Source organism: Danio rerio, chromosome 19 (genome assembly GCF_049306965.1).
Source record: "Danio rerio strain Tuebingen ecotype United States chromosome 19, GRCz12tu, whole genome shotgun sequence".
NCBI lineage: Eukaryota > Metazoa > Chordata > Actinopteri > Cypriniformes > Danionidae > Danio > Danio rerio.
The window spans coordinates 31,816,710-31,960,888 of NC_133194.1; the positions used below are offsets into that span (position 1 = coordinate 31,816,710).

A 144,179-nucleotide genomic window follows, 5' to 3' on the forward strand; every position below is an offset into this window, starting at 1 on the left:
CCCCGGGCCACTGGGCAGTCCTTATTGTTGAGCCCTGGATCTGTTTTTAGTGGAAACAATATCAATGCAACCCACTCAGTTTTAACTTTGTTTGTTGAACTGGTGTCTAAAGTCAGTCTAACAATGCTATTGTGGTTGCTATGGTATCATCATGTGACTATTTGCACTCTTGCTTTTGTAATTCATCATCTCTTGTATGTATTGAATTTTTTTTTTAAAGAAAAAAAACATTTAAGGATATTTTTTGCTCTGACAACTTAATAAAAGTTTTATTATAAAAGGCATCATTCACTCTTTAGATCTTTGAATGACATAATTATCCCTGGTTAAATAGTGTTAATAACATTTACAATATTTTCATACTGGACAGTTCACACACCCTTGTTGAATAACTTAATAAATAGTTTGGATGTGCTTTTTTTTGGTGGTTTCATTCCACTGTGGCAACCCCTAGTAGTTACTGAACGAGTTTGTTAGTTTTCTTAGTGCCATTGTGATGTGATTCTTTGAATTATTCTGTTGGGATTTTCTAAATTTAAAATTTTATAGTTCCTCTGCTAAAGAAAGCAATCGGGTGACTAACTGCAGGAGCCACAGGTAATATTACTAGAGCATGACGTGAGTTTCAGCAGAAATGATTAGCATTGTTTATCTGCATGCATCTGGGTTAATAAACAGCTTAATGGTATTGTAATCAGGTCAGGAAATTATGCTGATTGTTAATGCAGGAATGTGGTAGGCACATTTTTTATTTATTTATTTTTTTACATTTAGCACTTTCCTTGTATCCACATTACAATACAAATTTTTCAGAACTGTATACTGTTTTACAGAATACAACTAATACAGTGGATATGTATTTATGCAATAGTCTCATTTATGAAAGGTTAAATGCCCCATACTGTAGTTGTAGTTAATCAGTGAACATGTTTACATTTATTCTCAAGGCCTAACAAATATGTGAAAATAACTTAATCCTCATTAGTGGTAAGTTAGTACAGTGAGTGATCAAAATAGATATCATATGATGTGAATAAATGTATTGTGATGAGAAACAATTTTGAGAAAGGCTTTTGATGGACAGGCTTAAAAATTGGGATGTATAAAGGCGTCTAGTGTTTTTTGGCCTGCTCTCTAGAGCAAAGTTTGATTTCCAACAAATATTTACTCATGCCTTTTGTTTTGTTTTTCTTTCTTTTAAATATTTAATAACTGTTCATGACCTCTGCAGCACAACTCTCTTGTGTGCACTTGGTTGATATAGTTTGTTGGATGCTCTTCAGTGTTCAGTCTCAAACACTGTTGTTCATCATCTCTTCTCTTTACGCAGAATTGCCTGAGAACTGGACTGACACAAGAGAGACTCTGCTGGAGGGAATGACCTTTAACCTTCGACATCTGGGGATGACACTGGTGGACCAACCTAAAGGAGAGGAGCTCTCAGCTGCTGCTGTCAAGAGGATTGTTGCCACGGTGATTTTCGTCATCTCTGACATGAATATACATCATAATATCATTGAGGCCACTTATAGAAACAACTTAGAAATAAACACATTGTAACAGATTTAGTCATTTAAAAAAACTGGTAGCACTTTAAAGTAGCGGTCTTTAAGTTAATGTATTTACTAACGTAAACAAACTATTAATAATACATTTAAGACAGTATTTATTAATCTTCGCAAATTTTAGTTAATGTTATTTTAATGTTGTTAGTTCATATTAACTCCCGGTGCATAAACTAATGTTAACAAGCATACCAATGGATTATAATAATGCATTCATTCATTGGTGAAATATGATTAATAAATGCTTCACAAGATTATTGATACTTAGTTAATTCTTTATTTATTTTTTTATTTACTTCAATAACAAACATACATAATTCAATTTTACACAAAAAACAAAATGATAATAACAGATAAGGATAAATAATATAAACAAGAAAAAGAAAAAGAAAAAACAAAAGAGAGAAAAGAAAGAAAAAAAAAGTGTAAACATTTACATACATAACACAAATACAGCAAGAGGAAAGAAGGATTTCTGTATCCGTGATATTTCCAAAATATTTATCATAAAAAAACTAAGAATCTATCACTTTTCTTATTATTAACTAGTCTAAGATATTGAATAAAAACATCAATTTCTATTAAAAAATGTGTAAAAGAAAGCTGCGAACTGGAGAATTTTTGTTTGTGAATAAAATATTTTCCATACAAAATAAAAAAGTGAATAATGTATACTTAGTTAATTCTAGCCTTAGTTATTCTAAAATGGTGGGATAACAAATCTTTAAAGATGCATAAACTTGTGTTCTATGGCTGAGTGCTTTGCCACCTGGCTCTTGTTTGAGGCAAGTTTTTTTTTTATTAACTAATTTTCTTTGGCCGTTTGTGAACATGGTTGTTCTGAGCTCTCTAAAACTAAAAATTCCATCTGCCTGCTTCAAGGTTCGTTTTAGATAAGTTAGCTTGTGCTTAGACAGAAATTTAACTCAATGGGCTAATGCACTTATTACATATGTTGCATTAAAATAGTCTTTGTTTTTCTAATAACTCTTGGAGTGAATTATGGGTTAACATGAAGTAAAGATTATGTTAAAGGTCTAATTAAAATGTGGCCAGAGAAACATATTTCAAAACAACTGTCTTAAACAAAAGCCTTGACTCTCGCTCAGAAATCCACAATAAGCCTGTGGAGCTATTGTCAATTCACAGGCTGATTGTGGGACTTTAAAAAGTCTTTAAAGGCCTTAAATTCGGATTTGAAATGAACATTTTGGTCACGTTACAGCAAAACATTTCTTCAGTCTGACGGATTTGATCATTGGACAGAACAACTGATTTTTTACCACTGTATTTATTGTGTTATCAGAGAGAGTTGAGGTAGCATAAACAAAAGCACAGGTGATGTGATTTGCAGCGTGCAAGTGTTTAAAAAGAGCCTGCAGGCTCCCATTTCCTCTAATGCAAATCTGTTATTCTCTCGCAGAAGCAATCTGCCATGTGTGGAGGTGGTGAGCTTGGAATTGTTTGTCATAGAATTGAAAATAAAAATCATGGCTCGTGTATCAAACGGTTAATGCTGCTGCTTTCAGGAATTCAATATAAAAATATTTAATCTTTTGGTAGGTGACAGAGGTAGCTGTGATTGCTTAATGCTTTAACTATTTATTGGTTATTAAAAATCTACTCAATCAAAAAACATTTCACTAACCTCATACCGGAGTGCTGAAAACCTGGTGGTTCTAAAAGTAATGGAATTTCTACCCTTTAAAATCTGTCTGGCAGGAAAACTAGCTTGTGCTATTTATATTCCTTTGAAATAAATGGTAACAGTAAACAAAAAAGTAAGTAATATGAATCAGTTGGCTCACTCAACCTCTTCCTCCTTTTGTAAATGTAAGTTTTTGTTAAAGAAAAGTTTAGTAAAATGTATACAGCTATGTTTGCTGGTTTTGTCACATTATTTAAAATAAGTGACTAGAAATAAGTATTTAAAAAATCAGTACCAATCAGGCCAGAATAAAACATTCGTTTGTGTTTAAGCCCTCAGATAGATGTTCAAGTAAAGTCAAAAATATTAGCCATCCTGTGAAATTGACATCTGTTTTCAAAAATTTCCTTGTGGTGTTTAATAGAGCAAGGACATTTATACAGCATTTCCTATAATATTTGTTTTCTTCTTGGGGAACGTTTTATTTCTTTTAGTTTGGCTGGAATGTTTTAATTGAATTTTTTCAAACTTTTTTAAAGTCAATATTAGCCCATTTCCAAACAAATATTTTTTAAGTGTCTACAGAACAAGTCAATTGCTTAAAGAAAAACTGCTATTATCTAATAACTGGACTAATTACCCTTACTTGCCTAGTTAACATATTAACCTAGTTATCTCTTTAACTGCACTTTTAGCTAAATACTAGTATCTAAAAAAATTAAGTAGAAACATGTTATGTTCTGTCATCATGGCAAAGATAAAATAAAATTGTTATTAGAAATGAGTTAATAACACTTATAGTTGAAATCAGAATTATTAAACCCCCTTTGATTTTTTTATTTTTATTTTTTTTTTTATTTCACAAATTATGTTTAACAGCAATGATATTTTCACAGTATGTCTGATAATATTTTTTCTTCTGGAGAAAGTATTTTTTGGTTAAAATAAAAGCAGTTTTTTTATTTCTTAAAAGCCCTTGAAGGTCAACGTTATCAGCCCCTTTAAGCTTTATATGTTTTCAATAGTCCACAGAACAAACCATCGTTATACAATAACTTGCTTAATTACCCTAACCTGCCTAGCTAACCTAATTAACCCATATAAGCCTTTGAATGTCACTTTAAGCTGTATAGAAGTGTCTTGAAAAATATCTAGTAAAATATTATTTACTGTCATTATGGCAAAGATCAAATTGGAAATGAGCTATTCAAACTATTATGTTTAGAAATGTGTTGTAAAAAAATCTCTCTGTTAAACAGAAATTGGGGGAAAAAATAAACAGCGGGTTAATAATCTGACTTCAACTGTGTTTAAAAATGTATTGGGGAAAAAATCTTCTCTCCGTTAAACAACACTTGGAAATATTAATAAACATAATTTATTTCACAAAAGGGCTAATAATCCTGACGTGTATATGCACATGTTTTTTCATTGCAGGTTTGGTGGTCTAATCCCTTCAACTGCCTGCTCTACCAAATGGTTGACCAATATTTTAACTGTTTTAAATAATGAATGTTAAAGTTTCAAATAATAGGTAACACACACACAGCATTGTTGGTTTACTAAACGAAAAATCTAACAAACATAATCCTGTTGCACTTCTACACTTAGTTTTGTTTTGTTTTGTGTTTTTTTAAAACATTGATAATAAAACGTGTTAATTAAGAATCTGAAATAGTTTATGTCATACTTCATACTTGGTTTTACACTTTAATATTGTTCTATATATATAGACCGACATATCAATTATTTAATAGAGGTTGATATTTTAAAAATAAATGGATGTGTTGAGGGAAAAATGCAGCAATGAGTGTGGTAACTAGCAACATTAGAATTTAAGAAATCCTATCAATTTTTTTTTTTACTTGGTGGGGCGTTTAAAGGATTACATTTCATATAAGTTGGTATTAAAAAGGTTTTAAATATAACTAGTTAAACTCTGTAGACACCATGATCTATTTTGGTGGATGACTGACATAGAATTGCAGAACAAACAAATGCACTATGACCAATTAAGATGAACTTAACTGTACATGACAACTTTAGCTCATTTAGAAATGTTGCTTTAAGAAAGCCAACCAATCTAAAAAAAATCACAAGATTGTAACAGTATTAACCTGGATTTCAGAAGAAAGAAATCAAGATGAAGGTTTTTCCTCTTGAAAACACTCAAATGAGCAACCTAGAAATCATGCAAAATTCCCAAGAAAATGTGAGCAAATTCAAACCACTCTTAAAATGTTAACAACAGTGTGGCTAAAAGACTGCTTCAAATTCTCTTCAAACCACTAGGGATGAATGCCCAGCCAGTCACCCAGGATACAGTTAGTGAACAGCAGCACTCAAAACATCTTAGCAACCCCTATAAAAGCACCAAAATAAAAATTCATACACTCTAGAAAACCACCAATTTAAAATTCTTCTGCTGTTGTTTTTCTCTTAGGCCAAAGCCAGTGGGAAGAAACTGCCTAAAGTGGCCCTGAAAGTGTCTCCTCAGGGAATCATCTTGTACGACAGTGTGTCAAACCAGTTGATCGAGAACATTTCCATATACAGGTAAACTCCACACACCTTCTTTCACGTTCAACTGCCTGTTAAACATTGACTCGCTGTGCTGCTGAACCACATTAGACTATGAAAGGATTGGTCTCCGCACGCTTCCTCTTCTCAGAGATGAGTGTGTTTGACCTACAGTGAAGTTGATTTATTCTGCCATCCAGTGTTTTACCATACACGCTCACCTCCAAGTTTCTCACTAGGGACATGTGAAATACAGCACACTGCAGGAGACCAGCGCTAGTCCCCATAAATCTCTACTTCACAGTTGAATGTGCTTCAGCTGAGCCTACTATTTACGCACATGGGCAATCTTCCCTCTCCTCATATTTGTTTAAATAAAACCAGCAGCCATCACTTCTTCAGTGTATAGAAGTAGTACAAAAAAAACAATCCTTGAAGTTTCAGCGCTGACAGCTGTGTCTGCTCCACAACTCGGCAAAACATCATTTTTATTTACTCAAAAGTGACTGCGTGTTCTTAACGCTGGTCTGTTTTGTGACCCTTTTCTCCCAGGATATCATACTGCACAGCTGACAAGACGCATGACAAAGTGTTTGCTTTCATCGCCCAGAACCAACAGAATGAAACTCTGGAGTGTCACGCATTCCTCTGTGCCAAACGGAAAGTGGTGAGTATTTGACGCTTTCCTTATGAAAGGCGTGAATCTTCGATCACAACAAAAACTCTGGCTGGAGCAAAAGGAGTCAAAGCATAGAGTTTTTCAGAATAGCTGACTGAATCACTTTGAAGGACACTCTGTACTTTTTAGCATAGCATGTAACAGACCAAACGTTTTCAGTGAGCAGATAATCTGGACAGAAATTGAGATTATCGTAGATGTACTCCTGCAGGCTGTTTAGGAAGCTGGGTCAATTCAGAAATTTGAAATTATTCATTTGAAATTATTTTTTTAAATATATTAACTATAATCTCTGGCAAATTCTAAGGAAAAAAAAGGCCAAAGTTATTAAAAAAAGCAATGTTCTCTCAACAATCACTTTCTGATATGTTTTGCTGCACCTTTTGTGGTCAGAGCTATTTATAATTAAGCAATTCCAGTGTTACACATGTAACGTTTGTTGTAAAAACTCAACATATAAATTCACATAGAAAGAATATGTTAACATTATATTGAAACAACTGTTTATGTTTTCCAGAAAATTTAACCACAGAGTTATGAGATCAGACAAATATCAATCTGTGAACATTTGTTATGTTTTAAATGAGGAAAATAAACATGCATTATGGATGTGACAAAGTCTGTGAATTTACAGTATACAACACGAAGAAATTCTGTGAATTGAACCCAAAAGAAATAATGTTTATCAAAAGAATAAGAGTTGGCTCACTATAAAACAAAAATTGATTGATTTTATTTTTTTTATTTTTGCATTTATGAAGAAAAAGCTTTGTTATGGATGTCGCACTTTTCCGTTATGCATATGACAGAATCAGAAATAATAGTTTAAAAATACTCAAAAATGTCTCTGTCAGTGTTTTCAAAGTACTGTAAAATACAGAAAACAAACTTGTTGTAATTCAGCCAGAAATAGAAAGATTTATTTTGTTTTTACTTAAGACATGATGAGATTCTTTATAGAAGATGCTGTATTGGACACACGAGACACACATGAACATTTACTCAAAGGAAAAGAACCTACAAAATGTCAATATTGCAATAGGAACCAAACTGTTTAACATATACCTGTGGAATGCCCTATTTTAATGTTATCAGACAACGATTTTTATCTGGAAAGACTTTAAATCACATATTTTTAAATGTGAATCCTTTAAATTTGTAAAATGCTGTTGATGACATTGAAGTGATAGAATATTTTTTATAATAATAAAAAAGTGGTATTTATAGAATGTGGTAAACTTGATCTGTTTTTTTTTTTTTTTTTTTCTTTGCCATGACATAGTCAGAGAAGCAGATATGGAAATAGACTCAAAATCCTCTCTCTGTCTTCTTTTCTGGTGTGAGGTCATCTGCTATAAAATACATTTTCGTCAACATCACCAAATCCACTCACTGGACATTGTCTTTGCATGAAAATCCCAGACCAGCCCATATTCCACCAACAACCATGCCATTTATCAAAATTAATTGTATATAATTAAAGATTTATGCACTTATTTATGGCATTATAATGCTTATAAATACTGTAAGTATAAATACTTTAAACATGCCAAGTTTTAATATTTGGTATCGCTTAAAGTACCAATTCTCACTTTTAACTATTTTTTTTTTTCTGCCAATTATTTAGATATTAACTGTTTATTAGTACTTGCAAAGTACAGATTCTGCATGATCTTATTCTACATCCTTAATCCTACCAATACCTAAACCCAACTACTCCTTTAATAAGCAATTTACTGTAACTGCTAATTAACTTTAATCATAAAAAGGAGCAAATTAGGAGATTATTTAGCTTTTAATTTAAATGTCATAGTTATTGGTGTGGTATTGGTTTGAACATTGAAAAGTGATTATATGCTATAACTCGCCTAACTATTTAAATACGGTCTAATGCTGCATTCACATTAAAGTTTGAAACATGCTAAAAGATGTTACTGTGCAAAGAAGCAGGATAAAACAAGATGATTAGACATTGATTAATTGAGCAATTGCAATCATGGGATGCAGTTTTGCAGGTCACAGTTCACCAAAATTGAACTTTGGAGTGCAGCAACATGCAAAACTTTTCGTACAAGCTTGTGTTTCCGTTCTGCCACATTTGCATGCATTTGAATGGAAGTCTATGGAGCATAGTCTAACTGATCTCTGTTGTTCTCTCAGGCCAAGGCGGTCACGCTCACGGTGGCTCAGGCCTTCAGAGTGGCCTTCGAGTTCTGGGAGGTTGCCAAAGACGGTACAGAGTCTCATATCTCTCCACAAAACAATGCAGAGGTCATATATAACTGCAGAGGATCATACACCAAAAGTGGAGAGTAATTTGTCTCTCAGGGTGTTGATGCTGTTGTGATTGATTAGAGTCAAACTATTACTTTATTGCCTTTTCTTGTTATAGAAAGATGGAGACTCACAAAATCATTTATTTTTTAATGCAGGAAAAATGCATCACCTACCAAGGATTTCTTGAATTTTGCAAACACAGTTTCAAAAATTATGTGTCAAACATTAAGTAAATGTAATAATTAAAAGAATAGTTAATTTTCTTCTTGGGCTTAAATAATGTTTATTTTTTCTTTAGTAGTGGTCCTTGTTGTTTTAAAAAAGTAAATTTGGGTACTGCCATTTTGAGTGTCTTGCCCATACTTTAGTGACGTCTATAAATAGAAATGGCAATGAATCATTGCTTCAGTCATTAAATTCACAATGTGGATTTATTTAGAAACAAAATGGAAATGCACTTGTTATACACAGAGATGTACTTTTGCTTTATAGGTTATTTGCATTGATAAAACAAAAATATCATGATTTTAAATGCATGACCATATCATTTTGTCTCGTTGTTGCACTTGCTTTAAGGATAAAAACAGCACTCATGTAAAATTTCAGTCAATTTTTATGTGTTATTACTTAAACTGTGTTCTTAATATGAAACGGTAACTCTTGAAACTCAGAATATTGAATTTTAGACAAATATATTGATATATTTTATAGGTTTTATCACAGTGAGTTGTTGGCCTGCATCATGCTCATCAACAATATACTGTGTAAAATAATTTATACATAGAATTAGTTAGGAACAATTTTTTTAATGTTTTTCTTCCCAATAGTTAGCTAATTTAAGACCAGTTAATTTACAAACATTTTCTATGTTATATTTATTATATATTTTATAAAACAGATAGATAGTATTATATATAGTATATATATATTTGAATTTATTGTTCTGCTTTCAGAGAAAAAATGGGATTCAGCTGGAGAAACATCCAACAGCTCACAGTCTGACCGATCTGTCAGCCTGACCAGCCTGAAAGTAGGAGGTGCGAACCCCTTAAACTCTCTGTACCTTTTGTTTAAATTATTTTGGAGACCAAAACAGTAACCCTTTAGCACTTTGACATTTAATGGGCTGTGTGTGTCTTTCAGCTGCAGCAACAGAGAACCTGTTGGAAATCGAGGACTACACATCGGCTTTGGAAAATGTTGACAACCACACCGAACCCAACAACAACACCACCACCCTATGGGTAAGAGCTTGTCCAGTTTTAGACTTCTGCTTTTCACTTCTCCCTCACTTCACAGGCAGGATTTCACATGAATGACTGCAGACCATTATCATTGCTTATCTTTTTACAATGTGGTTTTGCTCCTCTTTTTAGGAGATGGATGATGGTCTGGAAGAGGCTTTTTCAAGGTACGATACACCCAAATCTGTTCTTATCTTGTCTCAGAAGATTGTGTCTCATCTAAATCTCCTTTCTATCTCTCTTCAATGGGGGGCAGGAAGGTCAAATCCTTGAGGAGTGAGCTGCAAGTAAAAAGCATGCTGATAAACTCTTGCACATCAAAATAATCTAAAACTGCGCTCTTTCTGAGTTTGTTCTCAAATCTTGTTGGAGCCATTTGAAATATTTCTTTTAGTTTGCTCCGCAGAACTTCTCGAGCCTTTGATTATTCATCCAGGGCAATTGAGCAAAAGGCATTTTTCCCCATACTGAGTCCCTTGAGACTGATTTTCTCTTTTTATTTGCAGAACCAAGATGAAGCTTTATTTAACAGCGCTTTGGCAGGGTGTAATTCACCAGTGTAATTCACCCTGCAAATGTCAAGCTGGCCTTCACTGATTTATTTCTAATGGCATATAGATGACAAACCTAACCTGAATATTTGCACTTTATGAGATACAGATGCTTTCCATTTTATTTGATTAAATCCGTCTGATAGACTGAACATGAAATGGTTGGAATTTGTTATTCAAATAGCTCTTTTTATTGTATTTTATTTTTTCTGTTGCTTGCTATTTATTATGAAGCTTAAATGGTAGCAGTGTTTTTAGAACCCAACATTATTATTATTATTATTATTATTATTATTATTATTATTACTATTATTATTATAATTATTAAATGCATATAATGCACACACACACACACACACACACACACACACACACATGCACAAGCTTAATTGATTATCAATAGTTTATCATGAAAAACTATTATTCTAATCCGTTAAATAATTGTTTCATGTTTGTATGAATAGGCACTGAAAAATTAAGACAAATTGTGTATAACATATAATACATATTTATTATTTTTATATAATTATACAAATGGGTACATGAATTGGAGATTAAATAACTTTAAAAAAAAATATTCATTTTTACATTCAGTTGATTTAGAATTATTAGCCCCCTTTGAATTTCAGCAAGAACATTTTCACAGTATCTCTGATAATATTTTTTTCTTCTATAGAAAGTCTTATTTATTTTATTTTATTAAGGACAAAATTATTAGCCCCTTTAAGCTATTTTTTTTTTTTCATATTGTCTACAGAATAAACCATCATTATACAATGACTTGCCTAATTACCCTAACCTGCATAGTTAACCCAGTTAACCTAGTTTAGACTGTAAATGTCACTTTGAGCTGTATAGAAGTATCTTAAAAAATATCTTGTAAATTATAATTTCCTGTCATCATGGCGAAAATAAAATAATATAAATCCGTTATTAGAGATGAGTTGTCAAAACTATTATGTTTAGAAATGTGTTGAAGAAATATATCCGTTAAACAGAAATTGAGGCAGGGAAATAAACAGGGGGACTAATAATTCTGACTTCAATTGTATATATTGCTTATTTAATTACTTAATGCTGATAAAACTTCAGCGTACAATGTGTTGACCAAAGAACATTTATTATATTCATAAACAATAGGAGCAGCAGCATCTTCATGGTTGAAAGAACTATTAACACAGTTAACCTACTCTATAATTAATATGGAGATTATTAAAATGCAACTTAACTGACTGATTTATGCATTATCCTATTTATTAGAACAGCATTGTGTTTCTTAAAGGTGTCGAGAGAACCATCCTGCAGCTCTCAAACCTTTGATTGCTCTACTCTCTCTTTATTCCTCTAGCTGCAGTTTGGATAGCTATGAATACTCTCCAGGTAACAAGTACAGGTCCAGTCTAACCCGAGTTCAGTGTTCACCACCTCCATTCTCAAATCTGTGTTCTGTCTGTAACATCATTCCCCACCCATCCTCTTTCAGAACCCTACCAGCTCATCAACCCAAGCAACTTATTGATGCAAGATGCAGATTTAGGCTTATATGTGATGATGGGGTTCTACTGTGAACTTTAAATGCAATCTGCAGATCCTATCTTTTTCTCTTTTTAAAATCCCTTCACCCTAGTCAGTTGTTTGTGTTCAGTATGTGATCCGTTTTTAAAGGGGCTATATGTAAGAATTGTACTAAATTAAACACTTTTTCTATACTGTAATTTCAGTTTGCCCTGCACAGAAAATTATTTATTTAAATCAACTCGCATGTGAAGCCTGTAGTCTAAAATGCTTCTTCATAGTCAAATAATCATAACATCTGTTGACATCTGCTGGTTAATTAGAAAGCTTGTCCAAACATATTCAAAATTGTTGTTTTCTCACCACTCTTGTTTTTTTATTATGTCTCTTAAAGAGAGAAAAGTCCAGATGCGTTTACATATCTATAATAGATATCAGTATATCGTGCAAAATATTGAAAACTTTTTATTCTAATCAAAGGTCAAATAGAGCTCATCTGTGAGTATGTCTCGGAATTGATATTTAGTATGTTGTCTGTTCTGTGTGCACAAGTGCACGACCATGATCAACACATTTTGGAGTTTCTGAATCTTCATATAGCCTCTTTAATTCCTTAATATAACACTCAGGGTGTGTTCACACTTGTAGAACAGTTAATTGAGCATTTATTTAATTTGTCTGGAAAACATTTAGTTCATCCCACTTGTTGGTGTGGGAGTAGCTTCAGTTTTCTAAAGTGACCAAGTTTAAAATTAAAGGCTCTATTTTGACGATCCATGCGCAAACTGCCTAGCGCAAAATCAATTAGAGCTCGTCAGAATCCACTTTTGCTAGTTTAAGGACGGAAAAATCCACTTTACGCCATGGTGCAAGGTTGAGCTTATTTTCTTAATGAATTATAGCTGTGTTTTGAGAATAAACCAATCAGAGTCTCATCTCCCATTCCCTTTAAGAGCCAGTTGTCTTATTTACATGGCAGGCTTTGTAAGTGGAAAAACTGAGTGCTTCACTAGCAATGAAACAGTTGAACAGGCCATCTACAGCGCAAGAATGAGAGAATGAGCCTTCTCATTGTTTACTTTCGCTTTCACTCTCGTGGATAGGGAAATGTGTTGTACGGACAGATGTCCGTTAGCCTATTCATAAATAGTTTTGTTTAAGCACAAAGATTTGTTTCAACTATTTCTAAAATCATTTCCAGCAAACAAATAAATTAACAATAATAACGAAGTGTGATCAAAAAAGTGATATTGAAAAGTGATACTGAGTTTTATCTAAATACATATGCCCCATATGGTCTAAAACCTGACAGGTGGACAAATCTAAGCTTGTTTTTAATAAAACAAATATAAATATCCATATAATAAATAATACAGCTAAAAATAATAACATTATACAAAAGCAAATTGTCATGAATAAACTGGAAAAGCCCCCCAAGATAAAGAAGGCACGGAAGCGGTGGTTTTTATATTTATGTAGGCTAGAAAATAATAATTTTTGTAATATTTTAATCCTTTAATTCTTTTTTTATATGTAAAGATAGTTGCGTATTGCTATACATCATGTGTGTATTAAGCAATGTTTGGCGCACAACTAACACGCTCTGCGCTGGACAATAAACCAGCTTTGATCTGGTCTATTGAACATCTATTTACGTTCCTCAAAATTGCAACATGCCAGCAATGTGCCTCAACACGCCTCCTTTTATAGATCAGAACGCCTATGGGCGCACATATGAGCACAAATGCATTTGCTATTTAAACAGCGTGGCGCAAAACGTCAAAACAACTCTTGCGCCGAGCTGAAACTAGCAAACAACAATTGCGTCGCGCCTTGCGCCACATTGCGCCGGATGTGTGATAGGACACTAAATGTTTAAATTCATAATATTTCTGATTATGATATCTCTAAATGTTTAACTGAGAAATGAATTGCTGACTCTCGCAAGAACTGAATCAAAAGGGCATGTCTCGTGTGATTGGTTCTTTGCTGCACTTGACATGACTGAGTTAATTAGTAACCCCGAGTTAAACGTTTATATCATGCGACGTGGAATAGCTTAACATAATCTTAACCAGTTTTCATTTCTTTAAATATTCCAAACCGAAACTTACTCTGCAACCCAGAAATTGTACAACAGGCCTGTGAAAAAGGCTGTTTGTCAGATATTTAAGAAACTTCTTCTGACGCCATCATTGTGTTTAGGGGTACACATTTACAATGCCACTTACTGCAGTGTGTGGGTTTTGGAGGTATCGAAAACAGTATATCGTCAAACATCTTTTTGCCATCAATTGAAAAACGCAAAGAGTCTTTATTTGAAGTATACTCTTTCTTTTAGTGTGTATAAAGTATACACTTAAGTGCGCTACTGATTTATACCGAGCTGTACATAAGTAACTGTGTAAGTAACCAATTCATTTGCCTAAAAAATAAAAGTAATCCCTTTTTTCAGTAACTTTTTGCTTTGTAACAGACAACACCCGTTTTCATTTGGAAGCAAACAAAGAGCCACCTTTTCAGCACTTTCCGTTCATTTGTCTGGTGTACACCAAGGTTTGATTTATCTGTGTGCGCACTTATTCATCTCACTAACAGAGGAATTACATCAGTTTGTTTTAAACAAACAAAACTTGCCAAGTGTGAACACACTCCTTAGTGTAGTTTAATTACATTGATGTACAACATGCTTACAAATAAATACATACCACTTGTTTGCATAGTGAATAACATAGTTATAAATAAAATCCATCAAAAATAAGACGCCTATGGGCAAGTCCATTGTCACTTAATCAGGAGTTTCATTTGTTTTTCATTTATAATAAGTTTGACATGTGCATGGAATTTCCCATATGTTAATTAAACCGGCATCATCTATAATGTTTCAGTTTTTACATCATGTTTTTCTGTGTCTTTCTCATAGACTCGCTGAGTCTCGTACTAACCCCCAGGTCCTGGACATTGGGCTGAGCTCTGAGAGTGAATGGGATGAAACCAATGGAAACTCGCCAAATGCCAATGAGCTCTGCGGCTTCTGAGCACAGATCCAGAGCCTGCGTTCAGTCTGGTCCTGCTCATCCCTGTTATCACCACACCAAAGCAATATCAGATGAGTCTATTTTTGCTAAAGGAAAAAAAAGTGACACTGCGCTGAGTTTACATGCTTTATTTTTATCAATCAAGTTGTATACAGAATATATGTAGATACCAGAGTCAGTATTGTTTTTCATGTATGAAAAGGAAAAAAGTTTATGGTAAATATAACATTGTGTATATACAGGTGCACTATAGAGTTATTTTAGAGTCTAACCCTGTAGTTTGCTGCTTCAAGATTCATTTATCACCACAATGCCCTTCATTAATAATATGGAAATCAGCGTTAAAGTCACAGTACTGCTTGTCATTTGAGGATTGTGAGTTGTGTGTCAGTATTTACTTGTATGTTTTTTTTCTATTTAATCAGAATTGTATTATTGTTATAACACCCTAAGGGGCCATATAATATTTCTCTAAAAAGTCTAATAAAAGTGTTAATATTATGTGATTTGTCATCATGTTTTTAACTTTCTTTTGTGTCCTATTCATATTTTAATATTTATACTGAATTGAATTAGTAGTGATGTTTCGTTTTTCTATTACATTTTATTTCATAATGACAATTATTACATTAATAGTGTAAACATTGTACATCCACATTTGTTTTGAAAAACAAATTTGTTTAAAAACTACATTTATGTCTAACTTTGTTTTGTATATTATATTACATTCATCTATTCATCCATGCATATTTTTTGGTTACATTATATAATTTAGCAATGATTACACTTTTAAAACATTACTGTTCTGTTACAAAAAATAGGTGGGCACTGCTGCCTGATCCATTTAAATCAATCAGAAAAACAATAACAACTTATAGAAGTGCGTGCGTGTGTCTGTCTGTCTGTCTGTCTGTCTGTCTGTCTGTCTGTCTGTCTACATACATGCATACATATACATATAGTTGAAGTCAGAATTATTAGCCCCCCCCTTTGAATTTCTTTTTCTTTTTTTAAATACTTCCAAAATGATATATAACAGAGCAAGAAAATTTACAAAGTATGTCTGATAATATTTTTTCTTCTGGAGAATGTCTTATTTGTTTTTTGTTTCAGCTAGAATAAAAGCAGTTTTTAATTTTTTAAATAACATTTTAAGGACTAAATTATTAGCCCCTTTAAGCTATATTTTTTCTGATAGTCTACAGAACAAACTATCGATATGCAATGACTTGCCGAATTACCCTAACCTGCCTAGTCAACCTAATTAACCTAGTTAAGTCGTTTAATGTCACTTTAAATTGTGTAAAAGTGTCTCGATAAATATCTAATAAAATATTATTAACTGTCATCATGATAAAGATAAAATAAATCAGTCATTAGAGATGAGTTATTAAAACTATAATGTTTAGAAATGTGTTGAAAAAATCTCTCCGTTAAACAAATTGGGAAAAAAATTAAAAGGGGCTAATAATTCAAAGGGGCTAATAATTCTGACTTTAACTACATGTAACATTTCATTTATATTTATCAATACATCCATTTGTCTGTCTCAGTTTTATTTTTATTTATTTGTATTTTTTATTCATTCATTTATTTTTCTGAGTCTCAGGCTTAGTCTCTGTTTCAGAGGTCGCCACAATGGAATGAACCACCAACTATTCCAGTATATGTTTTATGCAGCGGATGCCCTTCCAGCCACAACCTAGTATTGGTAAACATCCATACACACTCGTTCACATATACACTCATATACTACAGCAAATTTAGTTCATTTAATTTACCTATAGCGCATGTCTTTGGACACAAACACAGAAATGCCAACTGGCCCAGCCAGGACTCGAACCAGTATCCTTCTTGCTGTGAGGCAAGAGTGCTAACTACTGAGCCACTGTGCTGCCTTTTTTAAATCATTTATGCATATATGCCACCCACATCATTAAATAATTCATTTATTTACCTAAGAAAGGTGCTAAAAATAAAAAAAATCAATAAAGAACATGTATAACCGTACAGTTTATAAATGTAGTATGAATTCATATGTATATTTTATATAACTCTAAAACAATGTAATTGTCCATGCACATTTGTCCTATTAAACATTGTTAATTTGCTGCACCATCCATGCGTATATTATATACCTTTTTTATATCACCAGGAGAGGGCAGTATTGCCTTCAAAATGTCTTTGTCTCTTTTATCTCCATTGTAGCCCTTTGTGTGAAATTGTTTTTGTGCATTAGGTGGATTTCTTTAACGTTTTCTAGAATCGTCCCAGATGGCACAAAATGCACTCGACACATGTAGTAGATCTGCAGTCGAATCTGTCAGAAATGCCACCGGAGACGTCTTTAGTTTACTGCAGCACACATCCAGCATGACAAATCCCTGTGCCTATCATATGAACATCACATTATCATTGCTGTGATGTCACTATATTGCCTAGCAAATAAATAATTTTCTTTATCAGACTTGTCAATCAAATCCCAAACAGGTCTTATTGGGCTCATCAATTCAGTATAGGGTGTCTTTAATGGTCTCGTTTCCAGTAAATTACCTTTAGTACATGTGATTTTGTTTTCGAACATGAGATATTGATTTTCCTGTATCTTCTGCTTCTGCTTTACAGAATCGAACCCGGGCGGTTTGTTTGTGATTGTGTGGAGTCAGGTGTGCATGTGGGTTGAAGCGTGTGACGCAAAGTGCTGGAGAAAACCCTTGACGCACAAGTACACACACACACATACACCATCAAAAACGTGTCTGGAAACGTGTGGGAGGCTCAGCTCTTCAGTGAGCGGTTCTCCTCTCGTCTCCTCTATTGCCTGAAGACTTTCCCTCAAACTTCTGCGTTCATTCTGGATCTTATTCTCAAAATGGGCACAACTGTTCATTCCAAATCAGAAACACCTAACATATGTGTGAAGAAGGCAGGGAAACATATTTAACCTTTTGATTTTTTGCTCATGATATTAACAAAAAAATATATATATGTTTTTGCCAAAGTAGTTTTTGAATAAGTTTTTTTTTTTTTTTTTTGGTGGCTTTTGAAGCAGGTTGTGGTGATGTTGCCTTTTGTAGTCAGGGTACAAAAGAGGGTTAGACCCTCTTCTAAGATTTAAGATTAGCTTAAATTAGCTCAAATGTTTCCTGGTTTTAGCTCTTTGTGTAATGGATGCCAGGCCGCTGAGAGTACTTTAATGCACACATTCTGGATTTGCCCTAAATTAGAAAACTTTTGGAGTTCAATATTCAATACCCTTTCTGTTGTGCTTCAATATACAGTAGAATAGAGCCAGAACCACTTGTGGCATTATTTGCAATCGCCAAGAAGACTCATGTTTCTCTCCGTCAAAGTGTACGATTCTTACCTTCTTTTCTTTATTAGCACACAGAGTAATGCTGCTTAAATGAAAAGATCCTCTTCTACCCACCTTTATTCAATGGACCAGGGAGATGTCTTTTCTTTACCTTGAAAAAAAATTAGATAGTCTTTCAAAAGATCGAGTAAACAATTTTATAAGATATGGCACCCCTTCATTGATTATTTTGACCATCTTAATTTATACCCTACAAATATACATGCGTTTATATAATATAATTGATTTATTTTTAATTGATTTATTTTTTTTGCGTGTGTGTGTGTGTATATATATATATATATATATATATATATATATATATATATATATATATATATATATATATATATATATATATATATATATATAGTTTCTCCAAATACTTCTAACTTTAGACTGAAGTGATCGACGGCTATGTTTTGTTCTATTCTAGGTAAGGGTTATAGGGTTTGTGGATAGATATATTTGAAAATGAATAATAATAAAAAAATAATCAAAACCAAAATAAGATGGGAGGGTCTTTAAAAAGTAAAAAACAGAAAATGTCTGACAGAAAATGTTCATTCAACAGTCTAAAACTGGCAGATCTAGAGCACCAGAAGACACTGTTCTTTTTTAATTAGTGCAGTCATCCATTTATTGGTGCAGAAACACAAAGTAGTCACTGTTTTATATCAAAAATAGGTCGAAACATCTGCTGAAATAGCCATTCAGAGGCAACTGTCTAACTGATTATTCTTTAAAAATAACAAAAAATGTTTTATTAATAAATTAGTTGTAACTGATCATTCTCCTCCCACACACACCCTTTATTATTATTATTTTTATTATTATTATTATTATTATTATTATTATTATTATTATTATTATTATTAGAGTTATTTGAGTTTTGCTATATTATTATTGCCACTTTACATTTGTGTACTCGACAACCCTTTGCTGCAATACATAGCAATATCCTTTGGTCTTACCCATTGTGATGAATGACTGAGTGAGTTTGCCCTACTTTCCTCATGTTATTAGCACAATTGTCAGTTCTGCAGCTGCTGCTTGTCTGTAAAACATACATTTTTGGACAATTTTGTAATGTTGTGAGCGGTGTTTGAGGAATTTAGAAGTAAGTGTTGAAGTTACTTTTAAAACTAATGTATTACAATGTTTTACTTTTTGAAAAAAATTACAAAATGCTGCTTATTGCGCAGTGTCTCTGGGCTTCTGTTCTGTGCAGCGAGCAGCTGTACCGCAGCAGATTCGTCAGTAAATGAACACAGCAATACACAACAGCACTGTACATCTGTCACTTACCGAGACTATTCGCACTTTAAAATGTGACTAGTTTGTCTGTAATGCGCCCAGTTACTATCATATAAGATGCTCATTAAATACAATTTAAGCCTGTTAAGTTATTTTTATCGAACTTTACTAAAAAAAAAAAAAAAAAACAGATATATTGGATTTGCTAAATTTTAAGGTAAATGTTGCACACTTTATATGGGCTGAGTTTAAACAAATTAGGTTGAACATTACTAAATTTTTAAAAAAAAATTTTTAGATTCAGCCCATATAAATTGCTTGTAAACACTTACCTTAAAAAAATAAGTCAATCGAATAAATTTCTTTCAGTGTGCCAAATCGGTTTATTTTTTATATTATTTATTAATTTCAGATGTTTGCATTTGAATAAGCTGTGTTTCCATGATAAATCATTGCAAAATACAGTATGTTTATCTATTATGTTTATGTATATACTAGATTTTGTACATTGTACTAAGTTTGAACACACGAAGGAGTGTGTTTTTTTGACTGTTGCTATATGTATATAAAGAAGCACTATATGTATTTGTACATTTATTTTCTCCCTATTTTCTGTTACGAAACGGAAAAAAGTTTTTTTTCAACACATTTCACTAATCATAATAGTTTTATTAACTCATTTCTAAAAACTGATTTATTTGATCTTTGCCAGGATGACAGTAAATAATATTTGACTAGATATTTTTCAAGACACTTCTATACAGTTTAAAGTGACATTTAAAGGCTTAACTATGTTATTTAGGTTAACTAGGCAGGTTAGGGTAATAAGGCATGTTATTGTATAATGATTGTTTGTACTGTAGACTATCGAGAAAAAAAAAATTGCTTAAAGGGGCTAATAATTTTGTCCTTAAAATGGTGTTTAAAAAATTTATAACTGCTTTTATTCTAACCGAAATAAAACAAATAAGACTTTCTCCAGAAGAAAAAAAGATTTTCAGACATACTGTGAAAATCTCCTTGCCCTGTTAAACATAATTTAAGAAATATTAAAAACATTTTTAAAAATTCAAAGGGGGGCTAATAATTCTATATTATATTAATAATATATTTTTGATATTTTTATATCATTTTTTTTTTTACTCCTTGATATCAGTATTTGCATTCCCCACCCCACCCCCCGGAAAAAAAAAAAACTAGTCAGGCTTTAACTACTACATGATATTATACCTCTGTGAAACTGGAGGTCAGATACTTAACTTAGGGCTCTATTTAAACGATCTAGGCACAAAGTCTGAAGCGCATGGCACAAAAGAATAAAGGGCTTTTCCAAATCTACTTTTGCTCTTTAAAGAACGGAAAAATTTAATTAGCACATGGTCTAATAGGGTTGTGCTTATTCTCCTAATGAGTTATGGGTGTGTTTTGAAAATAAACCAATCAGTCTTATCTCCCATTACCTTTAGAAGTTAGTTGCGCCCGCCATGGCACATTTGCTGTTTACATGGCAGACTTTGAAAGTGGAAAAACGAAGCGCTTCATTAGCGAGAAAACGGATAAACAGACAATCTGCAGCATGAGGATAAAGCTTGAGCCTTGTCCATTTGGCCTCTTTACTTTCTCTTTCTCTCTTTTGTGGATAAGGAAACTGTGTTGTACGCACTCCACTGAAGACATTCATTATCCTATAGTTTTGTATTCATTTAAGCTAAGATTTGTTTCAAAACTATTTATAAATTCAGTTCTAATTTCCTGCAAACGAATAAATGAACAACAATAACAAATTGTTATCAAAAAACTGAAATGTATCCAAACACGTCCTATGTAATGTAATGTAATGTGTATTTATATAGCGTATTTATCGTGTATGGCCATACACCTAAATCGCTTCACAATCATAAAGGGGGTCTCTCCACACCACCACCAGTGTGCAGCATCCACTTGAATGATGCGACAGCTGCTACAGGACAACGGCGCCAGTGTGCTTACCACACACCAGCTATTGGTGGAGTGGAGAGACAGTAATAGAGCCAATTCGGTGGATGGGGATGATTGGGAGGCCATGATCGTAAGGGCCGAGAGAGGGACTTTGGCCAGGACACCAGGGTTACACCCTTGCTCTTTCACGAGAAGTGAAAGAGGGATTTTTAAAGACCACAGAGAGTCAGGACCTCGGTTTAACTTCTCATCCAAAAGACGGTCCAAATGACGGTCCCATATGGTCCAAAATCATTGTCAGGTGGACAAATCTAAGCTTGTTTTTAATAAAGCAAATATAAATATGCATATGATAAATAACACTACTAATAATAGTAAAATTATACCAAAGCAAGTTGTTGTGAATAAACTGAAAAAGCCCCAGAGATAAAGACAGTGGTTGTCTATATTAAGTAATATTTTTTGTAATATTTTAGTCCTTTAATTCTTTTTCATTTGTAAAGATATTTGCATATTGTTGTTCATCCTGTGTGTATTAAGCAATGCGTAAGCCAAGTGCAGAACTAAAGCGCACTGCACAGTCTATTTTAGTTGCTTAAAATAGCAACATGCCAGCAATGCACCTGAACACACCTCTTTTCTAGACGGGAACACCCAAGATTCCACAAAGTGGTACTAATAGATTTGCTATTCAAACAACGTGGCGCATAACGGGAAAGTTAGGGTTGCGCGGGTCTGAAAATAGCAACACATCGCTGCAAACATGTCTTGTGCCTTATTGCAACCGGGTGTATGGGGCTCTTATTCACTAAAGAAATTTAAAATATCTGTTGGAACATGCCTTATTTTGCACATACAAATCTATAAGGCTAAAATTCATTTTGGCACACATTTAGTGTTTTAATTATTTGTTGCAAAAGATCAAAGTTTTTTTTTCTTTGCTTATATTTATCATGAGTGCCAATATTAGGGTATAACAGAGTCTTTTCCTATCTTTGTTTTGCACATTTAAATCAATAGGAGTGCAAATAATTGTGGCACACATATTTAACAGATACCTTTTAAATTTTAAAATATAAAGTTTATAGATTTTTTTATAATAATCTCACCCTTCTTTGCTTATAATTGCAGATAATTGTGGCACATATATTTAGATAATTTTTAGTATGTGTAATAAAAATGTAAAGTATATCGAACAAAAATAAATTCTCTCAGCATTTTTGTCTTATTTTACCCAGAGTGCCAATATTGGGGTGAAACAGAATTCAGTCTTTTTATCTACATTATTTTGCCCATGTAAGTCCAATTGTGGCACACGTATATTTACCTTTAAATGTTTTAATATTTGTAGTGAAAGATATGATGTTTAAACCACAAAAGTCTTTTTTTGGTCGTTTCCTACAGCCTGCTTTGCTCACATAAAGTGTGCCAATATTAGAGCATATAACGGAATTCAGTCTTTTTTTGTATTTCTTGCTTTGCATGTGTATAAATGCGTGAATTGTGGGTGAAATGCCATCGATTTGGCCAAGGTCTCTAGTTGAGAGCAGATGAAGCTTGAGCTTTACAGCCAGTAAAAATAGATTAAAGCTAAAGGGCAGAGAGTCCGGGGTGTTCGGGCATCTGTATTCACAGGGCCGCTGTCTGTGAATGAATGCCTGATGGGATTTGCTTACACACTAAACACACCAAGGTTGAGTAAAAGATGGATTGCTTTGATCAGGGAGAGTCGGTTGAGAAAGTGCGGACCATTACTTTTGACTTTATTTCTTACCGTAGTCTTCTATAATTCAGCACTCAGTTGCTGAGTAATTTCCGTATGAGTGCTGTCTTTTGTGTACGTTTGACCCTGATGAATGCCTCTGGTTTGAAAAGTTCCTCCTGAAGGTTTTTAGTTTGCAGCGTATTTATTATATTTGCTGGTTTTATTTTGTGCTGTGGTGACGTGGTGGCGCAGTAGATAGTGTTGTTGCAAGAGCAAGAGGGTCACTGGTTCAAGCCTCGGCTGGGTCAGTTGGCATTTCTGTGTGGAGTTTGCATGTTCTCCCTGCGTTCGTATAGGTTTCCTCCGGGTGCTCCGGATTCCCCCACTGTCCAAAGACATACGGTACAGGTAAATCGGATAAGCTAAAATGATCCGTAGTGTATGTGTGTGAACGAGTGTATGGGTGTTTCCCAGTGATGGGTTGCAGCTGAAAGGGCATCCGTTGTGTAAAACATGTACTGGATAAGTTGGTGGTTCATTCCGCTGTGGCAACCCCGTGTTAATAAAGGGACTAATTCAAAAAGAAGATGAAGGAATGAATATTTGTGTTTAATGAATGCTGTGTTTATGTGAGGATTTGTTTAATTTTAGCATTAAAAACTGCATTTTAGCATTTAGAACTGTTATTGCCTCATTGGCCATTGAGGTCTTAAATACAGATTGTCTGCATTAGTTTGTATATTTTAAACGAGGAACTAGTTTAGTGAACGTTTATAATTCAGCCATCATGATGGTAATTTGATTACACAGTGTTTTATTGACAAAGTAAAAACAAAATGCACAAAAAATGCATATTTTTTTGAAGGTCAGTTTATTGGAAAATAGTATTTTAAATTGAAGTTAAGAGATTTTATAACGTTTTTTTAAAGGTTTTTATTTATTAAATATACACTAACAATTAGCTATATCTGAAGCATTTTGCACTTTACTTTCAGAATTTACTTGTAAAATCTAAACATGAAAAGTGTGATTAAATAATAGTGAGTAAATAATATGTAGCTTATCAAAATATATAGCTTAAAGAGGCTAATAATTTTGACCTTAAAATAGCTTTTAATTTTTTAAAAGCGTTTTTTTCTAGCTAAAAAAAAAAAAAAAAAAAAAACTAGACTTTCTCCAGAAAAAAAAATATTATCAAACATACTGTAAAAATTAAATCATTTGGGAAATATTTAAAAAAGAAAAGAAAAATCAAAAGGGTGGTTAATAATTTCAACTGTATATATATATATATATTAAATCTGAAAAACATTTATGTGCACATAAATGTATTTGTTTCTACACAATATTTGAAATCTTTTATGTATTACTTTATGTATTAATTTAATTGTTTTTAATCTATTAAAATAATTTTTTATTAAGATTTATTATTCGTAGGTGTCTGTCTCAATCTTTAAATAGAATATTATATGTTATCAATGTTTATACATGTTACTTCTAAAATACATTTGTTTTTAGATTTTTTTAATCATTTAAAGATGACAATATTTTCCAAGTAATATAAAAATGGCTTTTTCAGATTCTGCGAATTATAGAACTAGACTGGAAGAAATTAAATTAAATCATAATTGATTGTTTATTTCATACACCAGATGTTTTATTAACTCTGTAGCCACACATGCACAAAGTGACTGTAAAAATTAGTTTGCAATGAATTTGGTTGAACTAATAACTGACAATACATCTGAAGCATTTAAATTAAATTTATCATAAACATTTCAGCACTCTGCTACTTCTTTCTGTATTTACTAGTAAACTGGATGAACCCAAGTAGACAAACTGAAAATAAGCAATTGTTCTATTAACCAACTTAAAAAATTGTAAAATTTAATAATATATACATTATATATATATATATATACACACACACACACACACACACACACACACACACACACACACACACACACAATCTATCTATATTTTTGTATAAGTATGTTGTGTAAATACGTGTATGTAGATAAAAAGCTTAATTTTGATATTGAAAAAATCTTTTAAAAACATAAATATAAAAAAGTTCAAAACTTACAAACTATTTACAAATATGACCAAACACAAATTATGTTTGCTATCTATCTCTTTTTATAGTGTTATTGGGACCATTAGAAACACACATTCATGCATATTAATAAAAAAGACACACATATTTGAAAATACATGATCCTTTATTTTTTGTGGTTGTACATAATTAGACATTTATCTATTTGGTGCCCATATAAATTGTATAATTCTGTGTAGAATAGCAGAAACATGCTAGCCCTCATGAAGCATTGTTCAAGAACAACAGTTAACAGACTCGATGAATTACATAAAACATTCCTTCTGTTTGGAAATCCATGCGTTATAGTAAATATGTGAAACGAATGTTGGTTATGAGCCGCTCTGAATCTCATCTCTCTTCTTTTAAGGCATGATCCCTTTCACTAAATCTCCAGCATGCTTTACTGGAAATGCAAAGTTGCCACGACACACAACTATACTGTATGTACAAGAAATGCTCATTTAAACACTCTTAATATAGCATAATCGTAACCTGGACACCTTATTTTAACCTTATGTAGCTGTATGCTGGACCGAGTGGAAAGATGAAATAGGATTTTACACAGACTGTCGATAACACATGTCCATATACAGGCCAATGCATTGATTCACAGAAGCTTAACATAAGCATAAATATACTGTATATCATACTGTACCAACACTTGCTGTTTGTTCCTCATTATGACAGGCTGACGGAAATAGTAACACAGGGGTCTATTTTTGTTTCAGATTTTTAAATGAACTATTTATTCTCGCTCTTCAGAGATGCTATAAATGAAACTCTCAGATTGAAAAAATAATAATAAAGGGTTTTCTTTTTATCCCAAATACATAGCAGAGGTTTTTCTTTTACATACGAAAAATTAAAGTGGGTAAAATGAAGTCAAATATTATATATATATATATATATATATATATATATATATATATATATATATATATATATATATATATATATATATATATATATATATATGTATATATATGTATATATATATATATATGTGTGTGTGTGTGTGTTTGTATATATATAAATGTTTATATATATAGAAATGTATTTTTTAAATGTTAATATGACTGAATAAAAAAATAATTGTTGATGCAATAGTGTAAAATTGTGGACTAGATTTACAGAAATCTTAATTGTACTGCTTAATATAGACCATTTTGAGGGATGTACACAAAAACAATGGTCCCAACATATTTTCTGTTTTACATTTTTAATTTCTATAGCTTCCGAGAATCCAAAAAGAGCCACATGTTGATAAATAAAGTTATGATAGCTGTTTTAACAGCTATTGCCTCTTGTTACAGTTATGAAATAGCTTGATAACAAGCAGGAAATGTTCATGGGCCAATGACATGACGACATTGAAATGGTCTATAATAATAGCATTATGTCAAATATAATACATAATGGAATACTTAGAATTATTTTCAAAAAATTAATAATGACAGAAATTAGGTCAATTAAATTTCAATTTACAGTGTTTTCTTTAAGTAAATAATTTCTATTATAGTGTGTAATACTTAAAACATATTGCAATTTCATTTTAACTGCATTTTTTATTAGGCTAATTGTTAGTCTTGTACTGTTTTTAGATATTTTAAATATATTATTATTTTGGTAACTGTTTCTAAGACGTTCATATTGCTACACCTTTGCTTAATTTGTCTGGAGTGCCAGCTATAATTCCAAAAATGTATTTAAGACTTATCACTCCAGCTAGTCAGACAATAGGGTATATGCTGAAGTATGCAGGAGAACTTTTAATTTTGCAATAATCTAGGTTGATCGCTTCCAGTGACCTGTATGTAGTTACAAAATCGTTGTTTTTAACGTCTATTTTCTTTAAAAATCAACAATTGTCACTACCTGACTAATATATGATATAAAGTAAATCTCAGATTGTGCACTCCATTAAATCAAATTTTCCCGTTTTATGCTAGAACAACAAAACGAATGCTGAAGTCTGTTTAACTAATTATATTTCAATTACATTATAACATCGATGCTATTAAAGGAACCTAATGAAATTGAAAAAAGTCATCATTAACCATTCACCGGAAGTTTATTGGTATGGAAAGAAACACTAGCTGTGCATATACTCTATCCTGATAGTCATGATAATCTTTTAACTGTCTACCCCACAATCAAGGAATCATATTACATGCTTTTAAGCATTTCAACAATGCTGTTGTTGAATATCTTTGATTGTTATAGAGATGCTTCACCCCACAATGAAATTTCTCTCAATTTTTTTTTTTTCGCATATGCATCAAACCCATTTGGCTTTCTTTTTTTGTGATAATTGAAAGAGAGATATATCAAAATGTCCAAGCTGCTCGTTTCCAGTACAGCTATTGGTCCCTGTCCATTATGTGGAAAAGTGCAACCCAGACATTCTTAATAAATTCAAATTTTTTTGGTTCAACAAGGATGATGTTGGAACAACATTCGAGAGTTTAAACTTTTTAAACTTTCAAAAATTTTCACTTCAAAAAGCACAAGTCAAGCTTCTCAAATTTTTCTTATAGTTTTCATGTGCTTGTGTGTTTCAGAGTGCGTTTACACAACAGTATTTTATTAAAACTCAAAGGGTGAAACTTTGTCAAAACAAGCCCTGCTCACTGAAAATGACTAATGCTATGCCAACCAAAAGCTCTTGACAGTGCACGTATGATCCTATTGTCCACTTTTGGTTGTTTTTTGGTTGTCAAGTATTTATATATGACTATCCAAAGTTGTGTTTTTTGTTTGTTTGGTTTTTAAGAGTTTACAAAAATTATAGAGTCAAAATTTGGTTTATTTTATTATTATTATTAATGCTTGGCCCTAATCCGCTTCGGTACAAAATGTGTTACAAACATTTCTGTTTGTTTTTTTTAAAAATGGTGTAAAGGCCCCATTAGTGTACATCAGACGGCCGTTCAGCTTTTCTAACTGATGACACGAGCGCAGAAGCACAAAATGTGATTACATTTGCTAAATCTCTCCAACTGTGCCGGCTCTAAAAGCTCTCTCAAGTGTCACTAACAGGAGAATTATTCTCTTCAATAAGTAGCAAATGAGCTGCTCTCTTCAATCCAGATGTTTTTTGCTCGGGCTTTGGAGATTCTCTTTGAGAGGACTTTAGAGGTAAAGAATAGGATAAGCTTGGATAGTGGGAGGGGAATAAATCGTTCTGATTTGCTCATGTGAATGTTGATCATATGACAGTCTATTAGAGGTGACTGCTGCTTTTACTATGTAGGAGAACAATGTGAGATGATTTGTATGATAATAGCTGAGTTCTGAATTGAGTAATATTATACAAACATCCTGTTTGTATGTAGAACTCACTGGGTAAATCCAATCAAAAGGTTTCCAGGTCATATTCAGACCAAAATCAAAATAATATAAAATAAGAAATTCTATTTTGCATTAAGTAACTCCTATTTAATAACCACTGAAATTATGAATGAAATAATAATAAATATGTGAAATATTATTTCAGTTTCAATTATTTTTAAGCATAATCACTTCAGTCAATATTGATATCATGTTCATGGTCAAGACCCAATTATCAGTGTTTAAAAAGTTTAGAATTTTGTGGAGAGCATTGTGGACTTTCTTTTAAGATGCAGTGTTTCTCAACCACCTTCCTGGAGGACCACCAACTCTGCACATTTTCCTTGTCTCCTAACCGAACACACCTGATTCAGATCATCAGCTCGTAAACAGAAACTAAAAGACCTGCAATAGGTGTGAAAAGGAGACATCCAAAACATGTAGTGTTGGTGGACCTCCAGGAACGTGGTTGAGAAACACTGATTTAATGATTTATTAATGATTACATATAATCATATAATCTTTGTTTTCAATGTGCTCAATTTTTACATAAACCTATGTTAAATATTTTAAAATCAAAATAAATATTCAAATATTTTTCTTTTTTTTTCTTGGTTTACACTCTAAATAATCCTTGGGTTTTTAAAAACCAAACTTAGGTCAAATCCGGATAAACTCAATGTTGGGAGAACTTGTTTTTTAAATTAAATTTAAATGATGCTTTTTAAAACTATTTCGTCGGGCTTATTTGACCAAATTCTGGCTTAGGGGCTGATCACACCAAACGCGATTTATGCGTTGAGAGGCGCCTCTTTTTAAGGGTTAACTAACAGCCGTGAGCGTTTTGCGCGCCGATTAAGTGCCCTGCACGCCTCGCAATTTTACCGCCTGCTGCGCCTCGCATTTTTGCCGTTGCACGGCGTGTGCTCTAAGTTGAAAAAAGTCAACTCTGAGCGGAAAAAGCATGTTACATCACTCGCATCTGTTTCATTTTCCAATCCAATGAAAGCAGAGGCTGGATTTCCGTTGAGGTGCCAGCAGTGTTTATGTTGTCAAGACATAGGAAAGACTTTTGGTTGCTGTTCTAAGTTATCCAGAGCTGTATGACATCACAAATCTTGAATATCACAATATTATTCGATATTAGAGTTGTATTAATATCAACAGCAACACTCTCGCAAAATACCCAGCTGATTTAGTCGTTACCAAGCAACATAAAAAACGCGCACATCTCTTCTTTTTTTCTTGACAACAAAAAATGCAGTGAGGTGCGCCTCACATTTTTAGAATGTAAAGAGGCATTCGGTGTGATCGGTCCCTTAGAACAAACTAGCATTATATATATTTTTTTAATTGTGGGTTAATTTGGGTTAAAAAATGACCTAGACCTGCTCTTCAAAAAAGACATTAATGACTAATGCTATGCCAGGACAGTAGATGGCGATGTCACATTTGTAAAGAAGCACTTGACTGTGTACACGTATGATCCACTTTAGTTGTTTTTTGGTTGTTAAGTACTTGTATATGTAGGCCTGTCACAATAATCAATCTACTGTATCGACTTTATCGCTACTATATCGCACAACACACGGACATGACCTCAATCATTTTTGCTGATGCAATATATATCGCCCATACATAAAAACCAGTTTTAAGCTAATTGTGCAACATCTCGATTGGAGATGTTAGTGTCAGTATGGTTAAAAAAAAAACACTCTAGTTTAAACTGTAAATTACAATAGTATATTTTCATGTGGGTGGCTGACAACTGAAAATAGATCTGGTAGCAGATATCGCAGCCTCTGTTACTTTTTACCCTTCACTTTTTTTGGTTAACGTTTATTATTTATTTAGGATATGCATTATCACATTCTGATTCCAATGCGTGATTATTAAATTGTTAAAATGACTAAAATTAAATTAAATATTCTTAAGAATAAAATGTTATTTGTTTTTTAGAAGAGTGTACTTGCATTGTGATGATTTTCTATTGTCATTCCTGCATTATATAATGAGTGGCATTAAAAGGTCTTAATAGACAACATCGTTTATCCTAATATATTTTGGTGCAATATATTGTACCACATAAAAAATAGATATCGTGACAGACCTCTGTATATGTTTTGTCATTTTCATTGTACATTTCAAAAGCCATTTTTTTAAAGCTTGCATTTTCAGGCCCCATGTTTCCATGTACATGAATGACAAAAATGGGATTAGGGTCAAGGTTAATAATAATAAAGTACTAAAAATACATCCAAATGAAAGTAATTGTATTGTCAAATTCTTTAACTTTCAAAAAGAATAACATAAAACGTTGAGAATAAATAAATTACATTTTAAAAATAAAGATGTTCAATAAAAAAAAAAGTTAAACATCAGATTTCATATATAATTTCATATATAGTTTTAATACGTTTATTCTCGAGAGGGTTACAATTTTTTACATTTATTTTTAGTTTAGTAGAATTTGGGTTAAAATATGACCCAGACCTGCGCTTCAAAAAGGACATTAATGACTAATGCTATGCCAAGTCAGTAGGTGGCGATGTCACTTTTGTAAAAAAGCACTTGACAGCGCACATATCCAAAGGGTTTTTTTTTTTTTTTTTTTTTTTTTTTTTGTCATTTTCATTGTACATTTCAAAAGCCATTTTCTAAAGCTTGCATTTTCAGGCCCCATGTTTCCATGTACATGAACGACCAAAACTACAAAGCAGGATTAGAGTCAAGTTAAACAATAATAAAGAAATAAAAATGCATCTAAATGAAAGTAATTGTAATGTTAAAGTGTTTAATTTTCAAGAAGAATTATGAAAATAAAAAGTTAAGAATAAATAAATTGCATTTTAAAATTAAAGATCATATTCAAAATTCTAATTTAAAACTTTTTTTTTGAAGTTTGAAAAGTTTATTCACAAAAGGGTTTCTTCTTTTTACATTTATTTTTAGTTTAGTAGAATTTGGGTTAAAATATGACCAAGACCTGCACTTTAAAAAGTTCTTTTAAAATGTGCCAAAATGCCCAATAGTGCATTGACTTCATTTTCTGTTTCCTGCATGACAGATGAAAATTATTATTTAAAAAAAATCTTTTAGAGAAGAATTTGAATCGTTCTTCACTTCATTTAAAATCAGACATTCCCATAAAACATGAAAAAGCAAACAGTAAATGTCACACTATTCCACAACCCGGTGTCGCACTTTACATGAAATATATCAATAATCATAATGAAAGTGCTTCCAGTTAATCCAGGACACAAAAGCTCAGTCCGTCTCTGACCACGAAACTCATCGCCGGTTCTCTCTGGTTTCAGCCAGTCCTGCGTAAAGCCTCTCCGACAGAATATTGATATGAGCCATTTTTCACCCAGCAGTCCGTCTGAGCTTCTTTCCCCATGGCCAAGGTTAATTAGCAGTCATTAAAGAAGAAATATACGCTTTTCCTCCTCTGGCAAGAATGAAAAATGAAGGCGCGGACATTTCATAGACGAGAGAACAGTCCGAGGGGGCAACAGTCACCAATGCACAACGTTTAACTGTTCAGAAATCCAACGCTTGATTAATGATGCCATTCATCCCAACAATGAATGCTTTTGCCTGAGAATGAATGGCTATCCAAACTTAAAAGTAAATACCGTATTTCTATATCAATACCACCGCTTATTGTGTTCTTATATTTTTTTTGTATATAAGGTTAATGGGAGTTTTTGTTCTTAGATCAAATGCTAACAGTTTAATGCACGTCCTTGGGAAATGCATACAAGTCTCATGACCTCATTAAAGTCTAGTGTCGTCGTATTGAACTCATCATGATCGTGTAGGGTCCCAAATGAGCAGCGGCTGAGGGAATCAATGTATTCTAGACCTCTGACCTGCATTGCCATAATTCTTCTTTCCTGACACCAGAGGACGTAGTGAGTTTGCCCGAGAGACTAGCTGATAGGGACATTACCCCTTACCCATCAAGACTGTCTGACTGTTGGGTTCGTACTTGTGTAGATTTCTGAACTTGTTAAAATGTGTCATAGGGTGTTTACACGACAATGGCATAATTAGGAGAAATACTTTCAATTGTTTTTGGTGTTTTGCATACAAACAAGAAAGTTGTTAAAACAATCCTCATTCAAAGAGATGAGTTGTTTCTACGGAAACTAATAAAAATGCTGTAATATGCATGCCAGGCCAGTTGGTGGCGATGTCATTTTATAAAGAAACACTACATATCTGCGCACACATGGTCCTGTAGTTTGGCATTGTCTTTTTGGTTGTCGAGTATACTCGTGTGATGTCAAAATATTGTAGTGGGGCAAATGAACACTTTTACAGTAAAACACTTTGCCTTGTGGTTTACTTATAGCTTGCTTGGCGAGCAATCCAATGATCATACATAAAATATTTGGTTGAATTATTATATTTTTTATCAAGTTGTCATTTATTAATTAGAACATTAGAAGGCATTTTAAAAATAAATATTATAACTTTTTTTAACCTAAAATTTTGACAATAACCCCTGGTTTCACAGACAAGGCATAATCCTAGTCCTAGACTAAAATGTAAGTCTGAACTGTTTCAACTGAAATAAAATTGCACTGATTGATTTTTAAATATATCAGTGCCTTTGTTTTGTCCCATGATGCACACCAGTAATGTTTATTTATTTTTTTATTTTTTTTCGTAAGCATGTTTATAAAAAATACTTAAATGTCCTAATTGAACTATGGCCTAAACCTGGCTATAGTCTAAGCCCTGTCTGTGAAACCGGGCCTATAAATAGTAATTTAATTAAAATAAAATCCCTGACTAAAAATTTTTTTTTAAAATGACAGAAATTTTAGATACAAATGAAGAAATTATTTGTATGCATTGGAAAAATTTGCTTACTTGATTAATGTTTGTACTTCATGACTACAGTTTGCTGTCCTTTGTGAGCTCCATAATTTTTTCAAAGAAAACAAATTAACGACAGGACTTATCAATCGAGAATGGACTCCATTTTTGGATTGAGAATGGATTTGATTTTAATTAATTAATATATATATATATATATATATATATATATATATATATATATATGTACATATATATATATATATATATATATATATATATATATATATATATGTATATATATATATACATATATATATATATATATATATATATATATATATATATATATATATATATATATATATATATATATATATATAAATTATTATTTTTTTTTTAAGAAATTATCAAATTTCACAGTCAAATTATTCACAGTAAAGGTCTTTGCACACTGAAGTCCAAAATTGTCGTATGTGTTTATTTCATAGTCATATGCAAAAAATTTGTCACGTAAACAAACCTTGCACACTGAGTTTGGTGTGTATTAAATAATGCATTCTGCAAAAACATTTCGGAGTCAGTTTAAGCAGTGATACTTTGTTCTCCTCTCTTCTCCAAAAAAGAAAAAGAAATATGCAACATATTGTGAACATAGAGCCTACATAGAGAGGAAGGGGAGTTCTCCTCCTCGTCAGAGCTGCAATACAATTATCTCGACATGCAAAGTTCACTCCAGGAAATCACTGGAGTTTTGATACATTGCTTTTGATGCACATTCACGTACATAAACAAATCTTAAACGGAGACTTGCAGTACTTATAGACATTAAAATAGATGATGTGTCAAAGCAACTGACCAAAAGTGGACCATGCTTTCTATTATAATGTTTATGGGCAGTACGTCAAATGTATGGACACACACACACACCAAACATCCAGTCAGCTGTCTGCCACATTTTGTCTTTATTTTATGCGCTGTGTTTGTCATAAAGTTATCTGCGGCTCAAATGACGACATTCTGTATTTAGCTTTTCGCTTGTACAGTGGCTCTGAACTGTCAAAACACCTCTCAAAGGATTCTTTTGGATGCGAAAAGCGACAGAAATCAAACCTAGTTCGAATTTATGACAGACGAAAGTTTTGGAGGCAGTGTGTCAATACGGTTCACACAACATGAGGTCAAATTTATGTTTTAGCGTGCAAAAATACAGACGAAAATTTTAGATTTAGTGTGCCTTAAGAATATGAGGGTGAAATATTTCTGTAAATTTGTCAAAAAGTAAAGAAATCAGTAAAAAAAAAAAACACTGAATTATGTATGCCAGGCCAGTCGAGGGCGATATCACTAAGCTTCTGTGCACACATCCTCCAGTAGTTCACTAATGTTAATTTGGTTAAGAGACCACAAAAGTCAGTTTCAAAAACTTGCACTTTGAAACCCATTTTGAAAGTTTAACATTTTCAGGCCATTGTTAAGCAAATATGAACTACCAAGAGTTTTAGTCGAAAACATTGTCGTGTAAACGCCTCTAAGACTAAACATATTAAAGGGAAAGTAATCAGGGGAAAAAGAGCCTGTAGAAAAAAAGGCACCCAACTCTATATCACAGCGCCATGTAAAAGCGGTAAATAGCCATACTCATGACGAATATGCTAATGAATATCATGTGAGGACCAAAATAACCATCACTGTACAGAAATGTGCTCATTAGACACAGCAAGCTGTTGATTTACTTGAGACACACAAGCGGTTAAATAGGTTTTCTATCACTATTATAATATGGAGCTCTTCTTCTTCTTCAGTCGCCGTTCGGTTGTGATTTGGCCACAGATGAATGAACACAACGCGGCCTATGTGGTCCATCGTTTAGTTTTGTTTTCCTGAATGCCCTGAGAGCAAGAGTGCTGAGAAGAAAGATCCAACTGCACCAATTAAACCACATCAAATGATCTAGAGGGTCCGTGATTGGCTGCTGGAGGGAGGATAATGGAGGATTGAAAGCAACTGGAGGTGTGAAGAGAAGAATCGGAGAACAAACGTTGAGAGATGGTGAAGTCTGAGACCTGATGCTGGAACAGCGCTGATAATGGCGGTGAGTTTGGAAAAAAACACTTATCCTTTCTCTTACACAGCACACGGTTCTGGTTTATTTGGGGAGGCAGGTTGGTTTTCTCCTTATCTCTGTGTGTCAAATAGGAACACTCCTGGTGGCTCGGCGTCTCTGCTCTTCCAGCTCACAGCCGGTTTCGAGTCTTGTACATCGAAGCTCAGCGACTCTCTCTCTCTTTAAACAGCTGAAACTTCCAGCGTTGCAGTTTTCGGAACCGTCCTGTCCATTTTTCGTCCTTAAGTTTGTGTCAATGTCCCAAACTGACAAGCACCAAAGAGTTGATGTTGATCGATGGGAATACTTAAAAGGTTGTTTTGGTCGAGGATGAGCGGTGGGCTTCACAACTGTGAATTGATGGCTTACTTGTTTTGTCTCGGAGCACTTTGGGAAGATAAAAAAAAGGAGAAGTTAAAAGAACAAAGTGCATTTCCTCAAGGAGATAAGAGTAGTGCTTACTAGGCAGCAAAAGAAGAGTGGAAGTTTTAGTGTGGGACATTGAGTGTGTTTTATTGTCAGTCAATGGAATCAATAAACATGCTCTGTTCCAAAACCTAGAGAGCTGACTATGTATGCGGCATTTTAAGGTGTATATACATAATATATACTTAAGGTGTGACACAAAAGCATGACTAGGCCCACACGGAATCTGCACACACAGAAATCCACAGATTTCTGCAGATTTTTAGGTTATCATGTAGTCTATTTATTTTCTTGTATAAATGTGTGTAAATTGATATTTATTCAGTTTTTTAAATGATTTCAGTAATATTATTGAATAATATGAAAGTGTTCATTTGATTTATTTACAATACAGTTTGTAAAGTAATATTTTCTGTCTTTTAGTAGAGATATTATATCAGAGACTTGCTTTGTTTACCAAATACATTGATCTAGATGGATTTGCTTTGTAAACATTAAAGTTATTAAAAAGTTATTCATTTTTTATTTCAAATATTAAAGTTTTTAGTTAAAATACTCCCAAAATAATTCTGCATAAATCCGCAGATTTTTTTTATTTATTTATTTTTTTTTACAAATATCATCACAGAAATTGCAAAAAATGTCTGCAGATTCTGTCTGGCCCTGGGCATGAGGAAGGCTTTCCTATTATTCTCACGATTCTTTACTGTTCATGATGCATGCTTTCTCATGAGGTTATGTGCGAGTAGGGCTGCACAATTCTGGCTAAAATGAGAATCACAATTATTTATTTTTTTTTTGCTTATAATCAAGATCACAATTTTTTCACGATTCTGTATAGGTAAAATAAAGGTTAATATGTGTAAGCTATTGTTATTCTCAAACATATGGTAGAACAATAATAATATTAGACCTATGTGTAGGTCTATTGTTGGTTAAAATGCAAAATTTTGTATAGACATGGAACGGTGACTTGAACAGACTTTAAATATTGGTAATTCACAGTAAAGTGATGACATCAGAAAATTCATAATTCTAAAGTTGAATTATTATGTTTGAGACATACGCTTGCCATTTGTCATTGACAACATTATTAGACCATTTTTTTACTGGTAAAATGAGACAAAAAAAGTACACTTACAAAAAAAAAAAAAAAAACTGATGTTTTTTTTTTTTTTTTTTTTACATTTAGCCCAAGCCACAAATATATTCATCAGTGTAAAACCTATGACTGGTGGAAAAACATACTCAGTGTACCTCTCCACTTTTGTCATGGCCTCTTTTGGCATTAACTAGCTTATCCTTCAGGTTTTTCTAAACTTTTTAACATAAACTTTTCTCCTTTTCCACTGCTGTTGCTATTTCCAGCAAATAATTATTGGTCATCACTTGCTTTTGTTTATATCTCGAACAGTTATACCTATTACAATTTATTAAAATATTAATGACAACAAAACATGAGTTGCTTTACAAATAGATGTTTTATTATTGCAAAAATAAAAGCAAAAAAAAAACACACTTACTAAAAAATACTTGGAGTGTTTTTTTAGATTTAGCCCGCTCTACAATTCACACATTACTGTCTGGCTAGTTTCTGTCCTCTTACTATGCTAAAAAGGCAGTGATGGTCCAACATTACAGATCATTATCACCAAGCCCAGAGAAACAGGGCATCAGTATATGTTCCTTTCCACTTATCAAAAAATAATTTTGTGACTTCATTTAGTTTTGTAAATATTAAATAGTTTTAAATACAAAATTAAACTAAATACATCAGTGCAAAACCTATAACTGGTGGAAAAACATAGTCTGTAATTGTGCACATTTTGCCATGGCTTCTCTTGGTTTTAATAAACTTATTCTTCAGGTTTTTCAAACCTTTTAACAAAAACTTTCTTCTTTTCCATGACTGGAATTGCAGTTTCTAGCCAATAATTATTGATTGTCTGGTTATCTCTCTGATCACGGGTCATAAAGATGTGTGTACTGTTGTACTGTTTCAGGTAAAATCTCTTCAAAGTGTTTCATATTTAACTCAATACAGTTGCAGTGCTGCGCACACTGTTTGCTCAAGTTTTAAAAAATGCCCTATGCACCGCCAGCTGAAATCATCCCACCCAAAGCGAACCTCCGCAAACTCCGTGATGACGTCACATTCGCGCACTCAAGCGAACAAGCGGACGCGTCGAGTATAAACCAGGCTTAATACGCATGCACACTGGATTAACTATGGCGGAGGCAATTAACTTTGGGCTGTTACCATGTCATGTATTTTGCACGCACAAATTCGTTATTTCTTTTCTTGTATGCAATGAGAGTGATGTGCACAAACCGCGAGTTACATGACAATTACGTGACAAAAACTGACCATTCAACTTCATACTTTGTAGGCTATGGAATATGCACATTTCTATTCCAAAGAGAAAAAAATACAAAAGGAAAACACCAAACAAGTTCATAATAAAGTTTAATCAAAAGGGCCTTTCAGACAGAGGTTCAGCAGCCATCGACTCTTTACAAGAGAAATATTTATCTTATGCTTAGATTTACATTAGACACATACTATTTTTTGATTCTTATTTTTGTTGATTGATTTATTCATTGTTCTGTCATTTGTTTTGAGTGGGAAATTATTACTTTTGTTTAAATGCCAAAAACTTTTTATTCACTTATTTTTAAATCCAAAGAGAAATGGACTATTGTTTGTTTTTATTAATATTGTGTGCTCTATTATTTGGTTACTGAGCAGCAATAAATAACACTTTCACAAATTACAAATGTGATTTTTCTAAACTGGTAGTGCTTTGAGATTAATCGATGCATAATAACCGTGATTATTCCTCAGACTATAATCGTACAACTAAAATCTGTAATCGTTGCATCTCTACATGAAGGTTTGTATGATTACTGTGAGTTCACACCATCGCTGGCGAGAGCGTCAAAGTTTGCTCTGGCCGCCCTGCCAGTCTTAAAGGCTATGTCGGCATCAAAGTTCGCTACATTGATCTCGTATTTAAAGGAGCCGTTGCAGCATATCAACTAATTACTTTGATTCCTGAATAAAAACACACTTTTTACAGGGAAAATGTTGAGCACCTTTTATTAAGTAAATTTAATTATGGAAGATCAAGTTGTGGTGTGTGTGGTGTGGCTTTGCTCCGCTTATGCATTATATTCTTATGTCTGAAATGTTCTGAAGCAGCAATAGTGTTTTGCACTTTTGTCTTTATAGTTAGCATGAGATTCCCGCATAAGATTTTTATTTTTTAAATATATAGCGTTAATGCACATAAGACACTTTTAAAATGTATCTCCCTGTAAGCCAGTGGTTCTTAATTTGCCCTGCTCATTTTGTATGTCTTCTTTACTTAACACACCTGATTCAGATTATCAGCTCGTTATCAGAGATCCATGAACTGATCCTTGTGTGTCAAATTAGAGAGACATACAAAATGGGCCAGAGGACCGGACTTGAGAACTACTGATGTAAGCAAACAAAGAAACTTCGTTAATAATTGGATATCCGACTATTGCAATAATCAAACCCTTGGAAACAATTCTGGTTGGAACCAAAGTTTATAGGAGAGTGTTCTCTGGAATCCTCTCAAGCGGTATACCTCCTACATTTTGCTTGCCGCCAAACCACATCATAGCTCGTTATCATAGAGTTGACTTGATTTAAACTCTCTTCGATGCCCAAACCATCTAAAATGCGCCGCTTCTTGCCGCCAGCTACTATTGAAAATGAATGACTTCCGACTACTTTGACGCTCTCGCCCCCTGCAGTGTGAATGCACAGTTGCAGTTGAACAACTGAAGTTACAATGTTTTTTGACTTTAAACATCTCATGACAGTTGGTGAAGGAGAGAGCTTTCGGATTTCATCTGAAATATCTTAATTTGTGTTCTGAAGACAAGTAAAGGTCTCAGCGATTGGAGCGACATTGGAGGGTGAGTAATTAACAAGTTGCATTTGTGTGTAAACTAAACCTTAAAATATATGAATATAAAAAATCTAATGGTCAAAAGTGAGTATGCTAACACAGCTTTTGTGCATATATTAGCATACACATTAACAGTTTGCTGTGGTTTGATTCATTCATTGTTTGTTTATGATTTCAAATTGGGTTATGGGGAATTGGTCTTAGCAATGACAACTTTTGATGTTGAAAAGTGACTTTTATTCTCTCATTTAATTGTTCAAAACAAACAAATTGTCTGTGAACCTTCTGTTATTTAGGCTTACTCAAAGACATTTTAAACTACTAAAAATGCCAATAAATTAGGGGTGACAAAATTAATTGTTGCTTAGGTGCACCACAATGCAGACACAGATAATTCTGTATCAGTTTATTCGATATATATTCAGTAATATATCCTAACTGGTTATTGCGTACTGACGTCCTTCATCTCATATGCGTTATATTGCGGTAGCATACTATGGTGAGGGAGGCAACCACGAGTAATTAAAACACTCCAACTGCTTAAAAAAACACACAGAAATGTGCACAATTCACTCTGTGTGAGTTCACTGAACAGTCTTTCTCTGATACTGAAAGTTACAGTTAAAGCCCCTATTTCACTGCTGTAGGGAAAATGAAAGCTGTAAACTCCATTTCTCTCTCTCACTGTGGACATTTGACCTGCCGGTGTGAGGTAACTTTTCCTCTCCTCTCGGCTGTTACAGCAATACTCGTGGATTCACACAAATAAGCCTGTCTGCAGAGTTTTCTCCACCTCATCTGTCATGGATCAGCTGTGTTCGCCATTGTCGTTTATCAGTGTCACTCATTGGTGAAAAGAGCCAGAGCATTTGAGCCAATTAGAGTCCTTTCTGTTCTGAACTGAACTGAACTTAAACACTAAAAACTGAACTACACTGTTCCAGTTACTATGACCATTTATGTGAAGCTGCTTTGACACAATCTACATTGTAAAAGCGCTATACAAATAAAGCTGAATTGAATTGAATTGAATTCAGCGTGTGACCAATCAAATCGGTGTAAAAACTCACTCAACAACGCTCAAAAAGCAAGCGGGATAATATTTACGTTTGTTTATTTTCTTTAAATGCTCTTGTTCTGTGCATGTACTTGAATTTTGATTAATACATAAAAAAAGTGTTCTCTTTAAACAGGTAACATTAAAGATACAGTTCTTAAATTTGCTTATATTAAAGGACAAAGTTGTATTACAAATAATATATACATTTATTTGTACATTTTATACAAGAATTCATGTGCTGTGAAGTAAACTATAAAATTGTACATGGAAAGCATCATCATTGCATCCTGATGCACCGGGATATCGAAGTGAACTGAAACTATGGCATGATAATCATAACTGAACCAAACCGTGAGACCAGTGTGTTCAACACCACTACAATAAATGTTACATTTGTTAAATAAGTTACATTTTTAACATCAAAAGTTTTCAGAACAGAAATCAAGCTTCCAAAGTGATGTAAATGCATACATAAACATAAAACACTCAATATGGAAACTGTCTGGTTAACAGTCTGGTTCAGAATTGACTCCTTGTGGCACATTTGTGAGTTGTGCATGGCACTGTTGCCAACTATTTTCAATGAAAAGCTGCTGAGCTCTGCCCGAAAAGTTGCTAGATTACATCATACGTCATTTTGTATATTGCTGACGTCATCACGTTCTACCGTTTCTATTTGTTTAATAGCCTATGGTTAATAAAGGGATATTTATATTTGCACTACACTTTATGTATGCATGTCAATTTAACTAAATGTATTGCTGTGTGAATACAGTATATCAGTATAGATGTGTAGTGAATTTGCAGTAATCTCCCAGACAAGTTCTGAAACTCTCACTAAAATATCTGTGATTGTGAACAAGAAAAGAATAAACTATCATTTTAAATTGTTAAAATAAAAGAAAAGCAGATCGGTTTGACTGTACAATGAAAATACCTCACACTGCCGGTGCTAAATCGTTTGCTGTTGGTATGCAGAGGAGTGGTCTGCTTTCAGGCTGCAAGTGAGAGAGACTGCTGTATGAGGACTGGGCCGCATGTCAGTGCATTGAGGCAGGGGAGGGGTCGACGGCATCGCCCGCAGCACATTGAGAAGTGCTGTCACTAGTCACTTTTTGAAAATTTGTCGCTAGGGGGTCTGAAAAGTCGCTAAATTTAGCGACAAAGTCATGAAGTCACTGGTGCATGCATTGTATGCACATCTAGATAAATAATTTGGTATAAATAAATAGGTACTTATTTTCTTTGAGGTTAGGTTTAAAGATAAATGTGTCCACTGTATTCTTTTAGATTTTGTTTTGCAACCAGGCTCAGAAAATATCGACCTAAAAGTTGATTAATAACTTTAAAGAATAATCGGATATTTATATATTAGCTGTACGCTCCAAAATATCCACATAGGTAAATATATCTACATAGGTGCATCAAAAAACAGTGAAATGTATTTTAAAACCTACTAAACTTCACTCACGCAAGCAGACAAACAAGCAAACATACCTGTCCTGAGGCTGAAGCCTATTATTGCCGACAGGGGAAGGCGTAATTAGACCTTGCTGCGCAGTAGTCCCCCTGTAGGGTGCTCTGGGGTACTGCACTCTGAAGAGTTCTTGGCTTTGTCCTTGTTATTGTTGGGCTCGTTGTCTTTGATGATGTCATACTGGCGGCAGAACAGAGCGATCACACCTGTGCACAAATGAGAGGATTCAGAGAGTTGAAGACAGCATGGCACAGTGCTAGTGATGGATGGGACGTTGTCGAAGAAGGAAAGGCAAAACGTATATATATAATGATGGATTGCGCTGTGATTCTGCCACAAATAATAACATATCAATTATAGGCCGACAAGAACAGGATGCGAAGCTGCACTGTAGCCTTGAGTTTAAGTTGTGCTAGAACTGTCCTCTTTGATGATTCATTATTTAGCTTGCTTGATTTGATTTGTGTATATAAAAAAGCATCTAAGGCCCTGCTCGCACCTGGTATTAAGAGGTATTGTCATCGATCCAATTACAAGTAGACAATTGAGACGCATTACCATTCACACTTAGGGTTTAAATGTGTCTCTTTTGTCCACTTTAAACCACATCTGATGAGTAAGAGTCTGTGGGTGGTGTTGGATTTTTCTTTTTAACACTAAAAGCTTTAGCGAATGTTCATAATTTACAAAAAATAAAAATGATATTAAAAGTATCCTACCAGAGCAATTAAAATGCTTTATTAATAGGTACTTATGCTATAAATTAAAGATAATTGATTTAGATCATAACTCCTACTAGGCCTAGACACTTTCGTTCTGTTTTAGTTTTAATATGGACAGCATGTTAAGTATTGTTAAGTATAGTTAAGTTAAGTATAGTATTGTTATCCATTTCTCAGTGAATATAGGCTATGTATTTTGGGGCATTTAATAAAACAGATTTATTAAACAGATATATTTAGTAAAAATACTTTAATCACCAAACATATTTAGAAATTAAAAGATAATGTAATAAAACTCAAGCTAAATGTTGCAAATAAAACTACAACCTACAAAATTTCAACTAATTTTTTGCATTTTTGCTTCTCTTCATTTTTCCTCTTTTTTTTTTTTTAAATTGCAATTTAAATTGATTATTTTTCTATAATATATGAATTTAGGTGTACTGGTTTTTTGGACAGTTATCGTCAGTTATTTTGCTAAATAAGCTTCAGATTTGGCTTCAGTACTGACTAATCTAATGTAAATGCACAAATATAGCATTGTAGAGCTTCCTATTAAAAATATTAATTTAAAAGAGAGATTTGTGAGGGGTGTACTTATATATGTGTAGCACTGTATATGCATTATATTTTATATATGTATATGCATTATTTTGTATATTTTTATAAAATTAATTTAACAAATAATTCAGAACTAGAGTGTTTTTGAGTAAAATTACTATGAAATCAGGTGAAATGACAGATCATATATATACTATTTCTGATCAACCTCTGCCTAGACACTTTACTCTTGTTTTACAGTTTAATGCTGTTATTTTTATTAAGTTTAACAAATATTTTAAACATCAAAAGTAACTCTGTTAGGAGAATAAAAAATATTATGCAAAGTATAAGAGGAATTGATCAAATTGAGCGAAATTACCGAACATGCATCATGCAAAGGTTTCAAGACTTAAACTTGTCAATTCTTTAAACATGAAAAAATAAACTTTAGCAAAGATGTATCTAACAAAAAACACTAGTCCACGGGCGCTGCATTAGATCTACTGTTTAAAGAGACTATTTCAGTCATATTTAAAAAAAAAAAAAAAAACTATTGGCACTGTTGAGAAATCCTTTAACTTTATGCATTTTTCTTCTAATACAAAACCTGAGATCAAAGATGAGCTGGGTGGAGAGAAGGTGGTGTTTAGCAGCTGTTTGAATGGATTAAACCACATTTGTGTTTGCACTATTAGAGCAATTAATTCAAATGCGTTTTCAACCACCTCTGAAAGTGGTCAAAAGTGGACAGGCTCAAAACGTTTTACACACTTTTCAGACCTCTACGCTAATCTACTTGTGATTGGATCGACTTAATACCAGGTGTGAACAGGGCCTAAGACCCAAGTATAGCATTAGAGATCTTCACGTTTTACAAGTAAATAAGGTTTTCTCCATAAATAAAAGTAAAACACCTGTAAATTAAAAGCTATGGGCAACTGTTGATTAACAGAGTGTACAGTGCCCAGCATAAATGAGTACACGCCGGCTTTCTATACTTACTAAAAGATTCTATACAATAAAATGTGTGCATGTACTGTACATTAGATTAGTCTGTACCAAAGCCAACTAATCTAACTAAATAACTTGGTCACAGAGCAAAAGTGAGCACAACTCAAAGATGTTAGAAAGAAAAAATAATAAAGAGGAAAAATAAAAAGAAACATAAATATTCATATAATTTAGTTTGAATTTTTAGTCTGTAAATTTGAAAATTAATCTGAATTTAAATGTATTTTCTTTTTATTTGTAATGATATTGTTTGACCATCTAATAATAAAACGGTTTAATAAAACCATTTTGTTTAAATCAACCTAAATATATATTTTTTTATTCCCTGTGAAATGCATAACGATATTCTTTTTCAAATTGGGGTGTACTCATTTATGCTGTGCAATATAGGGTGGCACAGTGGCTCACAGCAAGAAGGTTTTTGGTTCAAGTCCTGGCTGGGCCAAGAGATTTTCTGTGTGGAGTTTGCAAGTTCTCACCATGGTCACGTGGTCACATCTATCTCAGTGGTCGGATTCTCACCTGCCCACATGACGAGAACCACCACAATGATAATGAGCTCTCCAGCCCTGAGCTGAGCCGCCTGGCCGACCTCCTCCATGGTCACTTCATCTGTCAGACAAACACACTTCATATTTTCAAAAAACAAAATTGACTCGCTTGTTTACTCCTAGGGGTAAGAATATTGATATGGTCTGCAATATTATAAGTGCTGGCCACTAGGCTTCTAAATACTATGTTTTACTAAGTCATAAGATAACTTAAAGGGCACCTATGATGAAAATCAACTATTGGAAGCTGTTTGGACAGAACTGTGTGTAGGTATAGTGTGTCCACCGTCATATAAACCCAACAAGTATCTTTTTTTAATTTCCTGAAGTTAGAATAGGTTCCAAATCCCAGTAATTTTGAGGCCCACTGCAACGTGATGTAGGAGTGCGGTTTTCCCTGCCCACCGTATTGGCTGACATGTGTACACACGTCCACAGAACTTTTTTTGAAACTGGGATTAAAATATGTATTTCAACTCGCTGTGATCAGCATCTAAAATTAAATTAAGTTTAAAATGTATTTAATGCATGGCATTTTTGCAATAAAAATAGTCAAATCGTGTCAGTAAACGTCCATATATATATATATATATATATATATATATATATATATATACACACACACACACACACACACACAGTTGAAGTCAGAATTAATAGCCCCCTTTTCGATTTTTATTTTTTTTCTTCTTTTTTTTTTAAATTTACAGTATGTCTGATAATATTTTTTCTTCTGGAGAAAGTCTTATTTGTTTTATTTCGGCTAGAATAAAAACAGTTATTATTTTTTTTAAAACCATTTTAAGGACAAAATTATTAGCCCTTGTAAGCTATTTTTTTCTATAGTCTACATAACAAACCATCGTTATACAATAACTTGCCTAATTACCCTAACCTGCCCAGTTAACCTAATTAAACTTGTTAAGCCTTTAAATGTCACTTTAAGCTGTATAGAAGTGTCTTAAAAATGTCAAGTAAAATATTATTTACTGTCATCATGGCAAAGATAAAATAAATCAGTTATTAGAAATTAGATATTAAAACTATTATGTTTAGAAATATGTTGAAAAAAATCTCTCAACTGAAACTAAAATCTTCAACTGTATGTGTGTGTCCTACAAACAGCATTTGTGTGTGACTCATCATTTCAGAAAGGCTTGAATAGACTCCACCACAAACACATCATATAAACTTACTTGGTATTTTTGAATTGTGACCTTATTTCAGCTTCATCCGTGTTTCTATCACTGACTGCTGTTTATCTGACATAATGCATGAGAAGCAGACACACACATGAGAGCAGTGCGGGGGCAGAAGCAGCTCATTTGGCTATAATGCCACAGGCTACAACAGCTACCTAGTCCTCAGACACTAAAATGGGCAGATTCTGCATTATATAATAAATGATCTGATGGGTATTTTGAGCTGTTAAATGTTAAAGACACATTCTGGAGACACCAAAGGCTTATCTTACATCTTGTAAAAGAGGTGCCCTTTCAGATAATTTGGGATGCATTTTACAAGATGAGGAATTGGGAAATTTGTTGGGAAATTCAAATTTAATGTATAAAGATATTTAATCTTGTACAGTTTAAAATTTTACATGGATTCCGACTGTTTAAAGCAGGTTTTCAAAACAATCTAAAAAGTTGGCTATGCCAGGAAGAATGTGCCTTATTTCTTGTATTATGGAAAAGCCCAGCGGTTCAATATTTTTGGAGAGAGTTGAGTGATTATCTGATAAAGATATTGCAGAGCAAGTATGACCTTTGCTTCGTACAGACATGGACAAAATTTATGATACCCTTCCACTGACGAAAAACCCACAGTAGTTAAATAGTGTTTAGTAGTGTTTTAACAGTTTGAGGCCCAATCCTAATTCTTTTTTTGTACTCCTTCCTCTTGCCCCTTAAAATGAAATGGAAATGGGACAGCACTACAACACCTGCACACGTCATCGTGATCTCTTGGTTTATGTGAGATCAGACGATCACAACTGCTGTAGTTATTCCAGTTTTTTGGGGTATATATCTTCAGGAAATCACTGAAGGCAATGATATTATGTTATCGTAACGATATGATGTGGCAATAAGCTTGTAACTACCGTGTATTCACTAAAAATTTGTAATAATGACAAAAAATACTAATTTGTAAATTACCCCTTGGTTTCGAGTGTGGTCCTAAAAAATCTCAGTTTGAAGGGGTATCTAGCCCTTCCTCTTAGCCCTACGCCTTCAAGCTAAAGACAATTGGGACACCCCTACCCTGAAGGGAAAACGTTAAGGGGGATAATTGGAATTGGACCTAAGTAGTTGCATATGGAGAAAGCGTTTCTAAAGGTGGTTTGTCAAGCCCACACACCTGTGTGAAGCACACTCAGAAATGCACAATGTTTATATATAGATATAGATTTTTAAGAAAGTGTCTGTTGCAAATGTTCAAACTGGTGTTTGTCTCAAAATGTTAAAAGAAATGGAAGTCTGTTTTCTATACAGGTGGTTTGTCAAGTCCACTCACCTGTGTGAGGCACACTCAAAATTGCAGAATATTTAGAGGTTTTCGTGTGGTGTGGTGTGGAGGAGAGTGGGTTCTGGTTTTGGGAGCTGGGATAGTTGCAATTTTGAGAAAATAAGTCCTATGCTGAATACTTGTACATCATAGACTTAAATGAACAACTGTTTGTTTGAACATATTTTTAAAGACCAAAAAAAGAAAAGAGAACAGGCCAGCTTCTGCATTTATCAAAGCACAGGCACTGTGACAACACACAAACCACAGTAGGATTATTCCAGAAATTAAAACCATCTTCGACCATCTAATTAATTCTTTAATTAGTCTCAAGAGGATATCAAGCAGAGCCTAAAGCATGCCATCTTCTCTGACTCCGACACATCCAGAACCTTTCTATTCTTTCTCAAAAGTCAGACTGGATATGATGAAGCTGTGGACTGTCATGAAGCTTCAGACCTCAGGGCTCAATTCTCTGACTGGAGATTTAAAGCAGCTAGTAATTAAGGTCTCGTTAGTTTAAAGAAAGCGCTGTGGTGTGTGTTCACTGATGAACCCCGGAGGGAAAAGTGAAGTTCCTCAATGATGTTTATCTGAAGCGGCAGTGCTTTCTTTCATAATGACCAGGAGTTACACTTTTGCAACAAAAAGTAAAATACACTATTGGTCGAAGGTTTGGGGTGAGTAGGATTTTTAACTGTTCCTGAGTCACATGATCCTTCAGAAAACACTATTATTATTATTATGGTTATTATTATTGTTGTTATTATTATTATTATTATTATTATTATTATTATTATTAATATCTTAAAATGGAAAATGTTTTTAATATCTTAAAATGGAAAATATTTATTTAAAATAGATTATTTCATATTATTAATGTCTTGCTTTGTTCATTTTTTTCTGTTTAATATTTGTGGTTTTTTTTAGTTAGTTAGTTTAGTTCTAAAGAGTTCATCTGAAAATGTGAATTTATGTGTGTGTATGTCAATTGTATTAAGATAAAAAAAATAATGGAACATTTTTCAAGATATCTTTTTTGTCTAACAGAAAAAAAATAAAAAATAAAATAAATATATATATGAGCAATATCTCATGAGTAGCAGTGCGATATACCTGTATATCGGCACTGGTGGAAGGCGAGAAGAGTGAGCAAATGATGACAGAATTTTCATTTTTAGGTTGTACGATAAATTCAGTTCAGTTAAATAAAAATTGTAATACATTTCAATATAAATAGAAAAACAAATTCAATTAAAACACTAAAATACACATCTATTTTTATTATACAAATATTGTTTGTCCGAGTAAGTGGCTCATCAATATATTATACAACACAAAATTAATCTATATGGTGTGGCAAGCAAGACAAGCTCCTTAGTAACAGAAAACTGAATAGAAAATGAACAAAAGTGAACGCTTTCTGCCCTGAATTATGACATAACACCTTCTTCAGGGTGGTTGTATAACCTCTATCCCACTGTGTCTGTATGCTTTATGTATGGAAGTGATTTGAATAGGTATCTTTCTTTTTACTGTACAAATCTGGTGTTATGCATGTAATAATCTGTATCTACTTATCTAATACAATTGGTTCATCAGTTTGATTATTGATTTACACTTATAGTTCTGAATAAACGATGAAAGACCTGTCTGACTATAGACACTTCCTTTCTGCCATAAAAAAAATCTTCTCTTAAAATCAGTAAATTCAGAAATTTTGGAAAGATAAAGTTAGAATAGAATTGTGAGGTATATCTCAACATATGTCTAAACAAAAAAAATGCAATAAATCAAATGAGCCCGTAATTGCAAAAAAAAAAAAAAGATATGAAAAAAAAAGACAAAAGCGATAAGTCAGAATTGTGAGATGTAAGCTCAAAATATAAAAATAAACTTCATCCGCATCAATGCAAGTCTAGCTAGACAAACAGAATCAGCCATCCTGACGTGAAGACCCATGAAGAGAAAGATAAACGGTGTGTTTATTAGCCGCTCTGCTGTTTAGTGAAGTGTAATGCTGGCCGCTTGATTAATTAGAGTGTAAGGTGAGAGCACTAATGCCGGGTGATTAAAGTGTGTTTTGTAAAAGCTCCTGCTATCTAAATGACACCCGTGAGTCAGCTAAGAGTTTGCCATGGAGAAAACACACCGATCCTGCAGATCCATCACAATGGCATTAGTGCACACTTGCAGATTTTAAGATTAACTTAATGACACACGAGCAGCCATTAAATATAATAGATCTCAATTTACAGCTCTGTGTGGATGTTTATGAAGTGGGTTACAACAGTTACTACTAGTAAAAAGGCATTTGTGAGGAAATCAAATTAAAATACATTGTATTATGCATTAGAATCTTGTTATTGTTTTAAGAAATGGTCAATGGTTTAATTAAAAACAAATAATTTTAAATCCAAAATAATTTGACAATATATAATTTTTTCCTAATTCTACAATGAATTCCACGAGTTTAATTTAGTTTATTTGTTACCTGTAGAAAGCTGAAGCACGAGTATGCTTTGGGCGTACTGAATAGCTGTATATTAAATCAATTTAATCATTGACTCTGTGACACAAACCCATACATTTGTTTTTTACTGTTCAAAAGCTATATCTAGCAAACAGAAATGTTCACTATCTTATATAGACTACTGCTAAAAAATTAGAATTCACAGAAAAAAGAACTTAAAAACTCACACGCCTAAAATACATATTTTAAATATTTCACAATTTTACAGTTTCTCTGTATTTTTCCCTTGTGAGGATATTGGGAAATCTTCCTATTCCATGGTAAAACCATTTACTACGCTGTAAAAAGTGATTAGTTGAAAAAGTGAGCACTCTCTATTGTGCAAAATTATAAAATGAAGATGAGTTACAACAAGAAATACTTACATTTAAGTAAAATCAACTTGTCAGTTCTAAGGCAAAGCGTTTACTCACTTTTTTTAAGTAATCACTTTTTACAGTGTATTTACACTGTACTTTTTTAAATAAGCTGAATCAAAACAATTCTTGAGTTTTTGGGGTTTCTGCGTCTCACCTTTTTGCCGTTGCCATTTTTTGAAAAAAGTCAGCTCTGAGTGGAAAAAGTCACGTCTTTTTCATTCTTCAATCAGATAAAAGCAGAGGAGGGGTTTGCATAAGATGACATCAGTGTTTGTGGTGTCAAGACGACTACAGAGACTTTGGAAGACGGAGGAGAGACTAATGGTTATTGCTTTGAGTTATCTGGAGCTGTATGACTTCACAAATCTTGAATATCACATTATTATTAAATTTATAACAATATCAACAACAACAACACTCGTTCACAATAGGCATGATTCAGTCATTGCCTAGCAACATAAAATGTGCAGCACACTTCTTTTTTTTTCTTGTTAACAAAAAGGCAGTGTGGTGCGCCTCGTGTTTCTGGAACGGAAAAGTGCATTTGTGTGATCAATCCCTTACACCAGGGATCACCAATCTCAGTCCTGGAGGGCCGGTGTTCCCACAGGGTTTAGCTCCATTTTGCCTCCACACACCTGCCTGGATGTTTCAAGTATACCTTGTAAGACCTTGATTAGCTTGTTCAGGTGTGTTTGATTAGTGTTGGAGCTAAAATCTGCAGGACACTGGCCCTCCAGGAACAAGTTTGGTGACCCCTGCCCTAAACTGTCAAAAAAATCTTGTTATCCTTACTTGCATCAATCAAACTAACTAAAAATACAAAGTTAAACTTTGGATAACTTAAAAAAATGTTTAAACCTGCTTAAATTATTTAAATAAGTTAAATCGACATTAAAATATTTGTTGTGTTGACTTTTTGTCATTATGTTTTTTACAGTGTATAAATCTGTACTAAAAATTAAGTGAAGTTTCTCAAACTAATTTCGAGAGGAGCACGTGATAGGATTGACTACAGCTGATCCCTATCACTAATCACTAACTAGCCAATCGGATCACTCTAAATTCAATATAAATATCCAGCCTAAACTTCAATCCTGATCTTCGTTTTGGAAACCGCTCTGCTTCGCTCCGCTTATCAGCAGCCCACAAGCTACAAGCCACCACAAGCTACAAGCCACCACAAGCTACAAGCCACTACAAGCTACTAGCCACCACATGCTACAAGCCGCTACAAGCCACTACAAGCTACTAGCCACCACATGCTACAAGCCGCTACAAGCCACTACAAGCTACTAGCCACCACATGCTACAAGCCGCTACAAGCCACCACAAGCTACAAGCCACTACAAGCCAGAAGCTACAATCCACTACAAGATAAAATCTACAATCCACAATCTATAGCAATAACATAAACTACTACTTATTCAAAACAACAACAATTCATCAACAACAACATCAAACCTTCCACTTTAAAGTGCCTCCTCAATGAATGCTGCATGGAATCTGAACCCTCGCCTCCTAGCGGTGCACATGTGGTAACGTATATAGTATGCATGCCTTAAAGGAAAACTTTGCAAAATAACTACAGCCAAACATTTAGACTAAACATTTAAAAATCTTTTGAATTACAAGACTAGCGTGAACAATGAATTTAACCAAGACATTTGCCTCACAATCCTCCTGCCTGTCCACAGATCCATAACATTTACAGCTTGTTTGCTGGAATGTGTTCAGCAGAACAGCAGCTCCAGTCATAAACAATGGGGACTTTTATTCAACAAAATGGCCGCTGGGCTTTTGCACCTTTAGCAGGGCCTGATTGACACTCCTTTAAGCCAATAGCTATAACCGTCACCATCCAATGAGCTCTAAAAAACTGGAGATGGTCCCGCCCTCTCTCTTGACTCTGTTGCAAAGACCTTATAAATGAATTGGCCAGACACGCTTGTGAATTTAGTTAAGTCAAGATTTCAACAAATATTCATGGATTAAAATAAGCCATTACTAACATTTCATTCACAGTTTTACTAAGTGGTGATATCGTTTTGAAGTCTTAAGTTCAGAGTTTGATGTTAGCAGTTGATATTTTATTTAAAAAAAAAAAAAAAAAAAAATATATATATATATATATATATATATATATATATATATATATATATATTAAAAAAAAATAAAATAAAATAAAAAATAATAATAATAAAAAATAATAATAATAATCAAAATAAATGATTATATAAATAATAATAATAATAATAAAATAAATAATAATAATAATAATATAAATAAACAAATAAAGTTACATCTGAAAGCCAGTTAACTAAGAAAAGATTATTACCAACCAGTGAACATTACCCAGGTATTGAAAAACATCATACACTTCGAGCACAGAAGTCCAATCGTAATACGCCAGTGACTCACGTGTTGATATACAAAGTGTCATACGTAAACTTATAATGGCAAGTCAGTTAGATGTAAAACGGCAAAGAAAACAAACTTCTTGCTTGGCTGCTATAGAAGGAGGATATTTGACAGATGGATCTTCAATAGATACTTCCAGGACAACCAGACAAGCCACACTACATATCCTCAGCTCTCCATCCATCTGCCATCATGCGGGGGGACGAATGCCCACCTCTACCATCCTTGCACATTGCGACAACCAGCTATCGGACCATGCGTTAACAAAAGGCGCATCCATTTACAGTTGTCCACACCCTTAATAAGATGCCTCGCATGGATATCAGCTAAAACAATTTATTATGTCTGTTGTACATGCACCATGTTGTAATCTTTATCTGATTCTCTCATTTCTCATTTCAGAAACCATGAAATTTGGCTGCAGAATCTGACCCTCATCCAACCCATTATATTCTATATACATTCCAAATACAACTATACTCTACACAAAGTATACATTTCCACTCACTTAGCCCATACCCTTGATGCCATATTTACACTAGCCTTTTAGTTCTGAGATATTCTAAACTAACATCTAATCCCACAATCACCTCACCATATCTGAACCAACTTGGCAGGATGAAAAAAATACCATCTTTCTTATTAAGCAAGCAAAATAGATCAATTTTGCAAAGGACATCATGCATACAGTTTGATATACCCTCCCGCACACCCAGTCCAAACTCTCTTAGCATTTTTTACACCACAGGAGAATAATACCACCTCAGGGAAGCTCGGCTGATATTCTCTCCTGTCGATTTCCACCAGCATGCATTTCTAGGAGCTTTGCACCAGAATCATATGACAGCCATTCATTTAGCATCGAAGCCGCCACTACTGCAGCATATAAAGGACTACCACAACATCACATCCAGGCTCCAGGAAGGTGGTCGTCAGATCCATTTAAGTCATACATCTGCCTCAGCCGGAGTTATTTTAAAGAAGCCCAGAAGACCCTTTCCAGAAGGAGTCATCATGTTAGCCTATAACTCATGTAGTGCTGTACTGACCCCCCCCCCCCCCCTCCCGCCCCAACCCTTCCTAACATTGTTCACAGGAGTCTTCTAATCCCTCCCTCCCTTCCAGACTCCTGCTAGAACCAGCCTTTGATAGCTCAACTTCCCGAGCTGTGACTACGAGCACGAGTCACGTCACTGCCCCCCGCCTCCAGCCCTAGCTCTTTTGTTTATTTTATATTTGTTTTGACTGTTTATATACGCATATATGAAGAGTGCACATGGCACGTATATATATATGCCTATATGAACAACATAATTATATGCCCACGTGCACCCACGTACGTGGACATGTACATTCATACATAGTGCTGCCACCCTTAAGCTCTGGCCACCGCAGGAGCAGTCCCAGAGCTTAAAACCCCTTTTTCCCTCTAGTAGGAGTCTTCATTGCCCAAATTCCCCTTTTCCCGACTCCTGCTAGAACCAGCCTTTGATAGCTCAACTTCCCGAGCTGTGACTACGAGCATGAGTCACGTCACTGTCCCCTCTCCTCGAGCCCTAGATCTTTTATTTATTTTATATTGCTTTGCCTGTTCATATACGCACATATGAGGAATGTACACGGCATGTGTGCATATACATTAATATGTGCCTATATGAATAATATATATATTGATATGCCTGCGTGCACTCATGTACGCAGACATATATTTTATTTCATAGTGATGTCACCCCTAAGTTCTGGCAACCGCAGGGACTGTTCCAGAGCTTAAACATCTATTTTTCCAACCAGTAGGAGTCTTCATTGCCCAAATTCCCCTTTTCTGACTTCTGCTGGAACCAGCCTTTGATAGCTCAACTTCCCGAGCTGTGACTACTAAGTGTTCTTATATGTGTGCATGTGTATATATATGTGCGTACGTGTGTATGTGCATGTATTTGTATGTGTGTGTGTGTGTGTGTATGTGTGTGTGTGCGCGTGTGTGTGTACGTGTGCATGCGCATGGCACGAGTGCATATGTGTGCATGGTTATATGCCTATATATCTTATGTATCTATGGCTGCATGTACCCGTGCATACGGACATATACATTATTTCATAATGCTATCACCCCTAAGCTCTAGCTACTGCAAAGGCGGTCCTAGAGCTCAAACCCCCATTTTTCATAGTCGGAGCCTTCACTGCCCAAAAATTCTTTTTCCGACTCCTGCTGGAACCTGCTTTGATAGCTCAACTTTCGAGCTGTGACTAAGAGCACGAGTCATGTCACTGCCCACCCTCCAGCATAGCACTTTACCTATGTTGTTCATTTATATATTATCTCCATCGGAGATAGTTTCCTCTTTTCACGTCTGGGCTCTTACAGAGCCCACATCTCCTCTACCTTTTCATTTCTTTCTTTCTCCTCAAACCACTATATCCAGCAGCCGGATATAGCAATTTCTAGCTTTTGGGGGGGCGTTCTTCGAATACGCGGCTGCTGTCCCGACACAATAGCATTTATGGGAAGCTATCGAGAACTACCTGATCTCATATCCCTCCAAATGCTTATTGACCAGGCGGGAGCCTTGGGCTCATCTATCACCGAGCTCAGGGTTCTCTCCCGGGACAGCATGCCAAACTAGCTTAAATAGTCAAGCATTATCTAAGTGTGAACTCTTGAAGTGAAGTTTCTCAAACTAATTTCGAGAGGAGCACATGATAGGATTGACTACAGCTGATCCCTATCACTAATCACTAACTAGCCAATCGGATCACTCTAAATTCAATATAAATATCCAGCCTAAACTTCAATCCTGATCTTCGTTTTGGAAACCCCCCCCCATCCATCCCTTCTCCCTCCTCCTCAGTTTGGGCGACACGGTGGCTTGGTGGCTAGCACTGTTGCCCCACAGCAAGGAGGTCATTGGTTCATCACTAGCTGAGCCAACCGATACTCTCTGTGCGGAGTTTGCATGTTCTCCCCGTGTTCGCGTGGGTTTTCCCCGGGTACTCCGGTTTCCTCCCACACTCAAAAACTATGCAACAAAAGTTAAAGTCACAAGCACTTACTACAAACTAGCACAACTAGTGATCTATTTTTGGAAGCTATCGAGAACTACCTGATCTCATATCCCTCCAAATGCTTATTGACCAGGCGGGAGCCTTGGGCTCATCTATCACCGAGCTCAGGGTTCTCTCCCGGGACAGCATGCCAAACTAGCTTAAATAGTCAAGCATTATCTAAGTGTGAACTCTTGAAACTTTTTTTAGTTTCAAATGAACGACCAAAAACAATATAAAGTTTAACATTTTCATTTGAATGTGTAAACAAAAAATGTAATGGCCTGTTTCCACTGAGTGGTACAGTGTGGTACAGTACAGTTTGCTACACCTTTATGTCCATTTCCACTGTCAAAAGGTACCAAAATTTGAACCGTACCATATGACTTTTTGGGTACCAATTCCAAAGGGGTACCAAGCAAAGGAACCAAAAAGCGGTGCTAGACGTGCAGCTTAAAGTGCAGCTGAACACTATTAGTTTATAGAGAAACGTCACTAGTGCGTGCAACAAGCCAGGAAAATGAAAACACAGGAAGCCGTGACATTACACCATATTAATATATACAGTTGAAGTCAGAACTATTAGCCCCCTTTTGAATTTGTTTTCTTTTTTAAATAATTCCCAAATGATGTTTAACAGGGCAAGAAAATTTTCATAGTATGTCTGATATTTTTTCTTTTGGAGAAAGTCTTATGTTTTATTTCAGCTAGAATAAAAGCAGTTATTAATTTTTAAGGTCAAAATTATTAGTCCCTTTAAGCTATGTATTTTTTCAATAGTCTACAGAACAAACCGACGTTATACAAAAACTTGCCTAATTACCCTAACCTGCCTAGTTAACCTAATTAACCTAGTTAAGCCTTTAAATGTCACTTTAAGCTGTATAGAAGTGTCTTGAAAAACATCTAGTAAAATTATTTACTGTCATCATAACAAAGATAAAATAAAACAGTTATTAGAGATGAGTTATTAAAACTATTATGTTTAGAAATGTGTTGAAAAAATCTGCTCTCTGTTAAACAGAAAAGGTGGGGGGGAAAATAAATAGGGGGGCTAATAATTCAGGGGGGCTAATAATTCTGACTTCAACTGTACATATAATAACAAGCTATAATCGACCTGAGCTCAAACAAACCTTGACGTCGTCTTGATGAGCAGTCACAAAGCAAAGAAGAAAACAGAATCTGCCATGTGTACTGTTGTTTACGAGGCCGTCTAAAAGTGCGACTGAGAGCTTTATTTGCGGTCGCTCACCGTTTATCTATATTGAAAAAAACAAAGGAGCAAATGATTCTTTCAGCAAACTAAAACATGAACAGACTACAACGTTTAATTATTTTCATCGCCTTTTGTACTATTTGGAACTCGGAATAACAGAATTATTTTTTAACAAGATGAAGAATAAAGATGTAAGGTTTGTAGGCTACTGACTGTATATGTTTCCTATTGTTTATGAACCCAAATAAGGCCTAAATGTATGCTTTGGGTATTTTCTTTGGTATTGGTAACATTTCAGAGACTGTAAGACTCTGTATGTGTTCATATGTTTTATTTATGTATTTATTTTATATAACTGCAGACTTTACAGTAGGGTATTTTGCACTTAATGATCTACAGCTAGAATCAAGTCCTCTTCATAGAAAGGTTAGTAATGAACATTTATACACAAGTATAGATGTGCTTCTCATATAATATGTGAACAACCCAATGGCTTTGCTTTAACATTTCTTATAGCAAGAAACCAACAGGGCAACATTTGGCAGTGCAGACGCAAGCCTGATAAAGGTGACTCGCACCATACCGAACTGAACCATATCACTCAGCGGAAACGAGGCCTTAGATGTACCCCAAATTTGTCACTTATTCTTGTAACATTAAAGCTGATGCACTAACTAAATGCTGACTGACTAAATAATGTTTTGCTGTTCTTCATGCACATGAAGCTGAGGGATGAGCCAATGCTAGAGTTTGACATTTGGCTGAAGTCAGAGGTGAATAAAAACTCCTGCGCTGACTTTAACCTGCACCACAAGGTTTTGACACCAGATGTCATGAACACAGTCTAGAGCCAAAGACTGAAGCTCATCCAGAAAAATGACAAGAGTTTGAGCAACACAAGCCTCCACAGCAGATGTTTGGCCAATCGTGATATGTGGCTCATCAAAATGTCGATCATATTTACACAACAAAAATGACCTATTGTGTGGTGCTCTAGATGCACTGTAAAAATGCTGGGTTCCATTCAAATCCCTCATGCTCCATTAAGTTAACCTGATTGTTTTTACAAATTAAAGTGGATTGAACATAAAACAGATAGGTTGTCCCCTTAAAAAACTAAGAATTGTGTTGTTTCAACTCATTTGGAATAAGTAGTTTAAATGTGCAGCAAACAGTCATTTTTGAGAGTACAGAAATCTCATTAACAGTATATTTAATGGAAAACCCACAAAAGACAAACACTTTCTGCCCTGAATTACGACACAGCACCATTTTTAGAGCAGTTGTATAACCTCCTTGCAACAGTTTTTTTCTTCACGGTTAGTCATCTTTCAAATCAATCTTTATTTTTAACTGTACAAATCTTGAACCATGTCAGTGTCGTACAGTATCTCTGAATATAATAATCTGCATCGACTAACCTAATAAGGCTCATCCTAAAAACAGTTACATAAACATGCATTCATTTTTCTGTTTCTATTCCTACCAACACGGAACGCTGTTTCTGACACAGAATTTAACTTCTTCAAATTGTTTGCAATTCTGAAATTGTAGAAAGCACCTTGATTCATAATTGCAAACAAAATAAGTTTGTAAGTATGAGAAAAATATTGCAAGTAAACTGAATTGTGGGATATAAACTCAAAACTTTACGAAAGCACTCTATAAAATGGTATGATCAAAATGTTTTTTGTTACATTAACTTGTTCTAATAAGTTAATTGTGTTTTTGTACTTCTTTTAAGTTGTACAAGATTTAAGTTTTAAGTCAATTTAACACAATTTTTAAATAAATAATTCTACAAGTTTTTTCAAGACAGCAAACTTTTTTTTTTTACAATACATATACATTTATATTTGCAAATAAATAAAGCAAACAATTTTAACAACTTCAATAAAAAATAATATGATGTGGAAGATATACACTTGCCGGCCACTTTATTAGGTACACCTCACTGCCACTCACTGGATATTTTCCTGTTTTTGGACCTTTCTCTGTAAACCCTAAAGAGGGTTGTGCATTAAAATCCCAGTAAATCAGCAGTTTCTGAAATACTCGGACCAGCCCGTCTGGCACCAATAGCTATACCATGTTCAATGTTAAATTGAAACTTGTGTTACCGAGCAGTTGAACATTTAATGTACCTAATAAAGTGGCCTGTGAGTCTAATTCAGAATTCTGATCTTGCAATTCTGACGTTAATCTCCCCTGATTGGTTGATGTTTTATATCTCATTTGTAAGGGAAGAACCATCTGAATATTGTGAAATAAACGGAATTCAGAAAGAAAAAGTCAAAAAAAAATTTTTTATATATTAGTTTTTCATTTTTTGGTTGAAACTGGACATATATTTATCTTCAGATAGAAACAAACACATAAAAATGTAAAAAAATATGTTTCAAGAACAGTATTAGCCATTGAGAAATTAAAGTTTTTATGTATTTTTTGTGAACAAGGTGTTGCAGTTTTACCGCTGAACATACCACAGAGAACTCCTGTTAACCTGAAGCCAAAATGATAAATAATACAGTACATTTCATCTCTATTGGAGTCTGTATTCCATTCCTGTGCTCCTCTGAACAATTATAAACCCTGTATTTCAGCACTTCTCACATTACAGCTTCTTTAACATGCATCGCTTCGTCATATTCCCTAACTGTAAGTGTCTCTGGATAAAAGCATCTGCTAAATGAGTAAATGTACGTCTCAATCTGTTCCAAACACAAAGCAATCATTCGGCTTCAGAGGTTCTGGAATATATAACGTACAAGGCATACCAACTACTTTTATGGTGCTTTTTTTATTATTATGTAGCTTGACGGCCTCAGTCCTCATACATATTTCATTATGCTGAAAACACATTTGTTTTCTTTTGTTAAGGTTACATTTGAAAAAGCATAACAGACTTTAAATGTCAGATTTTTAGCAAGGATTGATCCCGCAGTCCCTATCATACACCCGGTGCAATAAGGCGAAAGACATACATGGCACAATTTGTAGCTATTTTCAGACCAGCGCAAACCTAATTCTAACATTTAGCACCACGCTGTTTAAATAGCAAATTAATTTGTGCCATTTTGTGGACTCATGGGTGTGCCATTGTAAAAAGGTGTGTTAAAGCACAATGTTGGTATGTTGATATTTTGAGGAACTGAAATAACTGATTAAGTATTAGCCAGTCTAAAGTCGCAGAGTGCGTTAGTTATGCACCTATGCAGGTCTAAACACAAACACATTGCTTAATACACACAGGATGTACAGCAATACACAAATATCATTAAAAATGAAAAACATTAAGATTCAAATGTTACAAAGTACTAATTTCTACATGAATATAAAAGCCACTGGCCCAGTGCCTTCTTCATCTCATTATATTTGTTTTAATGTTTGCATCACCATATGTGGCATAAGAGTAAGACATGTGTTTGGATATAACTCAGTTTTCTGACCACACTTTATTATTGTTGTTCATTTATTAATTTGCTGGAAATTAGAACTGAATTTAGAAATAGTTTTGAAATAAGTCTTAAACAAAATCAAATATGTAGGCTAATGGATGTCTTCAGTGAAGTGTGTACAACACTGTTTCCTTATCCAAGAAAGTAAAGGAGTAAAGTAAAGAGGCTGAATAGAGGAGGCTCATTCTTTATCCATGCACTGCAGATGGTCTGTTAAACTGTTTTCTCATTAGTTAAGCGTTTAGTTTTTCCATTTACAAAGTACACCATGTAAATAGCAACTGGGCCATGGCTCGACGCAACTGACTCTTAAAGGAAATGGGGGATGAGACTCTGATTGGTTTATTGCATGTTATGCTCAAAACACACACATAACTCATTAAGAGAATGTGTGTGTGTAATGTATGTATGTATGTATGTATGTATGTATGAATGTATGTATGTATATTTTCCAGTTCCATATATTTTCTGATTTGAGTGATAAACATAGATATTAAAACTGCATAGTATTTCAGAAAACAATCTATAAATGACCAAATCCAGTAACTGTTTACACAACCTTTATTTCTTTCTTCTTTTAATCACAAAAGAAGATACTTCAAAAACTTATATACTGATAGTAATTCTTTTGTGATTATTGTAAACATGTTTGCAACTTCAGGATAATAAACTTGCAATTTTGCATTTCCAAAATCTCTCTGTAAAGATCATAGAGATCAGTGTTCAGCAACACCCTTCAAATAATAAAAATGTATTTATATCTGTGTTGTGAAGGTTTATTCAGAAGGATTTGCTTATGTATTTGCTTTCTTAAATACATTTTATCCTACAATATATATATATATATATATATATATATATATATATATATATATATATATATATATATATATATATATATATATATATATACATCAATTTGTTTTCTATTTATAGGTTTCCTAAAATGAGTGATACATTTTTAGCCTAACAATGATTTCACATGTTTGTGCTAGAAATGCAAATCAGCTCATATTTACAAATTAATGTCTCTTTTCATACTTAATTTACTGTGTAAATCAGAAGTTTCTGAGACTTTATTTTTTCCGCATGTTGATGTATTTCCAATTAAACAAAATAGTGATTTATGGGGCGGAGCTTTCATTTTGCGCATCATTTCCTAAAGCAGCAACTAACGGCTGCTATAAAAGGGTATTAATATGCAGTTGCTTTGGAAGCTCTTACAGAAAAACAAATAAAAAAAAAATGTAAAAAAAAAACAAGAATAACAATGTGAGCCAGCAAAATAAACATTGTAAATTTGGATTTCAGGTGCAATTTAAGTATAGCGTTTTAGAAAACTTCATACAAAAATTGCAGCTCTTGAACCCACAAATGAAAATTCTGTCATTGTGTCCTCAATTCTCTTCTTATTTTCTGTTAATAACAAAAGAACATATTTCAAAATTTGTTCTAAACTATGCCATTGACTTTTTTTTTTCTCCTAACTAATAGTTATCAGTTTCCAACATCATTCAAAACATCTTCTTTGTTTTCAACAGAAATAAAAGAAATTGATAAAAGGTTTGGAAACACTTGTAAGCAAGTAAATAGTGCATAGTTTTTATTTGACATTTTTTTATTATTTTGGGGCAAACTAAACATTTAATGCTACTCATCCGCAGTGTCTTGCCTGAAGTACTTTCAAATAATACCATAGTGCAAGGTGTTGTGATGCATTATAGACTATTATATCCAAAAAAGGTTGATTGCAGGAAAGTGCAGTGTTACCTGGGCTTTTAGAGGCCAGTTTCTCTGACTCTTTGGGTGTGCGGAACAGGACAGGTTCACTTGGAGGACTGGTGCCGCTCATGCTAATGGACTGAACATGGACAATGTACTCGGTGTCTTCCTCCAAATCCCATAATGCACATGAGCGAGTGGTGGTGTTCACTTCCTGGATGAATCGCAGCATGCGCACGTCCTTCTTCTAGAAACACCAAAACAATAATCAAATAAAGAACATCAGTGAGATTGTGACGCTTGCAATAATAAGCAATGACCAGATACCAGTTCCATTAAAGTCAACATGAAATCGAAATTCAGATAATTATACTTTTTTAGGAGTGCCACAGTGGCTCAGTGGTTAGCACTGTCACCTCTCAGCAAGAGGGTTGCTTGTTCGAATCCTGGCTGGGTCAGTTGGCATTTCTGTATTTTCCAGTACTAGGTTGAAGCTGGACAGGCATCTGCTGTGTAAAACATATGCTAAATAAGTTGGCGGTTCATTCCACTGTGGTGGCCCCTGATGAATTAAGGGCCTAAGCCAAAGGATAATGAATGAATTTACTTTTTTAACATTTAACATTGGTTATTTATTCATTTTCATTTGGTTTAGTCCCTTATAGGGGTTCCAACAGTGTAATGAATCACCAACAACTCAAGTGTATGTTTACTCAGCGAATGTCCTTTCCAGCTGCAACCCAGTATTGGGAAACACCTATACACTCCCGCATTCACTCATACACTACACAGCCAATTAAGCTTATTCAATTCACCTATAGCGCATGTCTTTGGACTGTGGGGAAAACCGGAGCACCTGGAGGAAACCCACGCCAACAGAAAAAGAACATGCAAACTCCACACAGAAATGCCAACTGGTCCAGTAGGGACTCGAACTAGTATATAATAACAACCACTCTTTACAACCGAGGTATGCAGAAGAGCATCTCTGAACACACAACATGTCCAACCTTGAGGTGGATGGGCAACAGCAGCAGAAGACCACACCGGTTGCCACTCCCGTCAGCAAAGAACAGGATGCTTAGGCTACAATTCACACAGGCTCACCAAAATTGCACAATAGTAGATTGAAAAAACGTTGCCTGGTCTGATAAAGTCTCGAATTGTGCTGCAACATTTAGATGGTAGGGTCAGAATTTGGCTTCAATAACATGAAAGCATGGATCCATCCTGCCTTGTATCAAGGGGTCAGGCTGTTAGTGGTGGTGTAATGGTGTGAGGGATATTTTCTTGGCACACTTTGGGCCCATTAGTACTAACTGGACATCGTGTCAGCGCCACAGCCTACCTAAGTATTGTTGCTGACCATGTCCGTCCCTTTATAACCACATTGTACCCATCTTCTGATGGCTACTTCCAGCAGGATAACGTGCCATGTCATAAAGCGTGAATCATCTCAGACTGGTTTCTTAAACAGGACAATGAGTTCACTGTACTCAAATGACCTCCACAGTAACCAGATCTCAATCCAATAGAGCATTTTTGGGATGTGGTGGTACGGGAGAGCTGACAAATCTGCAGCAACTGCGTGATGCTATTATGTCAATATAAACCAAAATCTCTGAGAATCTCTGTTCCACGAAGGATTAAGGTAGTTCTGAAAGCAAAGGGGGTCCAACCCGGTACTAGTCAGGTGTATCTAATAAAGTGGCCAGTGAGGGTATATTGAAATAGGTCTAAAATTCTGTTTAATGTTGACTTTAATCTTCAGAAAAGCACAGAACAGATTTACAGCAGCAATAAAAAACTGCAATCAGTGCAGCTCATTCTTAATGAATTCCCCCTGTAATTGTGAAAAGTGGCATAAGAAATTCATGAGAAGATAAAAACACAAACACGCACACACATATTCATGCACACTGCAGAAACTGTGTCTCGCTCAGTTTGATGACAAGCTGTAATGGCTTTGTACTCTAGCAGATGGTCACTGCAGTCCTTATTACAGAGGTCTCCACAGTGACTGCTTTCCTCAAATCTGCGCACACACACACTAATGCATGCATGCATAAAACATTTACAGAATGCTCAAGGCCACCTATCAAAAGCAAACCAGTCTGCATCGACACATAACTAACATGCTTACACAAGCATTCCTCCGTCATATCGCCTCATTTCACTTGAGTTATGAGGCGATTTTCCCATGTTTTACACAAAAAATTGACCATAAAATGATTTTATACCTGCTGGGTGATGGCAAACCCAATGACTGGGTCTCCCTCCAGAATGTCCCATGTCACAATCGCTGAGTTCCCCTCCAGTGCTTTGATGGTCACATTGAGCGGAGCTGATAAACTGTCTGAGGATGACAGGAAGACGGAAAAAAGATATGAAGGGATAAAAGCTACTGGTGTGACATACAGTAAGATCTCTGTCGCTTTATAGGTCAATATTCATACTGAAGAATATGTCTGGACATTTGAAAATATGAGCGTCTGGAAAATGAAATGTATAAACTAATGGCTGATGTTGAACACAACACACAGCACTTTGGAATATGATTTAATTCCATACAGCAAACACAAATGATTCATTTCACAATTGCATAATTCACAAAATAATAATTTGATGTTACTGATTTGTTTAATGTTAGCAGTTTTGTGTCCCACTTTATATAAGGTGGCTTTAACTAACATTGTACTTAAGATTGATTAAATACTTACATCTATTTAAATCTGTAATTAATTTCTGTAATATTTACAGTGGTAATTACACTGTTGACCATTCCTTACACCTAAAGCCCCCTTAAACTTACCCATACCACCAAACCTGTCGCCAACCCTACCTGTATCCCTCCTCAAGAGCATCAGAAGTGTTTTCCGATACACTATAAACACAGTAAGTGCATTGTATTTATCTTTTTGATGCAAGTACATAGTAGTTAAGGCCACCTAATATGAAGTGGTTGTATTTTGTTCCAACTGTAACAGCACTGAACCTTTATAAAGACCCAAACAGCACAATGGCAAAGCAGATAAGTTTGAGTACTAAATGCACACACTGAAAAACATGATTTATTAGATTTAGATTAAGGTAAGGTGGTTACAAACAATTTATATGGGCTGAATTTAACCAAATGCAATTGAGTAATGTTCAACTTAATTTGTTTGTGTAACGTGATTTGACGCTGAGAGCAGAGGTGCGGATCCAAATGCAAAGTCTTTATTGAACATAGAATCGTCAACAGAGGAGCAAACATATGTTTAAAGGCAATTCAGAGTCGTAGTCAAAATAACAGGCAGAGGGTCAAAAATGCAGGCAGCATACAACGTAAACAAACATAACAAAGCGATTGTCAAAAACATAGCAAGGCAAGGAAAACGCGTTGTAATGTTCACTCACAGTTCAACAAGACTCAGCCAAGTCTGCGTGTTTGTGTGCTGTGTAAAAAGTCCTGAAATCAGTCCAAGAGCAGCTTCAGCTGTGTGTTTTAATCAGTCAGGATCAGGAACCGCTGTGAGTGTGTGTGATGCATGACTGGAATTGTAGTCCATAAAATGGCCGATTTGTATCTGTGTTTACCAGTAATCGCTGGTGACCATGACAGTTTGTTTAAATTCATCTTATATAAATTGTTTGCAACTACACTGTAAAAAATAAAAAGCTAAGTTAACTTAAATTTTTAAAGCAATTGGCTGCAACTTATTGCTGCAAATATTTTTTTTCAAGTTGACTGAAAAGGCTGTTTTAAGTCAAGTATACTTTATGGGATAATTTGGCACAACTTCAACCACTGAAGGTTAATAAACTCAAAATGTCTTTAAAAATTTTAAGTTAACTCTTTAAGTTAAAATTTAAGTAAGCTTTTTCTTTTTATAGTGGTAACCACTCAAATGAAGAAATTAAAATTTAAAGTCTCCTCAACTGATTTTTTTTACTTTCCTTGAACAAACAGATCCAAGCAGCTAAATCGTCTTATGAGTAAATTAAACTCTGAGCTCAAAATATGTCCAACTAACTTATTATTTTAAACAGAGTTAACAATTTGTGAGTTGGATTTTTACAGTGCACTTACCTTTTTATATAGAACTGCCCCAAAAAATAAACTGTTTTCTGTATGAAAGATTTACAATTGGGATTAGTAATGCCCTGCTTGTTTTCTGTCTGTTGTAAAAGAGTGAATTGTACATTCTTGTTCTTGTTAATTAAATAAAATATGGTGTGTGTGTGTGTGAGAATGCTAAAGATAAATACATATCATTCAGTCATGAAAGTCTAGATGATGCAGAGGCACAAACTGATGAGACTGACGGCCGATGAGGTTACTATGAATAGTGAGATAACTGTAGCAAATGATCAGTTTCTCTGAAAAGCCTCCACCTCCCCAAGCACCACCAGATCTGCTTTGGGATTTATGAATGACATATCCATTATTCATTATCTTAATGTGCTTTTCCACTGCATGGAATGGCACTTTGGTTTGATACGGCTCACTTCTGGAGGCTTTTCCACTGCATTCGTTTTCTAGTACAGAGTACTTTTTTATATTACCTCGGGTTTCCAAATGAGCCATACCATTATTAAAATGTGAAATATTACACAGCACTAATCACTGATCAGCACTAAAAGAAAAACACTCAAAATGGAAGCATTGTTATCAGTAGAAGAGGTCCAGATGTTCTTCTCATTGGTAGCAGAGGTGTGGATGGGATGGAAGTCACGACAGTAGAGGCAGAGCAACTATAGTGGTGATTCCACCCTGTTTTAAAGGCTCATGAAACTAAAAGAAAGTTTTTTTTTTTTTTTTTTTTTTTTAGATGTTAACATTATTGTTAGTTTTTAGGATATCTATAAGCTAGTGGACAGCAGTGACAATTCATTTTTAGGAGATATAAAATCAATACAAACATGTAAAGCTTGTAGTTTTTCACTTACGCCTATAACGTTTTGTTTACGTCACCTTATGCTTCAGTTTCTCATTAAATCTTCACCAATCAAATGCTTTTCAAGATGCTTCACATTCGATGCTCAACCACTCTCAGTAGCAGAGCGGTGATAAAGCAAAATGCTATTGGCTGTTTTTTTTTAAAGGGGAGGAGCTACCCTCTCTTCATGTGTCAGTTGAGATTACATCAAACATCGAATAAAAACCACAATATAAAGCACTTCACAGGCCTTTTAAGGAGTACTAAACTGCAGTGGAAATGCACAATTACAACAAATCGAGCTGAGCTATGCTAGCCACACTACTGTGCAGTGGAAAAGCAGCTTAATTTAACTAATCAATATTCCAAAGATCAATCTTGCTGTTTAATATGATGCATGAATAAAACTTATATAGACAATATAGCACACACCTTTAAAAATCACACATTTAAAAATAGTGATCCGTTATATATCAGCTACCATATTGGGACTGCTCATTTAATGCTTATTTTTAATGTCATTGTTACTGGCTCAATAATAAAATGATCAGGTTGATTTATTAAAACTAATAAACTATAGATTATTTCCACTTATAGATCCACTTTAGATGCATGAAATTGCCCAGGACTTTTCGACTGGTGCCTTACAGATGATATGACGTTTCCCACGGCAGACATTCACTTCAGAGAAGTTTTTGTTAGAGGAAAGATGTTGACTGGTTGTGCTGGTTTTTGCTGTTTTTTTAACGTGGAAAACGATGACATCCGAAATGAAATTAGAGGTTTGTGAAACAAAATATCTAGAAGTTTCCTTGCCATTTTCTAGACTTCTGCAGCTTACTGAAGGTCTAAGTTGTCCACTTTGTTTGCCTTTTGTTCTTGGATTCAGAAAATTCATATCTGTATTTATACATATTTACCAACCCATTTATATATTGGCCATAGGCTTGCAGGCATACAGATATTTTATTATATGTTTTTCCTTTTGATGCATCCTTATTTAAAAAAAATAGGTTCATCCCAAATTGCATACTTACACACAATTCTACGCCATTTTGTAGTATTAGTTTGTAGAATAAATGCACTTTAAATACCCGTATGTTAACATTAGGGCGTACTCACATTAGGTAAGTTGCCTATAACTGCGCCAAAGCAAGCTTGTCTCACCCCCCTCAGTCAGTGGCGTAGTGTGATTTCCGTGATCATCCAGAACTCCACCCCCCACAGAGAGGGATTTAAGTTACCATCAATACCCCAACCATCACAGTACTGTAAAAATATTAATTATTGTTTTACAGTGTTACAAAAATGATGCTAAATTGATGGCGTATCCACATCTGTATCCTATCTAGACAATACCATAAAACAGTAACATTATTAAAATACATTAAAAAAAATTATGATTTCAGAGTGTTTGTACAAGTTGGGATTTAAACCCAAAAGCCATTTAAAGCACAGAAACAACGTGCACATGCACAGTTCACTACTAGGCTATATGAGACAGAGGTCTTTTCTAACCCTGTCAGTCAAACACAGATTCGCCAGGTTCGAAACTCTTCTGACATGATTGATGCTTTGAATCGTTTTAGTCACGTGACCAGGTGTTTCAAACACTTTAGTCACGTGACCTTGATTATGTTTTGGTGCAGTGTTTCAAAAGACTTGAGCTTCGGGATCTCTAAACAGTAGTTTCACGTTAGCCATCCCTATTAATTTATGGAATATTGTTTGCATATGCTGTTTTCTTGTAGTGTTTATTTATAAAGTATTGTTTGTTTATGCAATAAATTTTTTTGGTCTGACAATTATGCATTTATGTTTAGAAACCAGTCTGAGACCATGTGGAGAGATGTATGTACTGGCATTGGTGAATAAAACCTCAAGAAATAGATCTTGTTTAAAGTGTTTTGACTGACACTCCTTTGTGAAACTCCTCCTACGAGTCAGCATTACCTTCCTCGTTTCTTACAATGAGAGTTTGCATTAATTGAAAAAAATGATTAGGTCCATATTAAACAGTCTCTTAAAAGTCGTCAACTTGGAACTGTAAGGTTCTATCTGCAAATCTGATTGATTCAAAGTTTTTGCATTAAATAGCAAACAGTATGTGTGTAACATTTTTTTTTAATAAAAAGTCTTAAAATGTAAACAACTTATAAAAGAAGCATGTAAATAAATGTAAATAAGTTGTCATTTACTAAGAATATGTCAAAAACTTATTTTGACAAATGTCGGATAAAACCTTATAATTCTAAGTTGACGAAGTGACGTTGCGTCTTCAGTTTAGGTACTTGCACTACAAGCTACAACGCCTAAGCCCAACCGAACTGCACTCTGGCACACCTTTTCCAACCAAGCCTGGGCTCAATTCGGTGCACTCACACTTGTCAAATGAACTGGGAAACGTGTCTGGCCACAGTTTGAATACCAAAGTGTAAGTGCACCCTAAGTCTTAGGGCGTACTCACACTATCTACAGTTGCCTTGAACCGGACCAAAGCACACTTGTCTCGCTCCCGTCTCCACCGACGGCCCTCACTCACATTAAATTCGGGCCTGGGCACGATTACGTCATCAATGATACACTGTTCAGTAGAGAAGCGCTCTCGCTCAGCACAATGGAGATTTCTCTAGTTATATTGTTTTAATCATATGGGATGCGGTGGCACAGTCAAATATTTTACTGAACCGATCAGCCACTTTTGACGCTCATAAACAATCATAAAGTACTCGTGCTGCAGGAATGAGGAGGTTTGCTGAAGGCGCAGCTGTGGTGCAGTGAGGGGTTTGCGTCTTTAATAATCTACGACACTTTGCGATCATTGAACAGTAGAAATGATTAATAAATCCATATGAAACCGCCCCTTAAAAGTCACGTCTCGCTCTCAGTTTCGGGGTCAGGCACGTTTTGCACTCACACACAAGCGTACTGCGCCAAAGCCCAAGTGAACCGCGCTCAGCTCAATTCAGCGCACTCACACTTCTCAAACAATACAGGAAACGGGCCTGGGTACGGTTCGGATAGCATAGTGTGAGTAGGCCCTGAAGCAATACAAAATACCCAAATTGTTCTTAATTATTGTAATGATCTGATCACTACATGGAAAATGTTTTGTATACATAGACATCACCGTTTAAAACTTCTATTGTATAACTCCTGGTTAACTATATACATATACTGTCCACCCTATACACAAGACCCTAAATTTTTCTGATTTTGATCATAATGCAATGATGTGCACCTTTTGTAAAGCTGCTTGGAAGGATAATGTAAAAAGTGCTACACAAATAAACTTGATCAGAACAGAATATACGTATTCAACCAATACAGACATTGTGGAATATTGAACAATTCATGCACCCTATGGTCACAGCTTTACTCACTTTTAAAGAAGATGAGGAGCTCTAAGGCACTGATGTTGGATTACTTGATTTATTTTGGCCTATACAAGCAAAATGATTACACTATTTTTGGATGGTAATCAGGGTTGTACTCATGACAGGTATATATGTAATACTTAATAAAAATGAGCTTAAACAACACTATTCTCAATATTTTTGTGGGGACAACTTAATTGTTTTAAGTTCAATCTACTTGTAACCGGCATAATTTAATTTACCCGCTTTGCTTGCTTTATTTGGAGTCACAACTGGAGGTTATAGACAGATAGGATTTAAGTGAGACAAAGTAGAGTAAGAGCAATTCGAGTTTGTTTGCGAGCTAACAGGTACAGCTCAGAAGAATGCCTTGAGCTTTTATTCTTTAGTATCCCTTTGGCAAGCAGAGTGAGGTATTTTCTGTTTATTGTTTGATTTATTTGAAAAATGTTAGATGTTTTATGAATGTTTGTTGAGTTCATTTTTTCCTGTTATTTGTTTTGTTTTTTTGTAGTTTTACGGTCCTTTGGTGCTACAGTGCTACACAGTTCTATGATGTTATGTGCAAAAAGATGTTATGTGCTATGAGCTCACTAACCAGATGAAGATGAGAATGGATGCTTGTATGTAACAAAGATTTGAGATGATGACTTCGGTGACAGTTTATTGCATCTACGTAGACAATTGAAATGCACCTGTCAAAACTCTCTGCCTCTTTACTGAAGCTAAAGGGCTGCTACGCTACTTAAATTTGTGAACTTGATCGATTCTTGTTGGGACAACATGAATGAATTGTGTGGATCCCTGCATTTTTTACAGTGTACTATTTGTTAGTATAGCTATTTATTTCATTAATTTAGAATGAATGAATACATGAATAAATGAATAAATTTAGAATGAATGAATTCGTGAATATATAATTGATGAACAATGCCGGAGCTAAATAGCTTGTTTCAAAGGACAGGACAGAATATAACTTGATTAGTTCAAAGTAATTCAAATCATTTCAATAATTCATTTACAAGTAAAGGTAAGACCAGTGTGCAAATCCTGTGTGTGTGCGTGCGTGTGTGTATTTGTAAGTGAGAGAGAGTGCCTGCGCATCCGCCGTGGTGTTGTGTTGCTTATTATATATGGAAAGCCAAATGAGTCAAATTGCGCCTATTACCAAATCTCTATCATCCTCGAAATACAGAAAAGTCTGCACTATTATTTATTTAAATATTTATTTATGCAGGAATTTGTGGATTTTTGTATACATTTATTTATTTATTTATTTGCATATTTATTTATTTATTACTTTATTTATGCACAAATTCATGGATTTGTTTACTCATTTATTTAAATATTTGTGTATTTATTTATTTATTGTTTCAGGTTTTGTAATATATCTATGATAAAAGGAAAAATGTGGATACTATGCAAGAGCAGCACTATGGCATATATAACACACATCGCAACAGTTTAAATATAAGAGTGCTGAAGGTGGATCATCATTCAGTTCGACGCTCTACTACACAGGTCTTTCCACTTTCATGTGCTATACTGTGAAGTAATGGGAGGGGCTGATTATAATACTATACAAAGTCGTCATTTTACGCTCCCTTTGACATACAAAAGAGGTAAAAAAAAAACAACGAAAAATGGCATTCTTGGCTGGATCAAAACACACAGTTTTTGCATCGATTTTGCTCTGCAAAACACAATAATTGCAGCGTTTGCACTGCAAAACGTCGGGATTTTTTCCATCTTTTCATCCTTTGGTAATACTGTAGAGTAGGTGTAATTTCACTTATTTGTCTTTCCATAGTTATAGGCTGTCTGTAGCGTCCAACTTGGTGTTTTTGGTAGGCATATTGACTTGCTATACATATACGTTACTCATTGGCCCAATATGTACCTGCCATGTGTATAAAAAGAATACTGATTTGATATATGAAAGACAATCGATAGTTGGAAAATATTGAGTTTGTTGCTATTGTACCTTGTTAATTTACATGATCTTCATAGGCAATCTTGAATTATGATTCAAGCACAACTGTATTTGTAGCCCAAATGCCTCATTCTGTGTAGGTTTTTTTCTCTGTTATGTCATTCTGTCTTTTTTTTCTGATGCTGAAGAGAGCAGTGTGGTTTGGCTGATGGAAATGCTCTGATGCTCAGCTCCGTGCTTGCTCTAGATCAATATTTCCACTGCTCTTTACTTTTATTTACTGTGTGGGAGCTTTTAGATGGTTATCTGAACCAGCCTCTTTGTCTTTGATGGTCATCAAACAAAAGAAAATGGCCTGGCAGAGCCTAGAGTACACAAAGCCAGCAGTCGTTCGCCCATTGGGCATTTTGTTCATGAATTAAATGGAAATGTTTTGCAGTGACAACCCCAGAAGTTGTGCAGTGTGTCATCTTATGTCAGAATGATAATGTGCCGATGCATAAATCGGTGCGTGAAGATCTAATCATCAGTAATGTTTGTTGACTACAGAGTGAAATGGCTGTCTGCTTAGCATCATCCATCACAATGTAACAAATTCACACCCTGCAGATAGGAAATAATGCATTTACAGGGGGGCTGACAGACAGAGAAAGCCAGTCATCCCTGAGGACACAATATGTCTCCTACCGGGCAAGATGTGTTTGGAACAGTCAAACATTACACTTTAAATAGGTGAGTAATGTAAGATGCATTCAGAAACATACCTCTGTATAGTTTATTGATGCCTTTGGGGTGTTTGTTCACATCCCAGAATTCTTAGTTTATAAAATGTTGTTGTATTCAGTAGATGTTGGAAAGTCTGTCCTCAATTGCTCATCTTCACCTTCATATAATGTAAATTATACAAAAAGCAACATTAATTATTGATTTTTACACAACCTGTGCAATAGTCATTTTTCCAGTGTTGTTTCTTAAAGAAACATGCCACCTTTTTGGAAACAGGCTTGTTTTGCAAGTTCCCTAGAGTTAAACAGTTGATTTTTATTATTTTTGATTCCATTCAGATGATCTCCGGGTCTGGGAGCACTTTTATCTTAGCTTAGCATAAATCATTGAATTGGGTTAGACCATTAGCATTTCACTCATTTCAGTTTTCAAAGAATTTTGATAATTTTCCTATTTAAAGATGGATCATTCTGTATTACATAATGTACTAAGATCGACATTGATGTTTGGCAGAGTGTTTAATAGTAATAATATTTCCTTACATTTATATAGTGCTTTTCTGGACACTCAAAGCACTTTACAGGTTTTTGGGGGGGAATCTTCTCATCCACTACCAGTGTGAAGCATCCACCTGGATAATGCGATGGCAGCCATATTGTGCCAAACCGCACACAACACCAGATGATTGGTGGAAAGCTGAAAGAGTGACAAAGTCAATTATGACATGGGGATGGTTAGGAGGCCATGATGGACAGAAACCAGTTGCCAAATTAGGCCAGGATGCCAGGGTTAAACCACTACTCTTTTTTGAAGACATCCTGGGATTTATAACAACCACAATGTCAGAACCTCGGTTTAACTTCTCACCGAAAGACAGCGCTCACTGAGCAGTATAAAGTCCCCAGCAATATACTGAGGCATTAGGTTGAGCTCCCCCTGATGGTCTCACTAACATTACTTCTGGTAGAAATCTAGCTTTCCCATGTGTTCTCCCATCCAGGTACTGACTGGGTGCAGCCCTGATTAGCTTTATTGAGTGACCATGTGAGAGTTGCAGAGAGCTAGCTGCCAACAGTTACCGAGCTGGGGAGTATTTTCAAGTGCTGCATAATATCATTTCACCTGCTGCAGTAATGGTACGTCAGCAAAATTCCCTGATTATTAAGCCAAATGAGAGTAGTCCTTAGCTGTATCAACCTAGTAAATTGCTGTGGTCTTAGTCAACTTAACTATACAGGAATCAAGCTTTAAATAAGAAAATTATTAAAACCTTTTTTTGAATTTCTAACTCTAATAGTCTAATTTAATAAAGCAAAAAGTGCTTTTATTAGACCCGGAAAACTATATGAATAGATTCAAACATGGTAAGACTCAACTGTTTAACTCTAGATGAGTTTTCCAAAAAAGTTGAATGTCCCTTTAACCTAAATTAAAACATTTATAAATAAAATACATGTTAAATGAAAGTCTTCAACTTAAATGGAAATTGCAAGTACGGACTTGATAACTAACTGAAAGTTTACTTTGTGTATAAGTAACAGATCCAAATAAAAAAAAAAGCCTTATGCTCACAAAGGACAACACTGCACATTTTAAAATGCTGATACATTATTAAAATAAAGTGAATGTCTCAATACAGCACACAATTATACTTTTATGTAATTGAATAGCTTTTTGAACTTGTATTGTATTTGAACTATATATATAAAAAAGAGCAGCTAAAGTTGTATTTTTTGGCTTCCATTAAAGAAAGAAATAACATAAGGGTAAGGTTCTAATTTTTAAAGTTGAAGTATTTGGGTGCCACGGTGGCTCAGTAGTTAGAAAATACTGAGCTGTTACCTCACAGCAAGAAAGTTGCTGGTTCGAGTCCCGGCTGGGCCAGTTGGCATTTCTGTGTGGAGTTTGCATGTTCTCCCCGTGTTGGTGTGGGTTTTCTCCACAAGCCAAGACATGTGGTATAGGTGAAATAAGTAAACTAAATTAGCCATAGAGTATGTGTTTGTGTGTGTGGATGAGTGTGGATGGGTGTTTCCCAGTACTTGGTTGCAGCTAGAGGTGCATCTGCTGCGTAAAACATATGCCGGAATAGTTGGCGGCTTATTCCACTGTGGGGACTTCTGAAATAGACTAAGCTGAAGGAAAATGAGTGAAGGAAGTATTTTCCCCATAAAATAAAAATATTATCATCAAGCCATTTGTGGGTTAATTTAAAATGAAACCAATTTGGCTTAAAAAAACAAACAAACTGTTTTTAAACTATTCCTTTAAGTACTATGTGTGCCACAGAAGTTATACACCACCTTTAAGGATGGGACGTGTTTTGTAATTTGCCTTTTATTTGGATATTTTCCAAAAATCTTCAACACCAGGGGTTAACCTAATACTTCCTGGCATTTGCTTTCAACTTAAATTTTCCTCTTATAAATAAAGAAGGTCAGGCTGTCTTAAATATACAGTTTTTGTTACCATCACTGAACATTTAAGGTGTCGGACATGATGTTAACACATACAGTGCATTAAAGTTACCTCAGGTTGGACTGAGGATGTTCATTCAGTCTTTCGGTTCCCATCGGTGGGTATAATGACTGCTCTCATGAGACTCATGGGAATGTTCTATAGGTCCTTGGCTCTCAGCCAGACACCAAACCTAAAGTGTATTAGTCTGTCGGTGGAGACAAACGTGTTCTGAATGTACTGTATAGACTAAGGGCATTTGCTTAACTAGCAATCTCGCAATGAGCGCAGCTTACAAACAATGTCCACTGGAAAAGTTGATTTAATTACATTTTCAAAATGTCACACTGATCTCAGATTTGTATAAAAATGTGTTTCTGTCATGGAATGAAGAAATTAAAAGTTCATAAAGATGCTATGTTGCAATTTGTCATTTCCAAAAAAAAAAAAAAAAGATGTGAAAGATGTAAACTTGCTGTAAGATTTTGAGCAAAAACTAAAAAAAACAAGATTGTTAAACACAGAATTGTGACATTGTGACAATTTAGAGTCAACTCAAAATCAAGATGACATATTTTAAGAGGGTGTTTACACAACATCTCAAAAAAGGCGGCAAACTTTTATGCTTTTTAACCATTGAAACTAAAGAGCTTCAAGTGCTCCTACTGGCTATCACTCAAGTCGCTTTTTATTTGCATAAAGTTAAAGGATCCCCGACTTTGTTGCATCGCTCGACACGCCCATCTGATTGTCAAGAGTCGCTGTTGCTTGCGTAGACGGAGGTCGCTGGAAGTCGCTCACTCTCAGGTAAAATAAAAGGACGCTTGTCACTTTGCCACTGCAAGCCACTCGTAGTTTGAATGAAGGCTTAAAGCAGGTCGCACACCAGATGCTCCGCTCATTGCCACAACATGGCACGTTCTTTACATGAGCCATTAGGGCTGTATGTAATGGTGGAGCTTGAGGAAGAGATTGAACAGCCTGTTGTCTTCAGGAGAAGAAGGGACACACTTTGCAGATCCCTCAGTACTATCTGAGATTGTGGTTCTGGCAGCATAAAGGACTAAGAAGAATCTGCCACTGGGACTGTCTGTGATGGTTGAGCTCAAGAAAGGGATTGAATGGCCTGTTGTCATCAAGAGAAGAAGGAACACACTTCAGAGACCCCTTACTATGATCAGAGATCGTGGTTCTGGTAGCATAAAGAACTAAACAGGATCTGCCATTGGGGCTGCCTGTGATGGTGGAGCTCCAGCAAGGGATTGCATGGCCTGTTGTCTTCATGAGAAGGAGGGACACACTTCAGAGATTCCTCACTACTATCAGAGATCATGGTTCTGGCAGCATAAAGGACTAAGCAGAATCTCCCACTGAGACTGCTTGTGATGGTGTTGCTGAAGCAAGAGATTGAATGACCTGTTGTTTTCTACCATGACGGAAAGCAGAGAGAGTAAGTGAAAGGTCTTGTGAAGTGTTTTTGAATCCACTGTTTAGTTCAATGTTTGGCGTAATTTCATCAGAAACATTAAGACAGGACGGGACCAGTCCCCCTTTTTTAAGAACAGTCAATGGCATTCTGTTTCTATCATAGATCTGCTAGTCAAGTAGTTAAACTCTAACGCATCAGATTCAAGACAGCCACATTCTAATACCAATGCTGAGTCTGACTGATCATCTCTCTGCTTTAAATTTAAACCTTCAGTGTAATTCAAACGGGGCTGATATGTTTTGTGGTAAATGCAAACTTGTATATATGATGGGCTCTGTGCTGCCGTCCCTCTGGGATGAAGTTGGACATGTACCTGCATGCTGAGGTGGATCAAACTGGAAGCCATGGATGTTTATATCTTCTAAATGTTCATTTTAAGACTAATACATTGATACTGACACCTAAAAAAAACTTTCATTTGAGTTCACAAAAACTTGAGCTTTCTCCAAAAAATATTTAAAAAAAGAATTGCACCTCTGAATATTGTAGTTTATCTGCTTCTCCTTTATCCAAGGGAAACATAGTCATTGGATCTGGTTCACATCCAGGCCAGGGCTCTCATTTATAAATGTAGTGTAGGCACAAAACAGCGGCGGAAATGTGTGTAAGCCACTTCCCACACAAAAGTTGTGATCCATAAAAAAACAAACTTGTTGGGAGAATGTATTTAGTTCTAAGTAAATTCTAAGTAAACATATTTAACCTAAATACAAACTTAATTGGACCACTTTAAATCATCATATGAGACATAATCATTAATAAAGAAACGTAAATTAATTCTAGTGTGCGTTCACTCTTAGGAAGGTTTCTACACAAACTTTATAAGGCAGACCCTGACATGAATGACATGCACTGAAGATGATCCCGAAAATTATTCCTACATGGTCACAAGGGAAATTGATGAACAGAGAATTGTTTCTCAGCTAATAATCTCGAATATGCAACAATCTTCTTAGACCACAATGGCTAGCTTAAACACAAACCACCTAGAAACAGCTGGGACCTGCAACTCTACCGAGAAGGATGCTCATTAAATGCCACTGATAAGTCGTCCACCTCTGGCTAGACCACAGCTCGGCTTCTTTATTAGTTTGGCCAGAGGAAAACTGCTCCCCTGACTGAGTCTGGTTTTTCCCAAGGTGTTTGGGTTCTTTTCCACTGTCACCTTTGCCTTCCTTATTTGAGGGAGGTAGAGCTGCCCTACAGTCAATCACATCCTTCAACAATGACATTCGTCTTGAACTGAACTGAACCACCAACAAAACTAACTGGAACAATACCAGAATTCAGCTGAACTAAATGTGTTTGATATGTCAAACTTGTTTCACAAAGATGAAACTTAATACCTGATTTATTGTTATTATTATTGCCTGTTCATCCCTGTAAACCTGCTTTGAAACAACATTAATTGTACAGAAGGTATGAATCTGTAAGAGAAGCAAGCCTTTTTTATCCTTTTTCTCTGCTCTCTCTCGCCTCTATTTTATCTCTTCATTCTTTTACCTAACGTTTGCCTCCAGGTTATATTCTTGGCAATAGTGAGTTAACATGCTAAAATTCTAAACTTTTATATCTGAATGTTTGTGTCTGAGCATTTTTAGCTTCATACTTTAATACTATAAAGATGTTTTTTAAAGAAGCAAATGTTTTTAGAATGATTTTAAGAAAGCAATTCACTTAATTTGTTTGTCCTGTGCCTGAAACATGCTTCCATAGATTTCCTCTTCACCTTTGTAGGAAGCTGGAGCATTCTAGAAGTCTGGTTGTTGAATAGTGAGTAGTCGGGTGGGCAGTGGCGGTCTGGTAATACTTATTACCTAGACCTGCGGCCATGATTTAGAGAGCCCTGGCAATGAGGTGAATCTCTTGACAGTCCTCAGTCCCTAGGCATGGCAGTTGTAAATATGTAGCTTAGCACTGCTGTCCCACAGCAAGCCTTGGTGGGATATATATTGGGGTAAGTTTTGGCCTAGAGCTGAGCCTTTGTCACAGTGTGTAAACAGTAACCTGAAGCTCATTTGATGAGGAAAAGTTGAGCCACGGTTTAGTTTCTGAGTGAAAGTGATATGTTCTGAATAGGTTGTTGAAGCTAAAGCTTTTAAAATCGTATAATGAGTCTGAATTTGGTCAAAAAATGATGGTGCATGGTGGTGTCACAGAATTTTTTTGGTACTCAGTGTTTTCTCCCAGCAAGCTTCTTTTGTTTTGAATGATTTCTAATAGATGTCTAATAGTCTAAACGTAGTCGTCTTGGCTAAAAAAGGCTAAATTTGGGCTGTCAAAATTTAATAGACACATAAGAATAGGCCAAAAATGAACAGAAATGAATGAACTACACATAAAGTCAGTCTAATCGGTCTATTTGACAACTAGTTTTGGGCTATTTTTAGATGTCTATTAGATTTTTACTGACAGCCCAAATTTAGGCTTGTTTTAGCCAAGCTGTCTATGTTTAGATGTCTATTAAACATCTATTAATCACAATTGTTTCCTGTCCTCTTTCCTTTTGTTGTCTTGGTTTTTGAGTGTGTTTTATTTACTGACTGACCACACCTGTTCACCATTTAGTTTGCTTGTTTGCTTTATGTACCGCATTAGCTGCATCCGAAATATATGCTGACATAATCATATATCCTGAAATAATGCACTATTAGAGCAGCCATTTCTGATTTGGGAGCAGCCATTTCTGATATTATCCGAAACCATAGTGGATATTATGAAGTGCACTCAATCAATCTTGCAATGCAAAGCAATAATGAATCTACAATCCATGTACACTCAAAAGCTAGATAGTCCCCACAATTCACTGAGAATTCGAGTGCTGAATGAATATCTAAAGTGAAAGTTATTTAATTAAAGTAACGTTTGTTATACATGACAGAAATCAAAAGTCTCATTACTAATAGACAGCAAGCTAAGAGTTAAATAACTATCACAGTGCCTGACCAAGAAGTCTAATCCATCTGAGGGATTTCTCAAACAGCAAAGCACAAACTATTTTTTTCTATTTAAAGCTCGAATTCACTCTCTCGGTTCATTCACTCCTTTAAGTGGACTATATCAGTGGACTAATGTAGGGAATAGTGTATGAGGCTATAGGGGCAATTTCGGATACAACATGCAGCCTTCTTTTCTGTTCATTTTGGCCTGGCTTTTGGTTACATGTTCTGTAGTACTTTTGAATATATTCAATCATTTTACATCTGATCTGTTTTGCCTAATTTCTTTTTATCAACCTGCACACAGCAGGCTGATTTTCCAGCATCGCATTGCTCATGATTTGAATACTGATATGAATATTGTGTTATATTGATGAATTCTAAAGCATATACCATCATTAAACATGAAGAGTTTAACTGCTCAAAACACCTCTCATTTTAATCAATACTGAAAGCGGTTGTGATGCCTGTGCCTAATATGTTTTGCTAAATTGATGAATGTTTTTTTAACAAGTTTTTAACAACTAGCATGATAATACAAAGAAAATAATGCTAGTAATAATAATTTTAAATTTTTTTTAAGTAAGTTATTATTAAAACAAAAAAACTATTAGTGCATATAAACCGTTTAAATGAAAATACAGAGGCATTCTATAGGGGAAGTAAGCATATTAGGCATCACACTGCTGCTCAGAATCTGCATTTGTATTGGTCCAGGTGATCAAGAAATGATTGCCATATATTGTAAAACATATCAAGATTATCAATAACTTTTTACTGAAATAAGTTAACTATGTCTTAAATTAAGGCATAGAATCTGATTTACAAAGTTTTAGAATAGAAATCGATGAATGTTTTTAAGAGTATTTGGTGAATAGAAATTGAAAAGAACAGCATTCATGTGAAATAGAAATCTTCTGTATTGTTAAATGCTTTTGATCAAATTTCTGAACTTTCAAATTTCTCTTTCTTTCTGTGTGTGTGTGTCTGGGTGTTTGTGTAGATTGATCAAATGTCCCCTCAAGTATAGCAATACTAATAAATTTTGGCTTTTTGTTTTGCAATTTTGGCTTTTTTTGGTCCCCATGATGAAAACGGCTCAATGAAAAAATCACACAGAATATATTTTTGTCAAAATGTAAACATGATTTTGTTTCCTTTAAGGGTTTAATGTAAATGTAAGAGGACATAATATACAGTCTTTACAGTACAAAAATCTTTATGCCTATGGGCAGACCCCATTAAGATAGCTGTAGAAATGTGTTTGTGTGTGTATGTGTGTGTGTGTGTGTGTCTGTGTGTGTGTAGGGCTGCACAATATATCGTTTCAGCATCGATATTGCAATGTGATCAATGTATTCAAATCACAGGATTTGCAATGCAACACTGTAACATTATTAACTTTATTATTGACTCATTTTATTGAATTACTTCAATTTTTATTATTCATTTACTATTCCTGAAGACTTCTAGATGCGGAAAATAATTAAACACATTTTGTTTTAATTGTAACTTTTTCTTTATTGTATTTATCTATGCTTTTAAGATGTTCATTAGACTTTATGCAGATACCCTCACTTACAGAATCATACCAATCAATCTCAAATGATAAATTCTTTTTAAATAGAGCTATTCAAGTCTTCTGTTGAAATGAATTGTATTCATTTTGCAATATTTATTGCAGAATAACAAAATATCGCAATGCTAGATTTTTCCAACATCGTGTAGCTCTAGTGTGTGGTGCATGCGTTCTTGCCACCACTTTGTCTTTAATTAGAAAATCAATAAAAATGGTGCAAATAAAAAGTTTCAGTGTCAGAGTTGAACTTGTGATCGTTATTGGCTTTATTATATGTAAAAACAATGTACTGTCCATGATTTTAGTCAAAGTCTACTGCATGTCCCTATTTAGTTGAAGCAAATGTTTGTGTTAGTCTGCGGTCATTTACTTTGTGGAGACAGCCAATGGTCCCCACAAGGAAAACAGCTTATTAAACGCAGTAAATCATGCTTTAATGGAAATCTAAAAAAACATTGAATGGTTTCTGTGTGAGTTTGGGAATATAAAATACCATTACTTCAGCATAAAAATAATGGAATTCAAAAAAAGTCTCTAAAGTGACAGGAATTTGTGAGGAAAACTGCCAACTCAAACCAAGTTTCATTATTTCCTTGACCTGTGAGATTATTTCTTAATGTAGAGTAATTTGGCAAAGCTCCCTTATGGGGAGTAACGACTGAGCCAGTGATTATCTATTCAGTGATGTCAGAGATGACAGGAGGCAGTTTTGCCTGAAGTCTTTAAGCGCTTTCATAGCTCTGGCTGACCTCTAGACGGAGAATATTATACCCTTGAGATTCAAATCCCATTCTGTGATCCAGAGAGCCACGGCCTGCCTTGAACTCAAGGGAAACGATGCAAACGGTTCCCCTCAAGCATCTAATAACATCTTAGATTGGAGTCTGCAACCCCATCTGACCACCTCTTATATTCAGATACTTCCACCAATATGTTGTGTGAGAGATTAATACCATGCTGCAAGTATTCACAATGGCTAAAGTTGTAATTTTATTTATTTACTGTATTTTATTCATTCATTCATTTTTCTTCGGCTTGGTCTCTGATTTATCAGGGGTCGCCACAGCGGAATGAAACGCCAACTATTCCAGCAGATGTTTTACGCAGTTAATTCCCCTCCAGCCACAACCCAGTACTGGGAAACACCTATACACTCTAGCATTCACACACATAATGCTTCATAAACAAATTTCGGGAGGTGCACAACCGGTCTTTGATGAGGCTAATTCATCAAAGACATTGATTCTATTATCCAATCAGCTCAAGACCAAACCCCTATAAATAGTCCAACACATCATATAAAAATTTCCCTTTTTTATCACAGGAACCATTGGACTTACAAAATCCTTTAGAGATGTTTAATGTATTGTAATTAAAATTGTTGTTAAAAAACGTAACATACTGTATAATCGTAAAGTTCTAGAAAAGTCCGCTACATATTGGACACAATTTTTTATATTTTGGAGTGAGTCACTCTTAAAAAAAAAAAAGAGAGAGAAAAGGGGTGGCATGGTGGCTCAGTGGTTAGAACTGTCTCCTCACAGCAAGGAGGTTGCTGATTTGAGTCCCAGCTGGGCCAGTTGACGTTTCTGCATGGAGTTTGCATGTTCTCCTTGTGTTGGTGTGGGTTTCCTCCGGTTGCTCTGGTTTCCCCCACAGTCCAAAAACATGTGCTATCGGTGGATTGGATAAACTAAATTGGCCGTAGTGTATGAGTGTGTATGAATGTGAGAATGTGTGGGTGTTCCCATTACTGGGTTATGGGTGGAAGGGCATCCGCAGTTCATTCCGATGTGGTGGCTCCTCATAAATAAGGGACTAAGCCGAAGGAAAAGTAATGAATGAATGAAAAATGACATTAAAACATAGTTTACACAAAATGATCAAGTCTCAAATGTTTCTCGAATGCTTCTTATTTATAATATAGATTTTTTAACATTAATTAGAAGAACTTTTTTCTTCTCCTGCAGTTCTGTCTCCTGGAACTTTAGCTTTCCACCCACAGGAATATTTGACATTTTTGAATATGCTATGATATATGGTTTTAAGTTGTAGCAATATTTCTGAATATTACAGTTTTAATGTGTCTTTGATCAAATATATTATTTTTCTTTTCTTTTTTGTCAGCCAAACCATTTTCATCTTAAATATTTACTTGATGTGCACGGCCCTGAGATTTAAAACTTCATGACATGCAGATAAAACAGCATATAAGCAGAATATATCATTTATTTTCATTTAGCAAATTTATAATTGTATGATAAAGTTCCTTCAGTATTTTGCAAGAAAACTTTTAATATATCTGCAGCCAAAAATGACTGCTTTTCTCAAAATGTATGGTAATATTTGCTTAAATGATTGTACTTAGCTGTTAAAATACGCAAAACTCTTGTAAAAATGTCCCCTTTTTATCTCAGGAACCATTAAACTCACAAAATCCTGGAGTAAGTGTGCAATGTAATGCAGAAGATGTTGATTGCAATGAATAGTGTTGTTAAAGTATGAAACATGCTATGTAATGTATATTATTCTAGAAAAGTCCCCTACATGTTGGATACATTTTTTTTGTTTTTGTTTTTTTTGGGGGGGGGGGGGGGGGGGGGTGAATTAAACTCTTCCAAAATAAAGATTAAAAAAAAACAAAAAAAAGAGACATTTTTTGTTTATCCAATGACGGTGGTTGACGGTTTATTCCGCTGTGGCGACCCCGGATTAATAAAGGGACTAAGCCAAAAAGACAATGAATAAATTATTTTTCTTTAATGAACCCCAATTTCACCAAGAACCTAGAACCACCAATGTCAATAAATAATAAGAACCTTACATTTTAAAACTGTATCCCCAAAAGAAACCTCTAAAAAGTCTATTTGGTTGTTGGCAGCCTTTATTTGAGAGCTTTGTAACTTAAATATTAATTACTGTGATCAACCCATTCATTTCATGCAATTAACATCTCTAATTGACTAACATCTCTATTGCTAATTTGTCAGACTGACAGATTTGCTCGAAAAGGCGACATACACAGGCGATTGGCCCCAATAAACAACATCAGACTCATAAAATATTCACAATGTCCTCGGTAGCTTTGATGCGACGCCTGACACTGTCAGATGAAACAAACATGCGAGAGCCCAGAGCCTGAAACTCCACGCTGCACCTCTTGCTTTTCATCACAGACGTCATAACAGAACACAACGGGCCTGTAATAAAACCCAAGCCTCCAAACTTGATCCATTCTTCTCTGACACGTTCGTTTCACCGGCTTCCTCTGTATTCGACGGGGTGTTTGAAACTCTGTTCTTTTCATAATGGTGTGGAAATGTCACTTGCTCTCTTCATTAATATTCCTCCGTCCTGCATCGCTGCCAGCGCCTCGGAATAAAGACGTATGGACAGAGGCTTTGTTGCCACATAAAAGAGAAAAAGCAGCGGATCGGTGTGCTTTATTAGTGTCTGTTAGAGCGTGGATGTCTGTTACAGTTAATCTGTACATAATGTTACACATCAGAAGAGCCACTACAGCGTAATCACGTTGTGGTCGTATTTCAGCATATTCCATGACCAGATATATGGAACAGCCGTATCATTTCACAGGAACTTTTATGACTTTTAAAGAGGCTTTTTTGTATGCTTATACAGTACTGTTAGAATAGAAGTGTATAATCAAAAAAAGGTAGGTAGACCTCCTTCAATAAAACAATTGTAATAATATGTAGTCACACTTAACCTGTATATTCTTGTAGGTTTCTTATTAGAATTTGATTGTTTAAAAGCTGCTGATGATTATTTTTTAGTTATGTTTAACCCATCAGAATTAGGCAGAACAATAGTTTTTATGTAAAATTGCAACTTGCAGTCTAAAAATCCAAAACTCAACTCAACAACATGCAATGCAATGCAGCATTCAATTCAGTGCCATCAACAATGAACACAATAGAGGTTCATATTTATAGGTTCATAGATGTTCTATAAAAAAAATTAAATTATATATATATATATATATATATATATATATATATATATATATATATATATATATATATATATATATATATATTGTTATGGGTTTGTGATTGGTTCGTTCTGTTTCCTGGGTTTTGCTTTCTGTTTCTAAACAGGTGACTCGTTATGATGCAGCGGCTAATTTTCAGGCTTTATAAAAGGAGCTTCCAAACTGTGTTCCAGAGACAGCTTTGGAGGACCGTTTTTTCGTTTGACTTCCTTTGCCTTACCCACCGCTTTTTTTTTTTGTTTATTTGAACTTTGCTCCTATATAATTTGTTGTATTACATATTGTTATGTTAGACAATTAATTTGTGTACTTTGATAACCCTTTTTGCACATTATTTTATTTTATCATTTTTCACTTGGTTTGGGTTCCCTTTCATTTTGTTGAATGAACGGCACGTAACAATATATATATATATATATATATATATATATATATATATATATATATATATATATATATATATATATATATATATATATATATATATTCATATATATATATAAATATATATATATATATATATATATATATATATATATATATATATATATATATATATATATATATATATATATATATATATATATATATATATATCAGATGATTCACTAATTTTATGCCAAAAAACTACATTTAAAACATGCATGCAAGTGCTCAGCATAATTGAGTAAACTATTTTTATAGTATTTTTATATTATTAAAATAATATTTTACTGCTGACTTTGGTATTGTAAATGAAAAACAATTTGTCAAAAAGGGAATTGGACAGCATTGCATTTACTTCTCCTTTGGCAAGATGCTTGATTTGAAACTGGAAATAATCATTCCCCCTTGTTTTAAACAGTGGGCTAATGATGTGTTGCAATTCCTTAGTTGGGAAAAAATAAGACTTAATTTAAATGATTCTGGGTTCAAGTTTACTGCCATGTGGCGTCCCTTTATAAATTACTTCCAAAGCAAAATTTAATTGTATGTGGACAAAATGATGCTGATGCTGTCAGGTTTTGCTTGTGTCGATGTTGACAGTATTGATGTTGTCATTTTTTGTCTTTGTTTATATGTACACAATGTAAAAGCATTGTTTATGTGTGTGTGTGTATATATATATATATATATATATATATATATATATATATATATATATATATATAGGACATATATATTTAGTCACCAATTATATTTAGAAATTAAAGATATTACAATTAAATTCAAGCAAAATATTGCAAAAAAAAAAAAAATTATGACCTACAAAATTTCAACTAAATTGTTTTCTTTTTTCTTTTTATTTGTTTTAACATATCCATTTGGATGTACTAGTTTTTGGACAGTTAGCGTAAGTTATTTAGTTAGATAAGCTCCAGATTTGGCTTCAGTACTGACTAATCTAATGTAAATGCACAAATATAATATTGTAGAGCTTTAAACGATAGATTGGGCAGCATGGTGTTGCAGTGGGTAGCACAATCGCCTCACAGCAAGAAGGTCACTGGTTTGAGCCCCAGCTGAGTCAGTTGGCATTTCTATGTGGAGTTTGCATGTTCTCCCCATGTTCGCATGGGTTTCCTCAGGGTGGTCCGGTTTCCCCCACAAGTCCAAAAACATGCGGTACAGGTGAATTGGGTAAGCTGAATTGTCCGTAGTGTATGAGTGTGAATGAGTGTATATGGATGTTTCCCAGTGATGGGTTGCAGCTGGAAGGGCGTTTGCTGCGTAAAACTGGATAAGTTAGAGGTTCATTCCGCTTTAGTGACCCCAGATTAATAAAGGGACTAAGCCGAAAACAAAATGAATGAATAAATAAAAGACAAATTTGTGAGGGGTGTACTTATGCTGAGCACTGTATGTAGATCAAATAGCCGAGAACTTACATCTATTTTGTCGTTATAAATATTTACATTTATATTTAAAAATGCTTTTTGTGCTTTCAGTGTCTTCTTTTGAAAGCTGAATTACATTGAATAATTACAAGCATTATTTACATTAAACTATTACTTTAATTTATTTTCAAGCTTTGTTCTGAAGTATGGCATTTATACTGATATATCTTATCTCATAAATATCCTATTTTACTTTTTTGCATCAGTGAAACCAGCTATTATTTCATACATTTTACATATTATTATTATTATTAATAATAATAATAATACATGTAAAATAATATAATAAAATGTTCTTGTTGTATTAGACGCACTAAAACAATGAATTTGAACAAAATGCAAGGCTGCTGCTTTGAAAGACTACTGAAAGACAAACGCAAATACGATTGAGGGGGATGAATCTGTGACTCTGACAGCTAATGATTATTCTGCTGTAGTTATTTAGCTGTAATCTACTAGTTATCAAATCATTAAAAAACGAAGTAGCCAATGATATGTGTCTGCACCCAGACGAATTCCCTAAATCCCAAAGCTCCACAATCTGATCTGTCGTGCATTCAAAGTGTCATCTCTGTCTGGCGAGCAGATTTCACCAGTCTCTGTGAACAGGATCAATTAGGATCACACGAATTGTTCACAGCATTTACATGCCGTGTGAATGAACGGTGGAAAACCCACGAGCGTCTTGTGCTTCCCAATGGAGGGCTGAACAGGTAGTAGCGCATCATTTATTCATCTCATACCCGCAACCTGTCTGTTCCCTACCATTACGAACACACCAGAACGCAATTTCACTATGAATTTTGTTCATAGTAATGTGAAAAAACCGCTGTCATTCTGTTCATTAACCTAAAATAGTGTAACAGGGGTTCGCGTCTTTCCATTTCGTGCGCAAAAGCCCCAAAATGACCACAAATAACAATGACATTACTGACTAAACGAACACAATCATGCAAACTTACCGGCGTTAACCGAGGACGCGAAGATATAAGCCAAAAACAGCAATAACAGCACAGCGAACGAGCCTTTAATTCCCCACATCCTTCAAGGAATTCTTTACATTCTGTCCGGAAGACGTTGAATCCCATTTACTCGCAAGATTTTTGAAACTTATTAGTCGGCGTCTGTGTGTTTAACATTCACGACTGGTTGCAGTCTTTATTCCCGCATCAGTCCAGAACAGCCCTGGTTCTAAACTCTGTACTTGCCGCAGAAAGTCGACATGAGAGGACTGCGTGAGCCCATTGGACGGCATTGACACTATTACCGAAGGGACGTAATACACATCTCCTCTAGGGGGCGATCGGTGGTTCAAAAAATACAAGTCCTTCGTTCAGTCACATTCAAATATTAGTGTGTTTTAAAGAGTATTTTTAAACCATAAAGTCTTATTAATGACATTTATTAACTCAAACGATTCGTATGTGGAATTTACATTGAATTTAGTTATTGTAATCGTTGTACAAAGGCCGTATAAAATACTGAATAATATCATCAGAAATGACAGTGATTGGACTGCTTTACCAGCGCTGAGAAAGGTAACAGGTGTCACGTGACTTTGCTGTACAAGTACCAGCAGTGGGCTGGATGCGAATTTACACCCAAATAAAGACTTTGAGGATCTTGTGAACAGAAAAAAAACAGCTGAAGAGAAGAATAGGAGTGGGACGTACTCAACCCGTTAGGGGGTCTAAATAATAACTCTCAAACTGAGGCTTGACCCAAAAAAAAAAACAAAGGTTGAGGGAGGTGTAGTTACTGTACAAGCCTGAAATGTTTCATCAGCTTTTTCGTACCGCACTTCAGAAGCTAACCACAAAAGACTTAGAGTTACTTGAGTGTGTATTTTAGACTAGAACTAAATAAAATGGTGAATGCACTTTTATACACTGTAAAATATACTGCGTTATCTCAACCTAAATTTAGGTTAAATGTGCTAACAATTGGGTTAAAGTGGGATTATGAATTAAAACAAAAAAGCAAACTGTTGCATTTTCCCATATTTTATGCACATTTGGGCTGAAATAACCCAGCATTTTTAGAGTACCTAATATGTTTTAAACATATGTTTTGTATTTTAGCTATTTTGATTTGTTTGGAAAAGGCGAAACAGTTGCGCAGTAGGTAGAAGGTCGCTGGTTCGACCAGTTGACGTTTCTGTGTGGAGTTTACATGTTTTCCCTGCGTTCATGTGGGTTTCCTCCGGGTGCTCCGGTTTCTCTTACAGTCCAAAGACATGCGGTAAAGGTGAATTGGGTAGGCTAAATTGTCCGTAGTGTATGAGTGTGTGTGTGAATGGGTGTTTGTGGATGTTTCCCAGAAACGGGTTGCGGCTGGAAAGGCATCTGCTGCGTTAAAATGTGCTGGATAAGCTGGCGATTCATTCTGCTGTGGCGACCCCGAATTAATAAAGGGACTAAGCCGACAAGAAAATTAATGAATGAATGATTTATTTGGTCTGGTTCAACTACAGAAAGAATACAAAGATGTTCTGTTTAAAAAAAAATCAACTTATAAAATTAATTATTGGGTTGAAGCTGATCAGAGAGTTGTAATATATGCTATAATCCCAGTTTCTTTGCAAAAAATGTTCTGTGGACATGTGTATACTTGTATATATTATGAAGACATGGCTGCTGTTAATCAATTCGATGGCCGGGGAAACCGCATTCCTACATTACATCGTGGTGAGCGTCAAAATCACTGGGATTTGGGTCCTATTTTAAAGTCAGGAAATTTAAAAAAGAGACTTGCTGGGTTTATATCACTCTGATATGACAGTGGGCACACTATACATACACATTGTTCTGTCCAAACAGCTTCCAAAAGTTGATTTTTGTCATAGGTGCCCTTTAATATAGTTGCAGTTATCTTTACAGTTGGATGTAGTTAGATATGCTTTCCATTATAATCAGTACTAAATCCCAAAACCACAGTATTTTTTTCAGTAATTGTTGTTATAGATTTAGATGAGGCATTTAAAGGCATATTGTAAGAGTCTTAATTATATGCATCTGTTTCTATGTATTTTTAACCAAAGAAGGCTCACACAAATTCCAAAGGCACATACTGATTAGATCAGGGCCTGAGGTGTGGAATTTGGGGGTTTTACGATGTGGTCACATGTTTATTGGTCAGTTTGAATGTCTCAGCATTTGGGTTTTAGTCACATGGTCAAGAAAGGTACAAAATAGCTAGGAATCTCTTTTCTGGCTCTTTTCCTGGCCTCTCTTTTCTGTCTCTGCGCTTTTCTGCTTTGCTCCTCTCCTTCTCTGGAGTCTATCGTCTCTGACTCCTCTACAATCAGGCTAACGTCTGGGCCTGCTCTCTTTGTTCCTCTCTTCCTCCCCGTGTCTCTCCTTCTACCTCTGGTAACTTTAATTTTACATTTAAGCTGGGTACAATTTATATCACATGTTTTATCATTTCATATTTTATCATTTTATACAGTTATTTTGTTATTAATTCAGTTGTAGCCATAGAGAATCAATGTCATTAAATCATCTAATTTTTTTAAGTATTTGTGAATTACTTTTGATTTAACATCAACACTTAATTGGTCCATATTGCAGTACAATATAATCACATAATATCGATGAAGAATGGTTTGACTAGAAATGTACAGTTTTTTACCATCATGCTGATAACTTTTTAGTCACTCGGCAGAACTACAGTTTGAACCGCTGTGGTTAAAATTCATTCTTACAATAGGTCATCCAAAATTAAAGTCTACCTCCATTTACTCACCCTCCATATTTTTATAATTGGTCTTTTTTCTGTTGAACAGAGGATATTTAGAAAAATATTAGAAGGTAGACGTCCATTGACTTTTTCCAATAGATGTCAATTTTAACATTCTTCAAAATCTCTTTTATTGTGCTCAACAGAAATGATGAGTAAAGTTTGAACTATCCTTTAATGTTAATAACCTGTATAAAGGTTCGAGGTCATAATCTGCATTACAACAAAACAAAGCAAAATTGTACACAAAAGGTCTTGCATACATGAAGCTCTCAAAGCATTAATGTCACTGTATAAGTTGCACACTGAATGTATACATTAAGCTCCCCCTATTTTAGGATTTTCTTTGTCATGGTAATTGCCATTCTACCCATGTAATCCATTTCTCCGGTGTAGCCACTACCTGGGACACAGAGCGTATTGAGCTCCGCATGACAGCTTCAGCTTTAGCACGCATCGACGCCTTTCAGTGTACAACATGGGGTACACAACTACAAAGCAGCTCAAAATACGATGACTAAAGCTAAACGGACGCTTCGGTGACTGCTGCTCTATAGTCATCCACTGCAGCCCATTCAGTCTCCCTATGATTTCAGAGCGAAAAGTGCTGGCGGTGTCTTCATCGCTCCCTCTCGCCTGCTCCTGCCAGAATGCTTACTGAGGGAAACCACTCTCCTAAATTTGTGGGGGTCTTTCCAGCTTTCTCCTTACACTCCTGTGCCAAGTGCTGAGAGAATACCCAAAAAAAGGAATTGCCACAGGATGACACCACTTTAAATTCACACAATACGCTTTCCATTCATGACGACTGTCACATTTCCATTATTGTACTGTACAGTGGGCCTAATATTGTCAGTATGCCAAATACTAATACAACATATGCATTCAAGATTTGCTGATGCAATGTAGATTTTATCAAATGCACTTGGCCTCTTTATATTAAGTTTTTGTGTCTTATAAAATGTAGCTGCTTTTTAGACGAGTAAAGTTTATGCATTGTAAAGAATGTTGAGTTTCACACAGTCAATTTGTGTCAGGAGAACATGAAGAAATTTAGTTAAGTTATTTGTTCTTGCAAATTTAAGTGCATTGAACATAAAGATTAAGTTGTCCCATTAAAAAAATAAAGAATTGTGTTGTTTTAGTTGATTTTAAACAATTAGTTTGAATAAATAGCGAAAAAAATGTAATTTATTTTGAGTGTGTAGTTTAAACTACAATGCTGAAACCCAACCTTATGTTTAAGACATAACATAATCATGTTTGTAAAGCATTAGATGGTGGTTAATTAATAAAGATACAAGTAGAAGTTTGAAATACAAAACTTTAAACTGTTGGTTGCTATTATTTACTAATGCATGTACATTAGGAATTATTACATAATCGCACATTTCCTCACTCACACTTCCTTAATTTAGTAATGAGACTTTTGTAGTAGCTAATGCAGTACTAAGTGGATTATGAGTCACACATTTTCAGTATTGTTTGTCCATTACACTCAAAAATATATTATTTTATTAACTCGTTAAAGCTACTTATTTAAACTGAGCTGGAACAACACAATTCTTGATATTCCATTGGGACAACTTCATTTTTTTATGTTCAATCAACATAAATTCGTTAAAAGTGTTAAGTTAACTTAATCAATTTGTGTTGGGACAACATGATTGAATTGTGTGGAACCCTGCATTTTTTACAGTGTAGTTATTGTATGCATATTATCAATTACTAATTAACTAAGCTGAATAATTAAAACTACTAAAAATAGTTTTCAATAATTAAAATAAAGCTGCATACAACAGGTTCTTGAATCTGACTGGCTGATAGCCGTATGATATTCAGCAAATAACAGCACTCGTACAGCCTTTTCACCCTTCACCCTTGTGTATTACTCCGTTAGTCCACCCACATACAGCGACAAGCAGAGGATACTCTACAGTTTGACAAATATTGCTGCTGTTGGGCAACATAATGTACTTTTGAGGCTTTTTAGTTGAGAATGTAGTTGTTTAGATTGCATCTATGCAGTTTATTTATAAGAATACTGCCTATTTTAAATATTTATGATTTCTGAGAGACAGTGCGTCACACCAATAGCCTGTCTTTGAGCAGAGCAAAGACCATTGATATTGTTCAACCTCACAATAGCAACACATACTTCACATACTACTAAGTGTCACATAATACACAGATGCATAATAAGCCCTTAGAGAATAAAAACAGCGTAATATCTAACTACAGCTGATCAAATCCTTATTAAACTGGCATTCTAAGTCAATCTCTCTCTTTTGTACATTGTAGTAGTGTATTTATACCATACAATTGTACTGTATTGAGTGTAAGATGGGACTCGCATATCAGGAATGTATGTATTTTGTGTTGGCCACTCTTTTTATAACCCTGAGTTACTTTTTGGTTGGCCATCTGTTTCTAATAAGTGTCCTGTTTTCATTACTGCAGACTAGTTCAGTAAAAAGAATTAAGAAGAAATGCCCGCATGCGTTTAGTGTTTTTCCTTATCGCAAACACAACAGTAATCTGGTAGTGTTTGTGCTACTTTGGTTTTTTCGGGGTTAGTTATTGTAAATTCAACAGACAAATACTGGGAGATCGCTGTAGACTGATGGCATTTCATGCCATTCAGCCTTATAATATTAAAATGTGAGCAAAATCACCTGTTTTGTCATCACTTTAGATATTACGCTAGAGAATCATTCAAATATTAGCTCTAAAGTGACGTTGGTGAAGTAACAACGGTTTCTGTTGTTCTGACATCAGCTGCAGATGTGAATGAATGGTGGAAGAAAGTAGTTCCACATGCAAAAGGATTTTAAGAATCTCCATGTTTGATTGTCTCTGTTATATACACATTTATGCCATCGACCGGTTGCATAAACGCAATATCACACTTGTAGCAGTGCTATATGGCTGTATATTGTCACTTGTGGGACACTAATGCACGCCTCCCACCAGTGCTGATATACAACCATATCGCACTGCTACAATTGTGATATTGATAATATAATATGAAAAAATACACAAAAAATGTAAATAAATATAATAAATGAGTTATATTGCCTAAAAATAAATAAATATAAAACAGCAGCAGTAACTAAGATAACAAATAGCCATAATACACATTGCTCTATTTGGGAGAGATGTGCAATCCTCAGCAAAGTAAAGTAAAGACTTCTTACCTTGCAAGCTGCCTGACCTTCTGAGCAAGAACGAGTTCAACACATTCTGATTTTAATGGCTGAGTGAGACATTAAGAGAGCAGGACATTTAGAGACAGCGTGTCCCCACACACACACAGTTCCAAGCTCTGCCATCTGTGAGGAAACTTTTTGCCCATTTTTTGTTATTCCTGCCCTTGAGACAGATACAACTTGGGTACAATATGTGAGACATTCTTACATTTTTTATTTTTTTTGCAGAGCCAGAGGCTGAGTAGTTTTTTTCTGTATACTGAATAAACATCTGATAGCAGTTTCCTTTGCCGCTGTCTTTTTGTTTGAATGTGTTTAGGCTTGTCAAGGCATCACTTTAAACGCATCCTTAATTGATCGGGACATTGATTAAACAAGCTTTTACTGTGTGGATGACAAAACGCATATATACTGTACATGGTTGATTGCTCATCACTATTGTGTCTCTTGTGGCTTGGATTATTGTGGGCCCAATGTGAAATATACAGTGTTACTTTTATGCCTTTTCAGATATTACTTTTCAGGAATTGTGTAGTATTGTTATTTGTGAATGTAAAGGTTCTCAAAATGTATAAGAAAATGTTCTATACATGTTATTTTCTCCCTAAAGAAAGGCACTGCCTGAAGTAAGTTGTCAGTAATTGCAGTATTAATTCCTGCACAAAAAGTATTAGGTTTGCAACCTGATGTCTTAGATTTGCACAATGGTGTTCAGTGGCTGCCAGTGAACGATGTGTACTATGACTGTCATACAGTCAGCCTAAGGTCAAGATAAATTTGGGTGGTTTAGCTGAAAACAAGATGCTTTTTGTTCTACAGTTTCTGTGCTGAGAAACAAACAAACCTACTTTACATGCTCTTTTAAATAAGAACTCAGGCTCAAACTATATACTTTTAGGACATAGTATAGTAGATGAATTGGGATGCAGCGGTGTGTTTTCAGTTATCTGAGCATAATTAGCCAGGAATTACTGTTTGTACCTGGTATTAACATGTGTTAACTCTCATAAATATATGTAAAATGCTGTCACTAGGGTGGTACTTTTTCAAAAGGTACATGTGTGTACATATAGTAACAGGTCCATATTTATACTGACATATTAATATCTAAAAACTACAAAAGTTTACCTCGTGGTACCTTATATTCTGTATGAAATTGCTGCAGACTTTTAGTTAGTAGGATGACATATTTACTACTGAAAAACAAAATTTCAACCCAGGCTTATTATAAATACGTACCCTGGTACATTTTTGGGGAACCGGAGGTTCGTCTGCTCGCAGTTTTTGCAAATCCACCAGAGGTCGCTGTGTATGCTTTTTGAGGATCACAAATTCCTCTTGCGTGTCCTCTTCTTGCGTAAATACACTTCAGCTGACAAGGCTAGCTTGCTGTCGACTGAATGACTGATCAACTGACCCACCCAACCTCTTTCCTAAACCCAACCGATAGTGTTTTCAAAAGCAATCTAGAAAAAGAAAAGCCGTAATGACCACGTGATTTCCCCACATTTTCAGCCTGTTATTTATTTATTTATTTATTGCTTTTGTTTTACCTGGTTTCTGGAATCATTCTTCATCGGACTCAAACCTCGCCGTCACGGTCAACTTTGCTCTACAACCTAAGTCTGCCAATGTATGTGGTGAGCTACTGGGCAAAGTGGTAACACTGGAGAAGCCGTCCATACGGAGGTAAGCAGTCAGCTGGTAGCACTAAAATAAACCAGAAGATATTGGCGGCAACATACCGCTCCATATCGTTCGTTTGTTCATGGTTTAAAGACAAAATGCAGCCATACATACCTCTGGCTACATAAATTGCGCTCTCCAGAAACTTAAACAGGGATATGTGTCCATAATGAGCTTGTGTTGTAATATTTAGTAGGTGTGCTTCTCCTCTCATCTTTCACTTGCAGCAAACTAACAGCTGGAGGTGGGTGGCTAATCAGTTTTGCCGAAGCCTTCAAACTGACATCATCAGAGAAGGACAGCAATTCCAGAGGGGAAGTAAATGGTTCAATTTCGACAGAATTTTTTAAAAATAGATTAACCTGCTTGCATTACTTGATCATCTTTAAGGGCACATGTCCACTGATGTGTTTTTTGCATGTTAGAAATGTGAGTGCTGTTCTTAAAATGCTTAGCTGTGAGCATTAGGTGCAAACATGACCATTGAACTGCCCCAGTGACAGCTTTGTGTTTAGTTCTGTCTCTTATGACCACCTGTGTTTGGAGGTTTCATGAACCTCTACAACACTTTTGCCAGAGGGCTCAATGCAATGCTTGAGTGCCATTGAATAATCGACTCCATGTTATGCAGCTTACAGGTGAACAGAAAAACAAATGAATGGAAAAAATGTTGATGGCAGCTAACCTATGCTGCAAATCATAATCCATGTGTTTTTGTTCAAAAACGAAAAATATAAATGGCCAGTTTGCTCAGTGAGTCGTCGCCTAGGTTGGTGGACTTGAGATGCAGAGAGGAGTTGACTGTGATGATGGAGTTCAAGTCCGGTGAGGAACGGTTTCAGTAAGCAGGTAAAATAAAAGTCAAAAATTCAAATCAACAAGTAAATATAACGAGGGCAACGCAGTGGCGCAGCAGGTAGTGCTATCATCTCACAATAAGAAGATCACTGGTTTGAGCCTTGGCTGGGTCAGTTGGGGTTTCTTTGTGGAGTTTGCATGTTCTCCCCTGTTCACGTGGGTTTCCTCCAGGTGCTCCGGTTTCCCCCACTGTCCAAAGATATGTGGTACAGGTGAATTGGGTCAGCTAAAATGTCCGTGTTTGAACAAACAGCAAACATCATTATTTGAGTGTACACTAAGGCCCAATCCCAATTCTATTTTTGTACTCTACCCCTTCCCATTCCCCTTAGCCCTTAAGGGGAAGGGCTTCAAAATGTACCCCTAAGAATTGGGACAGCACTACAGCACCTGCACACATCATCATATGTCCTCGCGATTTCCTGCTTCATGTGAGATCAGACGATCGCGACTGCTGTAGTTGTGTTATTTTTTGGTATTTATCTTCAGGAAATCACCAAAGGCATATAGTATGTTATCATAACAATATAACGTGGCAATAAGATCGTAACTGTACTGTGTAGTTACACAGTGGCCATATTCATCAATGTAAACACACCAAAAACAACATTATAGCATATAATATATATTAACATTATAGCAGACCCTGTAAAAAGCTCATTCCCAGCCACTAGACATTACTGACAGGGGATTCGAGTGTCGGAATGTTGTGGGACTGCTGTACAGGAGTTATTAATAGGGATTATAGATCACAAAATTTAGCGTTTTTTTTTTTCGTTTTTTTTTTTTTAAGAATGAAGGTAAAACACAAGCGCGGTTATGAATGTATTAAAATGTTTTTGTTTGTCGTAAAAATTCGTAATAATGAGCAAAAAAGACTAATTTGTGGATCTTCTTACTTCCGGGTTCAGCAATACTGCCGTTGTAAATTTTCTTACCCCATGGTTTCTAGTCTGGTCCTGAAAAATCTTTGTTCGAAGGAATATTCACCCCTTCCCCTTAGCCCTATGTCTTCAAGCTAAAGAGAATTAGGACACCCCTACTTCTTGGCGTGCACGTGCAAAACGAGGGGTAGGGGTAAGGGCGAGGGCTAAGGGCTACAATTGGGATTGGGCCTAAATGCTGGGTTCTATGCAATTGCTTTAAATCGCCCCAACACAAATCGATTAAGTTAACCTAATTTACAAATTTTAGTGGATTGAACATAAAACATTTAAGCTGTCCCCCCCAAAAAACTCATTGTAAATAAGTAGTTTAAACAAGCAGCAAAACTATGTTTTTGAGCGTATGCAACATAGTGGATAATGAATTGGCCAAATGTATGAGACACAAACACAAAATTAGGAACCCTTACAATAACATAACAGCTTCTGTAGCAAAACAATTGGACGTGCAAATTCATTTTAAAACCAGTCACAGCCAGTGTTTCGTCAGCCTACGGCTACTGTATGATGATTATTGAGTACTAGATCAAGAGGGAAATAGCTCTTAAATTGAAAAAAAGAGATCAATACGTAATTAGCATCCTGATCAATCAGTTGTTAAAACAGTTTTTTTACAATGTTTTACTAAAAATGAATAAATTACACAGATCGAACAGCACTTGAGGGAAGGTGTAAGGCTTACTGAGTTGTCTATGAGAGAAACAAGCTTTTCAGTAATAGAGCGTCCCCTCAGGCTAGAGGTGCTTGTCATAGGCACTATCAGTAAGAAGTGCTGTCCACAGGAGATGCTGGCTGTTTTCAGCGCCGTCTCATCCACAACACTCACAGAATGTATGCTGAAAGTAGCCTTCAAGGGACTTCAAGTGAGACCGCCACATTTATGTAATGACCATATGGCTGGTGTTACACTTGGATGCCCAGTCGGATATTCTCTTTCTCTTTCTTAAAGGGACAGATCACCTAAAAATTCATTTTATACAGTATATCATTGTTTTATTAGTTGATCGCCCACATTCTGCTTTTTTTTGTCATTGGGGCGCACAAAAGGAGAATTATAATGTTGTTTTTTGTCATGCAATTAGTTTCCATGGGAACCGAGGCTTTTGAACTTCAAAAAAGGGATGCAAAAGCATAATAAAACCATCATCAAAAATGATTCCAATGATGCTCAATTACAAGCCTACTAAAATCATATGGAAGCTTTTTGTGAATTAGCAATCATTTGAACTGTTTATGAGAACAAATATAAAGCATTTCCCACCATAAGTATATCAAAACTATTGAATATATATATAAGCATTGTTAAGAAGTGATATTCGTATTATTTAGATTAAATTTTTTTGCACCCTCAGTTTCTATATTTTCATATAATAGTCTCTCGGCCAAATATTGACGAATCATAATAAAACAAAATCATATTTATTCAGCTTTCAGATGATGTGTAAATTACACAACTTTGACTGTTTTGTTCAGGGCCACATATATATGGGTAATGTCAGAATTATTAGCACCCTTAAATGTTTTTTTTTCTTCTTTTTTTTTTAAATATTTCCCAAATTATGTTTAAGGAAATTTTCACAGTATTTCTGATAATATTTATTTTTTCTGGAGAAAGTCTTATTTGTTTAATTTCAACTAGAATAAAAGCAGTTTTAAATTTTTTAATCACCATTTTAAGGTCAATATATTAGCCCCTTTGAGCTATGTATTTTTTCAATAGTCTACAGAACAAACCAACGCTATACAATAACTTGCCTAATTACCCTAACCTGCCTGGTAAACTGAATTAACCTAGTTAAGCCTTTAAATGTCACTTTAAGCTGTATAGAAGTGTTTTGAAAAATATCTGACATTCATGAAAAAATAAACAGGGGGGTTATTCAGGGGGGCTGATAATTCTGATGTCAATTGTATATATTTATATACAGTTTCAGTCAAAAGTTTGGGGTCAGTAGGATTTTTAAATGTTTTAAAATAAGCTTATCCTGCTCACTAAAGCTGCATTTATTTAATCAAAAATAAAGAACAAATTGTAAAATGCACTGTAAATATTATTGTACTATAAAATAACTGTTCAAAAGTAGCTTTTAATATAATTTGATAATATTATTAATTGTAATAATAATAAAAGCAATAATGACTGGAGTACTAATTTCATTTGAAACTATACAAAAGGTAAGCAGTTACTTAAAATTGTAAAAAAAAAAAAAAAAAAATTGTGTGTACTGTAAAAATAAAAGTTAACAACTTAAAACTGTAAGGTAACTTGCCACACAGCTTTTTTGAGTAGACTCAACTTAAACTAAGTCGGGTTGAAAATTGATTCATCACAGAAAAGCCCTGCAGCAAGCTGCCTTACAATTTTGAGTTGAGTCAACTTTTTTTATAGTGTGTGTGCGTGTGTATGTGTGTGTTTGTGTGTGTGTATGTGAAAAACAAAAATGTTTTAACTGTGTAAGCATCACAGTCCCATCATTTGGGATTGTCATTTTTGTTCAACATATGGGATTCAATATGTACAGAACTTATCATGTACACTCTCAGAAACAAAGGTACACGAGCTGTCACTGGGGAGGTACCTTTTTGAAAGGTACACATTTGAACTTAAAGGGTCCATACTGGTACCTCAAAACCATATATTAGTACCCCACCAAAAAATCAAGAGGAACACTTTTGTACTTTTTAGGTACAAATTTGTACCTTTTGAAAAGGTACCACCCCAGTGACAGCTCACGTTAATCTAAGAGTGTACTTACTCTTACTTGCTGACTCCCAGGGCCGTTTTATATCGAAGTTGATATTTAGCTGCGCATGTTGGGGTTTCATAAGATCACATTTTTACAAGATGGGTCATTAGCTCAACGCTCAACCCCCAGCCTGGAGAACCAGGACATACACACATACACTACGAACAATTTATCTTATCTAATTCACCACGCAAACAAGGGGAGAACATGCAAAGTCTACACAGAAATGCCATCTGACCCAGCCTGGGCTCAAACCAATGACCTTCTTGCTGTGAGGTGACATTGCTACCTACTGCACCACCGTGCTGCCCACAGAACTTATAATGTAGCTGCCCAGAATTTCAAATAATTAGCTCCTCTTTTTAGTTGAAGCTGCTTCACCATGGAGACTAAAATAAATTACCAATAAGACTAATAAAGCTGTTTAAGAATTCACTTCAGTTTGATATTTTGTTATATAAAGGTCCATGAAAATATATAAATGAAAGGAAAATATAAAAATTAAAGGTCATTTAAAATAACTAACACTATATAAATAATTCTTACATTTCATTGCTTCCTATTTATCGTGACTGCATGAAATGAGCAGCTTGCACATTTCTCAAAATGTCTATTTTTGTGTGAAACTTCAAGAACAACCAATGGCAGAACATATTTTTTTTGCTGATCTAATTATTTCAGTTCTCCCATGTTTTCTCATCCCATAGTATCTCTGGATGTAGGTTTTTATATCGGTGCCCTTTCTATTTTCTGCAGATAGAAAGAGAAATGAGGGCACGTTGTTTCTGCACGCAGTCTGGTTCAGGGCAGTGGTTTTACAGAGTCTATAAATTGGCGTGAAGGTGAATCTGTGGCTCGCGTTACTAGGGCTGATCCTGAGGGATAACCCCACATCACTGTTTCTCCAAGCGTGAGTCCATTGTCTGCTTCCTGATCCATCTCACGTTCATTCAGTAAAGCAGCGAGCCCTGCTGTGTTTTTGTGTTTTGTGTTTGTAAAAATGCATGCTGGTGTTAGCCTCAGCCTCATAATCTTAGCGTAATACAAACAGTTCAGTCAACCAGATTAAATGATTCTTGGACAGAACTGGAACAGCTAGGTTCCAGAAAACAAAACTCCATTCATTTTCTCCATAGGGGATTTTGATGATAATTAACAAACCATTGATAGCCTCAGTAACAAGCGTTTTTTTTTTTTTGATAAATGATAAAGCACCAAGAGCCAGTAGCCAGTCATAATCTGTTCGAATATAAAGGTTTCATTGATTTAAAGCTGTAGCAGGCCTGCTTGAAGTCAAGCCAAGGATGCTTTAAAAATATGTCTTGAAAAAGTGTGGGTTATATGCAACAAACTGTACAAGGTTGCATCACTTCTGGTTCAGTTTTTAAAAGTATTTCCGTAAATGTGGAGATGTTTTACACAAGATGCATTTAAATGAACGACCAAAGATGAAAATAACCTATGTCCAGCAGCACTTGCTCTCTTCTTTTTACATACAAAAAATTTAAACAGTACATTAGTGCCATCATGCCACAGGTATTGAAAAAGTCCCACCCATGAGACAGTGACACATGTATTATATATATATATCATGCATATTATTACAAAAGCAAATCTAAACTTTTCATGACAAACCATATGCATCACATAGGTCTTTCCCTTACTAAAGCCATACAGTTTCACCCTTTGTATTTTTTTTAATCTTTAATTTTTCTTTTTATTTTAGTCAAATTTGGTAATGCCCACCTTATGAATGCTCATTGTTTTAATCAACGTCTTACGACATTTTAATAAATAATAAGAATAACTTCCAAAGCCAATGTCATTGAATGCCATTTTATGCCCTTATAAGCACCAACGAGTTCTAGGCTTTACTGCTGAGCGAAACTGTGAATGTGTTTCAATGTTTCATTGTATTGTTTATACTCCAACACTAAAGGCAAAATATGTGACAACCACCAAAGTGAAGCATTTGTTTTTTCACGTCTGGACTCCAAGACCTCACACGCTGATCTCAGTGGGCACTATCTTAGAGAACAAATCACTGAACAGGTTTACAAGATGCCATTCGCTTTATGTTGCAGACGGTCCTGCTGACTCACTGATGGGCCGCAGTGGCTCTGTTGACAGAATGAGAATATCTGAGCGTCAGCCATGATTGATAGGCGGAGGCGGCGCTTTTCCCTGCATGCAAATGAATAATTTTCTCTCCCTTTTTTTTCTCCCTTTGGCCTCATATATCTTTCTTCTGTTCCTTCTGGAGGTGCTTCAGATGATTCATGCACTTTAGAGAAACTCACACGTTTTAGGAGATTTAACCGACTGCTCCAAAGAGCACCATAAATATTGAATGGTGGTCTGCCGGTCGCTATATTTCATAATTAAGCCTCATGTCAGAAAGTTCACAGTCATCCGCAGTGCAAATTTCGGTCATTGTGACGTATATTTCAATGACACGGATCATGGACTTTTTGTTGCAATGTTTTTTGTTTCCCGCTTTACAGTTATATACATTGGTAGTTAAGGAAGAGATTACGCAATTAGTCTCACCTAATTGCTTTATTGATATACGGCCACTTTATTAGGTACACCTTACTAGCACCGGGTTGGACCCCCTTTTTCCTTCAGAACTGAATCCTTTATACTAGAAATATTCCTCAGAGATTTTGGTCCATATTGACATGATAGCATCACGTAGTTGCTGCAGATTTTTTGGCTGCTCATACATGATGCAAATCTCCCATTCCACCACGTCCCAAAGGTGCTCTATTGGATTGAGATCTGGTGACTGTGGAGGCCATTTGAGTACAGTGAACTCACCACCAGCAGCCTGAACCTTTGATACAAGGCAGGATGGATCCATGCTTTCATGTTGTTGACGCCAAATTCTGACCCTACCATCCGAATATCACAGCAGAACTTGAGACTCATCAGACCAGGCAACATTTTTCCAATCTACTATTGTGAAATTTTGGTCAGTCTGTACGATTTGTAGCCTCAGTTCCCTCCTCAGAGATGCTCTTTTTCAAACCTCGGTTGAAACGAGTCGTTATTTGAGTTGTTGCTGCCTTTCTATTAACTCATTCTCTTGGCCATTCTCCTCTGACCTCTAATATTAACAAGGCATTTGCACCCACAGAACTGCCGCTCACTGGATATTTTTTCTTTTTCAGAGCATTCCCTTTAATCTCTAGAGATGGTTATGCGTAAAAATCCCAGTAAATCAGCAGTTTCTGAAATACTCAGATCAGCCCGCCTGTCACCAACAAACTTTCAACGTTCAGTCACATAAATCACCTTTTTTTGATTTTCTTATGCTCAGTTTGAACTGTAGCAGATTATCTTGACCATGTCTACATGCCTAAATGCATTGGGTTGCTGCCATGTGCGTTAACGAGCAGTTTTTTACCTAATAAAGTGGCCAGTAAGTGTAAGTGAAGTTAACTGAGTTAAATAAGCACTACTGTATGCACTAAATATATTTTTTAAAAAGCTGTAATTGCATATTAAATTTGATGATAAAACAAAAAAATTTATGTCCTGATTGTTTCTTAAACGTATTAAATGAATGCTTTAAAAAGTGAACTAAAAAATATTAATAATACAAAAAAGTGAATTCATTCATTTCTTTAATTGAACTGTTTAATACTATTTTGTTGTATTTTAAAGAAGTTCTTATGATGCTGATCAACACTACAAATACTTAACTGTAGTGTGACATACTGTATGTTATTTAAAACTAGTGCATGCTCCCTTTTAATGCGCAGTTACAAGTATATTTAAATACGACAAAGAAGCATCAAAGAAAAAATATGAGAACATTCAGAGCGTGGCTAAATGTATTTATGAAATTACAAAAAGATGTACAAATGTATGTTTATGCTTGTCATAACAATTTGATGTTCTAAATAAAATGCATGTAATATAAATAACCATAATACATTTTTATTTTACTGGAATTAACATGCAGTTTGGTATCTAAAACATTACATCAAGTGTGCACATAAATATATTATTTAATTGCAAAACATTTATAAATAAAAGCATTTTTTTAAAAGAGAAACAATAACTAGCATTAGTATCACTGAAACAATTACTATCACAAGCATCGCTGCAGTACATACAGTATTTTTTTTTATTTAAAAATAGTACAATGATGAATTATTTGGTGGTATCTGATATATAGATATATGTAAATGGGATTAAAAAACAAATATTTTTAGTGAGGATGAAAAGAAAAAAGTGGTTGAGGAGCAGAATAAGGGAAATTTGTGCTGTGAGCAAACAGACAGATGAATAATATATATGAATGATGGATAGATTTTCATCATAGATTGACATTCAAAAACCGACAAATAGAAAAGGAGAGGAAAAGTAAACAACTGCATCCCTGCAAATTCAACACTCCTGCAAAGTCATCCACAGGCTTGTTTACACATGCTATTAACTTCTTTATTGACTGATAAGTAGTCAAACAATAGACATTGCTGATGTTTACACCGGGTGATTATGTGTCTCTAAACCATCTCTTTTGAAAACGTGTGATTGAATTTCAAGGGTAGGGTCTCAGATTAATCATTAGACACGTCATTTTCCATTGTTGTCTTCCATATTGTATACTAAGGTAGATATTGAAACTCGTTTCACAATAGTTAAAAAGAATGTTCTATATAAATGTGTATTGCAATGCTGTGTGGTTGTACAACATCCATCATGTTGTCAGTTTCAAGTGACCTGGCTATGAAATACAAGTTATTTTGCTTCACTGCCATTCACCTTTTTTCTTTTGTGGCCTCATGGGATAGTAAAGCATCCATTGAATGCTCATTTTAAAATTTCAGCAGAAGTTGTATACTTTTCAACTACTGTTTTGTGAATATATAAATTTAGACAGATCTAAAAACTCAAGGCTACCTGACAAAAGTCTTGTTGTTGATTCCAGTTGTAAGAGCAAAAAATAATAACTTGACATCTAGTTGATCATTTGGAAAAGTGGCAGAAGGTAGATTTTTCCAGATGAATCGTCTGTTAAACTACATCCCAATCACCACATATACTGCAAAAGACCTATTGGAACCCACATTAACCCAAGATTTTCATGGAAATCAGTCAAGTTTAGGGAAGGAAAAATCATGGTTTGGAGTTACATTCATTATGAGTGTGTGTCAGAGATCTGCATGGTGGATGGCAATAACAGCAGCCTGAGACATATGTGCTCCTCATTACACGACAAACCACAGGAGAGGGTAAATTCTTCAGCAGGAAAGCACTCCTTCTCATACTTAAGCCAGTACATCAAAGTTCCTGAACGCAAAAAAGGTTAAGGTTCTCCAGGATTAACCAGCCCAGTCACCAGACATGAACATTATTGAGCATGTCTGGAGTAAGATTAAAGACCGAGATGCATTGAAGATAAATCCAAAGAATCTTGATGATTTCTGGGAGTCCTGCAACGATGCTTACTTTGCCATTTCAGATGACTTTATTAATAGTTTATTTGAGTCTTTGCCAGGGCCGGAGTGGGACTCCTTTTCAGCGCTGGAGGTTCAAGCCTTAGACCGGCCCACCTCAGTTCAAGACTGATTATATTAAAATAACATCATTACCAATTCAGTTTCTAATGACACGATCACGTCTATTTAAATGTTCAACAACCCAAATGAAAAAATAAAAATAAATTAAATTAGATAGGTAAGGATCAAACTCGGGTCCTGCGATATGGTAACGCAAGATGCTGACCACAGGACCACAATAGTGTCATAGTAAGAGATTGTCTATTGATGCCTTAATCTTTTTCTCCCCTTTCTAGATTTCTGATCAATTTATGTCAGATTTATTAATGTAGTGAATCATCTGATTTTCATTGAGCAGGTGTAATATTCATTAATATTAATTATTCAAATTGTTATATTCACTAAGGTGCCGCTGTTTGGGGTCGAATAATAGTTACGTCATCATTAACCTGCAGGCTGCTTTTTGCTCACAGAGCTGCGAGAAAATAAATAAAAAGCGCGGAGCTGCGGCAAAATAATGAATAAAAAGAGTGAGACTATATGGTCAAATAAATAAATAAATGAAAAAAGTGCGACTGCGACACCGGCCCTCGTGGCCAAAAAATGGAGCGGCCCACCGGGAATTCTCCTAATCCTCCCGATTAGCCAATCCGGGTCTGGTCATGGCAGAGATGTATGGATGCAGTCGTCCAAGCTCATGGGAGTCATACACAATATTCATTCTTTTTCCACTGCACCATGACTTTATATTCTATGCTGTAAAATTATTTCTGTTAAATGACAATACTTTTGTTTCAGCAAAACCTTATTTTCCTTATTAAATAATTAAAAATCAAGGCATAATCATATTTTCTTTTGGTAAAATAAATGTAATCTAGAGGCCTTTGCCTTTCATATAAGCCAATTATGATACCAAACAATAAACTAGAAGTCAAGTTATTATTTGTTGTTCCTAAAGCTTGGATAGGTGACAAGAACTTTGTCAGGTAGTGTACAATGTATTGGTTCCATAAATAATGAACAGATGGTGGTGAGGTACAGTAATTACTGTCTAACTGTATGGGAAATTATTTGACGTAAACCCCATTTTTAGTCTGAATCCAGCTGTTCCTGCATGACAATTAGGGCTGGGGTGTAGCCTACCCCCGATGGCTGGACAGGGACCAACCTTGTTGTGGTGGATTCCACATCATTAACTGCAAACACAAAAGAAAAACATCGGTACTTATATGCTCCAAGTGTCAGGAAGTGATTGGCTGGACCTAATATGTATGACTGAATGATGTGCCATTCTTCTTAGAAGAACTTGTGCTGAAGCTTTAATTTCTCGGATAGCATGCTGCGGAAGTTAGCAAATCCAAAAGCAGGAAATGTCTGTTTTTGCTTGTTTAACAAACTGGAAACACTTGTCTAAATCTTTCTTGGAGGGGGAAATAAAACCAACAGGGTTACACTGGAAAGGACTGATGTTTAGGGTTCTGAGTGTAATGGAGGCCAGCTAGTTGGAGCTGAGTGAGTAATACCCACTCTGTAGGCTTCAAGAGGTAAATAACAATTGACGCTCTAGAGGCAGCAATCTGGTGCATCTGCAAGAAGGGTCAGACTGAATCCCACTCAGAGTGGTGCAAGTAAAAACCAAGAAATTACATTGGTCTCATGACCCAGAAAGTAGTGAGGTTTAGGGAGGAAAGTGTAAAGGCCAATTTATACTTGTACGACAAGTGAACATGATAAATACAGTGGAAACTTAGTTCTGTATTATGCTGTATGTGTTAAAGCTGTATTGCAAACTCTTCCCCAAAACCTAAGACCACTTCTCTAAAAATGTAACTACGCGTCAAGATAATGTAAAGAAGAATGCAAGATTTGGCAGTTGTGATGAGTGTGGGCGGGGCTAATAGCTGTGAGAGCAGAGTGAGGCCAGAGGCACACGTGTTAACAAGCTTCACCTTTGGAGCCCACCAGTCTTAAGTCGGAAGAGCTCTAGATAGATACTTTTGTTTTGTGTTTACTTTACAATTAAAGCTGTTGAACATCTGTCAGTTCCCCAATCGTTCTTCTCTAAATGAGTGCAAGTTTCAACTATTCTGTTAAAGTAGCAAAGCACAAATTTCCAATAGTGTCTGGATGCAGACTTGGATTTGCAAAATGCATGCAATGCTTTTAATGCCCACATCTAACCCCACCCTAACTCACCCCTCACAGTGACGTCACTAGCTTCGTTCAGTGCATTGTATCTGACTTTGCAAGTCTAAGATATGCAGTCTCAGCTTGCAAATCCAAGTCTGCATCGGTCAACCTGCAAATCAAGTCTGCATCTGCAACCAACTGCACCTGTCTGCACCCAGACCCCCCTCAAAATTTCAGTAAACACATTACCCAGGAATTCAGAAATGTTATTGCAGAACAATGACAGAATGTAGAAGTATATATAGTCATTATGGTGTTGGGAATTGTATACTGCATAGGCTACAGTGTGAGCTACAGTGTTTACTCGATGCAGAAGTGTAATTTGGCTTAATGGAGGCTAGCTATGTGAGTAAAACTTATTCCCTTGGCCTCATAAGGTGGAGTAGTGACTGACACTATATGAGCTGTTGTTTTTAGCAACCTTGCTAGTGCAAATGCCAGTCTGAATCTCACATTTCACAGAGCCACATTTGTATAACAATAACCTTGCAGGATGAATTAATGTAGACCAGCTAGTAGTAGCTGTGAAAGTAAAATGAGCTTCCCTTTAGTGTCCACGTTAGGGGTCCCACCTTCCATGCCAGAACCAAAGATATGAATATTGTTGAAAGTGGGTTGAGTAGCCTACTGACCATGTTGCACAGGTGCAGTGACCTGGATGAGAGTGAGGTTTAAAGATATGTGTGTGTAATTTGATCCAGCTACCAGGAGCTGTGCAGCTAAATCTTACTTCCCCTGCCTCAAGAGGTACATTAGCGACTGATGCTAGAAGCTCATTCTTTAGTTAATCATTAGCTGGGTTTCCTCCGCCCTGTGTTATTGCACATTTTAAAGGTGACAGAAATGCCAAACTATGAATAAAAATCCCTTAATCTGCAAAACAAAAATGTTTTTATGCTCACTTGAGGTGGTTTTGGGTGCGAAAAAGAGTGATTAATGTGAAAGGGAAAGGCATTTGTCGTATACATTCAGAGGTAGCAATCATTTCACTCATCTGAATAATCAGCTGTCTCTAGTTTGATTGCCTTTTCACTGTTACTACATTATCAATAGTACAGTCAGCCTCTCTAACAACTAGATGGAAATTTGCATTTGGTATTATAATTATTATTTGTAAACTTTAAAATGTTCGCTTCACGTTTGGATGAAAACCCGGCTATTATTAGTGTGCCTGGCTGCGATACAAGAAACACAAGTGCACACCCAACAATTTCCATATCATTGGATAAGCAGTGTGCTAACAATGCAATATGGTCAACAACATTAGCATATCGTTTGGATTATCGGATAATAAAACAGTTTAGACCTCAGCATGTACTTTGTACTTTCAACTTGTCAAATCACCTGAAAAATATGTTAAAAACAGGTTTACAGACTAAAAAGCATGTGTCCTGGGGAAAAAAAGCACACATTTAGAATCGCACACATACCCTACACAACCCCTAAAGTGGGTTGTTTTCTCACTTTCTCTAACCTTCTTTTTCTTCCAAGCATCCTACTTGTCTGCTTCTAAGCATTTCTGGCAGAGAGCTGTTTCTCGGGGTGATTGGTTGGGTAGAGCGAATTTACTTAAGTGATGTTGGAATGCAGAGTTAGCATGAAGCAGAAGGAGAGGCTGTCCTCCTGATAAGGAGACTGGAGCAAATAGCTGGGAAAAAGTCGGTAAATGACCGTCCATTTTATGTCAACGCTTTCAAAAAGGTATGCCAAAGAGAGCAGTTGCAGTCGAGGGCGCAATCGCCATGATTAGACGTCAATAGGAGCGGCCCTGGCCCTGATCCATCATCACTGTATCTTAACCGCACTGGATCTTCTAATTAACCTCCCTGATTTTAATCTCAAATATGCACAGACACACATGCGCAGTTCATGGTGAAGGACAATGCTCATCAATAAGTCCTCATTATAGCACACAATCAAATATACCTCACTCCTGTGCTCCATTTGTTTTACATTTATTTATTGGGAATATTCATTGTCATATATAGATTATTCCATTTAAGATTATTTGCACATTATTTACATTACTCGCTTCTCTTGGCTCTTTCATAGTTGCCATGGCTTAGCTTATTGGTCAGTGTTAGACTCCCTGACATTTTTTCCTTGCCTGAAAGTGAATCTTTTTCAGTAAACAAACCTCCACATGCTACCTTGTTTTCACTCAAATTATTAAAATGGAAGTCCTTCTTCAAATGATTTGAAATATTAACAATTTTTTATTTTAAAAAAGAAAAGATAAGACTGTTAAAATCTTAAAATTATTAGTAAATATTTTTTTTGACTCAAGACAACCTCTTAAAACACGAGGTAAGAATTAATATGATGCATCATGTTATACATTTTCAAAATAATCAGGACCTTTTCAATTTTACCGGCGCTACTTTCATATCATATACCACTCCGCCATCTTTCGTTGTTGGTAAAAATCATTAACGCCACCCTGCGTGAATGTTAAAAAGGTTCATGTCAGTTTTAATGTCCTCGTTAACCATGCTGTTGTAGTGAACAAAACGTTTAATGGATGGCCATCAAAGTAATCTCCAGTTGAGCTTCATAAGCACAAAAACATATTTCAACGAACAACGAACCGGTAAGAGACATTCAACAGCTTGATATGAGGTGAACTATACCGAAGAAGTTATATTTTTATCTTGATACCGGAGTAGTATGGCTGAATGAAGATTATTATTGTAAGCTCATCATTTTACTATCTAAGATGCTTGTTGTCCGTGCCGATCACCCTGTCAGGGTTTGCTTCGAAATAATGACCAGAATAATTTTTACGATTAACGTTATGATGCGATTGTCAAACTGTAGCTGAAGAATTTGCCTCATAAACATCAGAATCTTGTAATGACTTCTCGAGGCATTTTACTTATTTTAAATATGTTTTGCGTCTTCATATAAACAAGCACACGTGCCATAAACCGAAAGCTTAAAGGGATAGTTCACCTAAAAATGTACTCATGATTTACTCACCCTCAAGTTATAGTGAGATAGTTTAAAAAAAAAACAAAAACACGCACACACAAGAAAAAAAAAAAAAGATTTACGATTACTGAAGATTGAAGGTTATTAACCTATGTAACTTTATCATAATTATAATATAGGATATAAAATGCTAAAGAAGAAAGCTGTTATTTAAAGATCAAATTTCATAAGCTTTATTTAAAATTGTATAAAAGACTTTTATAGTAATAATAATATAAATCCAACCACTGTTTTTTTTTTAATAAAAGTAAACTAATAATTGTAAAAATTTATTTTTTTAAGAAGATTTTTTTATTCAGTAAACATGCATTCAGAGGTTTATTCATTTTCATTTTCTGTTATATCAGTTATATAAATTACTCACATTAGGCTGGTTGGTTGCATTTTATTGATTTTATTTGCGTGGGGTCGCAAAATCTGGTAGATCAGTCTAGTGCACTGAGCGAGTTTTGTCAGTGTTGATATTTACTGTAACTGTGCGTTCACTCCGAAAGCGGCGAGAGTGTCAAAGTAGCCATTCATTTTCAATGGGTGCCTGTGGAGATAAGCAGAGCCATACCACATACAACAACTTTATCTTTCATTTTTAAATATATCTGATAAAAAGTGTTCAACATTTTCACGCTAGAAAATATCTTTTATGTACAGGAATGTAACCGTTTTGCTGATATGCTGCAAAGGCTCTTTTAACATGCACGCACAGTAATGAATGTCTTTGCAGCTGCGTCATGTCATTTATCTGGAAACAGCAACGTTGGATTTCAACGTTACATTGGTAACAGTCATTGATTTTTACACTGTACATATCTATGGGTAACATAGATATAATTTCATATTTGCATCTTTTTTGTTAATTGTCTTATTCATTACTTCTCACTGAGTTGTGCGCAGTTTCAAATGCGCGTTTCTTGCAGTAAATCCATGACTGACAGCCCTGAATTCCATCTTTTTTATTGGCCGGCATGTTTGTGGGTTTGTTTTGTTTTTCATTTTATTTCAAAGATTGCAACATTTCTGGGTTAATGAAAATTATTTCTTTTTTTATTAAACTTCCCATTTAGGCAGTTCATTCCGCTGTGGCGACCCCAGATTGATAAAGGAACTAAGCCGAAAAGAAAATTAATGAATGAACAAAATTTCCCATTTATTGTATTTTATTAATGCCTACCTCCACCCCAACCCAAAACCCAACCGTCATAGTACTTTAAAAATAATAATTATTGTTATCTGCTAGTTAAGTTATGATGTATCAGTGACGTATTAAATACTGTTTCAGGGTCCAAGCTGCTACTCATTTGAATTGAGAAAATATTTTTATGGCCACTTTTTAGTCAAATCACATATTATAGGGAATTTTATATAAATTCATCTGGACATCTGATGTTAGGCATGGATAAGCATATATTGCGATCGTAATTTTTGAAAGTATTATATAGCTTTGTAAACGTTTATTATTACCATTTGTTGAGTCTCCCCTTACGGTTTGAAATAGTGATTGGACCTGGAAGCCGCTTCATGTGAAGTCACACTTAACAAGCGGATACATTTCATTCATTTATTCATTTTCTTTTCAGCTTAGTCCCTTTATTTATCTGGGGTTGCCACAGCGGAATGAACCACCAACTAATCCAGCATATGTTTTACGCAGCGGATACAGTGTCATAAAAAATGCTGCTATATTGATGTGCATTTCTCACTTCCGGCCAGCCATGTATCCGATCTTACCTCATATTTCTTCCGTTGCTTGCGTCATGTTGTTTGTGTGTTTCTACGGCAATGCAGGGAGAACCACGGGAGCTCAGAAGAGAGCATCATGTGATAGGGAGACAAACAATTTTTTTATTTAAACAAATCGATGTGAACTTCACACATTCGAGTTAATCGATAAAATCGATTTATCGCCCAGCCCCATCTCAAGCGATGACTTTTCTTTTTCTCCTGAGCACAAATTAAGTTATTTTGAAAAATTTTCATAGTAGAAAAATAAAATAATATGAAATGTTTCCAACATTTTTCAAAATAACTTATTTCGTGTTCAACAGAAGAAAGAAACTCAAAACAGGTTTGTGGCAATTAAAGAGTTTCAGTTTTGGTTGAACTATCCCTTTAATCTGTGTTTTGCCCAACAAAGCTGGCAGGTTAGTTGAAAAAGGCGGGCAGAAGGGCCCTCTGCACAGATGGAACCAGATCTGCGTTTGATCGGTAAATATTTACCCAGCCTGTGAGTGGGTGCTACAGCATGCAGAGGACAGTCGGCTCCACTCACTGGACAGTGTGTGCTGAGCTCGGCCACCTGGGCGTACGTGTGTGTGTGTGCCCATGTGCTTGTGCACACAGCCCAGCATCTCTGAGGAGAGATTTAGAGAAATGACTCTCCAATCATGTTCTTGCTGGCTGCACTGCACTGTAAATCAAATTTTCCCCAAGACTCATTTGAAACGTGCACATTCTGACATTTATATAGGAAGAATTAAACATGCCGTCTGCCAATCGGGGACAGCAGCTCGATACATCAGAGCATGCAGGCATGGACAGGTGGTTATGTATAAGAATAAGAAAGAAATGTGATGTAAGTGACTTTGACTGTTGAACGGTTGCTGTGCCAGACGGCAGTTCGAGTGTCTCTGCAACTTCTGATCTCCTAGGAGAGAATAACATGTCTGTGGTGTTTTTATAGAGCGATGCAAAAAGAATAATGTACAAAAGTGGGTACAGTGCTTAAGGTCAACTCTGAGGCCCCATTTACATTTAATACGTTTTAGTTTTAAAATGCATAAGTTTTGCTACGGTTACGCCATATGTTCACACTAGGCCGGAGTTTTTTGTGCCCTGAAAAAGGAGCGTTTTGCAAATGCTGAAGAGGCCGTTTTCATTCTAAAACGCTGCTGCTCTGGATGGGGAAAAAACAGAGACATCTGAAAACGGAGGCGGGCTGCAGACATTCGCCTCTCTGATTGGGGCTTTTCTTCAATATAAAGTAGCCTACACACACAGGTCAGTCCTGTATCCTCTCTATGTAAGTTCAGACTTCGCAAGTTTGATATGGAAAACCAACTCCCGAGTGTACTTTATAAAGTTATTCACATCACCTTGGCTAGAGCTGCACAATTAATCGTTAAAAGCTCGCGATCTCGATTCGACCCCCTAGACCAGGCATGTCCAAGCTCGGTCCTGGAGGGCCAGTGTCCTGCAAAGTTTAGTTCCAACCCCAATCCGACACACCTGGGCTAGCTAATCAAGCTCTTACCAGGCTTTCTGGAAACATCTTTGCAGGTGTGTTGAGGCAAGTTGGAGCTAAAATCTGCAGGACATCGGCCCTCTAGGACTGAGTTTGGACACCTCTGCCCTAGACGATCTTAATCCAGCATTTCTACGATTCTGCCGATCATATTTTCAAGTTCAGGAGAGAAGAAAAGGCGGCTGCGCGAGTCTTTTCATTGTTTCACATACGTTGCTCAGTGACATTGACACCTCCAAATTATGTTGAACATTATGAGTCACATAATGTATTTATTAGGTATAATTCACCTAAAAATGTCATTTTTGTCTTCATATAATGATGTTTTCGCGGCCGGGAAATCACACGTGACATGAGCTGCTGACCGTAAGCTGTTATCACAGAGAGGGCGCGCGCGCGTCTATCATTAATTAGAGCACTACTTTAGTGAACAGAACCTGCGTATGTTGCAAGTAACAGGTAATACAGTTGTAAATAATATTCTGTTTGTGGCACAGACTGATCGTTTGGGAGCCGTGTGCGAAGTATGAACAAGCACTAGACAGTCAAAATGAAACCGAAAGTGTGCACTTCATTTAAATGGTCATATCGCATTTTAGAGTTATGATTACGGCAAGCGTTTGATATGTTTTTTCTTTCATATCGAACCCACAGTTGTGCATTAAAATAAATGTTTACAATGACAGTATAACTACTTTAGCCTTTAATTGTTGAATATAGGCTGATAATGGCAAATGTCTGATTTTACCAGTGAATAAATTTGTCTAATATGACAGATTGCAAGCATATATCCCAAACATAATAATTCAACATCATAATTATTATAAGAAGAATAGAATTATTTATAGAAACCAGTAGACCTACACATAATATTATTATTAATGTTGTGCCATATGTTTGTTTTTACCATACCCTTATTTTACATATACAGAATCGTGAGAAAATCGTGATCTTTATTTTAAGCAAAAAAAATCGCGATTCTCATTTTAGCCAGAATCGTGCAGCTTTAACCCTGGCTATGCTGTTTCAATTAACAATTAACAATAAACAATAAAATGAAAACGTGATGCGAGGAACTGCCTATTTTCATTTTGATATTAGCAACTCAACAGACATCAAAAATGTTAAGGCGTCGTGTAGCTGCATAATATGAGCGTCATCTTTATGTATATTTATAACAAAACGGAGCCTAAAACATTACTGCCTCCTTTCATTTTCACTGACAATATGAAACAGCCTCTCTTTCACTGAATATCAGTTTTAATATTCAATAATGGCCATTTTAAAAGTATAACGTACAATAAGTTTATACATTAGAGAAAATAAAGGCAAGCAATCGGTCATTTGTGCAGAATCAGTGTCCGCGGTTACATTACTTAAGATATTAACCTAACTTATCTTTTTGCTCAGCCAAAACACGTTACCTGAGATCAAGTAATAGCAGGGGCGCCCCCAAGGGGTGGCCACCCCACGGTAAACTCTGGCCACCCCTGTGGCCACCCCAATATAATTTTGCTGTTGACATTATTGATTTAAAATGTACTCATAAATTCCCAATATTTAAATAAGTAAATAAATAAATAAATAAAATGCAGCCACTAAATTATTGTTGGTGTTAATGACGTAGCTCTCCCCCTCTAGTTCAATGCTGGTGAAAGCAAACTGACGCATGCGCGCAGAAAACCATTCCCGCGCGCCTCACGCACTCCTGTGTGAATCCCGGTTGGTTGTTTCCATGCACGCCAATAAAATAGGCGCCGCTCATGTGCCGTGAAACCAGAGTAACAGCCTTTTGTGCAGAGATGTCGGCACGCAGCGAGTTTTGAAAGTCGACTAAAGTTTATATAATATGATGATTATGATGATGATGATGTTACTTTTACTAAGCATGGCTTTAAAGCACAAAGGATGGATAATGAGTCAGGGAGGTAAGACTTCATAACATGATTTCTCAGCCATGATCTGGTCTAAGACCACAGATAATTCTTTAGAATCGTCATAATTAATTTTCATGTTTCTTAAGTGATCTTGGCATATCACTCCAGTTGTTGTTTTCCAGTAATATTTGGGATTGATTTCTGTTACTTATTTATAATAATAATTGTATAATAATATTAATATTAATTGTATTTATTTAGAATAAATATAAATAAATTGTTATGTTTATTAAATAACAAATCTAACAATTCAAGGGAGGTGGGGTGTATAGGGTGGTTCGCCCAGGGTGTCATTTAAACTAGGACCGCCACTACCCTCTCCGATCGTCGTTGACAGCACGCACACACCTTCAATAGACAGCAATGGCAATTTAATATTTACCTTAAGGTACAGTATATCAATAGAAGAAGCTGCATTAATAAAATGGCTCAAAAAGTAATATGGATAAATTATATTATTAGGTATAGTGAGTGTGTATATAGCAATGCCTTTTGTTCAGTTTGTTCATTTGTTTGGGTTATTAATAAACTCATTATTCTTTCATTTTCTTTTCGGCTTAGTCCCTTTATTAATCCAGGGTCACCACAGCAGAATGAACCGCCAACTTATCTAGCACATTTTTACACAGCGGATGCCCATCACTGGGAATAATAAACCCATCACTGGGAATAATAAACTCATTAATCTTCATTAATTTTAGACTTGGCATATACCGCATGATGTACAATAAAAGCACGTAAAAATTATCTTTATACAGTATATATATATATATATATATATATATATATATATATATATATATATATATATATATATATATATATATATATATATAAAGTGTTTTTAAACTAAACATAGATTTTTATTTGGTTTGCACATGTACTTCCTGAATTATTTCATGGAATAAAATGGCAATATTTCAAGAATAATTAATCAAATGAATAAAAACTACATTATTTCATTTACCAGAAACAAAAATATAACATTACACTTAATTCATTATTTTTTTAGTGTGCCACCCCAAGATTTGGTGCAGCCTCTTCTTGCCACCCCTAAGAAAATTTCTGGGGGCGCCACTGAGTAATAGATTTAAAAGACCAAAGTCGGGGAATATGTTGTTATAGACAACAAGATGAATTATGTATCACGTTTAACAAATGTATGTTGAGATTAGATACAACGGTAGATCCTTGATGAACAGTCCGACGTGCACAGCTCTCATGGGTATGTGCTCAAAGCACGCTGCAGCGCATGCCAGAGTGTGTGTGTATGTGGTCATGTGATGTGCATTTTCTCTCTATTTTAATGTAGACGGAGAGCTGTTCAGAAACGCTGGGTGAAACGCTAGTGTGGACGCGGATCGTTTTCATTATAAAACACTGCTTTAAAACTTAAACGTACTAGTGTAAACGGGGCCAGAGTACACATCAAATGGAAACTAATTTGTATTTTTGTAGAGATATCATTCTGGTATGGTCAGAATTTGGCATGAATACCTTGCATCCATGCACTGAGTTCGGGTTTAAAGGGGTAGGTCACCCAAAAGTTTTAATTCTGTCATAAATTACTCACCCTTTGCTTTATATTTTAATCCTGAATGAGTTTCTTTTTTCTGTTAAACACAACAGTAGATATTTTGAAAAATCTTGAAAACCTGTAACCATTTACTCTCATGGTATGGCAGTCAATGGTTACAGGTTTTACGCTTTCTTCAAAATATCTAATTGTTTGTTCAATAAAAGAAAGAAACTCATATAGGTTTGGAAACACTTGTAGGTTAGTAAATGGTGAGCAAATTTCCATTTTTGTGTAACCTATGCTTTTAAGATGGTTATTTTATTGCATGTGTGGCAGTCCTTTTTGCCAGAAAAGATGTCCGTTGTATATTGTGCAGTTTATGGCATGTTCAAAATGAAAGATGAACAGCATGGAATAGTTGTGGAGATTTCTGGTTGTAGCTTCTGGTGAAATGGTGGTTCTACATCATGTTGTGTTTTGAGATTCAAAGATGACCATGCAGACATTGTACCAAACTTGTCTGAAAGTGTTAGAAATTTGGTTGACCACAGCTGTTATGACCTAGATCTACTGACCCCTAAATGAAAATGCAATGTGACATGTCGCTAAAATATAAATACATACCCTGCTCCCTTTTTCCAAACTGTCCCTATTTGGCCTGTATTCTTTAGCCAAGACTGGGCCAATATTCTCTTCCCTCACTGCCTCAATCTCTCATTTATATCTAACAGAAAAATCGGTTGCTAAAGCATATTTTATCTTGCTCAAATATACCATAAATGCAATGTGGTGACATTATTCCTGTGATTCTATAGAAGTCATCAAGATACAGTCAACATTAATGGATTATCCATGTTTATAGTGCTATACTGTAGGTTTGCAGTGTTTGTACATTATTATAAAAAAGATGCTTTGTGTAAAGGTTATAAAGATGTAAATGGTGTTCTTACAGCTTCATTGGATCTTAGAGTATCATCGGTTATTAATTATGTTTGCCGGTATGCAGTATTTATAAATATTTTAATAACTTAAAGTTGCTTCGTTTATACCTGGAAAGCAGTTTTTGTCATCAATAGATGTCTGATAGATGTCTAATAGACGTCTATACACAGTCGTCTTAATTGGCTAAAACAAGGCTAAATTTGGGTTGTCAGTGAAAAATCTAATAGATTTCTAAGAATAGGCCAAAACTAGACTAGTCGTCAAATAAACTGAAATGAATGACTACACATAAAGTCTGTCTAATCTGTCTTTTTGACGACTAGTCTAGTTTTGGCCTATTCTTAGACATCTATTAGATTTTCACTGACAACACAGTTTTAGCCAAGCTGTCTGCGTATAGATGTCTATTAGATGTCTATTAAACACAAAATTGTTTGCTGGGTAATTATATCGATTATACTAGTGTCAATATTAAAGTCATTGAAATTGAAAAATTGATTTTTTTTCTGACTGCATTTTCAGGCTGAGATACAAACATGCACAAAAAAAAAACAAAAAAAAAACACCAAGCATTAGAGAAAAACTGAGCATCATGGACTAAACATCATGTACTGTCCAAGGCTTTTACTCTGTTCTGAACCCAATAAACACATCTAAAAAAAATGTTTTAAAAAATGTTGTAAAATCAGCTCAAATATCATAATAATTCATTGCAACAGAATCAGAGTCTGAAGCATAAAGAACTAGTGTTTATTCCCTTCATACGTATTATGATTTTGTATTAAATTTGTCAGTTGTAATTTTCAATAAATCTATGCCTTTTGGGAAATGATTTTGACTTGTCCAGACTATGAAATTAGAACACACGAAACTGCATATTTAGGTCATTATTAATTAGGTTGTGAACAATCATTTGGTTTTATATTTGATTAACATAACTCAATCTTCCAGTGAAACAACAGATTTCTTGATGTTTTGTATGAAATAAAAAATTAATTTGTTTACCAAGCACTGAAGAGTAAGACTAGTTAAATTTAGCCCCTTTTCTTACAATCAGCCACAAGCTTATATCCAAATTTTCCTTCTTTCCATAAGAATTGAGAGGTTTAACTCTACTTGTCTAAAATCAGTTATAGATGTCTCAATAAGGATTAATACCTACTTAAGTTATCGCAAGTTTAATTCCATGAACTGTACCGAATAAGTTGATCAATAGGTAATTCAACAAAGTACACTCTGATAAAATTTTAGGCTTTGTCACAATTAGGGGTAGTTTAAAGGGGTAAGTAACACAGAAATTAAAAATTACTCGCCGTTTACTCACCTTCATGTGGTTCCAAACCTAAAAGAGTTTTTTATTTTGATGAACACTATACACACACACACACACACACACACACACACACACACACACACACACACACACACACACACACACACACACACACACACACACACACACACACACACACCCAATCAGCCATTATTAATGCAAAGCCTAAAATTAATGCAAATTTCTAATCAGCCAATCTCATAGCAGCAGGTCATTGCATTTAGGCATATAGACATGAGCTGTGTCCCAAATGGCACACTATGCACTAGGTACTTCTGCAGTCACACACTTAACAGCATAGCATATGTATGTAATGCCGTCTCAAATGGAACTCTAATGGGTTTTTTACTTAGCGGAAATTCAGACCGTTTCCCTGACGACGTTTGAGGGTTGCAAAAGTAGTGAACTAAATGACCAAACTACCAAATAATATCTGCTATAAGTATAACCTCATTATACTTCGGGGGTGATATAGTAGGAGAATTTTGCTTTCACAATCCAAAATAATTAAAGTAATCCAACATCAGTTCCCGAAAGCTTCGCCCCTTCCACATCACGAGCAAAGCAATGGCTGTTAATTTGCTTCTTTTTAATGGTTGAATAAGTGCATCATCCAGGTAATTAAAGTGCACTTATTTTATTTAGAGTTTTGAGCGTGAATGCACTACTTACACTATTTAAACTACAAAATTGTGTAGAAAAGTGCATAAGTGTGACATTCATACCTATTGTCAAGATGATCTGCTGCAGTTCAAACTGAGCACTAGAATAGGGCTTGAAAGGTGATTTAAGAGACTCTGAACTTAGCATGGTTGTTGGTGCCAGACAAGCTGTCCCATGGGAGAGCCCTGAGCTCATAAGTGTCTCGAGCCCAGTGCTCCCTCCCATTGCAGGGTGAGAGGGGAGTCTGAGCTCAGGTAGATCTCGAAAACTGTCCCGCTTTGGTAGCTAATGAACAGATAGGGATTGCTCTTAAGACATAACTTTTCACTAGGAGCACATCTATGATGCCGATTTGGATTTAGTCAATTAACTTGTGTGTTTTTGGATGGTGGGAGGAAACTGGGGGGCCTGGGGGAAGACCATGTTAGCATGGGGAGAACGTGTAAACTCCACACAGAAACGTCGGTTGGCTTAGTAAGGACTTGTGACGTTGATGCTGTGAGGCGACCACTGGGCCACCGTGCCAACTATCTAAGAAAGGAGGAGGAATTGGGGTGGAAGGGTGGATTCTTCAAAATGAGGATGCTTGTGATATGTGACTTACGGTATTTATAGTGACTAAGGAATTGTCTGATTGGTAATTCATGAGTTGGCTAATGCATGACCAGCTTTGTTTGATCATAAGCCCGTGATCCTCTGGAAATGAGTTTATAAATAATCGTGTCACTGCCACAGGCTACCTGAGAATTGTTGCTGACCATGTTCATTACTTTATGACCACAGTACCCATCTTCTGATGGCTACTTCCAGCAGGATAACACGCCATGTCATAAAGTGCAAATCACCTCAGACTGGTTTCTTGAACATGACAATGAGTTCACTGTACTCTGTACTCCGTACACTGTACTCAAATGGCCTCCTCAGTCACCACAGGAAATTGGCATCATGGATGTGTAGCCGATAAATCTGCAGCAACTGTGTGATGCTATCATGTCAATATGAACCAAAATTCGAAGGAATATTTCCAGTATCTTGTTGAATCTATGCCATGAAGGATAAAGGCAGTTCTGAAGGCGAAAGGGGATCCAACTCAGTACTAGTAAGGTGCACCTAATAAAGTGGCCGGTGAGTGTTTAGAAGAATGCCATTTGACATACTGAAACTTGTTAAATACTTAGTGTTTTATACCAGAAATATATAGTTTTCAATGCAATGTTCTTTAAAGCTAATGCAAGGGGTTAAAGCTTAATTTGAGGTGGAAATTAAATTGAGCTTTGTTTACATGCTCCAGCTATTGTATTGCCTAATAGTTTAGATGAAAATGTCAAATTAACAATAAAATCAGACATGAACCTTAGCATGTTTTTTGCACAGATATTGCTATAAACCAAGTTTTCAGGTAAGATCAAGTGATGCGCTTTCACTTATAATAGTATTGATGGATACATTAACAGATTCCAGGACACAGTTTGATTTATAGAACCTTAAAATGCAAAATCAGCCTTATTTTGTTCCTGTCATCTCCATTTAGCATCGCTTTTGAAGACTTTTGGACTGTGCATGTTGTGTTGTCATCTTTCAGTGTCAGTTCCCCGCAGCTCCATAGTGATTATTCACATGGCTTTTATGACTCCGAATATAAATAGAAATGAGAATTTATCCATTGCTACAGCCTTATAGTTGCCATAGGAAGGATGTCTGAGCTCAAACTCTAAGAGGCTTTTTCACAGTACACAGCCTCAACTCTGAACCTCATTTTGCTCCCTTGTATTGCATGTCTGGCTGTGTTGGTATTAAAGAAGATATATGAAAGTCCCACTCCAGCAGTATGAAGACGGGCTGGCTGCTTCACTGGATGCGGATGGGGTTTAATTAGCTCGTAGACCCCGAGGAAGCAGTGAAGACTTCCTGGGATTAGTAAATTGCATTCCTACGCTGCCAGCGTTCTCCCATGTCGGGTCTCATTTGTATTCATGGGTATTTGGGAGGGAAAAATCATATTCCCTCTGCATGCTTGCTGCCTCTGTCTGTTGTGAGGGGAATTAGACTTATTGTTTAGGGCGCTAGATTGTTATGATAGCAGTTGAATAGGCTAAACTGTGCTCTGAGTGTTTCCTTCTGCTTTGTCTGTTGTACAAATCTGGACACAAGCTAGGAGCAAATCATATGCCGCTGTTTGCTGAATAGTCTATGTGGGTTTACTGTAATTTGTCTAAAGAAACAATATAGAGTGAATTTTGTAGCCATGTACTGCAGAACGAAAGAATTCAAAATAAATATGTGCAAAAGTATTCAAACACAGAAATACACAGCCATACAATCATAAATAGAAGCATTTGAAGCACTAAATAAAGTGTTTTTAAATGTAGCAATTTTAGTTGCACTTTTTTAATCCACTTAAAATAGTAAAATATGTTTATATATATTTTTTGCATTGATTTCCAATCAATGACTTCTAATTGCACATAAATGCCTCTTTTCCGCTAAGTGGTACAGTTCGGTACGGTGAGGTTTGGGTTATCAGGCTTGTGTCTCTACTGCCAAATAGTACCATTTATGTTACCCTTTTGGTAGGCATGGTGTTAGACAGAAAGTTGCAGTCGGTGTCATCATCACTTGTAGTTCACATATCAGCTGAACTGATCTGAACTTAAACACTGAAAACTGGATTGACACTGTTTCAATTTACTATGATCTTTTATGTGAAGCTGCTTTGAAACAATCTACATTGTAAAAGCGCTATACAAATAAAGGTGAATTGAATTGAATTGAATATCGTATGAGAAGCACTTCTTTCTAAACAAATGCTTTATATACATGAATACTTATGAATAAAATAATGTTAATTACTAACCTTTTATGAACAGGATTTGATTATAGCTGCAGATCAAAGATAATGCAAAAGCCTACTTTAAAAAAATAAATAAAACTTTTATGAACACATACAGAGACTTACAGTCTCTAAATTGTTTCCAATTACAAATAAAAAATACCCAAAACTTAAATTTAGGCCTTATTTGGGTACAGAAATTAGAGGTGTGAACCTATACTGGTCTCACGGTTCGGTTCGGTTACGATTATCATGCCTTCGGTTCAATTCGATTTATGGGGGAGGCTATAACAAGCTGTCTGTATAAACACATAGACACACAGCACCACACTCTCTCATTCAAACACATACACAAACATAGACAGCACCAAACAAACAAACAAACACACACACACACACACACACACACACTTAAGCCCTTGCAACAGGGAGAGCTCGCGCTGAGCGGAGCAGAAAAAAGAAAAAAAAAGAAAAAGAAAAAAAGAAGCACTTTTCCGACGGTCCCTTACTGAGAGCTCCTCTCAGCGCGAGCTCTCCCGGCTAAACATATATTGCGAGGACTTAAACGGAGCAGTGATCGTAATGCCAAGCGAAAAAAAAAAAAAAAAGAAAGACAGCTGTGAAACATAACCAGCTTTGTCTTTTTGTAGGAAACACACTTTAGATCTTTTTAGGGTAAGAGGTTTTTGAGTTAATGCCGTCTATAACTAAATGTGTGTCAGGAAAATCGAAAACAAAACCAACTGAACCGCGCTAATTTCTGGCGCCCCCCTGGATGTACAGCGCCCTTAGCATATGCCTATGGTGCCTATGCCACGGGCCGGCCCTGAGTTGCCTGAGTGTTTTAAGTACTCGCGCTCACCTCCCTCGCGACAGAGTGCATAGGAGATAAATGACGTCAGTACATAATAACCGGTTATGCTTATTACTGAATGATACAGAATTGTCCACATCTGCATCGCGGTGCACCGAAGAAACAATTAGTTTTGACACCCCTTACAGAAATGATATGAAACATATACAGCCTACAAACCTTTCATCTTTATTCTTCACCAGCATATGTACTGTAATGTTAAAGGGTCATGAAACCCCCCTCTTTCTGTAAAATCTACCTCAGAACTTTTTCAAAAAAATGCTTTGGGATGGGCGTGGAGCACTGAGAGCAGAGGAGGAAAAAGAGGAGAGTGAACAACTATTGTCAGTTGGCTCACAAAATAAAACAAACCGTGAGTTGACCCACAATTTTATATTTTAAAATGCAAAGAAATAAACTGTAAGTAATTGAATGTCATGCTGCGTTTGTTATTCGTGATTTCATATACACATAACCACAATTTTTTATATTTTCATAAAGATAATCTTGTTTATATTAACGCTATAAATGAGGAGGACTTCTCTCCTCCTCAATTCCCAGGTCTGAATGTAGACACCGTGGATAGCAGTGCAGTAGGTCTAACCCTGCTGATATTCTGAAGATTAACCCTGCTGGTATTCTGAAGATTTTAAACATAGGCGAGCACAGCTGCACGGATAGGCGATGTGTCTCTGGTAACGAGCTCAACAGCTAAAAGACAAAGTTTGCCATTCTCCAATACTCATACAGCTCTGCTGACAAAAATGCTTCCTGCAAACCAACAGCTTTGCTGTATCGGGCCTGACAGAAACGCGAACATGAAACAAACACCGCGGATCATAGTTTCTAACACATACGACCTGTGCTGTGCAGACGCATTCTCACCAAGTCATTGGGTCACAACTTGGCAGGTCTGCCTTGCTTTCAGAAATCACATGTTCTCATGGATAGTTAAGAAGAAGCGTCTTCTCATAGGATAAGGAAACTCTGCTATGAATATCAATGAGAAACCGACGTATCATCACTCCACTAGCAGATTCGTGCTACATCACAATTTTTTATACTGCCCCAAAAATTATTTTAAACCCAGAAGCTAAAATTAGCTAACAAAAGCTCAAAATTATCCAGTTTTCCCACAATTAAAGCTGACAGGTGCTAACATTGTCTTAACTGATGCTCAACACACACAAATCTGTAAAAAAAAAAAAAAAGTACTTGAGGGTGTCCTGAACCTTTAACGTATTGTTAAAAAATAATGCCGACATTCTGAGTTTATAATAGTCCAAAAGTCAATGATAATATTTAATCATGGCAGTTTGTTCATGTTGCTGAAAGAATCATTTGCTCCTTTGTTTTTCCGCCCTTCACTCTTACATTTGTCCGATTCTAAAGGGGATGTCAGAAGCACTTCAATAATCAAGTGCCCATTATTATTATGAGATCAAGTTCATTATTTCAAATATAGACCCTTTGAAAACCCACAATATTCGTATCAAACCCCTATTACAATTTGTTTGCTACAAGGGAAAGATGCGCAAAACAAACACCCTGCCCTTACTCATTATTTTGTCACTTTCGGAAGAATATCCACAAATTCAGATTCATGCAGACTTCAAATGTGGAGAACAAGGACTTAAAGACTAAAATAACACACACTCATTATTAAACAAGTAACTTAAATAACGTAGTGTTTGAAACCCTTTGGAATTCTCCTTATAGACTTCTACGCAGAGGTGTTAGTCAGAATTGTTCTGAAAATGGCATATTGAAGTGTTTCTGTTTTTAGTTTGGACTTGTGCTGTTTGTGTTTGGCTTTATCAGACTCATTACTCTGAATGTAATGACACTCTCACACCACATTAAGTCCCGCTCTGCACTCCTGCCCACACCGGTCCACACTAGCTGGGGTTTAATAACCTGTACCACACACACTGCATTACACACGCACTACACAAACATTTAAATTTGCCTCCTGAGGGGAATGAGAGCGTTTGCACTTGTTTGGGTGGGAAGAGCGAGCTGGAGTGAGGGAGATAGTGAGCGGAGGAGAGAGTCAGGGTGAATGCTTGTCGATGCAGGACCTTGTTGAGAACAGGAGTGCTGATGTGTGGGCCCCGATGCATATTTATAAATGTCACGGTGTGGCCCAGGAGCCAGTCTGTGTGTGGATGTGTGAATGAGATCTCCACAGTGACCGGTCTTTTACCCACAATTCCCTTTCATAATAATGCACATTAAAAAACAGCCTATTGTTGTTTCTTTAGGAACATTTTTTCCAACAAATTGTTCTCTTTTTTTTGTTCATGTAAATCTGACATTTTACAGTAGTTTAGTGTTGTGAGGTACAACTGGTGGTCCATTTTGATAGTTTGGAAGACACCTCAATGGATATTTCAGGTAAAAAGGAAACTGATTGCTCATCCTTGTTTCACTCTTTCACTTTCTTTTTTTTGTGGAACATTAAAGCATTTTTTTATTTGATTTAAAATTGACCTCTATTGTATGAGGAAAAGACGACATGTTTATTCATGTTTGCATTGGTTTCCTGCAGGTGCCACTCAGTCCAAAGACATGCGGTATAGGTGAATTCAGCAAACTAAATTGGCTGTAGTGTTAGGGCAATGCAATAAAATTGGTATCGTATTTATTAACCAAACACTATCGTCAATAACGCTAAAAATAAAGTTTTATATGACGTTTTGGTATGAAGCGCTTTAGTTTTATTAAAATGTGGCTGCTGAGCACGCGCCTTGAAAGGAATGTAAATAGGCTTTGGGTGTAAGGGTGCTTTCACACCTGCCTTATTTAGTTCGATTGAATCGCACTAGAGTTTGTTTCCCCTTTTGGTATGGTTCGTTTGGGCAGGTGAGAATGCAGCAATCGTACTCGAGTGCGCACCAAATGCGGACCAAATAAGCGTACCGAGACCTGCTTGAAGAGGTGGTCTCAGTACGCTTTCAAACAAACCCTGGAGCGGTTCGTTTGTGGTGAGAATATGATCCGTAATAAAACAGGTCCAACGGCAAAAAGTACTGCGCGTTTTGGACTAATTCAGCTTCCGTACGCCGATGCGCTGTGCATTATGGGATATGGAGGAAAAATATTTGTTGACAGCGCTTTACCAACAGAGAGAGAGATGGGAAAACATTACCTGATGGATCGTTGGTAAAATTTCCGCAAGATAACCATGTTGCAGTTTTGCTAAATTAAATCACGGCTCCTCCTAAAGTGACGAGCGATGCATTAAGCACTGTTTTCCAGCCGCGGCAGCGCTTCATTTTCGTGATGTATAGTTTGTCTAAAGCAGGCATACAATCAGTCAGTGCAGTCGTCCCTTCAGAGTAAAAGGTTTTGTTTACCTGCGGGAGTTCCCTGGCATTTTCCCGCACGTGAATTCTGACCAATCAATATGCAGTTTAGGAAATATGTTCAACAACATCTGGCTAATGAGAGATGTGGATTTTGTCAGATGACTGCATTTTGGTTCATTTCAACTAGGGTTGTAACGGTATGAATTTTTTACGGTATGATAATCGTCTAAAACAATACCACGGTTTGACGGTTTCGCGGTATACGGTATGTTACAAATGTTACAAAATAATAGAACAGTGAAGCAAATTTGACTTTTTCCAAATAATATATTTTCAGTTACTATAAACAACACCACTTACAATGAACAAATAAAAATAAGAAAATAATAAATAATGTGTCAAAGTCCAAATAAACATGGTGCAAATCCTCAGTAAAAAATAGATATAAATATTTACTGTACTATAAATAGTTACATAACGAAACTAGATTCAATATGGACCATCCTTAGGTTTTATGTGCCAGCATGGATATGGTTGTCTGTGGATATGGATTTGGATATGGTTGTCTACAATGCTGACAAACAGCTGCACCTTCATTTGTGTCTTTTGAAAACAGCAAGAGCAGCAGTTCGTCTTTGCTGTGTCACTGTTTTGTCATGTTTCTGTGCTGCTGTGCATGCAAAAGTACTTAGTATGAGAATTATTTCATGCAAAACTTTTTTTTTTTTTTGCGTTTTATTTAGCCGCGCATAAATGTATGCCTTTCTCTCATTCCGTGTTGTTCAAAAAGCTTGGTCCACAAACAAAAGCGAAACCTATGCTTATTGGTTGTGATATAGCGAGTTTGAACCAATCTGGGCATGGAGGAGGGACAATGCATCAATGTATCATGTCTGGTTTGTCCGGAGACACAGTGACGAGCGTTTCTTTGTCAAATCAGCGTTGTCAAATTTTGATGACGTAACCGCACTGATTCCGGAGCCTCTGAAAGTCCGCGAATGTGATACAGCACTGGAAAGCTGAGATTCTCTTCTTTATGCCAATCTTTGAATTGTATGAATCGGATCAGCGGATCAAAAGTTATTAAACATTTAAGAGCAATACTTATTTTTAGCCGCGGGCGGCTGTCTCAGTCTTTAAGGGTTAAAACCGTTGATATGCAATTGTTCATGGTATGATAATCGTGCACGTTCAAATCGTGGTAAACCATCATACCGGTATATTGTTACAACCCTAATTTCAGCTGGTTCGGACCAAAGCCAGCAGTGTGGTGTGACAACGACTCAAAGACGGCAGAAGATGCAACAATGTATCATTTATTGTGCTTGGTCCGGACCAAATGAAGCGAACTACAGATGTGAAAGCACCCTAAGTTTTCAATGGAGACTCACAACTTGAATGAAGTGCTCATGGGAGTGACTTGCAAATGTTGTACAAGCGTTGCACATGTAACACGTGTGCATTTTCCATCCAGGTACACCCAGTTTAAAACATCTAAACTTTTCTGAATGCCGTGAGCGCACCAGATTCAAGTAAAACTAACCACCTGCTTCACACTTTGTATGGAATATACACATTTCAGTAATACCTCAGACAAACACAGCGCTCCCAGGAGATTAAGAAGATTGTAAATAAAAAAGCATGTAAAGCATCTGAAAGATTTTTTAGCATAGTGATAATGTAATCATTCAACTTCACAATTTGTAATGTTGCAGAATGTATTTGAATAATAAAGGCCCGTGTCTTACCATGAAAGCTCCGATTTAATTATCATAATATGTTTTGTTTAAATCATTTGTGGTATACTGTATCATTATTATTCAGACCTTACAGGTGTTGACCTTTACCATTACACACACTTTAACATTTTATTTATTTTGTTTAAATATTTTTGTTTTTGACTATTTAACTTGGTAATGTTGGCAAATTAAAACAAAGTGTTTAAAAAAAATATTCAATAATTTTTGACATTGTAAGACATGAAACAAAATATCAATATAATTTTTTGCAATATCACCCAGCCCTACAAATATGAGTGTGTGTGTGTGTGTGTGTGTGTGTGAATGTGGGAGCATATGGGTGTTTCCCAGCACAGTGCTGGGCTGTGGCTAGAAGGGCATCTGCTGTGTAAAACATATGCCAGTTAGTAGGTGGTGGTTCATTACGCAGTGGTGACCCCTGACAAATCAGCAACAAAGACAAAGGAAAATAAAAGAATGAATGAATGCTTGAGGAAAAATATACCATGAAAGTCACAGAGGAACAACAATGGTTTAGCTATTCACATTTTTGTAATAGTAAATTGCATGCTGTTGCACAGTTTTTTATGTTCAAATGGTGCAATTTTCTCCATAAACTTATTACATTTACTGAACACAAAAAGCATTTTGATCATTATATATAATGTCATGCTTGTCAAAAACAACTGCTGGCTATCAGTTGGAATATTAAAAACATCAATATAATATGCTTGTGCGCATCAATCACTCAGAAAGAAATCATTATTACCAAATGATCCATCTGTTTTCAAATCCACATCATCTGAAAAATCATCAATGTCTCGAAGAAAACAAAGTAGCAGAAGTCCAGAGAGCACAGTTTTTTTTAACTATGTCATTGCTGACTGAGAAAATGATTAAATGGTGGCCTGAACAAACAGTGCAAATTTTTTTCTTCATGTTTTTCTTTACTTGCTGAAATTGAGTTGGATGTTCAGTTTAGAGAAATACTCTACCCTTACTTCCAATTGTAATATTTTTAAATTGGTCTGGCAGTTGTTTGATTTAACAAGCAGTATCGTGCAATTAGAGCTATTAGTGAACATCATATATAGGGCTGCACGATTAATCTAAAAAAGATCACGATCTCGATTCGACCCTACACACAATCTTAATTCTGCTTTTCTATGATTCAGCCAATTATATTTTCAAGGTCAGGAGAGAAGCAAGGCAGTCGCATAAGTCTTCACAGCAACATTGACACCTTCAAATGGTGTTAAAAATGTCACATACTGTATTTATAAGGTATAATTCACCCAAAAATGTCATTTCTGTCTTCATGTAATGATGTATTCGCGTTTGATGCCTACTTTAGTGAACACAACCTGCAGAGGCTGTGATTAACAGGTAATGAAGTTGTAAATAACGTTCAGTTTGTTGCACAGAGCGATCGGGAGGTTTGATTTCCATGTATGTGTTTTTTCTCACAGTGACAGCAGCCATAAGCTGCACTCAGAAGTAAAAGTGAAACCTTTGCGCAGATCATTTAAATGATCATATCGCATGTTAGAGTTATGATTAGACAAGCATTTGATATGTTTTACTTTCTTTCATAGTGAACACAGCGTTGTGCATGAAACTGTTTACTGTGCCAGTCTAACAACCCTAGCCTATATATAACGTTGAATATAATGCAAGAAGGAATCTGATAAGGACAAATGTCTCATTTTACTAGTGAAAACAAATGGTCTAATAATTCTGTCAATGACAGATGACAAGCATGTCTTAAACATAATAAATCAACTTTATAATTATGAATAGTTATATTCTGATGTCACATTTTCGCTGTGAATTAACAAACAGGACATATTTAAAGTCTGTTAAAGTCCACCATAATGACTATACAAAATTTAGCACTTTAAGCAACAGTAGACCTACACATAGGCCTAATATTACTATTGTCGTTTTACTATATGTTTCCACATGAACAATAATAATAGGTTTACATTTACAGAATCGGGGAAAATAGTGATCTTGATTTTAAGCAAAAAAAAAAAAAAAAAATAAATAAATAAATAAATAATTCACATTTTTGCAGCCCTAGTCATATAATACATCATTATATAATGGTTTGTTTAAAATGTGCCTATTATGAATTATAAAATGTAATGTAAAAATATAAAAATATATTAGTTATAAATATAAGTATAAATATAACTTATAAATATAAGTTTTCCTGCATCTGCACGTGCAACAAGTCTGTGGTGTGATGATTCATTTAGATTTCACGAGGAAATGGATTCAAAATAATGGTGAATTGTTTAAGCGACTTTAAGTCGACCCTTAAAAAAAGGGCACCTATGGTAAAAAAATCTACTTTTCAAGCTGTTTGGACAGATCTGTGTGTTGGTATAGTGTATAGACCGTCATACTGGGGTGATATGAACACACCCAGTCCTTTTTTTTCCAATTTAACTACAAAAAAAAGGGTCGGCCAATTGGAGCTGTTTTCAAATCGATCGCACCATTACGTAGGTGTGCGATTTCCCCCCGCCCACCGAATTGATTGACAGCTGCGCGCATTAACATGTTCCGGTAGTCGCGTGTATATGTCAACAAGACCAGACAGACATACGCAAAGCAACCGGGAATAAAAGGTCTGTTCTGTTTGCTAGAATCAGCAATCATCATCAAATGTGATTAAGAGTAAGTTTCACATGTTTAAAGTGTTTTAAAACAGAATATGTGTGTAATTAATTACAGCGTTTTACTTCAGCTTTACTTCATCAGCACAGCCGTGTGTCAGAACAATTATAAAAGAAGACGCTTCAATCCCGGTTTGTGGAAGTTAAATCAGGTTTATTTTGTACATTAGCATAACAGATATCCACACTTGAGGTTAGCCTTAACTAGGCTAAGCGCGCTCTGTCTGTCTGTCTGCCTGCCTGCGTGTGTGTGTGTGTGTGTGTGTGTGTGTGTGTGTGTGTGTGTGTGTGTGTGTGTGTGTGTGTGTGTGTGTGTGTGTGTGTGTGTGTGTGTGTGTGTGTGTGTGTGTGTGTGTGTGTGTGTGTGTGTGTGTGTGTGTGTGTGTGTGTGCGTGTGTGTGTGTGTGCGCACGCGCGCGTGTGTATGTGTGTGTATGTGTGTGTGTGCGTGTGTGTGCGTGCGTGCCACGCGCATTAACTTTGTAACGATATTGTGTGTGACTCATCAATGCAACTTCACAATACTGATTAGTAAAGGTTAGTTCTTACTGTAGTATCTCACAAACGCTACGTGAGACCTCCTTCCTTTAAGTCTGTCTGTTGTCTGACGCAGCTGAGGGAGGAGGCATGTAGATACAGTGGGCGGGAATGAATCGGCTTAAAGGCGCAGTACGACAAAACCACCCCATGCTGGAAATCAGTATAAGACAGCATCTTGTAAAAGGTATAATGAAAAATCTGATGGGTATTTTGATCTGAAACTTTATATACACATTCTAGAGACGCAAAAGACTTATATTAAATCTGAAAAAAGGGGTAACCTAGGTGCCCTTTAAAAAAAAACGTTTTATAGGTGGTGCACTTTCAGATTTAAACCCATTTCACACTGAATGAAAGATCATTTTCAAGTCATCTTTATACAGGCAATTTAAAACAACTCTAAAATGGGTCTATGTACGCTAAGTATTCAGTGCAAGGAGACAGCAGTAAATGGGACATTCCACCGAATGGGTAACATTTGCTTTTGTAATTTCTAAAAATTCTATTTTTTCATTTTTTTCAACACTGTATCTAGCAACACACATATTAAACTGTTTGAAATGAGTATTAGGCAATCTCAGGCACTTTTGTTTTATTTTTTACAAGGTTTCAAAGTTGGGCAAGGATAATTTTTCTCAGTTCTGTTACCAAAAATCAAGTTACTTTTTAAACGGATGTTTTAAAAAATGTCAACTAATTATTTTGTCTTCCACTCACAAAAGTGTTTATCTTAAAAAAATAGTTGGTAAATAGTTTAATAATTTAAATTTGTTACTAAAAATTCACTAAATATGTACACAAGGTGTATTTAAAAAAATACCGTTTTTAATTTTACAGAAGACCCAAAGTGCAAGATTAATTGTTTTTGAATCATGTAATTAAGTCAGCTATAGGATAAATTATGAAAATAACACAGAATAAAAAAAAGCCATTTAAGCTAATTAAAAAAATTTAATAACAGGAATGAACATTCAGTAATGGGAATGAATATCCACTTTGTGGATGTTCAGCTTGCTCTGGTGAAAACTTTGGTTGGGTGGAGGGATGAAAAGGTGTTTGAGGGCTTTTTTTCTGCATTGATGCTATGGTACGTCTCTCTTCTCTTTTTGCGGTGTCTGCACTTTTCTCTCTGAGGTCATTGATCAGTTTCTTCCTGTCTGACTCTAGGTCCTTCCTGTATCTTTCCGATTTATTTTCTTTTCCGCTTAGTCCCTTTATTAATCAGGGGTCGCCACAGCAGAACGAACCACCTACTTATCCAGCATATGTTTCACGCAGCGGATGCCGTTCCAGCCACAACCCAACACATCCATACACACTTTTAACACCAACCCAATTCCGATTCCTTCTCTAAATATTTCTGTCTCTTTTCTGGGTCTGCATCACGTCGATTACAAAAAGGTCTTTACTTTTCTGCAGCACTTATAGGTGAATTGGCACTCTGCAAGTATGGAAAATTGGTAAATATATAATACATGATACACTCACCAATCTGGCCATTCTCCTCTGACCTCTGCCATCAACAAAGCATTTGCGCCCACACAACTGCCTCTCCCTGGATATTTACTCTTTTTCTGACCATTCTCTGTAAATCCTAGAGATGGTTATGTGTGTAAATCCCAGTAGATCAGCAGTTTCTGAAATACTCAGACCAGCCCGTCTGGCACCAACAACCATGCTACGTTCAAAGTCATTTAAAACACAATTCTGATGCTCAGACTGAGCTTCAGCAGATCGTCTTGACCATGTCTACATGCCTAAATGTACTGAGTGGCTGCGATGTGATTGACTGAATAGAAATTTGCTTTAACGATTAGTTGGACAAGTGTACCTAATAAAGTGACCGGTGATTATATATTTACAATATAAGTAATGGTAACTGTGAAACCTGAAAGGATTAAGAAAATCATCTTACATTAACAATTTTTTACATTATTATAAATGCACCAGAGAATGCAACTCACTTCTGTTACGGTTACTCAGTCCTGTGATGGCTTACATGAATAACAGGACTGAAGGTAACAGGACTGAGTTTTTAGCATATAATTATTAAATACATGCTAAATTGCCACATGGCACATATGCTAATAGCATGAGAAAATGGAGCAAGTTTTAGTGATTTATCAAAAATATATATATTTAAAATTAATAAATAACATCTAAAAATATTTTAAGTAACAGGACAGTATGTCATGATTGACCATCTCCCACACAGTTGAAATATCATCAAATATATTGAAAAGAAAATGAGCAGTCTTCCCTTTGGGCTCCTCGTTGCCTTTAAAAGATCTGGATGATGCAACTTCCTGTTGAAAATATGCCTAATGGAATGTTCCAGGTTAATCAGAGGTAGAGCTGCACGATTCTGGCCAAAATGAGAATCACACTTTTTTATTTATTTTTTTGCTTAAAATAAAGATCACGATTTTATAGATGTAAAATAAAGGTTTATATGAGTAGGCTATTATTATTGTTATTCTTAAAAATATGGTAAAAAAAAAAAAACTATAATAATATTATGTGTAGGTCTACTGTTGGTTAAATGCTAAATTTTGTATAGACTTTGAATGGTGGACTTGAACAGACATTAAATGGGGCCTGGTCATTAAAGCACAGTAAAGTAATAACATCAAAATACAACTATTCATAATTCTAAAGTTGTATTATTATGTTTGAGACATATGCTTACAATCTGTCATTGACAACATTATTACACCATTTTTCTACAGGTAAAATCAGACATTTATCATTAATAGATTCCCTCTTGTATTATATTTAACATACTGTATATAGGCTAGAGTAGTTATACTGACCCAGTAAACATTTATTCTCATACACAACACATATCAAATGCTTGTCGCAATCATAACTCTATAATGCGATATGATCATTTAAATGATGTGCACGCTTTCAGTTTTATTTTCACAGTTAAGTGCTGTTCATACTTCCCGCACAGCTCCCAAACGACTACTCTGTTAGGTGCCATGCCTCTTTTTTTTAAATCGTACAATTTCGTACGATTGAAATCGTACGAATTCGCACAAATTAGCCACTAAACTGCCAAAATGTAAAATACTTAAGTTTTCTCGTGAGATCAGGCTGGTTATTTATGGCCTACGCAGGTTCTGTTCACTAAAGTAGACTTTATTCACATGAGCGTGCCCACCCTCTCTATAGGACATGGTCAGCTCACGTCATGTGTGATTTCGCGCCTGTGAATATGTCATTATATAAAGACAGAAATGGCAATTTTGGGTGAATTATACCTTTTAAATACAGAATGTGACATTCAACAACGTTTCAACACCATTGATGTTTACGTTGCTGAACAACGTATGTAAAACAACATGAAGACTTGTGCAACTGCCTTTGCTTCTCTCCTGAACTTGAAAATATGATTGGCAGAATCGTAGAAATGCTGGATTTAGACCGTTTAGGGGGTCGAATCGAGATCGCGATCTTTTTTCGATTAATTGTGCAGCTCTAATCAGAGGGGTAAATGTGTTAGGCTAACAGTTATGGATGAAAACCTGGGGACACGACTAAAATGTGTATTTTATAAAAAATGTAATGGTTTTTTTTTCTTTTAAAAATAAGAAATCATTAATTGGATATAAAACTGCATGTTAATGCAAATAAATAAATACATTTAGAAAAGATTTTAAACACAATACATTCCAACAAATTATTGAAGGAGGGAGTGGGGACATGCAACAACAGCTATTTTTTAGTGTTCTACATAATTAAAAAAAATGATTTTAATTATATATTCTAAATTTTGCAGTTTGCTAAATTTAAAAACACTTTGGTCATTACTAAAATGTAATTTAGAGTTCATTTTTATGCATTTTTACATTTAATATTCTGGGGTCGAATGTTATTCGGTGGAATTTCCCAAATACGCAGGACTAACACAGAGACCTAAAATACACAGAGCCTGACCCACCTCCCTCACTAGTATCAATAGTGACACATGTTTTGACTAGGTCAGCAAAACACTTCCATTACTTGTAATAGCTGAATTTCTTCTTTTTACAAAAAAGATTACATTACAGTAGTTCAACAAATCTGACTCCCTTTATGATTTTTGCTTGCTCTATTGCATTACATCAACAGTATTTAATCTGTGTTCGGTGTGTTTTGAGCCCTCCTAACACCTGTGTAATCTCAGAGGATTACGTTCCTGTGCGTTTAGATTATTTGAGAGCTTTTCTGCTGTTGGTTTAATACAGATTCAGCAAGTTGCGGCTGAAAGAAAAAGAAATGGAGGCAGCGAATAGGCTTGATGAATAACTGCGGTACTGCTACTGACAGCACACATCAGAGCTTTGTTTGCACTCCTATTGATGTGTGTTTCTGTTTATGTGTGTGTGTACGTCACGCTCACTGCTTCTAATGCTGAGATGGAAAGCTGCTTGGGCTATAGACACTGTTATCATTCAAAGCCTGCTCTGGAGTATGTTTATCAGGAGTGCCAATCGATTACAAATTCCAATTTTAATTGAATTAGTGACATAGAATGGCCATTAATCAATCAAATGAATCACATATACTTGTAATTGCTGAAAAAAAGCCACCAAATTAACCTAATTGAAAGACATTGCATTCTTGTGATGAGTAAACCATTGAACAAATAGAGTAGAATCGTTTTTTGTGTAATGTCACTGCCCCTACAGCAAACTAATCAATTTACTCTGATTTATTTATGTCATATACTGTTTTTGCTTAGCATGAAAAATAATTTAAAAATGGCCCAAGGCCCAAGATGTTTTTTTCCATGCATTTTTTTATTTCTTTTTGCTATTTGGGCTTAATAAAACCTCATTAGATAAGAATCTTCTTTTGATATGATGTACTTTTAGAGAAAAATGATGTCCATATATGTGGACTCGTGGTCCGAATTAACACATTTTTTACTGTTTTTTACTGCATATATAACATCATTTTTAAGAAAATTTTTTGACTATTATACAGTAAAAACAATTTTTATTTGCCCATTTTAGACAGTTAAAAATAGTGTTTGGGACATTTCATATGCAAAACAGCTGCAGGATGACACTGTATGTCTGTAACAAAGTATAAAACATTCAAAGTCTTTTAAATTGCCATTTAAGAGCTAAAATGTGCTGTCCACGTATGTGGCCACTAAGCCCTAGAAGGTTAATAAAGTCTGCACTATTAAAATAGAAAAAATAAAGTTCCAAAATAGAGTTTTGCAGTCTTCAACTATTCTCCATTCACTCTGTAAAAAATCAGTTAAATAAGTTTCTGTAAATTGTGATTCACATGTGTTTTCCATTTATTTACTTTTTTTTTTTTTTTTTACATTTGTTTAGTTGTGAATTGCAATTATGGAACCTTGATCTCTGCTCTGTCGACTTTTGATGTTTAAAATTTAACTCTACAGTGACTTTTATTGACATTTTAATGGTTTAAAATAAATGATATAATGTATAAGAAATAATATATAGAGAAACAAGTTTGTAGTAAAACAGGACAGTTTATTACAAGATTTTTGTACCATATTATACAACAGTTTTGTCAGGTTCTCGAATCTGATTGGCTGATATAGTGCAGTATTCTGCCATATCAGAACTCCTACAGCCTCCTCACCCTGTATTACTCTGCCCACATAGAGTGACAGCAGATCAATAAACTCACTACAGTTTGACAAATATTGCAGCTGTTAGACAACATAATGTACTTTTGAGGCTTTTTTTAAGTGACTATGTTGTTGTTTAGATTGCAACTATAAAGTTTATTTATAAAGACGGTGCCTATTTTAATTATTTATAATTTCAGATATGCAGTGGCATCCACAAGATGGCAACAGAGACCAAATAATAAGCGGTTAGAGGAGAAAAAAACCCAGTGAAATTTTAAACTACAGCTGATCTAATCATTATAAAACTGGTAAGTGACTTTTTAAGTTGATCTTCTTCTTTTGGTGCAGTGCTGTATTTATTAATGTGTTAAGTGTGAGATGAGACTCACATATTAGGAACGTATGTATTTTGTGTTGGCCACTCTATGTATAACCTGGAGTTGCTTTTTGGTTGGCCATCTACTTGTTTTTACTGAGTCTCCTGTTTTCGTTACTGCAGACTAGTTCAGTAAAAAGAAAAAAAGAAGAAATGCCCACATGTGTTTAGTGTTTTTCCTCATCGCAAACACAAAAGTAATCTGGTAGTGTTCACGCTGGTTTAGCTTTTTCAGGGTTAATGATTGTAATATAATGTTTGCTATAGAGAAATACTGAGAGATTTCTTTGTAGACTGATATTTCATGCTGTTCAGCCTTTTAATCTTAAAATGTCAGCAAAATCACCTGTTTTTTTCAAATACCAACTCTAAAGTGACGTTGGTAAAGTAGCAACGGTTGCTGCTGTTCTGAAGTCAGCTGCAGATGTGATTGAAAGGTGGAAGAAAGTAGTTCCTCATACAAAAGGGTTTTTGGACTCTCTGGGCCCTATCATACACCTGGCCCAATGTGGCGCAAGGCGCGATGCAATTGTTGTTTTCTAGTTTTAGCTTGGTGCAAGAGTCGTTTTGATGTTTTGTGCCACGCTGCTGATATAGCAAATGCATCTGCGCTCATGTGTGTGCCCATAGGTGTTCTGGTCTAAAAAGGGAGGCATGTTGAGGCGCATTGCTGGCGTGTTGCTATTTTGAGAAACTATAATAGTCTGTTCTATAGACCAGAACAAAGCCGGTCTAAAGTCCAGCGCAGAGTGCGCCTCGCTTACACACTGCCTAATACACACCAGATGTAGAGCAATACGCAAATATCTTTACATATGAAAAAGAACTTAAATATTAAGGATATATAAAGTAAATAAGGAGGATATATATAGGATATAAATATAAATTATCAAAATATTACAAAACATTATTTTCTGGCCTACATAAATATAAAAACCATACTTTCATGCCTTCTTCATCTCGGGAGGCTTTTTCAGTTTATTCATGACAATTTGCTTCTGTATAATGTTATTATTAGTAGCAGTATTATTTATTATATCTATATTTATATTTGTTTTATTAAAAACAAGCTTAGATTTGCCCACCTGTCAGGTTTTAGACCCTATGGTGCACAGCATGTGTATTTGGATATAACTCGTTATTATTGTTCATTTATTTGTTTGCTGAAAATTAGAACTGAATTTAGAAATAGTTTTGAAACAAATCTTTGCGCTTAACAAACAAAATTAATTATTTATAGGCTAATTGATGTCTGTGCCTACAAGGTTTTCCTATCCACGAGAGCGAAAGAGAAAGTAGATAATATTGTGGTTAATCTAAACACCCCAGGAGTCGCAATCCAATTGAAAAAAAATGAGAGTCTGCTGGATTTTTTAAGCTGCCTTTCCACTGCACACGACACACCATGGGAGAGAAGCTATTATCGCAATATCCGAAATAAAGGAGTGCAAAAGCAAGAGCCTTCCGTGCATTTACCATGCTTAAACAAATGAAAATAGACCGCTAAAAATTTTGGAGGGAATGTGGAGACAACATAAAAAAATTATAATTTTTATTTCTCATTTAGATATATAAATGTTTTTTTTATATATATATATTTTATACTTTATACTGATTAAAAAAAAATAAAATTCTATTTCCCATCTCGCGTGCACAGACCTGATTGGACAACACTGGAATACATCACATCTGGTCGGCTGGGTGTAAATAGTCTAGTCGCAGGAGTTCAAATATTTCAACGGATCTGCAGCATGTGTCAATTCAGATCTGAATTTTCTGCATACAGAGATGATCGCAACTTCCAAACTACTCTGCATTGAAAATGAATGACTTCCGGTCTGTTGCTTGTCCTTTGTCATATGCAGTGGAAAGAGGGCTTCATTTGTATGATGTTGTTATTGTTTTTTTTTTTAATGTAACCTAACTATTTTTGGTGGGTTACAATATGGATAAAATATGGTAATTTTAATAATTAAATAAAATTGAGTTGAGGTTTGGAAATCACTCACTTCCCTTCCCCATTATTGTCCCGTGTCCATCCCCTCCACCCCTCCCAGGGGAGCCACTGCATTAGACCACCACTTTAAACAATAGAGAAAGTGAGCATAATTGAGCTGATTTACTTGGTACTTGCGTGAATTGCTCCATTGGCAGCTAATTATCTTGTTTTGTGTGTTGTTATCTTTACTATTGTTCCTTGTTATTTGAGTCATAACGTAAATCAGCAGCTGTGCAATCTCTTTGCAATACTGAAACAAACTTCATTGTGCTGCTTTGCATCTGTCAGTCGGCCAATAATGTGTTCGGAGAATTATTTAGTTTGCAAATGGACAACGGTGTGATTACTTACTGAGATTTCTTCTCAGTTTCCAAAGCTCATTCCAGCACTTAGATCAACAGCCACCTGCAATCGATCAAGTCTTCACTCGATATTCTCTTATTCTTGACTTTAACTGTACACAGGTTACAGGAAGGTGGACTGATAAATATTGATAAAAACCAAAGTGCGTCTTCTGTATTTTTTTTGTGTGTGTGTGTGTAGTCTGCTGGGCTTAAGTCTTTCTCTCCTCCACAGTCGTTTACCAGCCACGCAGGTCTGCACATCCCCGATTCTGCTTCATGTTCACTGAATCATTCTGGCCTTGCGTGGACTCGGGGGAAGGCGGATCTGAGAAATCCTCTTTCTCTTTGTCTGCAGCCACCGTGTCCTCATTAAAAGGAAATGGGGGCACGTTTGCTATCTCAGCTCGATGAAGGAGCAGACCTCTCTCTCTGCGGTTTTTCATTCGCCATTATCGGCAAATGGTTTCATTTTGCCTTCACCGGCATGCTTTGTCTATCTGTATTTTCTAATTTCCATCAACAGGAAGCTCATTGCTTTTTTAGCCCACACACAATGCGATGCATCGTATGATGATGCATTCAGATGTGACGTAAGGTGAATGGAATTCTTGGATGGAAAAAATGAATCGCAAGTTTGTTATCTGAATTACAAATGCACAACCTGGATTACATTAAATACACTCATCGGCTACTTTATTAGGTACACCTTATTAGTACCGGGTTGGACCCCCTTTTGTGTTCTGAACTGCCTTTGTCCTTCGTGGCATAAATTTAACAAGGTACTGGGAATATTCCTCAGAGATTTTGGTGCATATTGACATGACAGCATCACACAATTGCTGCGGATTTTCCGGCTGCACATGATGCGTATATTCTGTTCCACCCCATCCCAAAGGTGCTCTATTGGATTGAGTTCTGGTGACTGTGGAGGCCATTTGAGAACAGTAAACTCATTGTCATGTTCAAGAAACCAGTCTGAGATGATTCACACTTTTTGACATGGTGCGTTATTCTACTGAAAGTAGCCATCAGAAAATGGGTACACTGTTGTCATAAAGGGATGGACATGATCAGCAACAATACAATAATGTGGCATTGACATGATGCTCAATTGGTACTAATGGGCCCAAAGTGTGCCAAGACAATATCCCCCACACGATTACAGTACCACCACCAGGCTGAACCGTTGATACAAGGCAGGATGGATTCATGCTTTCATATTGTTGATGCCAAATTCTGACCTTACCATTTGAATGTTGCGGCAGAAATCGAGACTCATCAGTCCAGGCAATGTTTTTCCAATCTTCTATTGTCCAATTTTGGTGAGCTTGTGGCAATTCTAGCCTCAGTTTCCTGTTCTTAGCTGACAGGAGAGGCACCTGGTGTGGTCTTCTGCTGCTGTAGCCCATCGGCTTCAAGGTTGGTCATGTTGTGTGTTCAGAGATGCTCTTCTGCATACCTCAGTTGTAACGAGTGGTTATTTGAGTTACTGCTGCCTTTGTATCAGCTTGAACCAATCTGGCCATTCTCCTCTGACCTCTGGCATCAACAAGGCATTTGCGCCCACAGAACTATCGCTCACTGGATATTTTCTCTTTTTTGTACCGTTCTCTGTAAATCCTAAAGATGGTTGTGCGTTAAAATGCCAGTAGATCAGCAGTTTCTGAAATACTCATACCAGCCCGTTTGGCACCAACAACCATGCTACGTTCAAAGTCACTTAAATCACCTTTCTTTCCCATTCTGAGTTTGAACTGCAGCAGATCGTCTTGACCATGTCTACATGCCTAAATGCATTGGGTTGCTGCCATGTGATTGGCTCATAAGAAAGTTAACGAGCAGTTGGACAAGTGTATCTTATTAAGTGGCCAGTGAGTGTATATGGAAATGCTTTTTCAAAAGTATTTGTTTTCGATGCACATGTAGCTATCTTTCATCACACATTTTTAAGCCACTCATTAACAAAGTGCTGTGGATAGTAAAACTATTTGCTTTAAAAAATGTGTTTATAATTAAGGTAATGTTTGCAAATAATATGTTAGGAAACACCAGTTTGCAATATAAAGCAGGGTCATTCCATGTTAAATCAGCCAAATATCAGAAATGTTCAAATTAAACTAGTTAAAAGTTAAAACAAATAACAGGAGGATAAAAATGTTTTTTGGAAGGATGACGGCTTTACTCTTTAGGCATGATCGCCACCTGATAGACCTTTTGTCCACAGGTTATCAATTAAATTGTAATTAAATTGTTTAAAGTTGTCTGAAACAGTTTAACCAAACAAATGGGCCAACCTTTTTTTTTTTTCATAGTTTACCTAAAAAAAAAAGATATTTTAGATGAAATCAAAGCGCTCCTTCATCCTTTATAGACCGCAATGAAAAGGAAAGGAACCAGAAAAGTCCAGAAAACCAGAAACA

The 144,179-nt window shown here is 35.4% G+C and overlaps 2 protein-coding genes across 8 annotated transcripts in view; one reads left to right on the forward strand and one right to left on the reverse strand.

Moving 5' to 3' along the window:
• ldlrap1a (low density lipoprotein receptor adaptor protein 1a) overlaps positions 1 to 15,538 on the forward strand; it is a 26,199-nt gene extending 10,661 nt beyond the window's left edge. Inside the window, exons 2-10 of one of the 2 annotated variants that reach the window (XM_005159645.5) lie at positions 1,331 to 1,473; positions 5,657 to 5,769; positions 6,286 to 6,400; positions 8,573 to 8,645; positions 9,643 to 9,726; positions 9,833 to 9,933; positions 10,066 to 10,100; positions 11,833 to 11,864; positions 14,923 to 15,538. In XM_005159645.5, coding sequence (XP_005159702.1) covers positions 1,331 to 1,473; positions 5,657 to 5,769; positions 6,286 to 6,400; positions 8,573 to 8,645; positions 9,643 to 9,726; positions 9,833 to 9,933; positions 10,066 to 10,100; positions 11,833 to 11,864; positions 14,923 to 14,969 — 743 coding nt within the window. In that variant the 3' untranslated portion in view covers positions 14,970 to 15,538. 2 annotated transcript variants of the gene reach the window in all.
• Positions 15,539 to 25,498: 9,960 nt separating this feature from the next.
• On the reverse strand, positions 25,499 to 94,970 carry fndc5b (fibronectin type III domain containing 5b). 6 transcript variants are annotated; one of them, NM_001044337.2, is made up of 8 exons: positions 88,930 to 89,222; positions 64,897 to 65,012; positions 62,705 to 62,903; positions 45,366 to 45,455; positions 42,588 to 42,773; positions 33,936 to 36,047; positions 26,369 to 33,783; positions 25,499 to 26,328 (listed from the first exon to the last, which is right to left on the reverse strand). In NM_001044337.2, the coding sequence occupies exons 1-5, from the start codon at positions 89,006 to 89,008 to the stop codon at positions 42,634 to 42,636; spliced, it is 624 nt and encodes a 207-aa protein (NP_001037802.1). In that variant the 5' UTR covers positions 89,009 to 89,222; the 3' UTR covers positions 25,499 to 26,328; positions 26,369 to 33,783; positions 33,936 to 36,047; positions 42,588 to 42,633. The 6 variants fall into 6 exon arrangements, 5 of the variants coding, with proteins under 5 accessions (NP_001037802.1, XP_073786955.1, XP_073786953.1 ...); XM_073930854.1 differs by lacking the exons at positions 25,499 to 26,328; positions 26,369 to 33,783; positions 88,930 to 89,222 and adding exons at positions 73,653 to 73,771; positions 74,157 to 74,310; positions 94,906 to 94,970 and having other exon boundaries at positions 34,016 to 36,047; XM_073930852.1 differs by lacking the exons at positions 25,499 to 26,328; positions 26,369 to 33,783; positions 88,930 to 89,222 and adding exons at positions 73,653 to 73,771; positions 94,906 to 94,970 and having other exon boundaries at positions 34,016 to 36,047.
• Between the last annotated feature and the right edge of the window lie 49,209 nt (positions 94,971 to 144,179).

Coding starts and splice junctions, on each gene's coding strand:
- fndc5b (NM_001044337.2), bottom strand. CDS start 89,008: ATGTGGGGAATTAAAGGCTCGTTCGCTGTGCTGTTATTGCTGTTTTTG. Junction 45,456..62,704: donor ACTGGCCTCTAAAAGCCCAG/GTAACACTGCAC, acceptor TTTGTCTGACAG/ATGAAGTGACCATGGAGGAG. Junction 42,774..45,365: donor GGTTCTCGTCATGTGGGCAG/GTGAGAATCCGA, acceptor ATTTGTGCACAG/GTGTGATCGCTCTGTTCTGC.